Source organism: Pteronotus mesoamericanus, unplaced genomic scaffold (genome assembly GCF_021234165.1).
Source record: "Pteronotus mesoamericanus isolate MK-2021 breed Mesoamerican mustached bat unplaced genomic scaffold, CSHL_Meso_final contig_20, whole genome shotgun sequence".
NCBI lineage: Eukaryota > Metazoa > Chordata > Mammalia > Chiroptera > Mormoopidae > Pteronotus > Pteronotus mesoamericanus.
The window spans coordinates 69,895,757-70,039,935 of NW_026555085.1; the positions used below are offsets into that span (position 1 = coordinate 69,895,757).

Here is a 144,179-nt window from a genome sequence, read left to right on the forward strand (position 1 = left end):
TGGCCACCACAAATAATATTGCAATAAACGTAGGGACACATATATCTTTACAAATAAATGTTTTCAAAAGTTTCAGGTAGATTCCCAGAAGAGGGATTACTGGGTTATAGGGTAGCATTATTCTTAATTTTTGAGGAACCTCCATACTGTTTTCCATAGTGGCTGTAGCAGTTTACATTCCCACCAGTGATGAATGAGGATTCCTTTTTCCTCTACAACTTAGAATTCTAACACTTTGTTATTTCTTGTCTTGTTGATAACAGCCATTCTTACAGGGTGAGGAATTTATTTTGGTTTTGATTTGCACTTCTCTTATAGCTAGGGGGTTTGAGCATCTTTTCATCTATCAGTCGGTCACTTGTTTGCCTTGAGAGAAGTGTCTGTTCAAGTTCTCTGCTCATGTTTTATTGTATTGTTAGGGTATTTTGGTGGTGAGTTATATTAGTTCTTTGTATACTTCACATATTAGCTGCTTATCAGAAGTACTGTTTGAAAATATCTTCTCCCATTCGGTTGCTTGCCTTTTTGTTTTGCTGATGGTTTCTTTTGTTGGCAGAAGATTTTTAGTTTGATATGGTTCTAGTCACTTAAAAAGTGTCCCTCTTTGCAGATAACATGATTCTTTATATAGGAAAACCTAAAGACTCCACCAGAAAACTATTAGAAACAATAAACAAATAAAGTAAATTTGCAGGATACAATAATCAATGTACAAGAATCCATTGTATTCCTATGTAATGGTGATTTTCCACATTTTCTAATCTCATTGCACACATAAACTACTTATTAAAGTTCTGTGGAACACCAAAAAAGTTTTTTGCTTATCTGACAAAAATAGATATAATGTTGATTAATTTACCAAAATAGTAATTACCTACCCTTTTTGCTTTAGTGACTTTAAAAAAATATTAGGTGTCTATACTTGTATATAAGGATTTCTGGTACCAAGAATTAGCCAATCAGATGCAACCTTATAGTGCAACATTACCAAAAAGATGCAACTCTATTATATGATCTACATATTTATGGTTCAAGACAGGGCATTCACACCAGAGAGCTATTATTGTGTTAGCTGTCACTTTTTTTAAATTAGACAATCTAAGAGCAAAGAAGTCCATGCCCCTGACTCAATAGTCAAGTATTGCATGTTTTAAAAATTCTTGCAACACACAAGTTGAAAATCATTATTGGATACTAACAATAAATTTCAAAAGAAGAAAAAAAAACAATTCCATTTTTAATTGCAAAAAAAATTTATAAAATACCTAGGAATAAACTTAACAAATGATGTCAAGGACCCATACAGTGAAAACTACAAGACATTATTAAGAGAAATTGAAGAAGATGCAAAAAAAAATTGAAGAAGACACAAAGGAATGGAGAGATGTTCCATGTTCATGGATTGGAAGAATCCACACAGTTACAATGGCCATTTTACCCAAACCAATATACAGATTCAATGCAATCCTCATCAAAATCCCAATGGCATTTTAAAAATAAATAGAACAAAAAAATCATCATATTTGTATGGAACCACAAAAGACCCCAATAGCCAAAGTAATCCTGAGAACAAAGAACAAAGCCAGAGGTATCACTTTCCCAGACTTCAAAATATACTACAGACAATCGAAACAGCATGGTATTGGAAGAAAAACAGACACACAGACAAATGGAACAGAAGTAAGGGCCCAGATATAAACCCACATGTTTACGGGCAAATAATTTTTAACAAAGGAACCAAAAACAAACAATGGAGAAAAGAAAGCTTCTTCAATAAATGGTGCTGGGAAAATTGGAAAGCCACATGCAAAAGAGTGAAACTAGACTGCTATTAGCCACCATACACAAAAATTAATTCAAAGTGTATCTAAGGCCTAAATATAAGATGTGAAACAAACAAAAAAAAAATACATAGAAGATTCTGTTGCTGTTCTGATCATTTTCATCATTTGTTTTTTTTTTTAGATTCAGTTGTTAATAGCTGTGAATTTGTTGTCATTAATTTCCGTAGTTTTGATCTTCTTTTTCAAAAAAATACTTAGAAGAAAACATAGGTACCAAACTTACAGACCTTGGTCTTAAAGAGAATTTTATGAATTTGACCCCATAGGCAAGGGAAGTAAATTCTTAGCCCAGTTTTAGCAAGAACCCTGCTAAATGAGTTTAGAGAGAATACACTGCTTTTGATCTGATTGCCCTTGATATCTGATCAAATTCCTCATCCTTCACCTTTGATGTATAAGCCCTTCACCTGTCTTCAGCAAGAATCGCTCCCCTGCCACCCCCCACTCTACTGCTTGCCTGAGAAATCCCCAGCTGTCTTTACTGTATTCAGAGTTAATCTTAATCTATTTCCCCATTACTAGTTTTGACACCTATTGCACCAGTCCCAAATAAAGTTTTCCTTAACATTTTAATGTCATAATAAGTTTTTACTTTAACAGGGTTAAACAGGAGTAGAAAGCATCTAGCACTCTTTGTTGCCTTCAAACGTTAGAACCAATCAAGTGATCCTCCTTGCTTTTCTTTTATGTTCACCTAGAATCTGATGGATTCTAGCTCCCAACATTGTTTAAAGGTTAAGGACAATATTCACCATTTTATAGTTCTCATTGTTAATTAATACGTTGGCCCTGATGCGGGTTTAAATACTTCTGTGATTAAGTCAGTCATGAAGCAGTATCCCCAAGGTCAAGCACACTGACAAAATCAAGTTTGTGGGGTAACAGAAAAGGAACCAGGAGGTGAGATCTGGCCACAATGAATGATAGCATTTAAGAATTCCTGCTGGATCTTAGAAGACACAGCTACCTAACCAACGTTAAGAACCAAAGTTTTTGAAAATTTCATAAGAGTTAGGCATGAGGTAGTAATGTGGATGATATAAATTATTCTGGCTATTGATTTCAAAATTTAATCTTTCTTCTTTCCATTATCTGCACGCTAAGCCCCAGTCTTGTCTGTGTTTCTACCCTCTATTTATCAGACCTATGACGGCTTTATCCTGGCCTGGGGATCTTATCAAAATGCAGGTTCTGGTTCCTAGGCCCTAGCGGGGGTGGGGACAGCAGTCTGTATTTCTAGGAAGCTCCCAGGTATCGTGGCTGCTGCTGGTCCAGGGGCCCTTCCACTCTGAGCACCAGCGGGGAGGGGCATTATCTCCAGCATGGAGTATTGCTGCAAACTCTTAATTGGCCTCCCTGTCCCTCTTTCCAATCCATTCCCCACGCTATGGACAGTGGGGTCTTCCTAAAAGGCAAACCTGAACAAGTTCCTCCGCTTTCCTCGCTTCCCATGCCCTGAGATCCTGCTCCTGCCTCCCACTCTGCCTTCAGGCTCCCACTCCTGTCTCAGGCTCACTGTTCCTGCCCCAATGAATTAGGTTCAATTCTTACAAGCACCCTGTGATTTCTACTTCTCAGCTTTCTCACCAGTCCTTCTCCTCATCTAACAAACTTTATTTTCCTTCTAATTACCATCTTCACCCCTCCCACACCATTTCAGGCTTTTGAAATCCAGTTCTCTACCCTTCCTCTATGGTTCTATAACACCCTGAACTTTTTAATCATTGTACTTATCAACCTATATTACTTTTCTCAAAATTCTATTATTAGATTATAAATGAAGGAAAGAGAGGAGTACCTGTATGTGCTTTCAATGTCTTGTCTGTGTATTTGCTCCATCATCTTGTTTCACATATAGAAAATATTTAAAATATATTTATGAGCTGAAGAGGAAAAGGGAGAGTATTCTGGAAGTAAGCATCAATAAGGGATTCAAATTTATTTCTCATTGGTCTTCTTCATAGAGTAACAATCGGCATTACTAAATGTTAAAGATAAAATTAATTAGGTTGTCAAATTGAACCACAGTCTAAAGCTTTCTAAATACTGTAGAATAATACTAGACTTGCAGTTCTGTTTAAATTCTATCTTACCTAAGCAATATAGAATACATATTTTATATATAAAACAAGGCAGACCTGAGCAGCTGTTTTCTATTTTACAGGAGAGCTAGCAAATATAAGCATCAATGGCAGTAAGATATGCGAAATAAGGAGAGACTGGATGATAAGTGAGGAGAGGGGTTAAAATGTGACATAGCCTTGTGAGAGACCCTTCCAGAAAGATGTTCTACATGATAAGCAGTTCTTGAATCTCAGTGTGTAAGATGTGGTGGATGAATCCTGAAAATTCTAATTTTTAATGAAAAATTAATCTCTTAATGAAAAATTATACTTTATGTAAAGTTTTGAGATCTCATAGACATTATAGCACAAAAATTAAATGAAATCTTCTCAAGAAAATAACAGGTACACATGCTCAACATAAAAATTTATGTGGTTGAAATACAGAATCAATTCAATCTGGCTTATTTATTATATGCTAAATATAGTTGATAACTTGTATTTTCATATTTTTCTTTTAAAAATATATTTTATAGATTATTCCCCCTTTACCCTCCTCCACCAGTACCCTCTTCCCTCCAGCAATCCCCCACGTTATTTCATGTCCATGGGTCATGCATATAAGTTCTTTGGCTTCTCCATTTCCCATACTATTCTTAACCTCCCCCTGCCTATTTTGTACCTACCAATTATGCTTGTTAATCCTCATGCCTTTTCCCCCATTCTCCCCCTTCCGCCTCCTAGCGAATAATCCTCCAAATGATCTCCATATCTATGATTCTGTTGCTGTTCTGATCATTTTCCTAGTTTATTTTTTTAGATTCAGTTGTTAATAGCTGTGAATTTGTTGTCATTAATTTCCATACTTTTGATCTTCTTCTTTTTCTTAAATAAGTCCCTTTAACATTTCATGGAATGGCTTGTGGCAGTGAACTCCTTTAGCTTTACCTTGTCTGGGAAGCGCTTTATCTGCCCTTCCTTTCTAAATAAAAGCTTTGCTGGGTAAAGTAATTTAGGTTATAGGTCCTTGCTTTTCATCACTTTAGATACTTCTTGCTAGTCCCTTCTTGCCTGCAAAGTTTCTTTTGAGAAATCAGCTGATAGTCTTAAGGGAACTCATTTGTATGCAACTCTGCTTTTCTCCGACTGTTTTTAAGATTCTCTCTTTATCTTTATACTTTGGCATTTTAATGATGATGTGTCTTGGTGTGTTCCTCTTTGGGTCCAACTTGGTTGGGATTCTCTATGCTTCCTGGACTTGCATGTCTATTTCCTTCCCCAAACTAGGGAAGTTTCTTTCATTATTTTTTCAAATAAGTTTTTGATTTCTTGCTCTTCCTCTTCTCCTGGCATCCCTATGATTCACGGGTTGGTATGTTTGGAGATGTCCCAGAGGCTCCTTATTCTATCCTTGGTTTTTTTTAAATTATTTTTTTCTTGCTCTTCTGATTAAATGTTTATTTCTTCCTCATGTTCAAAATTGTTGATTTGAAAATCAGCTTTCTCCCCTCCACTGTATTTCCCTGACAGTTTTTCTTTATTTCACTGTGTGTAATGTTCACTTCTTCCTTCATGTTTTGCCATACTCCATGAGTTCTTTAAGCATCCTGATCACCAGTGTTTTGAACTCTGTATCTGATAGTTGGTTATCTCTATTTTGTTTAGTTCTTTTTATGGGGTTTTGTTCTGCTCTTTCACTTGGGCCATATTTCTTTGTCTCCTCAATTTGGCAGCCTCCCTGTGTTTGCTTCTGTGTATTAGGTAGAGCTGCTTTGATTCCCTATTTCAGTAGTGTGGGCTATTGTAAAAAAGGAACCTGTAAATTGTGTAGGACAAAGCCTTAGGTAATGACCAGGGCAGGGCAATCCGTTTTGTGGCTCTGTGTTGGGGGAGGGCTTGAAGAGGGGATAGTGCTGCTGCCTGGCTTCTGGAGGTTTGCTGGGAACTCACTCTGATTCCCGTCACTTCACCCACTCCCCGTATACATCTGGTTGCCCTTTCAGCTGCTGCCCTGTTGGTGAATCCCAGAGTGGGTGAATTTGCATACATTCTAAGACTGTGGGCCCTTTAAGTGGAGTCTCCTGAAAATCCAGCAGTTTCTTTCGCTGCCGCAACGCCCATTGGTTTTTACAACCAGAATTTATGGGGATTTATCTTCCCGGTGCTGTAACCCTGGGCTGTGTGGTCTGGCCTGGGGCTGGAATCACTCCCTCCCAAGGTTTCCCTCCTGATTTTTATCTACCACCCCTGAATGTGGGATAGTCCCATATGCCATTCCACACCACACCGTGTCTCCTCTCCTCTCTGCCCAGCTCTGTTAATCTGCTTTTCCAATCTGTCTGGATTAATGTGGCTTCTTTAAATCCGTGGTGCTTGGACTTCCATATAGTTCAATTTTCTGGCAGTTTGGGGTGTTGTTTTGAAGTTTAGTTGTAATTCTGTGGCTGTGCGAGGAGGTGAAGCATGTCTGCCTATGTCTCCATCTTGACTACAAGTTTCATATTTTTCTTTTACTGTGCTTTTAACTAGTGGGTTTCTTTTATTTTTCGTGGAAAAAAAATGGCATAATAAAAGCTCTAGGATCCAGCTTACCTTTTTGTTTTCTCATTGTTACCAGATCTTATATCTGTCCCCTTCTGGTTCAGGATTCTGTTATAGAATAGATTACTTCATTCCTATCAAAGTATTACCCAAGATGGAAAAGGTCAACCTTGGGAGCCCACCTGCCTTGTCCTGTGAATTCCTCACTAGGAATCAGTGCTCTCATTGTCTTCCTTCATGCATAATCCACAGAGCCACACCTACAGGCCAGCAGCAGCTGCCCAAACTCACCTTCTTAGAAAGAATAAAGAGAATGGAGAAAGAGGGAGAGCTAGAGTTAGAAGTGACTTCAAATATTGAAGTATCTTTTTGTGTTTTGTATGTGAGAGATCTCAATATTTTCATGGGTGTGAATCTACTTTCAATACGAATGATAAAACTACTATTTAGTGGGCACTTCTCCAAAGAACCAGAGGCCCAGAGAAAATCAATCCTTGTCAGTGCCTGATACAAGAATCAGACTTGGATAAGCCTTATTTCTAAAGCCCAAGTTCTTTCCTCTAAACTCTCCTGCTTTTGAGAAAGTAAAGCCCCAAAGACAATCTCATTTGAGATTTCAGTAGCATTTTTATTTAGTAAAAAAAATAGAAGAAAAGGAATGCATGTATGAAAGGAATCTATTCAGGTATCCAAAGAGCATGTGACAGGGCCATATTGGACCAGGAAAGGATGGTTGTTCTCCCCCACCCCGCCCCCACCTCCAATACTTCCTTCTCTCTGCACCCAAAGGCATAATCCTGCGTGTCAGCCAGGAAAACTGCAGGGCGCCCAGAGACAGTGAGTTAGGTAGCGAGCAGAGAAAGCGCAGGAGGACTGCAAGTGTACTGGAGTCATCACGGAGTCTTTAAACTATATATTTGGTCTGTTCTTGTTCATTTCCACTGCCATTTCCCCATTCAATAACCTTGAAATTCTCCACTTTCAACTTGCCGTCTCCCAAGCCCTTCTCCAAACTCCTGCCCAGAGTCAGATCCTGTGTACTCCTCTCTCTGGACATTCTGAGGCTGCTCATTCTCTAAGGATCAAGTGAAACATCCTTCAGGTGGCCTCCCAGACCCTCCCTGTTCTGGGCGGCCCAAGCTCTGGGCGAGGGCTTCCACGTCTGGCCCTGCACCTGCCTGTTACAGCCATCCTGGCTGGCCTTTTCCTCCCTCAGCTCCTTGGCACACAATGTCCGTTCTTCTGTCGAACCCCCACCCCCCACCCCCACTTTGCCAAGTCCACTCACCCTCAGATTCTCAGCTTAGACGTCAGTTTTTAAAACGCCTTTCCTGGCTGATTCCTCCCCCAGCCCCCACTCCCAGTCTCCTCAACGGCCATCTAATTAAATCCCCCAGAATGTGCTTCACTAACAGTCTTGATGCCACCGATTGCAAATGGCAATGTTCCGGGCAGCATACTGCTGGATCTTAGCTTTGAAGGAATGGACTTGAATTAGATCTTAATTGTCGTCATCATTATCCTATCATTACAATGTTTCGAGTCCCTCAGGGGCTTGCGCACCTTTTTCTGGCGCACCCACCGCGCGCTTAGGCACTTCGGGGAGGGCCCGGACACAGCGCAGCTCCGGGCAGGTGTCACGGCCAGGTGACCTCCCCGCTCCCAGGTTCACGTGCACTGGGGTAGGAGGAGGAGCGGAGGAAAAAGGGAGTGTGAAAGCCGGGAGCTCCTCTTACGCCTCCGGGCTCTCAGACTGCGGCCGCCGGGGAGCGCGACTTCCTCCTTTGGGGGCCGGCGCGCGGGGCTGAGCTGGGCGGGGCGGGAGACGCCCCCGGCGGCCTGAGCCCCGGCCGCCCCAATGGGATTCGGGGCCGGGCGGCAGCTTCGCCCAGTCCCGGGGCCGCGCTCGGCCGCGGAGGAGGCTGCCCGCCCGGGGCAGCGGCGGCGCTGCGCCCGCCGAGGGGAGGCCGAGCCTGCCAAGCTGGCGACTGGCGGGGCCATGGTGGCTGGCGCCCGCGGCGGCTGCGCCCTGGCGGGGACAGCCCGGTGCGGTTTCCTGGCCTTGCTACTCGCGGTCTCCGCCCCGCTCCGGTTGCAGGCGGAGAAGCTGGGTGAGTGGAGCGCGTCCGGTGGGCGGCGGGCTGGGCCTGGAGGCACCGAGCGCGGGAGGAAGTGGGGGTCCTGTCTGCACCCCTTGGAGTCCTGCTCTATCTGGCCGACGGCGGCTCCAGTAAAAATAAGTTACTGCATTCCGATCGCGCCCCCCGGCCCCAAACCTCTCTTTGCCCCTCAAACAAGAGAATCCACTTGGCGCTTCCCCATTTCCCTCTTCGCAGCCCCACTTAGTTTCCAGACTTCCTGACTCCACCGGCCCCGTGAGAAGTGACAGGGCCCAGGGGTCGCGAGCGAACGACCCCTGCCGCCTTAGGGGAGAATCGTGAACGAGGTCGCTTCTCTCGAGCGTCCTTTGGACCAAGCTGCTCAGCAACTGGACGGCCGGGCCCTTCCTGCCGCCTCTCTCCCCTGCGCGGCTGGAACCCCCAGCGTGTGTTCGGCTTGTACGGAATAGTCGGAAAATGTTTGCCCGCTGTTGGCCCCACCGCGTCGCCCCTCTCCAGTATGCTGCCTGCACCCGAGTTGGATTCAGGTGGCTTGGCTCCTTCCAGGGAGTTAAGAGCGAGTCAACTCCCGACCAGGCTGGTCTTTCTCTGGACCTGGTCCTTGGCTTCAAGTTGAACCTAATTAACTCACACCGAGTTGACCTCTGCATTTCCACCACATTAAAGCAGTACACCGTTTACCAGTCTAGGCAAATCCTTGCTAATTAGTTCTTTTGATAGCAAAGGTCTGCTTTCTGCAGAATTTTTGAAGTTCTTGGTCCCCTACATCTGCCCTATACAACGGCGGTTATTTCATAGCAGTGAATCTGTCCAGAATATTTTGACAGCTTCCCCTCCCCATGTTTTCTAATGAGACAAGAAACAAAACTTAACCCAGTGCTTTTTTTTCCCCTCTGAACAATGTATCCATTCTCAGCCTGAAACATGGATACTCAAGATGTTGGTGGTACTGGTCACTAAGTTTGCTTACATACCAATTTGCTTTTTTTTTTTTTTTTTTTTTAATAAGGCTATCATTCAGACAAGATCTGTCTTGTCACTGTAGCAGAATGCTAGGCATATCATCAAATTTTAATAAATATGTGGAATTTTTGATCATAGGTGTTTCAAGCATTAGAAAAGGTTTCTCAAGTTTCTATTTGAAGATGCACGTTTAATACTGCACATCTGTGGATCAATCCAACAATGTGTCTCTCTGTACTAATCTGGCCAAAACTCTCACCTGTCTTTCCAGATGAAGTGTCAGGTGTTATAAGGTCACCCAGGCTGTTAACTGGGTACCTTGCAGAGCAGTTCTCTGGTGACAAGTGTGATTGCTTAGATTCTTACCGAGCTTCAAATCTGAGACTACTGCAGATGACTTCAGGAAAGAAGAGGTTGTCATTTGAATTTCCATGAAACATCCTATATATTTAGGGTGTTAAGAGAACCAGTGAAGGTGTAGGTGTTCAATTACAAAGAAAGTTAAACATAGATTTGGAGCATTTACTGAAAAGAAAATATAGGTACTCCAGTTCTGATACCTCTCAAGTGAAGAGCATAGTCAGTGATTTTTTTGCCATATTTCTCACACGCATTTTCCTAACTGGCCCTTAGTCACTTATTTTTCAAGTTTTCATAAACAAGCATGCACACCCATTTTAGGTTGTGAGATGTGCTGCTGGCTATGCAGTATAAGTGACTCTAGTGTTCTCCGCGTTTAGGAGATCAGATAGCAGGCTTAGCATACCAGCCTGTTTTTGGTGAGAAGACACCATTTATCACATTTTACCCTCATTGTCCTTGAAGTCAGCTTAGTCTGGTGCTTCTTGCCTCCCCAAAGCTGCCAGATCACCACTCTCTCCCAAAGCTTTATAAAGCCCCAGCACAATATTGTGAATCAGAATTTCCAATGGGTGGGGCCTGGGAAAATGTGCTTTTAATAAGTTCCCCCAGGTAATTCTGTTTCGAATCAGCTTTGAGATGGTAGAAACACTTTATAATGTTAGGGTTCTGATAAAGTGCTACCATCTGTGCCACAGGCAATTTAATATTAGAATGTTAGAAGGTCTGTTCTGAAGCTGACATCTGCTGTTCTTGGTGATTGACTTCTTAAAAAGTAAGCACAAGTTCATTCTGGCACCTTCTGCATCATTGTGTGCGCTTGCCCAGACTCCCCTTCATCTCCAAGGTCTGAGATCCTATCAGCCCTAGAGACTGCAAATTCATAAGGGGAGCAACTAGGATTGTCTTATCTTCCTAGCACCTGACAAAGGTGCTCAATAAATGTATCTTGGGTTGAACTGAATAATTTTTGTGTGTTTAGGGGATATTTTGAAATTACTTTCTAATTAAGGAAAACTAATAAAAAGTTTACTGAAGTTCTTTATGATGGTACATCTGGCGCTTCCACTAATTAATTTTGTTTAGTAAGCCCAGCTAGCTCTCTTGGCATGTTTTCTGTTTGCAAGGATGCCTTTTAAATGAAGTACAGCAGAAAGAAGGGAACATGCCAGAAGAACAATATGTTCCATATTTTTTGGCTCTAGTAGATGTAATTTGTAACACTTGAACATTAAGTTATAGCATATATTTCAGGAAAGAAAGACTATGTTAAAGGAGTCATTAAACAAAACAAAGGATGTTATTAAAGCAGGGCTTGAACTCTGAATAGTGTCCCAGACTGTATTTATCATCTTTTCATTGCATAAATCGAATGCTTTAACTTTGTGGTACTGACATGGACTTGAAAATCATGTAAAAAAAAAAATAACATGAAAATAATCAAGACATCTGACATTTACAAGGAATTATGTTTTTATTTTTAGGATGCATATGGAAGTTAAATTAATTGCAGCATTTAGCAAAGGTTTTAGTCATATTAAGTCAGAAAAAAACTTTTCCAGGGAAACCTTTTCTATAGAGTTTGGATTTACTGCAGAGCAACCAATTGTTTTGCATTTTTAAGGAGATAAGGTACATAACCCATCTGGAATTGCACTTAGCACATAGTAAAAGCTCAGTAAACACCAACTGCCTTACTATTCACTACTGTTTATTACCAGTATTGCTGTTAATTTGACAGATATGGGGGCCCCTTTGTTCTGCCTCCCTGCACTGCCTCTTGGACCTCATTCTCCAGCACACTCACCTGTACGGGCTTACATGTTATTTCCCAAAGGTACCAGGCACCCTTCTAACTCAGAGCCTTTGCATGGGCTGCTCCCTCTGCCTGGAACTGTCTTGCCCCAAATATCCAGACAACTCCCTCCTCCTTAAGTCTCTGTTCACACGTTGCCTTCTTTGGAAGGGTATCCCTAACAACCTGTAACCCACTCGCCACCCCCAAATTTCATATTGCTTTTTCTTTCAATTTGCAAGAACATTTACCATTTCCAACAGAGTGTATAATTTATACGTTTATTTAATTCGTTTGTATTACCCTTAGAAGAATTCAAGGTCCCTGAAGAGCGTTGTAGGTCGAGCAGTGGCCGGCGCATGATAGGTGGCATCCCTAATGAGGGATGGGTACTTGGTAGTGGATAGGTAGGTGCTCAGGGAGGGTGGGGCAAGAAAGCAATGAAGACTTAGTTGCTGCCCTGTTGTTAAAGACTCAGGGCTGACTGTAGTTGAGAATCAAAACCTGTAATAAAATTAAATGTCTAGTCCAGCTATTGTTTGTAAATAAGAAGTCTGCAAATAAAGATTTAAAATAGAGGAACTCATTCTGCTGTATTGTAAGTCCAGCATTGAGGAAGAAGGGAAAAGTATTGCCAGACTTTCAGATTGCTTTTTTTTTTTCCATCAGACTAGGAGTAAATTTGCCTTTTTTGCAACTGAAGAGTCATATTGCTGTCATCTTCCATCATTCCCTGCTTTGTATATGTTTTTTAAAAAAATAGGCGTTTGCCTTGGGGTGAGAGAGTGAGAGAGTCTTAACTGCTGAAGATGAAATGGCATTTTCTAACCCAACATGGAAATAAGTTTTAACTGTGTGCCTTAGTATGAATCTGGATCCAACCACCAACCCTGACTTTCAGGAGGAGTTGAATAGGAGGGGTTTTATTTTGAGGGGGCATGGGTTTGGGGAGGAGGGGAGTGGAATGGGAGAGAATCCATGAGAACAGAGACAAAATGGATTCTGTTTTAGTCACCACCAGTGCCTGGTACAGTGCCTGGTAGACAACAAGCTTCAGGTAACTGTTTCCTGAGTTAGCACATGAATGCTGTGGCTGAAGTTTGAGAGAGAGAGGTGAAGGGTACTATTCTATGTTATTTAAAAAGAAATTGCATACATGATTATTGTAATGTCTTAGAAAGCACGGTGCATGTATTCAAGAAAATAGCTAACTTCAACTCTGGTAAGAGTGGAGAATCTCTGAGCCTCCTTTGCGGTCTACACCAGGAAAGCCACCCTGAGACATGTACTGGCAGTCTTAAGAATAGAGGAGCAGGTTTTATGCTGATTTTGGCCAGGTGAGTCAGTGGTCCTCTAAGATCTACAGGTGCTTAGACATTGAGGCCATCAGGGGCCTATTTCACCTTGAAGATCCTTTGGGGATAGTGTTTAGACATTTGTGACAGTAACACTATATTAAGCCATATTTTCATGTATGCCTTGACTACTTTTTATTTATTTTTTTATTTGATTTGTTAACCTAGTTTTTATGAACTATCTCCTTGGGAGCTACATGCTGTGTGAAAATATACCCTATGTTTGCAGAAATTTCTTGGCTATTATAATTAGTAATTTTAAGTGAGGTGGATTTTTTTGTAGGAAAAGCTGCAAATAATACGGAAACAAGGTAAATGCTAATTGGTGCCATGTTACCTTATCTCTCCCTTTTTATAAAGCTACACTGGAACCCTTTAAAAAAAAAAAAGAATAAATTTCTTTTAGGATGGGGATTTCCTTCCTGTCTGCTTTCCCAAGGATCTTCCTTAATGCTTACAAGGCAGAGCAGTAGTGGAACAAGCAGGATATTGACAAATAATATCGTCCCAATGTATCATAATCCTGCAAAGAAGATATTATACAGAGAACCACAAAGGGCATATTTTTGGCCCACATGCACACACATATTTATATACTGTCTACTCTCTACTATTTGCTTTTACTAAATAGTAGGTAGACAAATTCTATATATAATATAGAATGTGTGTAAGGTGTAAACGCAGCAATAAAACTAATACCTGGATACTCTACTATGTAGTGTATACATGCTTTTATATTCTGCCTTTTTTTAACTTAACATTGTATTAAAAGCTATTCACCATACTAGTTGGAAAAAAATTTCAAGTTTATTTTTACAGTTAGCTTTCTGATAAACCAAGAACTCATTTTTCAAGTAATTTATTGAGACTCAGGAATATCCAGTGTAAAAGGAGAAATTTTGTGTTGCCCAATCAGTTATGAGTCTTATCAAGATTTTTGTCTTTTGTGTGATTCAAATAACTCTTCCTTGCTTATGAAGTCAGAAGTAATTTGCTTGTCGTATTTTGTTTGAGAAAAGTATTAAGTTTAACTTTAAATGCACTAAGTATTAGAAAGGTAATGTGCATTTCTTGGCCCTTACTGGATGATATTCTTAATTTATATTTAAAGGGGTCAGTCTTTCAATGATTAAACTGTCTGGAGTTTATCTTTACTGAGAAACAAAATTTTTTTATATTCAGCACTTTTTTTACCCTGAGGGGGAAGGGAGGGAAAAAGCGAGGGAGAGAAATATCAACATGAGAGAGAAACATTGATTGGTTGTGTTCTATATGCAGCTCGACCACGGACTGAACCCCGCAACCTAGGCATGTGCCCTGATCTCAAATCTAACCCGCAACCTTCCATTTGCAGGATATGTAGTCACCTGAGCCACACCAGCCATGGCTATATTCAGCATTTTCTAACTCAAATCACAACCACTATCTGTAGCCTTTTAATTCAATGTTCAACATATTTACATTTTATTGGAAGGGCAAAGAACAACTGTTCTTTTCTTTCATCAAAAATTAAAATCCTTGGAAAGTAGTACTATCTAGTTCCATTTCACTATGGTACGTGCTTAGTGAATGTACCTAAAGTTTGTAGGTAATTATATTTATGGAGCGCTCTATTCTTGAAAAAAGGAACGCAAAAACTTTATTTCACTATTATTTCTGACAAAGAACAAGGCCAACGGATATTAAAATTTATGAAGTTCAGTTACATTTGAATTACTAGTACATAGTTTCCTACAGGGAAAATAGGTAAACAACTCCTTGGGCCCCACTTAATTTTTAAATGGCTGACTAGATTTAATCAGTCTTTTTATTGCATTTTACAAAAGCAAGTTTACATCAGATTGAAATGTGGTTGATTTCAGCCCAAAGGAGGACACTTTTGAGACTTATCAGCCCATGGGACCACTGGAACATGAGATCTGTTTATGAAATTGCCCTTCTCCCAGGAGTTTAGAGTGGAGATTGCTTATTTTGAGAATTACATGGACCAAGATTTGCCTTCCTCCCTGCTAGGAATTCCCTGCTTTTCCAAGAGACTAAAATAAAAGGTAGCTTAACTGTAAAGTAGAAAAATGGCCCTGTTACCTGCTGTTGCTCCTAGATCAGGAGTCTAAAAATCTTTTGAGATCCTCTAGCCTTTTAGGTAGGAAACACTCTTTTCTTTCTTGTCTTCTTTCTTCTTTTTCCTTTTTCATCCTCTTGACTACAGTTGCTGTGCTGTACTATAAAGATCTTAACAGACATATGGTTTTCTTTTGAGGTATTTAAAATACATGGCATTTCTTCCCTCAGTGTTTCATTCATATCTCTCAACATTTTCTTACCTAACCACAATGCCATGAGCATACTTAAAAATACTAATAGTAATATCTTCATGTTTCCCCAGTTAAACCAAGCATGTCTTTTGACCATTGATTTGTATAAACAAGGATCCAAACAAGGTCCACAAATTGCAGTTAGTTTTCATGTGCTTTAAATCACTTTTAATCTACCACTGACCCCCTCCTGCAAATGTTTTATTTTCCTGCAAGGAAATCTTTCAGTTGTCCTGTGACACGTCTCACATCCTAACTTGGACTGGCTGCTTCTTTCAGTTGTGTCTTATACTTGGTGTACTATTCCCTGTATTTCTGTATAAACCCGAGTTAAACCAAAAGACTTGATTAGATTCAGGCTCTGTTTTTGGTGCCATGTACTGCTAATTGTATCACAAGATACATATGTTATTATTGTTATTCTTATTGCCCCACTTTTAATGATGCTAAAAAATGATCAGTGAATTCAGGTAGGAAGTACAAATTGGTCCCCCACCCCTCCTGCAAGTTATCTGTTGGATGATACTCTCAGCAAAACTACTCTTTCCCATCAACATGTCATTCAATGGTTTAAGCATCCTTTGATCACTGTTGCGTGTCCAATCAGATTTTTGTATGTAAATAAAATTTAAGAACGTATTTTCATATATATTTTGATTTATCAAGTGGGGGTTTTTTTGCATCTAATTTAATGCCAACAATTTTGAGAACTATTGAGGGAATTGAGATCTAGAGAGATGGGATCATTTACCCAGGTCACATTCATACTGCGTGTCCAAAGTGTAATGCAGGAGCACGTCCTCCAATTCTAAGTGCCTTAGGTGGTCTCCTGCTCTTCATTTTCAGGGGAAGTTCATGTCCAGCAGAGATCAAGTTAAAGAAAAGAAGTCTTGGAAGAATATAATTTATGCAATAAATTTCTAAATTAATAGTCTTTGATTTCTCTTAGACATGATCACATTCACCACTGAGCTATTAAGACTTTTTCAAATTCCAGTTAGTAGCTAACCATGTGTTTTTATCAGATTGTGATAAATTCATCAATGCGGAATGTGTAAAAACAGTGCAATTTTCCGGACTGTGGAATGTGATATGAATTTTATAAGGTTTTTCTTTCTCTCTCAAGTCTTACATTTCATGCTTCCTTAGACATATGAAAAGAGACCTTGTCTCTCAACTGAGGTTTGCTAGTCCATAAACATTGATTGCTTTTTCCTTATATATAGTGCATACATGTATATTCATAAACCTCTTCCTCTTATTTCTTTGTATTTTCCACTGTATGCTCAAACACTTCCTAAGTTGACACTCTTGTCCAGATATCAGAAAGAAACTCTGGCTAAAATATAGATTCTGAAACACATTATTGCCTATCCTACTCTTATAAATGAAATCTAATGTGAAAACAAGTGTTGGAGAATTGAAAATTAAGATATGTTTCAATTTTCAGGAGGAATAGATATTAAAATAAAACTATACAAAACTGATATCTCACAGATTTTTTAATTTCAAAAAAGATTCACTACAAGATCCCAGTTAAAAATGAGGGTCCTTTTAGCCTCTTTCTACTCAGAGTGTATTTTAAAGAACGAATAGGATTGTCATTACCAAGAGCTTTGGACATGAAGAATTTCCAGGCCCCGCATGTTAACAAAATTCCCAAGTAATCGGTGTGCCCACTGAAGTTTGAGAAGCAACACTTTAATCACTGGAACCTTCATTACAGAGCATTTTTTAGGAGCCACACTGATGCTAAGCAAAGTGAGCAGCAACCTTTGTCGGAGGTAAAATAGTCACTTCTCATTAGACTGTTCCCTTAATTGTCTAGTAAAAAGTGCTTACTTTAATTAAAAAGAGAGAGCTAAAATTCCTCATAAGTTTCACTAGCAACTAAATTAAACATGGCTACTTTCCTCATGTTAATTTTCAGACAGAAAAGTAGGACTGTAAATGAATTGATGTAATGTGAGTTTTCATACCAGTTGTGCTTTACAGCGGAAGTGTGAGCTTGGGCAATGTCTCAGTTTCCTCCCCTCCAAGAAGGATGACTTCGACAGTGGCAGCCTTTGCACACAGTGACTGAGTTCCACAGCCTCTAGAGGCAGACAGGCTGCAGATGAGAGCTCAGATACCTGGGCTGAGCTACGCAGCATTTCAGAGCCTTGGCTTCACACATACGACAGGGAAAACAGAAGGAACATGTGATGAAGGAAGGGTGTTTGCGGGCTTCAATTGTGTTTATTGGAAATGCCTTATATTATAAGCTATGGGGTATATAGTTGGATGTCTGAGATGACTCTTTATATATGTATATCTTATGTATACATGTGTGTTATGTATGTGTGTATATACAGGGGTGGGCAAAAGTAGGTTTATAGTTGTCAGTATGTGAAACACAAAGTTTATTCTTGTATTACTATTTATTAATTATTATATGACTTATTTGTATTACAACTGTAAACCTACTTTTGTCCACCCCTGTATACATATACATATAAAACATTTTATAATTTTAAAAAGGAAACTAATATTATCTGTCAGATATGGTCATCTTGAAGATTAAATAAGATAAAGTCCTTAGAATGCTATGTATCTGTTACCTCTTACAATAAATGTTTGGATAAATGTTAAGGATTAGTAATATCTCTTTCAAAACTTTATGATTTTTTTTTCGTGTTTCAATAAAATTTTTGGTTCCTATTGATTTTTTTGAAAAATGTTTTTGTGAAACTGAAAACACACATGTGTTTGAAAGAGAGACTACTTACAGTTTCAACATTTAAAACTCAGATTAACTTTGTCTGAACTTGGTAATATTGGATTTTTTGGACTCCAGAGAGAAAAGTCAATATTGAGTTACATTTATCTGGATACTGGTGATATGCATGTTTAACATGGAACCAAGATTAGGAAATATAGCACATTGTAAGGACAGGAAAGATTTCTCCCATTTATCTTCAACTTCACAGTTAGAGCTTGGACATTATATCAACATCCTGGCATTAGTAGGAAAGGTCAGCAGCCACTTTTCTCTGACTTCCTTATCCTAAGCATCTATTCAACAGAGAAAAAACACTTGTCTTAGACCTGTTTTGCTGTACAAACAAGTTTTTTTCTCAAGTTTTCACCTGTGAAATTATGAACCTTCTCTCATCCAATGTGTCAAATTTGTTGCAATGACCCCAAACACTTGTCACTTAACAGTGTGTAAAGTCTTAGCTTTTGAATATCAGAATCATGTAGTACAATTTCAGTATCGTTCCTAGAACTCTACAGGCCAAAGTACACTTCTCCATGTATAATCTTTAATCCCAGAAGCCACATTATGGAACCTCTACGGCCCCACTTTTGAGAGGCCCACGGACTGGCCCGTGTGGCCCGCAGAACACAGCTCCCTGGTAATGGCCGTTGAGGAAAGAGCTCCCTGGGAATATTGCAAGCTGCATCCCCCACTAGAGCTTTCGTGTGCCCTGCAGGGGCTTTGACATGTCCTGTGGTGCAGAAAAAGATGGGATGCTTCAACCTACTTACCTGCAGCTCGCTTTCGGAGATGGGGGCTTGACCTCCTGTAAAACTCCTTTCTGGACTGAGGAGTCCACAGTGCTCACTTTGGGAGATGCTGGCTTAGCAGCGAATGTGCCCTAGGGAAACAGCAGGGCATCCTTTCTAATTACGCTTTCCAGCATTTAGAGCCCTTAACACACAGACTCATTCATCTTTGCTACACCCAGGTATGGTTGGTCATTTTAAAGTATAGGAAAATCAATACATGCTAAGTGGGTAACTTAAGCTCATAGAACCAATGGGTGATGAAATTTGGATGAAGTTGGCTAATTCAAAGCAATATTGTTGATACTTTCATGTGTAGTATTTTAAAATAGCAATAGCAATTAAAATATATTGAATTATCTTCCCGATGCTCTTGACCACCATCATCTCGTTGAGTGCTCATGCTGTCCCCGCGCGCTGGGCACTCTCGTTGTCTCCGTGTTGCAGGTGACGGGCTGAAGCCTGGAGGGGCAGAGAGACTCGCCTGAGGCCGCAGGGTCATTGCCGGGCCAGGCCCTGCAGGGACCCAGTGTGAGAACCATCATTGCAGTCACCTCCCAAGTGTATTAAATAATTTATGAAATTAGAAAAATGAGAGGTGTGCAAACTCTTTTCGCCCATACCCGCAATGCTTTCGTTAATTTTTTACCTTTCAGTAGGTAAAAGTAACAAGACTGGAGTGTGACCAAAAACTTGAGAGTTTTAGCTAGTTTTACTTATAGCACATTAAAGAATAGCACTGAACCAGATTTTAAGATTTTTTTCCATTGGGTGTTCATGGTACTTTTTAATATGTTAACATTGAAATTATCAATGTCGTTTTGCACACTGATGGGAACAGCCTCACATTACGTCGTGAGTTGTGACCGGACCTCTTGAAATGATTTGTTCCATGTTCATACATTGAAACTGATTTATTTTAAGTCATGTGTTTAGCTGGTAGGAAACATCGTGTTAAAGGTTTGCTGGGACAGACTTTTTACAATAAGTGCCTTGTGTTTCCTTTTATTTTTACCTTTAAATGTCTTTCATTTGCTGAGGCAAAGGTATTGATATTATCTTCATGAGATGATTAGTCATATGATTAGCATCTATTTTCTTTGTGGTGAGAAGAAGGTTTAAAGAGATTCTAAACAGTTTTTCAGAACTTGGCCATGTGTTGTAGTCTAAACTGTAACTTCTGTCAGAGGTACTATTCATTTTCCTTTCAGGAAAACAAAAGGATGTTGAATAATTGAAGTTTTATCATGATAACTTCTGTCTGACTTTTTATTTTCACCCCATTACCTAGGCCCTCCTGCCCTTGCCTTTCCATTCCTTTCCAGGCAACACACAAGTGAGAAAGTTAAGTACCACAGGAAGAGCAAAGTTCATGAGAGTCTGGCTGACAATGAAATTAGCAATGCCCTAAGAAATCTGTTCACCTTACCATCAGACAAAGAGCTCTGTAATAACTGCAGGCTCCCCTTTGTGGCTGAAAAGGCTGTAGTCATCAAGAGCGCACTTCATCTTAAACATGGGAAGAAATTTTCTCACACCCACGCATAGATAATTGTGTTCGCGTTGGGACCTGTTGTAACTTGATTAGTAGAAGTACAAGGATATTACTGTAATAAAAGCATGTTTCTAGAAATGGTTTTAGTTCTGTTACATTTTAGGGCACTGTTGCCCAAATTGCAGGATTAGTAGGCAATAAAATCAATTCATTTGGCGCACACCCACCATGCTTGTAATTAAAAAATGAAGCAGAATAGAATAGGAAATACCACAGTGCCTTAGATGTAATAAAAAGAGTTAAACATTAGACTTTCATTTGTTATCTATGCACGTGTATATATGTATGCTTGCTCAGGTTGGGATAAAAAATCTATGTTCTAACTATAGGTCTCAATTAAAAAAAAAGAAGGCTGTTGTCTTATTTTAGAGACTAGTTAATAATTAATCTTAAAGAGATTTTCTACTATTTATTTTACTTCACCCAAATACTTTTCAAACAGTTGTAATTCAATGAAAGGTTTTCTTTTAATACCTAAACCATGCTCTGTAGTACTGCAGAACTTAGTCGGTACTGGGGATATCTTAATTTCACTTTTTTCTTAATGGAGCATGATTTCTTATCAAAAGGAAGTAGTCTTTTAAGGAAGTTATTGTTTTTCTTTCTTAGTGGGTGGAATTACAGTAGACTAAATAAATGGTTGACTTGTGTAGACAAGCATCTAGGATTTGTTTTAAGCTTATTTTAAAAGCACCTTGTAAATCCACACTTCCCAAATAGCTGATGGTAAGGGCTGAGAGGTAGATTCATATCCATCAGCTCATTTAAGTCATTTGGAGAACAGATACCGAGCCCACATCTCTGTTTTTGGACGTGTTGCTTTACTCTCAGGAATGACTTGTTAACATACCTCTCCCCTTGACTAGGAGCAACTCCTAATGGGAACTACATTCTATCAAGCCCCAAGCTGCCTGTGGAGAGAGTTTTTAATGACAACTTGGGTATATTTGTTTATAGAGAGCTCTTCCAGTCTATACCTTAAGACAAATGCTGAAAGTAGTCTTCAGTGTTACAAAGAACATTAGGTGAATTTGGCACTTTTAATTATATTATTGTATATATATGTAATGTTTCTTACTGTAGAAAATTTAGAAAATAAATCTACAGTTTTAAAAAATCACTTATAATCTCAGGCCATAGAAGAAAACACTTTAAACATTTTTTTCCTTCATATTATATGTGTATTCTATATTCTGTTTTAAAATTAAATAGTCTCCAACAGAAGCTGTACTCCCAGATTCCTTCCTTTTCTGTTGCTTGCCATGGTCCCATCCAGAAAGCCAAGTTGCCCAGGCTCTGGACAAGGGACAAAGAGCCCAACTCCTCACCCTAAGTGTGTGCCTCGGCTCACCCAGCCTTTGTACTCTGCCTAGTCATGTGAACTCTGGAGCCTGAGTTCATACCCAGTTCTACCACTTACTAATGGCTTTAAACCATTTCACTTCTTTGAGCCTCACATAAAATAGGTTTTACTTCTAAAAACATGAGCTTAGCTTTTTCTTAATATGACTTTGCTTAGAGATATCATAGTTTGACTCTTCTTTTCTAATTTAGATTGTTTCCAAATTTTTAGAATTAAAATACTTTAATTTTATATAGAGGTCAGTTGAGTAATTATATGAATGAGTATTATACTTGCAGTTTTTTCCAAAATCTAAATGTCATCCATCCAGTTTTATTTTTGTAGGTTGTTTTGGTTGATTAAGTCTCACAAACCAGCTATGGCTCTGAGAAAACCCTAGGATTCAAGCCTGCCATTGGAGGGACCAGCCTTCAAATTCTACAGAGAGGGGAGCTTTCGGTCTAAGGAGAGAAGGAAATGATACATAGTTTAGTCATCATATGCTTTGGCCATTAAATTACAGTTCAAGGGAATAAAAAGATAAACATTGTGTGGCAGCCACTTTTGAAGAGTAGACAAATTCCCTGTGGCAAAGCTTCTTCCTTCCCCCGTCTTTCCACATTCCCCCCTTTGATGTTAGGTGGGTGGCAGTTTAATGTATCTGTCACCTTGAACTACTGCTCCACTGTGGTTCACCGCCCACCAGTTCTACCAGCACCACATGGAGCTTAATCATAAAAGCAAGATTGCATTTTTTTTTCCCTTAAAGATTGGCCTTTATTTGTTTTCCTTTTAATTAAAAAAATTTGTGAACCCTTATCACCCAGCTACAGCAAGCATTGACATTTCCCTGTCCTTTTCCCCTTATGCGGCTCCCTCCCTTTTTTGCTGATACACATTTTTAAGACAAACCCCAGACCGCACGTCAGTCATCACGTCGGTTCAGCCCTACATATGTCGGTAGGCATGCGTCAGAAGACATTTTCTTAGATGACTTTGATACCATTATTGCATCTAATGAAGTCTATAGTACTTTCCTGATGTTTAATACCTCAATTACCTTTTAAAAATGGTTTTGGAAGATACGTTTTTCAAACCAGAATCTAAACAAGAGTCACTTGGTGGTTGTAGTTCTTAAGTTTTATTCAATCTAAAATAGACACTTTTTAAAATGTCTACTCATACAATTGATGGTTGAAAACCCTGAGTCACATATGCCTGGAATGTCACAGCCTGAATTTGGCTAATGGCTTCCTCGCGGTGTCCATAAACTTGTGTCTCTACCCACTGCATTTCCCATAGAGTGAAGATAGACTTAAAAACTTAATGATATTCAGAGTTAATTATTTATTCATACATTTCGCTATTTGGCAATAGTACTTCTTACATGTTGGTGCGTGGCGCACGCTTTGCCTACGGAGAAGCATACTTTGTTTGTCTCACTTGTAGTCACTGTGAGGTCCATCTGTGAGTTTGGATGGTGACATGCCTGTACTTCCATTTTAAATTTCTCCTCAATGTTCTGCCCAGTGGTTTCCCGTCTGGGTAGACCATTGCCATGGTCAGTTATCAGGGAGCTGTTCGGTTTCATAGAAAAATGTCATGAACATAGCTAAAGGGAGATTTGATGCGGCAACAGTTCGGGTGGTTTTCCAAGATTAAATACAAACACACATGTGTTAGAAAATCAAATAAATAGGTGAGACAAAAAGTTTTTAAAATCCTGGAGCTGTTGCTAGATTTTCTGGGAACTATAGTCTGGGATCCACCATCAGTTCAGTAGCCTTAAGGAACGTCTATATACATTTGGTTTTCTCATCTGTAAACTGAGGCTTATATTATGATGTCCCTGCCAGAGAAATACCCTATGCTCCTTTGAACAAATATGAGAAACTTTGATAATGCATTTGGAAGAGAAATTTTAGAATAAAAGTGGCCTCCTTTATTGATTGTCATAATATAGTTCTAACTTTCCAATGCAAATTTGTATAAACATTCAATTAAAATAATTTATATAGAAGACATACAGGATAACAAAATACAAAGAGTATAGAAATGTATATCATAAGATCTCACCTATAAGTGGGACCTAATCAACAGAACAAACAAGCAGGCAAAATAGAACCAGAGACACGGAAATAAAGAACAAACTGACGATGTCCAGAGGGGAGGAAGGAGGAGGGTAATGGAGAAAGAAGGGGAAGGGTCAAGTTAAGGATCATGTATAAAGCGCTGATGGACAAAGACAGTGGGGGTCAGGGGGAGGTGAGGGGAGGATTGAATGTGTGGGGAGTGGGTAGGGCAGGGGAAAGTCAAGGGGGATAAATGGGGACAACTGTAATTGAACAACAATAAAAAAATTAAACACACAAAAAATAAAGAAAATTATAACAATACAAAAATAAAATAAAATAGAAGACAAAAAGCCCTTTATTTTTACCCCCTTTATTTTACCCCCTTCCAAACTTACCCAGACTGACAGAATTTTTTTTTTTCCGATTTTTTAATTAAACTCTATTCTGAGATAAGGGTAGATTACATGAAGCTGTACTACAAAGAGATGCTGTGTACCCTTTACCTAACTTTACCCAGTGTTAATATCTTATAAAACTATACTGTCACAACCAGGATATTGACATTGATCCAGAAAATACGGCCCTGGCTGGTGTGGCTCAGTGGACTGCGCGCCGGCCTGCGAACCGAAGGGCTGCCCGGTTCTATCAGAATGCTCAAAATTAATGCCTCTGATTCCCGGTGGAGGGCACGCGCCTGGGTTGCGGGCCAGGTCCCCAGCGGGAGGGGCGCGAAATGCAAGCACACATTGATGTGTCTCTCCTCTTTCTCCTTCTTATCCCCTCTCTAAAAATAAATACATAAAATCTTTAAAAAAAAAAAAAAGGAAGAAAATATGGAACGTGAACTGTTAGACTTTAAATACCTTTTATCTTCTTCCTTGTCAGTGATTTTCAGTCAGAGATAGGCCATGGATTAAGCTACCTGAGTGTTAGCGCGAGAATATGGGAGCAGTGCTTCTCCATTGTTTTTTTATTTGCATGCGTCTGCCTTATTCAATATGTGATACCTTAGGCATTTTCTCCCCCTAGCAGTTTTCCATTTTCCCCGTTGGCATATTTCTAAGTTTTTTTCCCCCCTCGTATGTCATAATTGACATATGACATTGTGAAAGCTTACATCTGCATTGTGTTGACTTGATACACTTTTATAATGTGAAATTATTACCACTGTAGAGTTAGCTAATGCCTCCATCACCTCACATAATTACCATTTCATTTCTGTGGTGAAAACATGTAAGATCTATTCTTTCAGAAACTTTTAACTATATAATACATTGTGAACTATATCTAGTTCTTTGAAATCATCCAAACTGTGCAAGAAGAGGATGAAAATCCCTGATGTGGTCAATACCCTTGGAATAAATGTATCGTGTGAGTGCTTGCCACAGAAGGCTCCATAAATTGCCTACAGCCATAGGCTAGAGTGAAATTACAACTTCTGTTGACAGTTTGCTTTTCAATACATTAGGACACTGCAGTTTCCTTCAGGTTTTTTGGCGGAACAAAGACTCATAGGATTTCACTGTCATAGTTGTAGAAAGGGAACAGTTTCCCAAAGAGGCACATATCCCTCACGCACAGCAGTGACGGGTGGGTTTAAGCCTTAAACCTGCTCACATCTGCCTGGATCACAGGACGAAATGAGTTTCCTCTTGGGTTTTAGAGTAGAAGTGATTAGAAAGAAATATAATTATAGGGTTGAATAAAAGTGATACCCTGGGATTTTCCTTTGTCATGACATGTAATTTAAATAAAATTTAGAGTACAATAATCATGCGTAGGTTGATTCACATATAATTGCTCCTCATTTTATATTTTGCTGGGTTTCTAGAAAAAGTTTTCACTTGTTCTTTTCTTACTAAAACAGAATTTCACGGTACTAAGAAAAGAGGCATTTAAATGTTTACTGGGTGATATCTTGGTGGCTTAGAGAGGGTTAGTTAATGAGCATATTTATATGCACAATCACTTGTTTGTACACTAGTTACCCTAGTGTTGCTCTATCAGAATGCTCAAAATTAATGCCTCCACAGGTGGGGCAAGTCAAAAACGAATGACCAGGACCTGGTGGGGAGATAAGGTGCTGGTCTCTTTTAAAGGGGCAACCACCAATCACGAGTCCCATGAGAATGACTGTTGGTATGGTTACCATGTCTTCTAGTTTTCAAAAGGAACTATAAATTGAATTTCTAAAAAAAATTGAATTGTTTAAAAGCAGATAAATAATTCATATTTTAAATTAAAACCCTGTGCATTATGTGCTTCTCTACTATTTGCTTCACTCTGGTCTAATTTTCATTTACTTCTCAACAGTCTTGTACTTACTGCCAGAAAGCCCAAGAAATATAGCTTTCACCTCAAACTTAACAAACAGATATGCAGATTTTGCTCCAAAGCTGCTTGCTGTCCGGGCTTCCCTTTCTGCCTGTATTAGCCTTAGCATTCCCGTCATTTCTGGACTTGAAATGTAGTGTTTATTTCTCCTCATCTTTCCTGCTATAATCAGTGAAAACCTGAGTCTACTGATACTTTTCTTGTGAATTTTCCGGTGTTTCTTCTCCTTCCTTCCATTTTAGCTAGCTCATTTCCAGCCCCTTTACTGTTCCTCTGACCCAGATTCTCCCAGTGTTCTAGTTCCTGTCATCACCCAACCAGGCTGACCCACTTTTTCAAATACCTCTTTTACTGTATCTCTTCTCAAAAACTTCTGTGGGTCCCTCCCTGTTGCCTGCAACATAAATTCCACAACTTCCACTTAGATCTCCAGGTTGCAGAGTAAGTCTATCTTAGCTGTCCATCTCCCTTTCCCTTGTATTCTCTAACCCCGTCTTCCTCGGGTCAGCTCTCCTCTAAACCACCCTCCTGGCCTGGGCTTCCCAGAATCATGCGGGAATTTCTGGGTAATGGGTGAATCCTTTTCTTACACTTTTTCTGCTGAACTAAAGGTGGATTCTGGAGTTCTGTCCTTCACCCCCCAGACATTTTTTTAAAAAAGATTTTATTTATTGATTTTTAGAGAGAAGGGGAGAGAGGGAGAAAAAGAGAGAGAAACATCAATGTGAGAGAAACATTGATCAGTTGCCCCTCTGCATGCCCTGACCAGAGAGATTGAACCCACAGCCCAAGCATATGTCCTGATCTGGAAATGAACTGGCAACATTTCACTGTTGCAGATGATACCCAACCAACTGAGCCACAAAGGTCATGGCCAGACTTTTTTTTTTTTTTTTTTTTTTTGACTAGGTCTGCATTATCCTTTAATCTGCAAGAAGAATATGGATTAAGGACGCCCACCAGTGAATTCTCTTCTAGTTTAGGGAAGAAGCAGGGGAAGAAAGTTGTCTGCCTTGTCTTTAGTTTCCCAGAATGCCCTAGTCTGGGTTTCTTTGAAGAGGCCTTGTTTTACCACCTGAGAGGGTTCCTTCTCCAAATGATTTCTGTTTTCTCTCCCTCCAGGTAAGAGTAGGAATTCATGATTTTTTTTCGTAAGCCATGATAACCACAGGCAGTTTGCAATTTGAGTGCAGCATATGCTCATTTGCCTTGCAGCCCCACCCACTTGTGCATGCCATTAGATGTTTGGGTGATTAACTTGGTCACATTAATCTACAGGGGCAAGTTTTTGGTCAATTGATGACATTTTCTATGCAGGGAAGTCTTAAGAAAATATATTGTTTTAGTGAAGTAGTGGTAATTCACTAAAAGAGAGTCTTTCTTGTCTGCCTGAGTGCTTTGTTTAAGCCTCTGATAGGACACATAGCATCTAGTGTTATAGTTATTTGAACATGTGACTATCTTCCATTTTACTCTGAGTTCTATGAAGCAGCCACTGCTACTTTTTTTGTGTCTCCAGCAGCACCAGGTCTGGTGTGTGTTAAGCACTCAATACAGGAGATTCTTGACTTTCTCTAATTATATACCCTGACTCTATCAAGAACCATCGAATCTATGGCTGTCATTAACTGAGATACGAATGTTGAATGATTGTTAGTCCCCAGCTAATGACAGGCTCATAAAGTCCTCTCAGACTAAGCCTCAGATTCTATCAGTGACATAGATTTTGCATATATTTCCTCATTTAATCAGTACGGTAGCTCTCCAAAGTAATATTTTCTTCATTGCAACTTTCTACATGACGTTGGCTTGCTAGTGGACAAAGCCACAAACGGTAAATCTGCGAATGCCAAGGGCCCACACTGTGCAAATTTGGATGGGTAAATAGGTGATTAGAAAAAGTAATATAATTAAATGGTGTGTGTGCTAATAGCTTTCCATTTTAATATAGGAAACATTTTGTTTGATAGAGTTCAGAAGGTTAAACTGGGAAACAAGAGAGGAAATAACCTGAAAAATACATACTGTATAATAATTTAACTTTATTTTTTATTTTTTTCAAAGAAGGAATAAAATACATGAGTTGGAAATTGTACTGGACTCTCTCAAGTCTCAGTAAGAATTTATTTCACTTCTTAAATCCTATTTCTTTAACAGGTGATGGCTGTGGGCTCATAGTGACCTATCTGGACAGTGGAACCATGGTATCTAAGAATTACCCAAGGACTTACCCCAATCATACTGCTTGTGAAAAGACGATCACAGTATCAAAGGGGAAGAGATTGATTCTGAAGTTAGGAGATTTGGATATTGAGTCCCAGACCTGTGCTTCTGACTACCTTCTCTTCATCAGCAATTCTCATCAGTATGGTAAGAAAAGAGACTTAGACTTCTGTGTGAATGAAAACATTTGCAGTTTGGGGGTGGGGAGAATTGTCTTTTTCTCTGTAAAATAGCCTGGGAACATTAGAAGAGAAGCTTGGTTTTTGTAAACTCTTGGGGTAGCTCACATGGTACATTTGCTTCATAAGCTACAACAAAGACATCTAAGGAGATGTTAGTGTTAGCCTGGTGTGCATGCCTCAGGATCTTTGTTTGAATTTATATCTTGCTGGGAAGAGAGTTGGGGATGTATGGCATTTGGCTAAAACATGTACAGGTCATTCATTCCTGTGACAAATATTTATTGAAGAGTGATCACATGTTTAGGAGCTCTGTGAAGAACTGGTTGGGATATAGCAGTGAAAAAGAACAGAGCCTTTCCTTCATGGAGCTTACACTGGTAGAGGAGGGAAGAATAGAAAATAAACAAATCCATCCATAATGTGAGAGGCAGTGAGAAAGAAGAGCGAGAGTGAGAAAAATAAGACGGAATGGTCAGGAAGGCTCCTCCACTAAGGGGACATTTGAGCGAAGAGCCAGATGAAGTGAGGGAGTAGCCCATGCACAGAGGTCCGGGCTCAGAGTTGTCTGGGTAAGGGAACAGCACGTGAGAAGGGCAGTGTCCCAAATAACCTTTTGAAATTAAGCTTTTTTGTGTTTGGTGTGTACTGTTAGCACACTGGCATCTGAAATCACCCTAACAGTAACCCCATACCCCCAAAGCCAAGGAAACAGCTTGAGCTTAGACAGCTTGTAAACAAAGGCAGAATCTTACATAATGGTCCTTTTGAGATTAGAGATTTTGTGAAATTCACTCTGCATACAACTCCACAAATGTTACAGGTTTTAGATAAACTCTTGTCTGCCTGTTCATTCTATAGGCAGTTTCTCAGACACACAGCTTTCAAGGCTGTGGTTACATTTAGCCTGGAGTTGCTTCCTCACTCCCGGCACCTCTCCCCAGGTGGAGGCGCAGACCAGCCCTGAGATTGTTCAGAGGTCTAAATTTATCTAGGCCCCATCAGAGCCAAATTTAAAAAAAATTTTTGCCCTGGGAATATTATGTCTATCTTGATGATGGTTGAATTACTTTAACAGAATACAGATGGTTGATTTCATATAATTTTTTGCAATTTTTTAACTCCACTTTGACCCAAATGGAAAAAATGAGAATTCCAGGATGTATAAGGCCCCTGGAAACACTTACTGTTCAGTTACCCCGGCAATCGAATCTGAATGAACTTACGGCACTCTTCAGGGAATCTCTCATTAGCCAGGGAATTTCATTCAGGTTCCGAGAAGACTGAATGTCAGGGCTCCGGAATAAAAGGAGAGGGGAAGCGTTGTGGGCCAGAAACCGCTTTTCTGCACTGGTGTGTTTGGGGGAACATCTGCTTTCCCAAAAGATAAGGAGTTGGTTCCACCGGCTGACAGAGCAGCCGAGGGATCGAGGGATTGTTTGCTTACCTCTCACATCAGAGGCCGAGGTGAGAAGAACTAGAAAGGGGAGGCAATGTTCCTGAAGTGGGATTGGCGGACGGACATGGCTTTCCCACACTGGGAATTGACTCCATCATCTTTGATATATATTTGCAAATATACCGAAAGGAGGAAAAGCATACACGAACTACATTTTAGGAGCTCAGGTAGTCATGGTCAACCTAAGGGCACTGTTCTCTACATTTCTAGATTCATGAATTTTCAAGCCTTAGACCCTTCACGAGGAAATGAGTAATGAAAATTCACTTGTAGCAGTAAAGCCAAGTAAATTAATTTTTCTCCTTAAATTTTTTCTATATACAGTTCTGTTTGTCTCTTAAAAAGACAATATCTACTCATTGTAGAAATAAACATAGTGTCTTTTGTACACCAGGTACATGCTTGGCCCTTAGGTAGATTTTTCTGGCGTCCTTGTATCCACCCCGCAAGGTAAATATTAACTCCTTAGTACAAAACTGCGTCACAGTGACATTTAAGGGAAATTCCGAAGATTGCACAGCTTGATAAGGCTGAAAGGAAGATTTGTATCTGCCTCTGTGGCTCCAAGACCTCTAGTCCCAGATGTCTCCTTCCCTCTCTTGGTTCTACCACCCAAGGAAACCACGACAAATTATTATTACCTTTTCCAGGTGACCAGCCCCATGTTACATCATATCACAGCAATTTTGTTTAAAACATAAGTATAGTTAATATTTTGGGCATGTTTTTAAGATAAAAATGCTCAGAATTTGTTCTGTGGCTCCTTTACAGATTATCTGATCAGTCATGCTAAGGTAAATGCAGCAGACAAGAATAGCAGAGATTAGCAATAAAAGGAATACATGAAAAGGAAATTTGAATATTTCAATTCTGTAAGCATATTGTATAAGAATTAAGTAGCTTAAGGACAAGTAACAAGTTTACAAATACATATATAATATATGTTGGATGTATATGTTTGTGTCTTTTGTAGATTTGAAGAGTATTCTTTGAGTAGTCACTTATCCATATATGTGTAGTATTTGTAATATTTAATCCAGTGACTTGAATATAGTAGATATTCAGAGAATAGATGATTTTAGAAGTAAATCAACAAGTTCAATGACAAGTAACCAGTTAAGTAAGTCAAGTTATAGTTACTTGGAATATTAAATAGCTATTTGCTTAAAAGACTGTTAACCAAGAAAGCTGCTAATGACATAGTGTTCAGTAAAATATGAATATACAGTAATGTTATAATGATAGAAAAAACTTTGAGTAAAATAAGTCAGAACATAACTCTAGCAAAATACTAAAGTAGGTCTTTAGAAGGTTTAACAGAGGGTATTATGTCTTCTCTCTACTTTCAGTTCTTTCTTTAATAAACATATGTTTCTTAATACAAACAAATAGATTTCCTTGGACCAAAACCACTAACTAGACATACATTTTAACATAGTGAATGTATGGTCTCCCTGGTCAGTCCGGACTTTCCCAAGGAGAGCAGGCATCCCCGGGAAGGGGGAGGAGGCCTCAGCGCTTTGTTGTCCTGTACCCGAGCTCAGGGAGTGGGCATTCCTGTGGCCGTCGCCAGCTCGACAGGAGGGTGGGAGGTGCCTCTACAGCCAGCGTGGCCATGGAAGCTGGCACAACTGTGGAGGGAGAGCCCTTGTGTCAGCACAGCAGACTGGGGACCCACAGCACTGTTTCCTGGGCTGGCGGTAGAAGGGAGTAGCCGCGGAAGCACTGCAGAGTGCTTCCCAGATACCTCCTGCAATTCTGCTATTTGACGGCTCTAACCATTACATGCGTGGCTAAAACAGCTGAATAGTTTTAGTTTATCCAGCTCAATGTTTTCATTAACTAATTAACAGCTAAAACCCAAGGCCAAGAGATTTTAAGACTCAACACTATCAGACTTTTGAACATGCAGTTAATGTTTTGAAAAACAAGAATGTTCTTCTGGCATTAGTGTTTGTAAGCGCTGCCAAGAGTGGACCCACTTGGAATGTGACTGCATTACCCACTGTGAATATGCTGGAGATTTACAGTTTAATCTTTCTACAGCTCTTTTTTAATGGTTCACCCCCATGCCCATTGTTTGAAATGTTTGGTTCATATTCTTTGGGTGCTTTCTATCATCCACATTTGTGGTAGCAAAATGCGCTGTAAGCAATGTGCCCACACCAGCTTCCACAGTAATCAAGCATAATATGCGCTTGATCTCATTGATGTTCAAAGGCCTGATACATACAAGATAGGGTTATTATCATTCTCTTTGTTGTGTATTATAATTATGGCTGATATTTCAGATTCCAGCATCAGTTAGAATAATGTATGTACATATTCACGGCTAAGTTAAGACACAGACTCTCCCTTTCAAAATACCCTGAAACAGCCAGCAAACAGCCAAGTTAAAAAAGTGAAGTATGTCAACACTACATTAGAAAATATGTTTTTAAGAATAAAACAAGTTTTTAAATAAGTCTTTATAATGAAACTTTACTTGTAAACTTATAAAAAATTTGGATATAAAATATGCATACTGACTTTCAAGATCATGTGTGCTAATATCCTGGCCAAAAAAAATCTTCTAAGTATCATACTTCGCTTTGTAGAGATTGTTACTATAACTAAGGGATTTCTGAGGTTTTATTTGAGACCAAAGTAATTGAGGTAACTGAGTCTCCCTTCAAAAGAAACACTAATGTCACTTTTCTTGTGTAGGATCCAATTCAAGATCATGAAGCATTTAGTTGACATGACTCCTCAGTCTCCTTTAATCTGAGATAATTCCTTAATCTTTGTCTCCTGTACAGTTTTAAAGAGTGCTGACCAGTTATTTTGTCTAAATGTCAGTTGACTTGGGTTGGTTTGATGTGCCCTCATGATTAAATTCAGGTTGTACATTTTTGGCAAACATAGCATTATTGCTTTTTAAAGTGATCTTTAGAAGTCTTGTTTGCATTAATTTCCAACACTAGAAATTGTGAGGTCATATATCCCACCAGGAATGAGAACTAATTGTGCAATATGCTTCTTTGCTTCCTTTCCCCCTGCCTTTTTCGGGTCGACTCTTTTTTGCATTCAAAACTACTTTCATGGAGGTTATTTTCAGTGACTTTCCCAAAGAGTTCTCTGTTGTTCTGAGAGGTCAGTGTAATATAAGACTTGGAAAGGACTCCAATATAAGGTGAAACCTTGTTTTCAGAGGACAGTTTTGGGGAAAAAAAGCTCATCTTATTTTTGGACACATAAAACCATAGATACTTGACTCAGGTAGCCAGCACTATTCTAGGGTGGAACAAATTCCCCTTTAAGCCTGGAATTTGAAGATTTAAAGAAGGGGTTTATTTAAATAACATTTCTTTAAATTTAAAATTGTTCTTTAGTGCAGTTCAGATTGCTGCTTTGATGCTGAGATTCGAGTTAGTTATATAAAACATTAAAATATCTTTAACCTGGGGGAAAATAGGTGCTGATCCAGGTCGTGTTGTAATTCCAATGTACTGCATTTAAAATATGAAAAAAATTAATGTTGTTTTATTTATGACACTGAATAGGAAAGGCTGTGAATTCATACTGAAGATCATTACTCAGAACTTTGAAACTTTTTAGTGACCCTGTCACCTTTACTAGCCCTCTGGTTAGTTTCCATTTCCAGTCTTGCTGACCACAAAGGACAAAAAGTTGAATGTACTCAGGGCTTTACTTCTGCCACCACCTGGGACTCCAGGGGACTGTCATTTCTGTTTTCCTGATATTTCAAAACATTTCAGGTCCCAGTTTTCCCCTGAAAGTTGATCTTCCCCTGGTAGGCGGGCTTTAGGGTTGTTCCCAGGTCCCCTGAAAACCTGCTGGAGGAGTCTTGGTGGGAACCAGGCACCTGGCTTCTCAAGGTCTCAAAAGACCTTGTTCTGATGGAGCCTTCTTGACTTCCCCATCCAGCTCACCTGTGAACCAATAAAACCAGGATGGCTCTCAAAATGGATTGAGATTAACAGTTGTGTGTCAGCCTTGTTTGTTTGTTTGGTTTTTTAGACTGCCGGTCTTCAAATTCCTGCCTTAGTGGTTATTTTTTAATTCTGGACCTTGAGCAAATCACTTAAATCTTTCTGCATCTCCATTTCCTCATCTTTAAAATGGGCAAAATAATAGTATATACGACATATGGGTGATTGCTGCCTAGATGATGATGATAGATAGGTAGATAGATAGATAGATAGATAGATAGATAATAGATAGATGTCTAGATCTGAAAAGAATGACGCCCTCCCAGCACATAAGAAGCAGGCAGTGCGTGTTAGCCATCATTGTTGCTCCTGTCCCTCCTCTCTTCCGCCCCCCTCCCTGCTCCCGCCGCAGTTGCCTTTATCTCGGATATCTAAGTGCAGAGAACACCGAGGCCCCTCTCAATGCTCTGAGCAGTCTCTGTCCACCAAGCCAAGGCCGAGCTGCAGAGCAGCAAATCCTCCCCTACTCCTCCTGGTACATCCATCCCTAGGGGCCTCAGTGGGCCCAAATCATTCCAAGCCTGTGCTAGGGGTTCCATTAGCTGGAACGAGCTCCATGTACAGATTTTCTCCATCCAGCCTCATGAGATGAGGAAAACACATATTCTCTAAGCCTATAGTATGTTCAGCCTGGCTTTTTAATTTATTTTCGCTGCCACTGCCAGTCCATCTTTGCATCTATTTCTTACTTTAAAAGCCTCCTGACTTTCCCCCCTCGTTTTGCCAGTGCCCATTCCCTCCAGGCCATCTGAGGTTATCTTGTTAAATATTGTTGTCATAATCTCTTTCCTTATTTTAAAAATTATTAATCGTGCCCCATTGGCTGTAGGACCTTGTTGGCCAGCTATACAGGCTTGTTCATTCTCTTCCCCACCCACATCTCCACTTCATCTGAGTCTCCTCATCCCTTCACCTTTTCCTAAACGGGTCACAGTTTCATGCCTCAGGGCATTTGTTGATGTACCTCCATGCATCCCTCTCTTTCTTCTTTTCCCTGCTTTTCTTCCCCTTCTAACATGCACATATGAACACACACACACATGCATACACACAGAGTAAAGACAAATCAGGTCCACTGCTACCCAACCCAGAATTTTCTCTGATGTCCCTCAACTTTAGTCACTGCCTCTTTACGGCTCGTGTTGTTTTTCTAAGACTTCAGTAATGCACCAGTCTCAGGTTGAGATCATTATTTTAGCTTCTCTACCAGATAACGGGTTCCTTGAGCACGGATTTGCATTTTATTTATCTTTTTAATATTCCCTATTGCTTAGCATAGTCTTGCAATTAAAGACACTCAATTAACATTGAATAAACCATATCACATGTAGCTTGATTTTGGCAGGCATACTTAAAAATCTGGACTCTGTTTGTTTGTTTTTTTACCAAAGGTAAGTTATTTTATTCACACTTTAGAGAGAGATTATAGTAAGATTTCTCTGTCTACAAACATCTTGACTGCATTGAAAGAAAGATGACTTATATAAAATTTTAGGACTCTACTTATTATATACAAAAGACTATAAAATAATGTAGAAGGGACCTGCAATTGAGCATGCAACTACATACTATACACTGAGTTTAGTCCTTAGAGTTACTAACTCATTTATTCATCACAATAGCCCTCTGAGACAGGACCTGTCTGTAACATCCCCACATAAGGAAATTGAAGCTTATAAAGGTCAAGTAACATGCTTATGATCCCTTAGCTAGATCTGGGATTTAAGTTTGGGCGTTTGACTTCAGAGACCCGCTCTTAAGCACTGTGCCTTCCGGATTTGGTATGGCAAAAGCCATCTGATCAGGGGCTTGTGCATAAGACGTGGGCTGTAGTGCTTGCTTTTCTTTTGCTGAAAGAAGTTGAAACTTCTGAGGACTTTCCCCATGGGGGTATACTGGAAATAAGTGGATTTCTGAGAAACCACTCCCATATAGAGTTATCAGTATAAATTTAAGGTTTAAAAATACTTAGTCAAAATACTTAAGGAGGCATTATGGACAGTGAAACTAATTGTGGTTAGTGAAATTATTCAGTAGTTGTGTTCTACTAAATGATTTGCACTATAGGAAAACCAGGAAGTTCCAGAATTGTTCTCTTACATTTCCTGTACTTCCATGTCCACCCCCAATATATTTTTAACCATTGTTCATAGACTTAGAAGTACAACCATATGAAGTCAACTGGTAATATTTATATTACAGTAGGAACAAGAGAAATGGGAAAAGTAGGAAATGATACTGTTTTGCCTCACAATTGCAATAAGATTTCTGTGACAGTATTTTAAAATAATACATAGCTGGCATAGTGTAATAAGATCCAGTCATTATGCCCTGTCTGTTGATTTTTTAAAAATTTCAAATAGACAAAAATACAAGATGGGCAGCGTCTAATTTATAATCTCTCAGTTATGGAGAACGCAAAATTCTTATGACTTTTAAAGAGAAAACAAAAACCTTTGAAGAAACTTCCAGCTTGTATGGAAAGTTGTTTGGGGCCTCAAACACCCCAGAATTGCATTTTTCTCTACAATTGAGGCTACTGTCGTGGAAATTCTTGAGAAGGACTGCTTTGTTTGTTTTGTTTTGTTTTGTTTTGCCTTTTGTACCAAGATAAAATTCAGAAGAATTTTAAACTTTTAAAAAAACTATAATAAACAGAACGTTCCACACTAAACATCTTATTAACATAATCATAAGCCTCAAGGAGAAAAAGCTATCTGCCTCCTCCTCCTTCTTTTCCCCCAGATACTCCCCTGGAGACTGCACTGTGATTTAGTTTCAGTAATTACCCTCTTTTGCTGAGAGAGAAGTAATGGCCTAGGTGGGCTGTGAGCTCCAGTTTTAAGGCCTTCTTGATGTGCCTTAGCCCCAAGGAAAGCCACACCTTTGTCTAGGAATCCGCCCGGTTCATTTATCATCTGTCACTGATTTTTGTCTGGAAACTAGAGACCAAAACTCTCCAAGGTTACCACTCACGTTCTTACGTGACTATGGTTTTAATGGCACAGTCCAGGAATATCCCTTTTTTTATGTTAATTTCCTTCCTTTTCAAAGAAAATGGCCCTGAAAATTCAGTAATTTTGTACAATAACACTATTGCAATTAGCCAGCAAGGACAAACCTTACCATCTGACTGCAGTGGAAAAAAGAAAAAAAGTGGAAAACGAACCACAGCCTAATGGCACGGCATTTGCTGCTTCAGCATTTCTGTAGGTTGTTTCATGAGCATGCCTCCGAAAACAGAGCCGGCCGTGCTGGGTACCACTTGCCTAGCAGCACTCGTATGCCACATGGCTGGCTCTGCTGTGGCCAGCTCAGGGAACGTCACTTAGGCTCTTGAGCATGTTCTATTTGTCGTAAGAAATTAAATGTGTGCTTCGGAAGCTGCTCATACAGTTAATGAAGGCTTTTAGGAGGATTTTTTGTTGTTGTTGTTTGATTTATGACAAATCTCTCAGGAGTTAGGTTTTCATTTGGTCTGTGTTTTTTACCACTGAGAGAGTGCTTATGGAGGGGGAGGGACTCTCTCTTTTTAACAGCATGCATCCATTTTTGAAACACGTCCCTTTTACAGATGAAACAATACTGGTAACTTAGTTTCATCAGTTTCAAGCTCAACAGCATAGATGCACCTGAAATGACTTAGAATAGTTATCAACCAAGATATTACTGCGTGCAATGTCCAGGGGTGACCAACCCATGGCCTACGGGCCGCGTGCGGCCCAGGATGACTATGAATATGGCCCAACAAAAAATTGTAAATTTACTTAAAACGTTATGATTTTTGTGTGTGTGATCATGTGTCACCATGTCTTTCATATGTGGCCCAAGACAACTCTCCTTCCGGTGTGGCCCAGAAACTCCAATAGGTTGGATACCCCTGGTAGAGACAGGCAGACAATTATGGAGAATTGAGCAGTACTGGAAATTGCTGCCTGGGTTTTCTGATTGCCAGGGAAGCAAGAGGGCTCCGGGCTTACCTCTGGGCAAAAGGTCATTCTTCCTTGTTGGACAGTTTTCTTTTATTCACACATGGAAAGATAAAGGGTTTCCCCTCTCAGCTGCTCATGGAACAGTGGCCCAAACAAGGGATGTGTTGAGAGGAACTGGCCTGCTGTGTTCAAAGCTGTGGTTCCTGGCCCTTTACTCCTTTTGTCCAAGAAATCAGTCCATTGTCTGTCAGGCCTTGGCCTCATGTCAGGTGCCAAATGCCGCAGTGCAATTCCATATAGAATCATTAATAGCTCTTCCCACAATCCAGGCCTACAATGACATTCCACAAAAGGTCAAAGTATTTATTTTTCCTGATTTTTTTTTGCCTACTTGATGAAGTGCCTTTCTGCTGTGCCCCAGTGTGCGGGAATTTGGGACCGTAAAGTAAGTTGGGACCTGTCTTGCAGGCAAGTGTAGTGGTGAGGGGAGGTGGGAGGTAGACCGCAAGTTGCAAGTTCTATAAAACATACACTGGCCATTGTGAAGCAGAGCTGTGAGGCCTACTCTTAGGTCTGCTGAAGTCCTTAAGGTCCACTCATGGAGGGCAGGGGTTCAATCTGACTGTGAGCTGAGGCAGGTTTACCAATCCAGGAACCCAACCCAGGATGGAGAATAGAACCATGGTAAAAGTTAGAAGTCACCAACCTCTCATTTGGGTTTCCAAAGATACTGTCTTTGGGAATGTTTAAATGCAGTTATAAACCCCTTTTTAAAAGTCAGATGGAGAATACTAATGGTGAACTATATCATTTGGGCAGGAGTGGATGTAGAAAGGCTTTCCTAAGAAAAGATCATCCTCAAGGAGTCTGGCTGAAAATGGAGAGCACTGCGTAGGACAGACTGCTAGGCTCCTTCAGTGGTGTCCCATGAATTAGTCTCCCCTCTCAGTGCCGCTCAGATTTTTCTATTTTCATCTTTTGCCCCTTTCACTCTAGGAATGCAATTGTTAACTTCCAGTTTGTGAAAAGGAATCTTTATCTGTCAGACTTTCAGAGGGGCAATAATTGGGATTTGTTTTGTTTTGTTTTTGCTTTTGCCATAGGCAATAGAGCAGCCATTACTTAATGTCTGTCCCCACCGTGGACTAAACCCACCTCCTGCTATTGTGATGGTTGTACTGTGATGCATCCATCAAAATGATTTTTATTGACAGCATTTGTACACAGGGGGTATATATATCCCATTCGCTCTAGGATGTAGTTACATTTTTGCAGCATATCCACAAGAATGTGACAGGGATTAGTGCCTCTGTGGTATGGGTGATTAAAAGAGTGCAGGTGTTTACATTTTCTTTCTTTTAACTTCTTCCAGTAATATTCATTTGCCTGTTGTGACTTTGGGAGAATACAACAAAATTATAGAGTTTTACTCTATTTATGTGTTTTTTGGTCTAGAAAACCATTTGTATTGTACAACAACGTAGTGTGATGACATACACACATTGATTTGTGTAAAATATACACAATGTTGCAACCTTTCAACTACCATAAAAATGTAAAAAAAAAAAAAGTCTAATTATTTAGCCATGAGAAAGAAGAACATCCTGCCATTTATAAGAAACTGGATGAAACCTGAGCCTGTTATACTAAGTGAGATCAGACAGAGAAAGGCAAGTGCTGTATGGTATCACATATGTGGAATCTAAAAAAGCCATGCTCTTAAAAAATATATATATGTATATAAAATAGTGGTCACTAGGGGGTGAGGGGTTGGGGGATAGGACAGATGTTGTTTAAGGGTACAAACTTGCTATGAATAGTAAGTAAGTCCTAACCTAGAGATGTAATGCACAGTATAGTGAGTATAGAGAACAGTGTTGTATTATAACCATAAAACTTCCTTAGAGACTAGAACTTAATTATTCCAACCGCAAAAAGAAATGATAATTATGTAACACGATTGAGGTGCTAATTTTTCCTACAATGATAATGATATTAAAAAAATATATAAGTTGCCCTGGCTGGTGTGGCTCAGGGGATTGAGTGCCAGCCTGCAAACCAGAAAGTCTCCAGTTCAATCCCCAGTCAGAGCACATGCCTTGATTGCGGGTCAGGTCCCCATTAGGGGGTGTGAGAGAGGCAACTGATCACTGATTCTCTCGCACATCATGTTTCTTTCCCTCTCTTGCTCCCTCCCTTCACCCTCTCTAAAAAATAAATAAATAAAATCTTTTATATATATAAATGTATAATGAACATGTTTCACACCTTAAATTCACATAGTGTTATATGTCAAGTACATTTTAACCAGAAAAAAACCCCAAACAAGTTCTAAGTTATAATCAATTTAGACTTGTTTACCTCACTGTTTTTATTAGAACTTACCAGAATGCTATAGAAATTAAAAGAGAGATTAGTATCATCACCATTTCGAGAGGAGTACATATGTTTTTATTTCCTCTAGGAAAAGATAAATGTGGTTAGAAAAATATTCTGGTTTATTAATAGCAACAACTTACTAGTTATTTCATTTTTATTCTTAGGTTTGTGAAACAAGTATCTTCACTTATCTGTGCAAAGAACAAAGAAATTTCAAACATAGGTAAACAAATAGAATAAGTTGCAAAAGTCAAGCACAGTAATCCAACTCACTTTAATTTTGCAAAAATACTTATCATTCTATTTTATTATACAAAAATGGATTTAGTTTAAATTGCCCACTTACCATGTACTGTAACCGTTCATAAAAATCCATGTATCCATTACACTAATGATTTCCTTTCTTGCTTTTCCACACCTCTCTTCCTGACTTCTTCATGATATTTTAAAATGACAGGATTAAATATTTTGTGTATTTTTATAATCAGGTCTGATTTTTAAAAAGACTGTTGCAAATGGAAGAACACTTTATTTCAATTCAAAGAGTATTTGAAAGAGCACCACATGCCAGATACTACACAAGCTGCTGGAGATAAAGTGATAGAAAACTTCCTATCCCATGAGACATAATCTAAAAGAAAAACAGACATTATTGTTTGTTTGTTTGTTTGTTTTAATGTGTTCATTATTTTGCAAGTACTTATATAGCTCTCATTATGTGCTAGATAATCTTCTAAGTAATTTGCAGGTATTAACTCATGTAAGTAATTACATATGATGAGTGTTTCTGAAGAGGGAAGTGATTTTTTTAATTTGGATTTTGCTGAAATTTAAAAATAGGGAAAAACAGTGATTTGCAGCATGAAGGTAAACACGCAGCATTTCTCTCTTATTCTTTCACATCTCAGAATGTGAGACTAGAGCAGGACAGAATGGGAAATCTATCTCATGTCAGGAGAGGAATACTTAGTTAAATTCATGACGCTCACCTGAATCTTTTAGCAATTTGATCCCTAAGTTAGTCTTAGCTAGTGTCATCAGTTTTATTCATATTGTGTTAGGGTAGTCTTTTTCTTTTCCTCCTCCTTCCTTAACCTGATATTATTATTGTTGTTGTTGTTGACTCTTCCCATACTATTTTGTTTTGGGAAAAGATGATGAAGAATACCTGTCCTCAAAGTTTGCTTGTTATTCCTCATTATCAAAGAAATTATTGCGTCTTGCATACATAGGTCTTAGCACAACAGTTTACAAACCAAACTTGTAATTTGAGTAGGCTTAAGAAGATGTTTTATTTTTTTTAGCTTCAAATCTGATTTTGTCCTTTCGAAGTTCATTGGGCTTTCTATTGCTTTTCAAGCAACTTATTCTAGAAACGATATGTAATACTCTTAATTGCATAAATAACCAGAGTGGCAGGTTAGGGTACACTTCCTGGTTCATAGCCTTCTCTCCGTGTCTTCACACGGGACAGGGGCAAGCAGGCTCTCGGGGGTCTTCTTTATAAAGGTGGTAGTCTCACGGGAGCTCCACCCTCCTGACCTAAGCAGCTCCCCCAAAGCCCTGCCCCGTGATACCATCACATCGTAGCATTAGGACTTCAATATATGCATTTTGAGAGGACGCAAACATTTAAACAATACTTTAAGCAAATTTAGGAGGCTCCTAGAATATCACTTTTGTGATAAAATTTTCTTTACTACCTAATGTATTTGAACTTTCTTGGTCTTATTTTTACAAAAACCAAAACCTGTCTCTTGGGTTGTTCACAATTAACTAGTTCTAGCCTATTATTTATGGAGAGTTACCACTTTCCCGCCTTGGCTTGTCAGTATAATCAGGTTCACTATCAGTCTCAGTATTAAACAAAATTCCAGTTGAGTGATAATTACAACCTTACATATGTGTTGGATATAAATTTGGCCTTCAGCAGAAAAAAATGCCATATACCAATTCTTTGTGCTAAATTTTGAAATGTACCAAAAATGTGCTTTGTTTATAGGACCATATTGCGGAAGTATGAATGTTCCCAAAGTACTCGTGCTGAACTCAAGTGAAGTAACTGTTCGCTTTGCAAGTGGATCCCACACTTCTGGGCGGGGCTTTTTGCTGACTTATGCCAGCAGTGACCATCCAGGTATAGCAGAAGAATCAACACAAATCTGTAAACCTTTATCTGTCTAAGAATTTCTCTTGCTACTCATCACTATCTCTGGACATAGTTATGCCCTCAGACAACAGAATTAAGATGTGAGAGAAGAGAGGAATGCAATGCCTTTGTAAGCAGTTAGGTCTGAGCTGAACACTTTTGTGGAACATGTTAAATTGATCAGCTGACCTGTGTGGAAGAGAGTTGATCTCATTTTTCTAGTAACTCTGGGTGGACCATCTTTGGGGCTACTGTCCTGACCCTTCCAAGGTCTGGCTCTTCTCTGTAGTCCTCCACCCACCCATTTCTTAGCACAGGACAAGCTTTTTATCCAGTTCCCACCACCCATCCCCCCCCCCCCACCCCGACTGCCCCGTTACACATACACACACACCAGTGTGCCAGCAGGGGGGACATGTGAGTATGAGCAGGGTGTAGTCACTGTCAAAGAGTCCCATAACCATGCAGCTGACACTTGAGCAGGAGAAAAGGGAAGCGGGAGCACTGATGTGAGGGGAGAGCGTGGGCTCTGTCCAGGCCTCTTGTACTCTGGAGGAACGACCGTGCAGTCTGCTCTTTGTCTACCCAGGGCACAGAGGTGCTCAGAGCTTCTGCTTTTAGTCCCCTCTGGCAGAAGTACTCTGGGAACGGGGTGCACCGTTCATTTCTGGCTCAGCCAATGATCTGACCAATCCCAGCAGGCCTCAGCTTGCCAGTGTTCACCATATGTTGCTCCCTGAGAACTACTGAAAAGATTAAGGAAAAAAAGAACTATTGCAGCAAATGTGGACTATTTTGGAAACTATACTAGGTTGACAAATGCATCAAAATCTATGGTATCTTAGCATCTCTGTTGCTGAGTATTAGCTTGGTTCCATACCCAAAGGACACCCTCTTTTTAAGTCCTTTGTCCTTACCGACCAAAGTTAAGAGGCTGTTTTGTGTTCTTGGTTAAACACCTGGTTCTGGAGTCACTCAGATGCCACTAGCTAAATTGTTAAATTACAATGTTCCTGAACCTTCTCTATCAACCACATTGGGCTTTAAAATTGTTTTCCTTCTGCCAAGGGATATTATACACATGATCTTTGTAGGCATGTAATGGATAGTAACTGCCCAGTGTTAGTTATTCTACTGGAAATAGATTCTGTTGTCACTCACTGGACAACCACTAAAACACCACCATGGGTGGTAGAAAAGAGAAATGAAGGGAACTGGTGAATCCTGAGGATACTATGCTCAGTTTTTATTCTTAAACAGGAAAATTTAGATAACTAGGTAATAAATGCTTTTTAAAAATCGTCTTTTTTATTTTAAAAGAGATTTTTAAGCATGAGTATCCTAACTTCCATTCAGTCTGCTAATTACAGTTATCTTTTTGACAGATTTAATAACATGTTTGGAACGAGCTAACCATTATTTGAAGACAGAATACAGGTAAATATAGCTGTCCTGGCTGTGCTGCAGTCATATGTTGTTAAACATTTCGTTTTCTTTCACAGATATTATTTGTACTTAATTTTTTTTAATCATCTATGTTATAACTCACAAGGATTATTTGAAATGGTTTCTTATACAGCAGAGGTGAGCACACTTTTTCTGTCAAGGGCCAATAGTAAATATTTTAGGTTTTGCAGGTCATGCAGTCTCTTTTGCATCTATTCATATAGTTTTTGTTGCCACTGTAACGCAAAACCAGCCATAGACTATATGTAAACAAATCAGCAGGGCTGTGTTCCGATAAAACTTTACTTACAAAAACAAGCAGCAGGCAGTATTTGGCCCCGGAGCCACACTTGCTGGTCCCCGAGTTTTAGTCTAGTACCAATGAGCCATAAGGGAGTCTAGGGTGCATTTTTTTATCTAGCCTGCGTTTGGGAGTGACTTTTGTTAATTCTTTGACTTTTGGAGGGTGCTTACTTTGTCCCCCCTACACAATGGAAGCCTACTGAGAATAGGAGATGAAAATTTTCATCCCAGCTTTAACTAGAAAAATTGCTTAATCTCTTTAAGTACATTTCCTCATCTATACAGTCAAAGACCCTAGAGCAGGATTTCTCAGCCTTGGCACCATTGACATTTTGAGTTGGATGATTCTTTGCTGTGAAGAGCTGTTCTGTGCATTGTTGGATGTTCAGCAGTAACCCTGGCTGCTACCCTCTATGTGCCAGTGTGATAACCAAAAATGTCTCTGGACATTGCCAAATATCTTCCAGTAGGCCAAATTCACACCCAGTTGAGAACCATTTGTCTAGAGATCTTGCCAACAACACTAACACCAGCTAAAACTCCTTAGAGTGCCTTCTTAGTGCCAGGTGCTTGGTGCCTGGACTTAGCATAGAAGCAACTCCTGTGAGTGTTCCAACATGCCCACAAGGCAGGTTCTGTTATATGCCAAAAATGGAGGCACAGAGCAGTTACATATTCGTAACTTGCCCGGGACTGCACACTCAATAAGTGTACCCAACACCATGCTCAAGAGTCCATGGTCGTAATCGTCTCAGACATTCTAATAAATGAGATTATTTTATATGAAAAATAGTCTCTAGTGTTCATTAATATTAAGTCTGCTAGAGAAAAAAACAAAAGTAAAAATGACTAGTAATTAAATATTGCCTGTAAAGTTTCCATCTATCCAGTGTAGGTGTTCGCCCACGTTCTCTCAGGTCTTTTCAGCCGTACCTGTGCAGTGCCGGTGGCTGACGGGGCCTCTGAGCATCAGTGATCATTTTCCATCCTCCGAAAGAAAGGGCTGTACTGAGTCCGACAGAGTGAGGTTGTGGGTCCAGATCATCATAGCCAAGAATTTTTAAAACATGCAATATCTGACTATTTAATCAGGGGCACTGACAACAATAGCCGCCTGGGCGTGAATGAATCAAAACCATACCTATTTTTTTGGTCAGAGCAGCAAAAAAAAAATTTTTTTTGATGTGTTGCAGAATTTTAGTAATTAGTTTGTGTGTGTGATGAGATGAAAAAGTTGAAAATCACTGATTTACGCTGTAGCCCAGTTGTTTTGTAGTGTTTAGGTATAGATGAGGTCCACAGTCCCTATTTATAATTGTGAAATGCAGAAAGCTTTAAAAGTCAAAACATTTTTATAACTCATTTGGTGGCAATACCTGATTAATGTGACCAAAAACAAAGTCCGAATTCTGAAATACATCGAGTTCTACGGGTTAGGATAAGGAATTGTTAACGTGTAGTAGGATTCCCCATTATTTTTATTTCTTAATACCTTGATTATTGCTGCAATGCTGGACTCCATTAGGTCAATTGGAAAGAATTGTGAGTTATTTATTTGGGTAGTTTTGGTAATTAGATGTTGTTACTCATTTAATTTGCTAAGTCAGCAGGAGGAAACAGGAAATGAAGTCAAAGCAACTGCTATTTTGGAATATGTTTGGGCTGGTACATTCTTTTTAAACAAACTCAATAAACATTATTGTACTATGATATATATATATAGAAACAAGCACATGGCCTTCATCTTCAAAGTTGTAATTGTTCTTATAATTTTTGACTTTCTTTTTGCTTGTTTTTCATAGATTTATAGTTGTCATTCACAACCTATTGATATGTAGATTCTTGAAGGAACCACAGATGAGGACACTGAACTTAAGGGGGATTATGTGCCCTATTCGGGGTCTCACAGCTAGCTCGGTGGTCCCAGGCCATGGGACACCCTGCCCTAGGCCCTTTTAACCATACGATATGCCATGAAATGTTTCTGGAAAGTTTCTTAAAAAGTAACTGTTAAGTAAATGGAATCCTAATTTTAAAATATACCCTTTTTGGTCAAACTTGTGGAAAAGTAGTTGCTAAGGGCTGGGGAATAGGGGACATAAAAAGAGGTTGATAAAAGCGTACAGACTTCCAGCTTCAAGAAGAATAAGCTCTGGAGATCTAATGTAACGGAATGCTTATAGTTGATAACAATGCACTGCATAATAGAAATCTGCTAAAAGAGTAGACCTAAATGTCCTCACATATATATTTAAAATACATATATTTATAAATAAAAATATGCGAGGTGGTGGATGTGTTAACTAGATGGCTGACATAAGTCATCATGATGTATACTTTAAATATTTCACAATTTTGTCAGATATACTTCAGTAAAGCTGAAAAATATATATACCTTTTTTTCTGATTGCGGAAGTAATTCATAACTAATATAGACCATCACTGTCCAATATTAGCCATGTATACTTATCAAACACCTAAACCGCAGCTAGTTCAAATTGAGATGTGCTCTAAGTATAAAATATACAGTAGATTTTTAAGACTTGGTACAAAAGAAAAGGCTGAATATACTTAATTGATTATTTTTCCTATTCATTATATGTAGAAATGATAAAATTTGAATTTTGGGGTTAAATAGAATATATTATTAATTTTTTTGTTTCTTTTTACATTTTTAATGTGGTTACTAGAATATTTAGATTTACATATGCGGTTTTCATTATGTTTCTATTGGATTTTGCTAGTAGAGTAAACCAAGGCATTATGCTGTTCAATACACAGAAAGGGAAAATTTCTCAAAATCCCACTAGGATCCAGAGATCCAATTCCTTGTCTTCTTTTTATTCATAGAAAACATAAGTTGTTATTTTTTATATTTTAAATATATCTTTTTATAAAAACAAGATCCTGCTATATATAATATTTAGAAATTTTGTGGGTTTTTTCCTTAAAAATATTTGTTGGACATCTTAGAATCAGTTAAGATACATTAGGGAAGCTCATTGTTTAATAGGGTTTATAAGAAATCCCTATATAAAACAAATACAGAAATTATTGTGTAAAACTTGTTTTCAGAGTAACATTTTAGATTATGTTTTCATAAATTGGGTTTGTGATTTATCATTAAAGCAAGATATTCCTTCCTGTGTGTTCAATAGAGGAGAGAAAATGGTTTAAAATGTACTTTTAAATTAAATATCATTTAATAAAATATAAATTTTTTCTTTCTTTTGTTTCCTTTTTTCTTTTTCTTTTTTTTTTTTAAGCAAATTCTGCCCAGCTGGTTGTAGAGACATAGCAGGAGACGTTTTTGGGAACGTGGTGGATGGCTATAGAGATGTAAGTGATTGAGGGTAATTTTATGTTCGGGAAGAAATTAAAAAGAGTAAGTGCTGTCGCTCTGCCTAAATTCACTACAAAGTAAAGTCAAATAAGATTTAAAACTCTGTAGTTAGCTACACAGTTCTCTCTGTTCTGAGAATAAATGAAATAAATAAGTATAAAAAACAAGGTTATTCGTGTATTCATTCCTATTTTTAGCATTTCCCATAAGCATACTGTAAATGAAATGGTAAAACAAAACTTCTTTTTAACACCTATGAATAGAATTCTATCCAGTTTTAATAAGAGACTATCTTTTTGTTATCATCTATTTCTTTATTTTAATGTTCTGTTTGGTTCATATAATAATAGCCAAGGGCATGAATATTCACATCACAGAACAATGACATTATGTCTGGGACCAAAGAAGCCTCTGCCCTGTTCTTACATGTTATTCCCCTCCCCGCTTGCACCCCAATTTCTTATGCCTAATGAGACTTTCTGGGTTATATACATTTTTCTGAGAGAAAAATTAATTCACAAGATGTCATTTTTATAACATATATGGCTTATCTCCAGATTTACAATGTTTCATTTCTTACTATTTACAGATTTCTATCCTGGAAATCCAATATATGATGTTTAAAATGTTACATTGCTGTTTAAAATAATTAAGTGCACAGAGATTTGCTTGAGTTATTAGAAATGTAATGGGACTTTTTTCTAAGAGTTATTGGCATGTGTCTTCAAGCACCAGGAAAAACATACATGTTCCAGAAGTTTGATAATTCCTCTCCAGCAGGGTGAAAAAAACCTGGCTTTAGTTTTTGATTTTAGCACATCCTGATTCTGGAAGCAGCGGCTTTTGTTATTTTGGTCTTTATTTCCTTTTTCATATATTTGCTTTATTTACAAGATTGACACAGGATATTCATTTGGCCTATAAATTGTTTCAGCCTTAAAATGGTTTATGCTACCTCAGTTTGAAGATATACTTGGCATAAGCTATTCCTAAATGACTTCAGGAAATTAACTAAGAGAAATAAAAAGTATAGTTTTTTTTAAAACTATACCCCCACCCCCAGCAATAGAAAGTTTGTCTTTATTATTTCCTGTCCCATGCAAGAATCTTAAGAATTATGTACAATTAGAGAAATAGCATCATTTTTCTTACTTAGTTGTTTATCTTGCCTCCTCTTGACAGCTTTATTTTTCAGTGTAACAGGTAAATGGTTTCCTGCATAGTAGATCTAAGTATACAATTTGCAAATATGACAAACAGGCTTCCTATTTGACTCACTCACTAGTTTTACACCATTTGCTTTTAGAATGATTTTATCTGGAGGGAAAATTTGTATTTTAAAAACTAATCTCTTCAAAGAAGTCTTATTAGTGCCTTTCTTTTTTATATCGTGGGCATATTAGGTATCTGTTGCTCCATAACAGTATCACCACAAATGTAGAAGCTTAAAACAATGCATGTGTTATCTCTCACATTCTGTAGGTCATGAGTTTGGGCATGGCTTAGATGAGTTTTCCGCTTCAGTGTCTAATGGGTGCATCCAAGGTGTCAGCCAGGCCTACAGTCTCATCTGAGACTGAACTGGGAAAGGATTTGCTTCGAAGCTCCTGTGGCGTTGGCCACATTCAGTTACTTACTGATGGTCAGAAGGAGGAGCTCAGTTTCTTCCTGGGTTTTGCTGGAGGCTGTCCTCAGCTCCTTGCCATGTGGGCTTCCTCACTACCTCCAGGTCACTACTCGCGTCTTCAAAGCCAGCTGGAGAGAGTTTCCTAACAAGGGAGTCCCCTAGCAAGATAGGTTACAATCTTACGTAATGTTAGCGTGGGAGTGGTGTCCATCACCTTTGCTATATTCTGTTAGTTAGCAGATAGCCACAGCTCCTACCCAGTGTGTAAAGGAATTACATACTGGGGGAGAAATCGTGGGCATTATTTGGGAGGCTGTCTTCCATGGTTCCTTTATTGTAGGAAATGTGTTCTGCTGTACCAAGTCTTTTTCTGGAAGCATCTTTGCAAAACCTAAGTATATCTTGTAGGTCAGGATGACAGAATTTATCAAACAGGTTGCCACAGAAGCTATTGATGAAACAGGTGTCTCAGGGGAGAAATATGTTGTCTTAAAAAGCAATTATGGAAAAGGAATTGGTTCCTTCTGTGTTGTTTCAAACCGCAGAACTGGGATCAGTGCATGAAAGTTACAGGGAGGCCAATTTCAGCTGCATATGAAGAATCAATGAGCAGTGCAACGTGGAACAGGATGTCTCAAGAAACAGTGAGCCCCTAGTCCCTGGAGGTGCCAAATGGAGTTATCACAACCATTTGTCAGAGATGGCCAGTTTGCTTTACATTCCAGGGCTGAAAGAGATAAGCAGGTCTGCATGCACCCTATAATAGGTATATAGGTTGCCCTTTAGAATCACAAGGTGACAGACCATTCAAAAAAATTCCAGACATCAGCGATTTCAGCCTTTAATCTCATGACACAGTAAACTAATTACTAAAATTCTGCAGAATACCAAAAAATACATGGCATTTTTTGTCGAGCTGACAAAAAAAATAGCTAAAATTTTTATTCATTCACACCAGATGGCCATTGTTGTTTTGTCTGTTGTTATTTCTTTTTCTTTTTCTTTTTTTTTTTTTAATTTGTCAATCTAAGGGAAAAGAGGTCTGTGTCCCTGACTAAATAGTCAGGTATTGCAAGTGTTAAAAATTCTTGCAACACGCCAGTTGAAAATCGCTGCCAAATAATAACCAGTCCAGGCTTTCCATTGTATAGATGAATTGGGAAGACAAGCCCAGAGCAGTGAAATGACTTAAGCACACCTAGTGGAGTGAGACACAGAGCCAGAATGATGAACTAAATTGATGAATTTAAATCCAGGACTTTTCCATTACAACTCGCTCCTCCATTGTTGTACCCTGAGAGTCTAAAACAGTGATAACAAATATCTTTCAGAAAAGAAAATATAGGGAAAATAAAAATGCAAGCTGCCTATTTAGCTTAAAGAGCACTACATTTTTCTCTTTTTCTAATTCTTATTATTCTTTTCCAAAATCAAGAAGGATAGTATATGCATCTGTGTTTTAGCAGTCTCATATTCTCTGCTGTGAAATCTTTCCCCCTTGTTTTTGGGGCTATGACAATAGTTATTGCTAAAATAACTCACTTTGCCAAATCTAACCTATTAGAGAGATTTGAGCTCCTAAGTTAAAGATCATAAACATTTTCAATTTTATTGCAGTCACACTAATTATAGAATTTGGTTCGTTTCACTGATCCTCCCAATATTGTAACCTGAATGTAAGAGAATTTTTCTGCTGAGATAAGGTGAACAGCCTGTCATTAACAAAGAGGAACTCACAAGTCCAGATTCTGAGATGCAATTTCATGAGCTGCTTTTCTCTTTTTGGCATTAGCCATCCTGGAGAAGTGAAGCATTGCTAAAGATTATTTAGAAATGATGCTTCTCAGCACCTCAGTCCTGGGCTGATCGTCTGCTCATCCTCCCATGTGCTCCTGGGGACCTAGGACCTGCGCAGCCCTGTGAAAAGCACAGGCCTCCCTCCAGCCCCACTTGACAGCAGGCCGATTTCAGTCACAGGGCCACCTGCTACTCAGCCAGGCAGGTGCTCCTGCTTGGGTTGCCACGCAAGACAGCAGCCATTTAGTGTTTTGACATTACTATTTTGTTTTTTATGCCTTCTTAAATCTCTAAATCATAAAAGAAACCTGTGGTGTGGAAGGTTCACCTTCTCAAATGATCCCCAGTGTGTACATCTGGCAAAACAAATGTAAGAAACTGGTCGGTTATCTACTTCTGCTGAAGAGTTATCTGTTTTTGCCACTCCAAAACTTAGCGGCTTAAAATAACAACCTTTTGTTTGCTGACGGGTTTGTGGGTCGGCAGTCGGGGCTGGTCAGCTTGTTAGCTCCCTTTGCCTAGAGCTGCTCCTGCAGCTGTCGTCATGCGGCAGGAAACCGAGGGCCAGGGCCCAAAGGTGGCCTCACTGACACGTGCAGCCGCACAGGATGAGCTGCAAGGTGAGTTCAGAGTCAGCGTGGGGGGCAGCCACTGAAGAACATGGCCACCAGGAAGCGTTATTCATTGGGGGGCCACAACTGCTATAAATTACCTGCTCACCTACCTGGTGGATAGGTTCCCATTAGCATATAGATGGTGCCTCTGATGTCATTGAGATAGTTCTATATAAACACTTTTTTCCTCCCCCTTTTACTTTTTATTTAAGTGAATTATAGTTAAACAATGTCATGGGACAATTAGAGACCCTAACCACAAGTTATAGAAACATGGAAAACATGCGCTCTATTTTAAAGGCATTCTTGAGTAAGCTATGAGTGACAGTGTCGCTGTGTTTCAGAACTCTTTATTGTGCAAAGCGGCCATCCATGCCGGAATAATTGCAGATGAACTGGGCGGTCAGATCAGCGTGCTTCAGCGCAAAGGGATAAGTCGATACAAAGGGATCCTGGCCAACAGTGTGCTCTCAAGAGAGTAAGTACTTTGCCTTTTGTTTTGAGTGGAAGGTAACCCAAAGACATAATCAGTTCACTCTTTTGAAAGAACAGCAGACATGTGATACAAAGGGTTTGTCAACTGAGAAGAATATGTGTGTGAGAGCACCCTTGGTGCTGTCGGTGAGGAAGGTAAATGCAGCAATAAAAAAGCTCCCTGGTTATGCGGACAAATACATTAAAAGGGCACCCACCTGAAGCACTCAGGCAGAGGAGCATTTCTGCTCAAGTGCTTCAGTGGGAGAGAGCAATACACTTATTCCTTTTTAGCCTTTTCAGTTTCAGTGATTTATTGGTTAATCTCTCATCTTGCAGAGACTGAAGGGAGACTAGGGACTGAAATAAACCAGTTCTGAACTACAGAGCTCCCCAGAAGACTCCTAGAGACAACCTCTTAATGAAGAATAATAGTTTGGAAGTGAAGCAGGATGACTTGTGTTACTGTTCTGAACTTCTCTGTTTGGTGTTATCCTCTGCTCTTTTAGCTTCATAAGGAAAGAGTATATCAATTACTTTAAGTGTTTCAGCCTCAGCCTTTAATGCTTTCGGGTTCTCTCAGCTTCTGGAGGGGAAAAACTGGAGCCCGTAGGACTAAGTACAGGCCTGCCTGTAGTCCAGATGTCCATGTATAAACATCCACGGTCAAGCGGGAGGCCCCCCGTGGGTGGTTGCCTAGGGAGGGAAAAGTGCTCCTCCCGCCACTGTGTTTCTCTCTCTCCCTCACTCTCTGTCTGCCCCTGGAAATGCCTTCCCACTACTGAGACTCTGGTTTTTTTGATAGGTTGTCACATGGTATTGGTTTGGAGGATAAAGCACAAAATAGAGGCTATAGGCAGTTCAGGATCCCAAAGCAGGAAAAAATAGGTCAGGACCTATATCTTCTGCCACGGGCCAGGTTGGGCATTGCTCTCCTGCCCCCACCATGTGGCCTTAGTCCCCTCCTGCATGCAAACAGAACATGATCATATTTTATTGTTCCATTCTCACAATGGATGGTGGACTATCTGATCTGGTAAAAAAAAAAAATCACAATATGGGGAGTAGATAGGTTCCCAAGTTAGTATAAATACAGTGACTGATGTCATTTTGAGGAAATGATGCAATAATTTCTTTCTCCCCCTACTACTTTTTATTCGAATGTATTATAGTTTAGTAATATCGTGGGTCAAATGGAGATTCTGAACACAAGTGATAATGTTATATTTATAAGAAAAGGTATTCTATATTTCAAAGAACCAATTTATGAACTCACAAGTAAACTTTGAAATAAAAGCTAATTTCTGGATTTGGGAATGCTGGCCTAAGCCCACCAAGTTACCATCCAAACGCTGTGAACCTGATGCATTCAAAGGCCAAAGCTCAGAGTTTGGAATAAGGAAAAGTTTAGTGATCAAGAGGGCGCCAACTGAGAAGATGGGTGACCTAATCCTCAAATCCACCTTAAGAAAGAACAGAGTTCAGGCTTCTTATATGCCAAGGGAAGGGGAAATAGGAGGCTGTGTTTTTAAAGCTCAAGCATCAAGCAGAATTCCTCTAATGATTAGCTTGTTTGAATGCAAGACAAAGCGGAGCTATTAGCTTGAAGGCCACAGGAACCAAGCAGGCTCAAACACGATGCTGTCAGAGACCGAGCATTTCACTCTGTTACAACTGAAGAGGGCACGCAGTGACTGACGTCGAGAAGATTGCTAAGTATCTTCATGAAGAAGGCAAGCCTTGGGTTTGTTGGCAGGCAGGCCCCAAAGCTTAGAGGGACATAGTGGCAGGGTCAAGACCTGGGAAGAGACGCCAGAGACGAGTTGTGATGGCCGTCAGCACACCATGCTCACATCCTGCTCCCCTCCAACAGGCTAGCTGGGGGGTGGTGGAGGAGAAAAGGCAGCACTCCCACCAGCAGTTCTGAGTTTGCGGGTGGAGGTGGGAGTAACTGGAGAGGTTGTTCCAGTCCAACCCTTTCACAGGCATTGCAAGCAATGCTGTGTGTAACCTATAAAAAGCAGTCATCACTAAGGACGGGGCATATACTGAACACTCAGATGAGCAGGCTCACCTCTTCATATTTGTGTTTTCCACCTGCCCGACCTTCCCATTTGCTTTCCCCTCTGAATAGGATTTTTTGCAACAAGAGGCCCCAAAGTGTTTTTTTCATACTCTCTGAACATTCATAGACAAAGCAGTTCTCAATTTGTGGCTAAGTTAATATCTAAAGGCTTACAGATGTTTTTATAAACTAAAATCCTTACTCAAATAAATAATACATACAATACAGACTTTATCCAGAAAAAATCTGGCCATTGTTAATATAATGAGATTAGTTTGTGTGACATCTAACCTGGCAGCCAAGGAGACTGGACTGGAATGCACATCTGTGAACAACGATGACTTCACTGTAGTAGTCAGTGGGAGCGGTAGACACCATTGAGTGAGCATGTGTACTGAGGAAGTAGAAAACAAATCGGTATCAAATTTTGCATTAAGCTTGAACATTCTGTGGAAGCTCTTTGGATGATTCAGAAGGCCACAGCTATGGGCAACTGGTGATTGGCAGCTTCATCAGGACAACACACCCGCTCATGCGTCATATCTCATGCAGAGTTTTTTGGTGAAACATCAAATCAACCATGTGACTCAGCCCCCTATAGCCCAGATTTGGTGCCCTGTTACTTCTGGCTTTTTCCAAAACTAAATCACTTTTGAAAGGGAAGAGATTTCAGACCACAGATGAGAATCAGGAAAATACGATGGGGCAGCTGATGGTGACTGTGGGAACTGTGTGAGGTCCCAAGGTGCCTACTTTGAAGGGGACTGAGGTATCATTGTCCTGTGTACAATGTTTCGTGTATCTTCTTCAAGAAATGTCTCTATTTTTCATTATTACATGGCTGGATACCTTCTGGATAGACTTCATATGTTTATATGCATGTGTATACATACATATACATACATACGTACTATACAGAAATGAAATTTTATATATGTATTACATATATTCATGCATAAAGTGATTGCTTGTGCACCAAAGTTATAAATGGTAGCTTGACCCTGACTTTTGAGGATCTGTGTCTTTTTATGATTTTTATATATTTTTTCCTATTTATACTAGGATACTGTTTAAGAAAGGCCTCAGGCTGTGGCCTAGATTAGTTGGGTGCTCCTCTCTTCAAAAGGAATGAAGAAGGGCCCTTTGGCTTTAAATCTGTTTTTTTGGAATCTTTTGTCTGTGTTTGTATATGTTAGAATGCTTCTTTTGAAATATAGGATAGTGAAAAGGTTAACTTGGATTTTATTTTACTTTTGAAGAAAAAATATTAAAACTATTGAATAATAGTAAACATATTCTCAATAACTTCTGCGATATCAATTGAGCTTAGTACATGTGAAGTTGTTTTGTATAATTTGAAATTAAAGTTTGATGCAAAAAAAGAGTACAGAAATCTGAACCATTAATGAATTAGGAAAAATTTTGCTTCACATTCCATATACTTATTTGAATAGATTTTCCCATTTTTGTTTTGGTGTGAGTAGACAGAAAATCCAGAATTCTTTCAAGGTTCCTTCTTCTGGCTCTGTGACTTTGCATTGACTTTTTGTACTGGGAGAGGAGGAAACTATAGACCCATACAGACTCTTCCACTCATTAGGATTCCCAAATCTTCAGGGAGCAGTTGTTTTTATCTGTGCTGTTTTGCTGCTGGGGAACCAGTGTACATGCGGTCATTGAACTTCTGTTCCCACACATGATTGTTTGGTGTTCAGGAAAAAATACAGAAGGAAGCATTGCAGCTGAGGAAGGAGTCCCTAAAGTAAATATCCAGGGTTCTTCTGGGGTTCATCCGGGGTCAGGTTACTTCCTGGATCTGAGGAGACCAGAACGGAATCAGGAAGAGGCGCTGACTTCACACAGAGGATGATGGCTCAAACCACAGGCGGGGAAGGCTTTTCTTTCTGTTTACATCGGAGCCTTCTTGATTGCTTCTGGGGCCCTCTGGGAAGACTGGCAGTTCCTGGAATCTGACTGCATTCATTCACCCTAATGCATGAAAGCCTTGAACCCCAACCTCCCTAGGGCATTTTTTTTTTAAGAGGACACTTACTTACCTGTAGAGTTCTCTACATGGCCGTATTCAATTAGTTGAATAGAGTGAAATGTAAAAAACACATTTCCGCTGATCATGGAGGAAAGCCAGGAAGGGGCTGTGAAAAGCTGAGACTTCCCTGACATCTTCTTCTCAGTGCGCACTCCAGAGTTATCCTTCTTACTGTGCCTTCCCTTTTTTTGACAACAAAATAAATATTTTAATGTTTCCTGGCAGTGGGAACAAGTTTAAGCTCTCGGGGTTGCAGAAGTATTGTTTGGGTTTACTTGGGCCAAATTTCAAGTGAAATACTTAGTGCAGGAACATTAGAGAATATGGACAATTCGCTCAAAGAAAGGCTCTAAATAAATCTTAATAAAAATTTATTTACTTACTTATTTACTTTAATTATATTTTACTGATTGTACTAGTACATTTGTCCTGATTTTTCCCTTTTTGTCCCCCTCCACATAACACCCTTCCACTCTCTCAGGCAACCCCCCTTCATCGTTCATGTCCATGGGTCATGTGCATAAGTTCTCCAGCCACTCCATTTCCTATACTGTACTTTACATCCCCATGGCTATTCTGTAACTATCTACTTGTACTTCTTAATCCCCCACCTTTTCACCCATTCCCCCACACTCCACTCCCATCTGGCAACCATCAAAATGTTCTCTGTATCCATGATTCTGTCTCTGTTCTTCTTGTTTGCTTAGTTTGTTTTTAGATTCAATTGTTAATAGATATGTACTTTTGCCATTTTATTGTTCATAATTTTGATCTTCCTCTTTTTCTCAAGTAAGTCCCTTTAATTTCATATAATAATGGTTTGGTGTTGATGAACTCTTTTAGGTTTTTCTTATCTGGGAGACTTTTTATCTGCGCTTCAATTCTATGTGATAGCTTTGCTGGGTAGAGCAATCTTGGCTGTAGGGCCCTGCTTTTCATGACTTCAAATATTTCTTGCCAGTCCCTTCTAGCCTGCAAAGTTGCTTTTAAGAAATCAGCCAACAGTCTTATGGAAACTCCCCTGTAGGTAGCTAACTTCTCTTCTTTTGCTGCTTTTAAGATTCTCTCTTTATCTTTCACCTTTGGCATTTTAATTACGATGCATCCCGGAGTGGGCCTCTTTGCATCCATCTTGTTTGGGACTCTGTGCTTTCTAGACTTGCATGTCTCTTTCCTTCACCAAATTAGGGAAGTTTTCTTTCATTATTTTTTCAAATAAATTTCCTATTTCTTGCTCTTTCTTTTCTCCTTCTGGCACCCCTATGATGCAAGTATTGGACCTTTTAAAGTTGTCCCAGAGGGTGCTTATACTGTCATAATTTTTTTTGGATTCTTTCTTCTTGTTCTGATTGGTTGTTAATTCTTCCTCATGTTCCAAACCATTGATTTTTATTCTCAGCTTCATCCACTCTACTGTTGTTTCTCTGTAAATTTTTTATTTCAATTAGTGTATCCTTCATTTCTTACTGGAGCTTTTTTATGCTGCTGAAGTCCTCACAAAGTTCCTTGAGCATCCTTATAACTAGTGGTTTCAACTGTGCATCTGACAGATTGCTTGTCTCTACTTCATTTAGCTCTTTTTCTGGAGGTTTGATCTATTCTTTCATTTGGACCATGTTTCTTTGTCTCCTCATTTTGGCAGCATCCCTGTGATTGTTTCTATATATTAGGTAGAGCAACTTTGACTCCGTGTCTTAGTAGTGTGGCCTAGTGTAGAAGGTGTCCTATAAGGTCCAGTGGCATAGCCTCCCCTATCACCCAAGCTGGGTACTTGAGGTGTGCCCTCTGTATGGGCTGAGTACACCCTCCCCTTGTAGTTGAGTCATGGGTGCTGTTGGCAGAACAATCAGAGAGATTTACCCAGGCTAGTCAACTGCAAAGACTGGCTATGACCTCTGACCACCAACTTCCTCCCTCCGTGGAGGATCAGCTATGCAGAGACAGAGAGAGAGGTGGTGCTCCAGCATGGTCTGTTGCTGTCCACTGGGTGTGCAGGCTCTGGGGCTTCCCTGGTGGTGCAGGCCAATGTCAGCCCCCACCTGTGTTTCTCCCAGGGCACCCTGCCTGAGCTATAAAGCAATCTGAGATAGCTGCTATTTGTGCTGGGCTTGGAGATTGCCCAGGCAAGACCAAGCTGTGAATCTAGGCTGGCTGCTGCTAGTGCCTGGCCTGGGGCTCACTGAAGCCAGCTGTTGCTTGTTTGATAGGATTTAGAAAGTTGTAGAACAGAGCCAAGACCAGCCATTCGTATGGAAATGCAGTTTGGGGGGGGCCTATCAGTTGGGTGGGGCAGAGTCTCTGGGGATCTCCAAGGCAGATCAAACAGTGTTAGCCATGTTGATGGAGTCTCAGATATGGCACCAGCTTACTGGCTCTGTTGGGGTAGGGTTTAGCAAAGGGATGATGGCCTTCGCTTGCCTTGATGGCAGATACTTCATTTTCTCCCTGTATACTACTGGTGATTTTTAAGCAGCTGCCCTAGTGCTGGAGCTCAGAGGCAATGAGTCTGAGTAGGTGAGTTCATGTGTGGGTTCTTTAAGAGAAACTAGTGGGGCTCCAGGAGTTTCTTCCACCTACTCAATCCCTGCTGATTTTTACAGTCAGAAGTTGTGGGGACTTAGTTTCCTGGCAATGGAACCCTGGGCTGAGGTGCCTGGTGTGGGGCTGGGACTCCTCCTCCTGAGACATCCCTTCTGAATTTTTATCCACCACATGTGGGTGTGGGACCAGCACATTCCATGTCTGTGTCCCTCCTACCAGTCTGGGTGGATGTGGTTTCTTTAATTCCTTAGTTGACCGACTTCCATTCGACTCAATTTCTGATGTTCTGAGTATGGTCGTTCTGTATTTTAATTGTAATTTTGATGTGGGTGCAGAAAGAGATGAGGCATGTCTGCCAACACTGCCCCCTTGACCGGAAGTCTCAGAGCTAAACACTTAATATACTATTCTCATTTTGTAAAATAATGGAACATACAGTGAAATCTATCTTTTTTGTATTTACCTCTAGTATCTAATATAGTAAGTACTATGAACAAAAGATTAATCTTGAGAATTTCAAATTTTCTATCCTATGTATTTCTACACCACTGAATTGGTGATGGATTTTAAAAAGTTAGATACGGTATTAGACCTTAGGCATCTCATCTCTTCCAAAGAAGACAACTGCAGAATAAGGCTGACATGAGATTAGCACAGGCTATAGAGCAGCAGGGCTCTGGAGGCCCAAAGACCAAGGCTGATGAACTGAGGACTGTCTTACGGCAGTGAGATCCAGTTCAGGCCAGTCATTGAAATGCTTTGAATTTTCTCCCAATGACAGCTGCACCTTGTCATCTAGAAGCTGGTGCTGGTTTATGGCTTGGTGCTGGTTGCTCCACTAAGTAGGAGTGTGAGTGGAGAGAGAACAGTCTGAGGCTGTTCAGAGCAGCATGCTGGGGCGGGACCACTGGGAAAAGGGGCAGAGAAGTCTGCAAAGAAGGCAGCTAGCGGATGACATGCTGTTCTAAAAGTGACCGGGTTTCTTCGTTTTTCTCAATTGTCCTTGATTGTTGGCAGTGAGTGGGACATTTATGGTGACTCCTGAATCAAAGGAAATGTTTTCGGGGCAGTGATCCTTTCTGCCTCTATCATCTTATATTAATTAATTGGATTTAAGGTTGTTCCTAAAACTGTATACCCATACATTTCTTTTCAATGCAATGATTTTGATTCAAAAGCACTGTCTCAGAGTCCTGTTCACTTGTCTCCCGTATGAATTTAGGAAAGTTGCTTACCTTTGACAGGCCTAATATTCTTGGTCTGTAAATGCAGTGATGAAGATGGGACCTGTGGCCTCATGGGGCACTGTAACGATCACGTGGGGTGTGGGGAGGCTCCGTGGGCCCTGGGCCACAGTGCTGTATCAGGCATTGAAGTTCAGTGAAGCAACTCATTTCCTCCTGTTTCTGTTTACTGTTTCAGTGGTTCCCTGTCAGACAAGCGATTTCTGTTTACTTCCAATGGTAAGGACTATGCTTTCCTTAAGAATTTGATATTTTAAAATCCTCAGGGTTAGTTTATTCCTCCATATCCCTCAGATGGTGTCATTTAAAGGATTTTGTTTGTTTTTCCCTCAGGTCACACATCACCAAATATACTGTGACTTAAAAATACACAAGACAAGAAGCCAAATTAATATGCAGCAGAAAATATTTTTCTTTATAATCTAAGCTCTCTTAAACTTTTGCCAAAAAGAGTGAAAATTTGAAATGACATTTAAGATAAATTCCTTTATGTTAGATTTTTAACAGAAAAAAATATTTTAAATAGTACAGTTGGATTTATGGGTTTCTTGAATTAACTTATTGAACATGATTATATAAAATGAAGGCTTTTATCCCCTCCATCATTGTATATAGTCTGTATAAATATTCTCCCTCTCATGAAATATAATATTTAAATGGGAACATTATGAATATGTCTTCTTTACCCAGGAAAGGGAGCACAGCCTCCATTTGGTCCCTCCACATTGCCTTGGACACAGTACAGTTAAGGTCCTAAGGGTAGATGTCAGGTACAATTTGCTGATCTTCAGAACACGTGATATACCTGCTTGTCAAGGGCACAGAAAGCAGAGCCCCCCTCTGATCAAGTGGGAAGAACCTCAACAATTTAAACCTTTAGTTAAAATCGAGGTGAATTTAGGTTAGAAAGGAAAATCTACAGTGGGCACAAAGAAATGTCACTTAGAATGTGACTTCAATGAGATCCATTAAAAAGAAAAGCAGCAACAATTTCAAGATACTGCAGTACAAAAGAGTCAAATGCAAATCTAAGTTATTAAAACACTAGTCATTAAATAGCTGATTTGCTATCACAATGGAAATAAAACAACTAATTCTGAGTGAGATGTTGTATTTATTTTTTTTGCTTTCATTTATATTTATAAATCTATCTATCTATCTATCTATCTATCTATCTATCTATCTCTGAAACATTTTACTGTTCTTTTCTCCTAGGTTGCAGCAGATCCTTAAGTTTGGAGACTGATGGGCAGTGGGTTGATGAGTTTGGAGAACAAGTTCATTGGTCTCCTGGCCAAACCCGACTTCAGGACCAAGGGTCGGGGAATAGCAGCAAGAACCACAAACAACGAGAGTGGCTAGAGATAGATTTGGGGGAGGAAAAGAAAATAACAGGTACCAACACAAGTTCAGTTTCACAAATGCAAAATGACTTGCAGTTGAAATTATGGTTCTGATTTGCACAGATGCTTTAAAGTCTGCTACATCTTAATCTGCACATTGTCTCTGTGGAAGAAACTGGGTGTGGGTTGCAAATAGGAATGTAGGGATTAGAGAGCTGAACTTTATGACATATCTCAGTGTGAAAACACTCACCTGTGATCAGGTTCCTAATTGCAAATGAGAAAAGATGGCCTGTGAAATGATTTGAGATTTCAAATGAAGGGGAAAAAAAAGAAATGTGAAGTTAAAATATAGCTATATACAACATTTTTATAACTACCTTTAAATAATATTTTCTTACAAGGAATTAGGACCACAGAATCCACACAGCCAAATTTCAACTTTTATGTTAAGAGTTTTGTGATGAACTTCAAATCCAACAACTCCAAGTGGAGGACCTACAAAGGAATTGTGAATAATGAGAAAAAGGTAAGAGAAACTCTGGAAGAAAGAACTGAGTAGGAGATCAAGTCTCCAATTATGATCATCAGTGAGTTTTCAGAAGACAGATTCACAGAACCACCTTAGTTAGAACTTGACCTTTCTTGGCAAAGCCTTGTACCTTCGATATCAAGTGTCTAAAAAAATGCAACAGACATAAAATCCTGGCTTTGGTTTCATGTAACCAGGTATGAATGGGTTGGTAAAAGACCTAAAAACTAATAGAATCTCCAGGTGAAAGTTGCCTGTTTCCACAGGTGTTTCGGGGCAACTTTAATTTTCATGATCCAGTGATGAACAATTTCATCCCTCCCATCGTGGCCAGATACGTGCGGGTTGTCCCCCAGACGTGGCACCAGAGGATAGCCTTGAAAGTGGAGCTCATTGGTTGCCAGATTACACAAAGTAGGATTCAGGGCAAGTCAGTAAGTAACTCAATTCTGTTCATGTCCTTTCACAAATTGTTGTTGCTAATGTGGTTTTTCCAATGTCTCTTCTCTCTCAGGTAATGATTCATTGGTGTGGCGTCAAACCAGTTCAAATTCTGTTGGTTCAACTAAAAGAGAAGATGAGACAATCACAAAACTCATCCCCTTTGAAGAAATGCCCACAGGTAGCACAGTTATTGTTTTATGTTTTCCTCAAAAGTGTAACTGGTACTTCAACTACTAACACAGTAGCTTCAACAAAGTTTTTTCTTTGGCATATACATGGCTGGAAGCAGATGGTTCAGAGGTATCTGCTCACGTGAAAATGGTGTATGTCTACAACTATTCATTGCCGCATTACAAGTAGAAAAGATAGTGCTTGCCCTTCAAGCTCTACGTGAATATTTTATGGAAAAATAATAGCACATTTATGCAATGGAATACTCTTCAGCCATGAAGAAGAATGTGTTAGTAATTTACAAACTTTTTTGAGATAAATTGACAACTTAAATAAATAAGCAAGGTATAGAACAATACAAGTAGCACTCTAATATGTGTGTAAATATATATATTCATTCTAGTATTTCTGGAAAAATGTTAGGAAACATAATTCAGCTTTTTGTGGAGGAGAAACAGAGGTAGGAGACATTACATACCTTTATATACTTTTTAAATTCTGATAATGTGAGTGTATAATTTATTCAAGTAATGAACATTAAAAGTACATTTATTTTTTCAGAATATGAAATAATTTGCATAATAATTTTTAAAATTTGGAAAGATTAAAGAAATACAAATAATATAAATATAAATGCTATATATCAGCATTAATAGGTGACTGCCTTTTGACCCAGTGATTCCACTGCTGGGAATATACTGGAAGAATTCCAAGGCACCAGTTCAAAAGAACTTATGCACCCCTATGTTCACAGCAACCCTATTTACAATAGCCAAGTGTTGGAAACAGCCTAAATGCCCATCAGTAGATGAGTGGATTAAAAAACTCAATGGAATACTATGCAGCAGGAAAAAAGAAGGAATTCCTAACATCTGTGACAGCATGGATGGAACTGGAGACTATCATGCTAAGTGAAATAAGCCAGTCAGTGAAAGACAAGTACCATATGATCTCACTTATAAGAGGAATCTAATGAAAAAAAAAATAAAATAATGAGCAAAATAGGACCAGAGACATAGAAACATGGAACAGACTGACAGCTGTAAGAGAGCTGGGGGGAGACGGGGGGCTGTTTCAAAGAAAGGAAAGGGATTAGTCACAGGACATATATGAAGGACCCATGGACATGGATAATTGGGTGGGGATTGACTATGGAAGTAGAGGGGCGGGCTGGGGGGAGGGGAGCAAAGGGGAAATAACTGGAATATCTGTAACAGCATAAACAATAAAACATAAAAAAAGATAATCACCAAATTTCACTGTATCCAATCAATTATAGTTATTTATAACTTTAAGACAAAATAATATAACCATATATTCCATTTTGTAGCATATATTTTTCACTTACCATTGTATTATGAGCATTTCTCAATGTTATTAAATAGTTGAAAAACACAATTATTAATATCTTCATAGTATTTTTATATGGAAATATGATTATTTAATTAACCATGCCCCTATTGTTAGATGTTTGTTAAATTTCTCCCAAATTTCCACTTTTATAAATAACACCAGGGATATTTATGTAAATTTCATTCCTTTCTAAGTTCTTTATCCTTCCTTTCATGAACATTTCCACTCCTGGGTGTCTCTGTTTTCTTCCCAAGGATCACAGATAAAGAAGGGTGAAGAGCAAATATTTCTCCTTTAGTTTGTATAGTTTCTACAGGCTTGGGGCCTGCTGGAAAGGTCAAGCGACCTTTTTTTTAAAGCAGAAAGAGATGTGAAAGACACCGTCTGCTGTTTCACGCAGCAGCATGGAAATGCTCTTTGAGGTCATCAGGCTGCATTTCCGCCCAGTCCACAGCTCCAAAGCTCTGGCATGAGAGGCTCCCGGTCATTGTCCAGGTCCAACCCTGCCCACTGTTGGGGGAATTGGCTGCTTGAACCAGGCAAGGGGCTCTGTGCTGCTGGAATTCTTTACCTGCCTGAAGAACTCCTGGCTGGGTGGGCCAGCTTGAAGACTTCCCCTCAGCTCTGACTTGGGAGTCTAATATGGTCCAAGCAACAAGCTCAGAGTAAATGTTCATTCCTGAAGAACCTTGAAAACTGCCTTTGGGAATGAAATCTTGCCATTGTGACAACATGGATGGACCTAGAGGGTATTATGCTAAGTGAAATGTCAGACACTGAAAGGCAAATACCATATGATTTCCCTTACATGTGGACTTTAAAAAAAAAACAAAATAGGCAAACAAACAAAACAGAGACAGACTTACAGATAGAGAGACCATGTTGATGGTTGCCAGATGGGAGGGGGACTGGGAGAAGGAGTGCAAAAGGGGAAGGGATACAGGTGTACAAATTGCCAGTTATAAAAACAGTCACGGGGTTGTGAAGTACAGCATACAAAATAATAGGCAATAGTGTTGTTGTAACTATGTATGGTGATAACTTCATAAGTTTTATAAATATCTAATCACTATGTTTAACACCTGAAACTAATATAATATTGAATGGCAATTATAATTGAAAATAATGTAATTATTTAAAACATTAAAATAAGAAAAAAAAATTGTCTTTGGAAGCAGGAGGGGGAGGTAAGGATGAATTTTACTTTCCTAAACCTGAGCCAGAATTTCGAATTCTTTCCTTTTGCTTTCCAATGTCAGTAAGTGCCTAGCACGTATTCATTTTCCCCATGTGTTAACCTTTTGAAGACCTTGCAAGTCAGTGCTGAGTTTTACATCATGGAATGTGGTTGTGGGTCATTTCTGTTGAAATGTGGTGCTTACACTCTTAGGAGTAAACGTCGCGATGGTTGCTGTTCCCCTGCTGCTCCTCCTTGGCCTGCTGATTGCGGGAATGGGAATCTCTGCAGCCCTTCGAAAGTATGTGACTTTACATTGTTACATTTCTTCTCTAATTTGTAAACACTGACAAAACCAAAAAGTTTACTCTTCAGATGTTCATGTAGAAAAGCAATATTCTTCAAGATAAAACATACACTTATATTTTACAAATAAGTTGGATAGAGGTAGAAAGTATCAAGCATTATTTTATAAACAGTACTTATCATTTAGAAACCCTTTCAGTGGAATTTTTTTTGTCTTGATAGGAAGAAGAAGAAAGGAAATCCTTATGTATCTGCTAAAGCTCAGAAAACAGGTTGGTTGAAATCTCTGTGTACAATTTTATTCTGCCTTTGAGGAAGGGACAGAATCTGCTGATTAAAAGCACCATTAGGTCTGTGTCCCACACTTGTATGGTTAAAAAAAAAAATGAACTCTATAGCCTTTAAGTTAGCAAATTTATAAGAAAGGAAAATATTGTATCCTATCTTTTTAATTTGGAGCTATCAGGGCAGTTTACTTTTACTTTTATTCAACATCATCCCATCATTTATCAACATTCTTTTTTTTTTTTTTTTTTTTTTGCCACTGGAGTTTAGACTAGCACATTTCCTGTCATCAAGGAGAAGTTTTAAAAGCTCCAGCTGAGAACTTAACATTGTCCAGCACTCAGCATCTGCAGGCTTCCGTTGTGTTTTCCTCTCTGAGAAAGTGGGAGAAGGACTAGGCAGGACTCATGTCCAGGTGCCAGTGAATCTGTAGGACACAGGATGCCCAAGCAATGTGCCAGCAGCATTCCAGGGACAGGGACTCAGGGCAGGGCTATGGAGAGTCTGAGATACAGCGTGGGCCCCCTTCCACAGGGTCTACACAGCCAGCTGGGTTCATCCCTCGGGGTGACGAATGCCAGGGGAAACCATGGCCAGGTGGTCTAACGTAGGGAGAATCTGGGACCCAGGGGGCAGACAGATACGTTTTAAAGGCACAGGGGAAAGCACGCTTGGGATAGTGTCGCTGCGGATATACCCAGTCGCAGCATACTGTTCTCAGCACGCACACCTGAAGCACTGTGCCCGTGAATCTCCAACCAGGTCAGCCGGCAGAAGGCAGCCCGACCTCCAGCTCAGGAGGAACACGTTGCAGGACAGTGGAGAATGTGCATTTACTCTCTAAGATATTACCCTTTTTCCCTGTTATCTATATTCCAGACTGTTGGAAGCAGATCAAATACCCATTTGCCAGACATCAGTCAGCCGAGTTTACCATCAGCTATGATAATGAAAAGGAGAAGACGCAAAAGTTAGATCTCATCACAGGTGATATGGCTGGTAAGTGTCAAGCCACTGTGACAGTTGCTTGGGGGAGAGGGGAGACCAGGAGAAAAATAAGACTAAAATCCTGTCGTTTAGATGGGGTCCTCTAAGTCAATAATGTATGAAGTTTCCTATCTACATTCTGTACAGTTACAAGCTGACACTGAGCTATTTCTCAAAAGTCCCATAGAGCCAAGGCTCTTACACCTGCAGGGACTACAGTGACACCCAAAGCAATGACCCTGAAGTACAACTAAAAGCTGGATGCTCTTAATTAATGTTTTTGTTACTAAGGTTTTCATTAAGGCGCTAGGAAAAAGGGACTAGAAAGACGAATTTAGTACAGCTCCTACCCTTGAAGAAGAGGAGAGAGGAGATGGAAAAACCTGTCCAGTGTTGGAATGGCCTAGGTGTCCCTGATAAGTCATTGTGGAGTCATGCTTGTCTCCCTGTCTGGTGTGGCTCTGTCGGTTGGGTGTCCTCCTGCAAAGCAAAAGGGTGCCAGTTAGATTCCAGGTCAGGGCACATGCCTGGGTTGTGGGTTCTGTCCTTGGTCGGGACACCTGCATACAAGAGGCAACCCTGATCGATGTTTCTCTCCCTCTTTTTCTCCCTCCCTTCCCCTCTCTCTAAAAATAAATAAATGAAATCTTTTTTAAAAAAGAGCCAAACTTCTCACACTATCTGTGGGGAAAGATTCATTTTTTGCTTTTGTTTCTTTAAATTGCTCATCCATCCAGTAATAACACTTTTGTAATGTACATTAGTAGTGATGATGATGTTTTTAGAAAAACATACAAAATACAAAACTCTAATTTTTTTTAAATAGATGGGAGGGACATAAAATTACTCTCTCAAATTGCTGTAAGTTTCTGAATACTTGCTCTCAATTTGTGTACTCATCTCTTTGCAGATTTATTATAAACAGTTCTCAGACACACAGGCACTACAGACCACACTCAGTAGTAGCACTGCTCTAGCTGCTTGCTTCTCAGAATGTGTTCTGGGGACCAGCAGCACCAGCTGCCTCCAGGAGTTTGCTAGAAATGCAGGCTTTCAGGCCATGCCCCAGGCCTTCTGAACATGAACTTTCCGGGTGATGCATGTATATATCAAAGTTGGAGAATGCCAGTGGAAAGGTTGCCTCAGATGCTTCAGGGGCAAAGAGAGCATCTCTCCAACCAAAATCCAGCTTCTTGTTCCTTTCCCTTAAAAGGTCAAGATCTATTTTGGGGGTGAAGCCAGAAGAGGGGAGAACCCCTTGTCTGTCTTTTCCTTTCCTTCGTTCTCCCTCCACTTCCAATGCACTTTCTCCTTCTTCCTCGCTGCATGGCCCTTCTCAGGCTCCTCACTGTGCAAGGCCCAGGCCCTGCTCTTGCCCCCACTCCTGCTCAGTCTCTCCCCCAAGCAGCCTCACCCACTCCAGAGCTCCCAGCAGCGCCCACGCATATTTGTTCCGTCAGCTGCTCACACTGAGACTTTCCTCCTGGTCTCTAATGGGTGTCACTGATTCCCACCTGCTGGACATCTCCACCTGCCAATGACACGAGTTCCCCTGGGGGTCCAAAATCAAACTCATTGTTCCCAACCCTCCCACATGTGCTCCGTGTATTGCTCTTCTAAGTGGCTTCCCGACTCTATATCCAGTCTTCCAGCCTTCATCCGGAAGGGCCTTTGGTGCCCCTCTTTCCTCATATCCTGCCCGCATCCTTGTAACACCTTCCTCTGATTTCTGTCTCCAGAGTGTGGCCTTTCCAACACTGCTGCCAGTCCCTAGGTTGTGACTTCTATGTTTCATTTCTCTTCACTTCGTATTTCTCATTTTTTTATCTTTCCTTCTGCAGTCCACCTCCAGAGTTACCTCTAACTGTATCAGTCTCTTATTTAGGATCCTCAATAGATTTCTTCAGAATTAAATCAAACTTCCTAGCAACACACTTAGTGCTGCTCAAGCTCTAGCTAGTGGTCCACAGCGCACCCTTGGGACACATGTTCGAGCTCAAGCTCCATTGGCTGCCAGCTGGGTGAGCTTGGGAAAGGTACTTAATCTCTCCTTGCATCAGTTTCCTGATTGTAAAAATGGAGTAAGAGTCCCTACCTCATAGTACAATACTCCTCTCTCTCTTCCTTTTTTTTTTTTGAGATTTAATGAATTGATATCTTAATATCTTAGAATGGTACCTGTCATGTAATAATGACTCAATAAATGTGAGGTTTATCATTAACATTACTTCCCAACCTACTATTTTGATCTTTATATTCTACTAAACTACTCCATGGCCCTCACACGCTGGCTACATCAATAGGTTGTTTAATTACCACCACCACCCTACCTCCAAAATTTGGCATTTCAACAGCAAGTCTAAGTGTTCCATGAAGTATTTTTGCCCATACTCCTACTTAGGGTTAAACATAATCTCTGCCTCTCTAGGGTCCTGTGATCCTGGAGGCTCCTTAATGCAGGAGTATGGTTGTGTGAGCCCCTAAGTGTGGCACCCACGCCTTTAACATCTTGGTCTTTCTCGTGTGCCTGGTGGACATTAGACGCTCAGCAGAGTTAGCTGAGCAGGGCACTCTCCTCTACAGACAACTGTCTTGTCCGTGTGCCCATGTATTGCACAAATGATGTGCCGTGCGCTCTTCTGATTTCAGATTACCAGCAGTCCCTCATGATCGGCACTGGGACAGTCACCAGGAAGGGCTCCACCTTCCGGCCCATGGACACCGAGGCTCACAAGGCTGGGGCGAGTGCGGAGGCCAGCAGCCACTACCACTACCCCCTCCCTGCAGGCAGCCACGAGTACGCGTTGCCCTTGGCCAGCCCGGAACCCGAGTACGCCACGCCCATCGTGGAGCGGCACCTGGCCCGGGCGCACACCTTCTCTGAGCAGAGCTCTGGCTACCACGTGCCAGCGCACAAGCACTCCCTGTCTTCTGGCAACTTCTCGCCGGCTGCAGCTGGATCCTGCCCCAGGAGCCAAGGCTATCAAAGACCACCGAGCCCCGTGCTCACAGACTCGGGCTACGATCAGCCCAAAGCCAGTGGCTGCGTAACCACTGAGTATGCAAAGCCTGACTATCAGCCCCAGGCGAATGATACTTACTCAGCCCCCAGAGACTGCCTCAAACCCCTCAACCACACAGCCGTGACTGCTCTTTTGTGAACACAATGTGAAAGAAACCTGCTGTGGTACTGAGCGTTGAGCTGTGTGCGGCACTGGAAGAAGATAGGTTCGTGTGCGCGCGCGCGCGCGTGTGTGTGTGTGTGTGTGTGTGTGTGTGTGTGATTTAATAGGATCCTGCGGTGGAATCCTGGAGACCACCTCTCATACTGTTTACAAAGTTCCGCGGCCGGTTCTGTTCTGACCCTTAGGGCAAGAGTCTTTCGGTTTTTGTTGGGCTAGAAAAATGAAAAGTTTTCGATGGCATTTTCATTTCTCTACCTGTGATATTGGGCTGCTTTGGTATAAAATATGCAGTCTGTACAGAGTTATATTTAACAAGAATTAAAGTAACTTAAGTTTGCTTTTTCAGATTTTCGTTCTGCACAGAGGTTAGGTGGGAGAACGCAGCTATGGAAAAAACGTATATAATAGTATGTTCACTCGTTAAATGTATTTTCTCTGATACTGTGTTAGCAGCAGGTCTGTTTAAACTTAATCTTGTTGTTATTGTGGCTCATTTCCTTTGCTTTGATAACTAGAACTAAAAGCATTGTTAACATTCTTCTCCTGGAAGGAATGAAATTACTTGAAGCACGAAAAGCACACCAGGGTGGTTGTTAGCAATTATGATTGTAGATTAAAAAAACACACACACAGCCACCTCAGCGACTGCCTGTTGCTTAGACTCTTGTGCAGGGGGGCATGTGCAGTGGCTGGTCAGGGCATGCACTGGGCGAGCAGGTCTCTGCCCGTGGGGGACCCCACTGCCCTGCCTGAGGGACCTGGGCGTCTGAGGAACTGGCCTTCATCACACTTTGCTTCTTCCTCACATCAGACCTGTCAGATATTGTATGCCTTTCACACGCAAATCCACCATTTCAAACTATCTGCAAAGCCAAATCTAAGACTTAACAGCGACCAAAGCTGCTCTCCCAACAAACTGAATGAAGGTGGCACAGAAATTACAGGCTGAATCACTGTGTCGGATACTTTTGTACCTCAGATTAAAAATATTGCTGAGATCAGACGCCTACACTTTTCATGACTTTCTTCAGAAATAGCACATTGTACTCTGAAACACACAAAAAAAGTTATCTGAAGTGTCTTCTTACAGAAGGGATCAAGGCCAAATCTAAGTAGAGCTTTTTCTGCTGAGATAGTTGGGAACTGAACTGATTTTGTAAGAACACTTTTCCCCTTGAGTATGTGTCTGTAATTCCAGATTAGCCCAGACCTCAGCTGTACCTCATGTTCAGTGGTTTTTATCTGAGTTTTCTTTGTGAGTTCACTGTTGGGGATTTAGCCTCTTTTGCCAAAGAGGAAAATAGGTGTTTGTTAGTTTCTTTTAATAGAAAATGTGGACCAAAAAAAGCCTTTCTCTAAACAGTGTACTTATCATCTTATTTCTATGATTATAACTTTCTGTGAAAAATATAAATATTAAAATAGTGAGGGTGCTGAAATGTCACAGACTATCTGTTCATTATTGTGGAGGCTAAACTGTATACTTTGTGGCGTTTACATGGTTTTGTATGCACATTAATGTAATAAACTATGGCAAATTAAATGCCTATGCCTCTCATTGGTGTCTGCTTGCGGCTCAGGCTCCAAAAAAAAAGACAACTAGTACAGTGGAAGAAGCGTGGACTTGGTTCCAGACCTGATCTGCCACACAATAACTGAAGACTGGGCCAGTTATTGTGGGGATAAATGAAGGCAAACCATAAATGAAGGCGGACCATATCGTGGGAATAAATGAAGGCAAACCATGAGAACAGGCAGAGGCTATTCCAGAGCTTGCTATAGTAGTGGAATCGGCCACCATCCCTTGCATTTTGGCAGAAGGAGGGACTCCAAAGCAGCCGAGGAGTGGGAAAGCTTTGTAGTGGGGAAAGGGGAGGCTTCGGATGTGCCCTGACGGGAGGCTGCTGACCTGGGGGAGCTGGAGGCAGGATTAACTAGAAGTGGAGCCTCCTATTAATTGGTGGTTAGGGGACATCTTTGGTTTCCTCTGGTTGGTCCTAAATTGGAAGTGAGGGCAAAAGTTAGGGAAGCAGACAGTTATTAATTAAATCCTGGAGATCTGGGGCCGATTATCATATATGTTATTGTTTGGCTTCCTGGATTGTTACCAGAAATAGTGGTCTGACTGTCTACAGGTCTGATTTATAGCAGGCTGACTTTCTGGGCTGGTTACTGTGGATAATGGGTTCGTTTCTTGTGTGAATTGCTGTAGATTGTGAATCAAAGTTTCTGTTTTCATACATGGTCTAACCATTATCCATTTGTATATTCAGTCTGTCATTTTATAACCCTGAGCCTCAGTTTCCTTATTTGTAAAAATCATGTTAATACGCCTTCCTCCAAAGCTTATGGATAAGAATTCATTGGGACAACACTTCTCAAAAGTGTTTGTTCTCCAATAGGCCCTTTTATTCAGTGGATTATGTGTAGTACCTTAACATTAAAATAGCAGTCCACTGGAGTAGACTTTTGTACAGGGGAACTGTTTCATCCATCCATTTCTTCCCCTTGCTCATGAAGTAATCATGACAGAAAGGGGAAAACAGGCCTTTTTTGGGAATGGCACTTCCTCTGGTGGCCTCACTGTGTAGACCAGGATGGGTGCGTAAAAGGTCTGATAAACTCTACACAGCCAAGCTTGGAACGAGAGGGTAAGAGCAGGAAGATACCATGTCTTCCTTTTTCAGTGTTTTGCAACATCAGCACATACGATAAAGAAAGAATGAGATAATGCCAATTTTCTGGTTTCTCCTATGTTATCAAATTCTCTTGGGAAGCAACAATTGCTTTCTGTCATATCCGACAGTTGTGGTGGAAACGCATCTACTCTGACATCCACACTCATCACAGAGGAGGCTGAGACTGTGGTCTGGGGTTCATTGCTGTTACTTAAACTTTGATTAGTATTTTTAATTAGCCTAGAAAAGATCTGGAAAGGATGTGGGAGATTCTTCTGCGCTTATTACACTTGCCTGGAATTCTTAGAAAGTGAAATCACATTTTTATTCTAGGCACAACTATAGACACTATGAATAGCTCTTCATAAATGCCTCAGTTCAGCAGTCCAGGCCGGCCTCACCATTCTCAACATGCCTCTCTTGCATGCGTTCCGGCCCCGATAGTTGCTACAGTTCTGAGAGCGACATTCCCCCAGTACTTACTGAAAATGATAAGCCAGGCCCCGGGAGCAGTTGCGTCCCTCTAGTGGGAAGCTGGTGTTGATCGCAGCCCTGCCCGGGCGGCGGCCCACCCAGTCCCGCAGCGCTCGCCTCGGACCCCCGCCACCGCGTTCACGCCCCACCACTGGCCTCGCGCGACTGCGTGTCTCTTGCCCAGCCTCTCCCTCCCTGCTCAGGGAAAAAGATTCCTCTAGAGGCTTTCAAGTTTTTTTGCTCTGCTTTCGGTATTCTGCAATTTTACTACTATGTGTTCGGTCGTGAATTCATGCGTATTTATGCGGCTTTGGACTGTGTTTCTTGAATTTGAGCATCCATCATTATCAGCTCGGAAAAATTCTCAGTTCCCCTTTTAATTCCAATACTACTTTCCTCTTTGCTCTTTGTTTTATTTACTCCCCCTGGAAATCCTATAGGATACTCATTGGATCTCCTCATTTTATCCCTCCATGTCTCTTAATTCCTTTTATTTTCCATCTTTTTACCTTTTTGTGCTGTATTCTGCATAAGTTCTTGAAAGACAATACATCATAGTGGTTGAGTGCACAGACTTCTGATTGCCTAGACAACAAAACCATAACCTCTCAGCACCCGCCCCCTTGCTTGTACCATATGTACTGCCCACCCACCGGTGGCTGGCAGGAAGCTTAAATGAAGCTTTAGAACACTGTCTCGCCCACATGAAATGTTGTGTATCTAAGGTTACACATTACACTCCAGTTTACTAATTTCCCCTTCTGCTATCAAATGGGCTTTTTAATTTAGTCCTTGAAATTTTAATTTCAATTTTTAAAAAAAATTTCTGGAAGGTCTGCTGATTCTTTTTCAAATCTGCCCTTTTATACTCTGTCTTCATATTTGCTTGGGCTTTGATTCTGTCTTTTAATCAGCTGAAATATACTAATTTTATATTCTCTTTCTAATTGTTCTAGTGTCTTCATCTGATTTAGCGTAAAAGCCAAAGTGTGTACAATGCTGTACAGGCTCTATCAACACTGTCCAGGAGAACTCTTGCAACAGTAGAAATATTCTCCAATCCGCTCAATATGGTAGGCACATGTGACCTTGGGCACTTAAAAATGTGGCTGGGGTGACTGAGGAATAAATTTTAATTTTTTTCGAATGTTAATTTATTTAAATAAAAGTTGCCATATGTGGCTACTGTCCTGGACAGGACAAATCTGTGTTCTGCGCCCACCCCGCATCATTCTCTCACTTCTCTGATCTCATCTCCTACTTCTTCCCACCTTGTTCACCGCACTCCAGCTGCATGGCCTTCTTGGCTGTCACTTGAACATGCCAGGGATGCACCCATCTTGAAACCTTTGCACTTGCTATTCTTTCTTCCTGGAAAAAACTTCCCCTAGGTATCTGCCTCTCTTGTTCCTTCGCCTGCATCATGCCTGCACTCAGACACTGCCTCCGTGAGGTCTTCCTTCTCTGGTCTGTCTAAAAATGGCGCATTTCTCCCCATCTTCTTTCCTACTTTCCTTTTCTCATTAACGTTTATCATTGTCCACTAGAGCACACATTTTTACTCTTTTGCTTGTTATCCCACTAGAGCATATCCTGTGAAGGAAAGGGTTTTTGTCTGTTTTGTTCTCTGTGTATCCCCAGCACTTAGAACAGTGTTCAATAAATAATTGCTCAGTGAATGAATGGTCAGAAGTTCTAGCGGCTCTGCCCTGTTTGTTGTCACTGCTGACACTTGTTCATGATGGTCTGTTGCTTTGTGTGGCTTCAGATTTTTGACTGCAAGCCTTCCCTGAGAGGGCATTTTTCTTCTTGGGAAAACTTCTTGATAATGTCCTTTCTGAGTGGTTTTGCCCTTATAGCCACCAGCTACACCTGTTGAGGTTGCCAGATAAAATGTGGGAAACCAGTTACATTTGAATTTCAAATAAACAAGAGGTAATTTTTAGTGTGAGCATGTTCTGTGCAATAGTTGGACTCTTTTACTAAAAATTATTTGTGTCCCATGTTTTTCTTTATAAAATCTGGCAACCCTAACACCCAAATTATTGCCAGCCCTGCACTGGGTTTTATTTTAACTTTTGGATTGGTGGTTCCTAGACTATCTTGAAAATTTATACCCAAACCTGTGTGAGGCCCAGGCCCCAGGGGTTAGTTTCTCAGGGGAAACTTCCCTTACTGCCCAGGGTCATTCACTATCTGTTGTATCTTATTGAATAGACTTTTTAAAGCTCACCCTTTCACTGTTCCAGCTCCCTGCCATGCCTAACTCCAAATCTTGTCTCCTGTTCCTTCATGGAGGTTAAATATCCGGCAACTGCTGACTGAAACCCTTCTCCCTCCCACAAAATGCCCAGAGCCTCAACTCCAGTGCTTGTCATCCTGTTTTCCAGTTTCTCCTTTGATTCTGATACCTGGGTATACCTCTTAATTTCCAGAGATTAGTTGGGCCTTTTAAAGAATTCTGATTTTACTTTACCTAACATTTGTAGGAAGTTATAGGCAGGTTTTCTTTCATTTTGCATAGTCATCCAACTCGCTGGAATGGTGCCACCCCAACATGCAGAAGACAGGGGCGTATTTGTTGTAAATAGAACAGTCTTTAGAACCCTGTAGAACTCAGGCTTAACTTGAGATTTATTTTTTTTTCAACTTCATGATTTCAAGCACATTACTAATGTTAAATGAATTAAATGAGGAGGCCATTAGATTCAGGTGGCCCCAATGCCATGGCACTCTATGTCAGCAAACTAAAATCTAAACCTATAAATGCCGTAAGGCTACGAAATCAAAACACTGAAGGACAGCCAGTCACAAACAACTAAGCTTTAAGCTATAAGCAATCAAATCATTCCCTTTCTTTGATTTCTCACTTTCTCTCTTTCCCTGGCTCCTTTCTTGGAGTACTGCTAAGCACTTCCTGTTTGAATCCATAAAGGCACAAATAAACTCTTAAAATGTTTAATAAGCCTCAGTTTTTCTAAACCCACTTCCTAATCCCTAAAGTGGAAATTGGTTATAAGAGAGCTATTGTGAAGACGCATTCATATCAGTGCTCTGAACACAGTAGGTGATTGATACGTATTAACTCCTTTCCCTTCTGTCCAGTCTGAAACGTCCAACACCATGTCTCAGAGTTTTTTCAAGAAGAGCTTGCCCCTTCTCTTCAACCATCGCACTCACTGTAGCCAGGAGGCAATGCCCACCTTCTTCCAGATACCCACACCCTGACGCCCATTCACCCTCACTGGCACCCCCATTCAGAGCCCTCTGTGATGTTCATGCCGCCCAGCTCTACCACCCTTTCTCCTCGCTATGGCAACAAATACCTTCCAAGCTGCGGTCGCCACTCATGGAGGGCTGTCAACCAACTTCAGGTCACCTGCATTCATCCTCTGAATTCATAGTGGAGAATTCAGTGTTCAGAGTGATCACTTTTATGGTTTTTTGACTTCTAGTAGCCTCCATTCCATTAACACCACCTCCACATTCCTGTTATCAGCAAGTGTGGCTCCAGCGCCTTAGCAATCCTGTCTCTGCTCAACACTACTATTCTTCTCTTACCTAATTATTAAGCTTTTCATCCTACTTACTTATCAATTTCGTTAAAATATTTAATGTCTTGTCCCCATCATTTTCCTTTGGTTGTTAAACTTTTGAAGTTGTATTTCCTTCCCCAACTATCACTCGAACTGTTTTGTCCCAATATTTTCACTCCATTGTCTTTCTAGGAACCCCCAGAAATCCCAAACATTGAGATCCCAACTATTGTGTTAGCCAAAAACCTCACTTAGTTTTCCACCCCCCCATATGATGGTTCTAGTAGTGCTTAGTTGTCTTTAACTTCATTTGAAACAATTTTTGTTAGATTGTATTGTGACAGCTGTCATGTTCAGCATGCATTTGAAAAGAAACTTATTATAATCGGTGATTTTTTTGTGTGTTACCATTTTAATATTGAATATGGAAGAAAATAAACAACATCTTCAGCATATTATGCTTTATTATTTCAAGAAAGGTAAAAAAGCGACTGAAATGCAAAAAAAAAATTGTGCAGTGTATGGAGAAGGTGCAGTTACTGATCAAAGGTGTCAAAAGTGATTTGTGAAGTTTCTTGGTACTATTGACATTTTGGCCAAACAATTTTTGCTGTGGGGCTCTCTTATGCATTGGAAGATGTTTAGCAGCACCCCTGACCTTACCCACAAGATGCCCATAGCAGGAGGTAGTCGACATACTCAAAATATCCAAATCAATAAAGTAATTAGTGAAAATGAAAAATGTGTCATTTGTTAACGGGAAAAACTAAACAGACTTTTTGGCCAACCCAACATTTTAGTCTCCTTTAGGATACCACCTCCATATCCCCATCATGAAAGCAGGAGAATATTTTAACTATTCACACCTGCGCTCTTACGAACTCCTAGTTTCCAATTTACTGTGGGCCCATTAATCCTCAGTCTTTTAACTTATGGTTTTCTTTTTGTTTTTGTTTTTGTTTTTGTTTGGCTTTAAGTGTCTTTTTTTAATTAATTTTTAAAAAATTTATAAATCATGTTTATTCTATTACCGTTGTCTCAGTTTTTCCCCCTTACCCCCTCCGCCCATCTCACCCCCACCCCCGGCTCCCACCGTCAATTCCCACTCTGTTGTCCATGTCCATGGGTCATTCATACATGTTCTTTGTCTAGCCCCTTCTCCTTCTTTCCACCATTGTCCTCTTTCCCCTTCCCCTCTGGTCACTTTCAGTCTGCTCCATGTTTCCATGCCTGTGGGTTTTTTTTGTGTGTTAATTTGTTGAATAGAGTCCACTTGTAGGTGAGATCATATGGTATTTGTTTTTCATCAACTGGCTTATTTCACTTAGCTTAATATTCTCCAATTCTATCCATGTTGTCACAAAAGGTAGGAGTCCCATCTCTCTCTCTTTCTCTCTCTCTTTCTTAAATGCAGATTGATTTTACTTTTTTTTAAATGTTAGAGTTAATTATAAAATATTAAAAAATTTAAAACCATTATAAAGTCTCAGCAATTAAACCAACATCACATCAACACAGAAATAATCAAGTGGATCAAAAAAATATAGTGAGCATTCTAGAGACAAACATATATATCTGTCTAACAATGTAATATATGATTAAGTTAATATTTCAAATCAATGGGTGAAATAAGGCTTATTCAACAAATAAGGTGCATGGACCACTATTGAAAAAAAACAAATATAGAGCCCTATTTCACACATTATACAAGCAATATTCAGGTGAGTTGAAAATCAATATGTAGAATCTAAGGAGTTTTAGGAGAAAATACAAAATAATATTTTTCTTACCCTGAAGTAAAATATTCAAACCCAGAAGCTGTAATATAAAATATTGACAATATGACTATATTAAATATTTAAGGCTGTACAGTAATATGTATAAATATAAAAACGGTTAAAGGACAAGTAGTAGAATAGGGAAGTATTTGCAACACATCTAAAAAACGGTTAATGATTTGTATTTTATTTTTAGGGAAAAAATTCTACACACATTTAATCAAAAAATGGATAAAGAATACCAAAAAGTCATTTAAAGCCTTTAAAAAATAATAGAAATAGGCAAGAAATAGACAAAAACGGGTTTAGTTTCAACAAATAATACAGGAACAATTAAAATAACACATCATTGTCACAATCAGATTAATAAGTATTAAAAAATATTGGTAATATCAAGTATTGGCAACTGTGAAAGGAACTGGGTATTCATAGACTCTTTCTTCATCTTAAAGCAGTCTCTTTAGCATATTTTACAGTGCTGGTTTCGTGGAGGTGTAGTCTTTTAGCCTTCTTTTGCCTGGGAAACTCCTTATTTTGCCTTCCATTTTAATTGAGAGCCTTGCTGGGTAGAGCAGTCTTGGTTGCAGGCCTTTGCTTTTCATGATTTGGAATATTTCTTGCCATTCCCTTCTGGCTTGGAGTGTTTCTGTTGAGAAGTCAGCTGCTAGCCGTATTGGGGTTCCCTTATATGTTACTACTTCGTTGTCCCTTGCTTCCTTTAGGATTCTCTGTCTTTGATGTTTGCCATTTTAATGGTGATGTGTCTTGGAATGGGCCTCATTGGGTTCCTCTTGAATGGAACCCTCTCTGCTTCCTGGACTTGTGTGACTTTTTCTCTCCTCCAATTACGGAAGTTTTCCATCATGACTTTTTCAAACAAGTTCTCTATCCCTTCCTCATCCTCTTCTCCTTCTGGTATCCCCATTATATGGATATTATTACGTTTCAGGTTGTCCTGCATTTTCCTCAATGCCTCTTCATTCTTTTTGAGTCTTTTTTCATTTTCTTGCTCTTTCTGGGAGCTTTTTCTATCTTGTCCTCCATCTCGCCAATTTGATCCTTGGCTTCATCTAGCCTGCTTTTGATTCCTTCTACTGTGTTCTTCAATTCAGAAATTGTATTCGTCATTTCCTCTTGTCTCTTATTGATAGTTTCTATGTCATATTTCATGTTGATATAGTTTGCAGTAAGTTTCTCGTAGTTTCCCTGTCGTTTTTTGTAATTCTCTCTGAGCTCACTGAGCTCATTGAGCTTCCTTAGAACTGTTGATTGGAACTCAATATCTGATAGTTTACTTGCCTCTGTTTCATTTAGTTCTCTTTCTGGGGATTCCTCCTTTCCCTTTGAGTGCGGGGTGAGGGGGGTATTTCTTTGTCTTCCCATTATTTGTGAGACTCTTCTTTTTTGCTTCTGCTTTTTAAATTGATCTGTCTTGATATCCTGACTTTGTGGTGTGAACTTCTATGGTAAGAGACTGCTGTTTTTACTTTCTGGATTTGCCTCTGATGATGTCAGATGTCATCCCTGTCTGACCTTAGGCAGTCTGTTCGAGACTTCCAGGAATTTACTGTCTGTGGCTGTCTCCTTCAGCTGTTAATCTAGTCACTCTGCACTCAGCAGGCTGCCTTAGACAGCTTAGGGTAGGAAGGAGTCCCTCCTGGGGGCAGGGTTATTGGGTCCTCTCACACTGCTGCATATGGGGGAGGAGTCAGCAGGATCCCCCTGGTTACTCTCTCCGTTCTCTCCCCAAAGCCTCTGTCCCCAGTCTATCCTCAAGTGTCTCCAGACCTCTCTGCGCCCCCATTAGCCAAGGATCTACTATCTGTGGTTGCCACTCTGTACTCAGCAGGAGGCTTAGACAGCACAGGGCGGGGTGGAATCCCACCTGGGGGTGGGGCTATTGGGTCCTCTGACACTGGTACCTCTCAGGGGGAGTGGTCTCTGCCTCAGCAAGATGGCTGCTGCTGCATGGGGGATGAGTCAGTTCTGAGATTCCGCTGGTTACTCTCTCAGTTCTCTCCCCCAAGCCTCGTCTCCCAGTCTCTCCTCAGGTGTCTCTAGCCCACTCTGCCCCTGCCTTTGCCGGAGACCAGTGTAAGTGGCTGCAAATACAAATTTATGCATTGGCCCTTTAAACAGTTCTTTGCATCTCCAGCTGCCTGTCTCTGGCAGAGAGCAACCCTGCTGCTTTTCCCAGCTGGCTGTTTAATGTGTATTTTTTGGGCTCTGGTGCTATAGGCTAGAAATCCCCTTTTGGATTAGACCCCGCTCTTCTCAGGGGGATCTAACTGGCTGTTTCGATATCCTTCTGGTGCTGACGCCTGTGGGCACCCCGTCCACCTTCTCGAGTCTCTACCACACTCCTTACCAGTTAGATTGCACTAAAGCTGATTCTTCTGTCTCCAAGGTTACAAGGCTCCTTTCTTGCTATTGTTCAATTGTTTGTTCCAGGTGATTTCTCCACAATTTAGTTGTAATTTCAGGTTGGTCCTGGGAAGAGATCAGTGTGACTTCCACTCACTCCTCTGCCATCTTGATTCTCTCTCCTTTCACTTATGTTTGATTTGCTGCTTTCCCCATCCCTTCAGTAACTACCCCAAAACAATGCCACTCTCCAGTTTCCCTCTACTGAGACAGCCACCTCCTTCAACTGGTAAAGTCATTAAAATCAGGTCTTACAAGCACCTGTACATTCCTCTTTCCATGAAAAGCTGTGTCCACTCCAATTCTTTCCTCCTCTCTTCCTGTGTCAATGGAAAAGGTGTTTGAAAACTTCACCATGATCTAGTTCCTATAGCCTTCTCATTTCAGATTTTGCTCCAATTATCCTCTTTTCCCTTATCTTCAACTTTTTTCTCTCAACTGATATATTCTTCTTGGCCTATAAACTTGTTCAACTCTTGCCCAAGTGTAAAGAATTCTCCCTTAATTTCCCAAGAACTTCTAATTATCTGTCCTCTTTTCCCTGAGAGTGATCTGAGCTTGTAATTTTCATATGCCTTATCTCCCATTCATTTTTTTCCAGTGTTTTTTTTTATTAGTTATACATGCACATAAAACATAGTACCCCTTTCCATTTTCTCAAGCCTTCTTGTGCATTTTTTTAGGACATTTTAAGTCATTTTCATTTGAGTACTACACATGTTTTCATTTATGGTTAGGCATTTTTTTGGTGGTTGTTACTTTTGTAAATGGTACCACTCCCCACCCCCCAACCCTCACCTTTATATATCTGGAACCAGAATGGTCCTCATGCAAGGGCGGGGGAAGCAGCACACATTCTGGGACTAGACTGCCTGGAGTCAAATTCTGCTCTACCTGTGAACAAGAAATGATTCCACTTGCTTATTTCCAAATGGAGATAACAGGATATATTGGTTTGGCCAAAAAGTCCATATGATCTTTTCCATAGAATAAAAGACAGTTTTCATTTTTACCAATAACTTTTTTGATTTGGACATTTTGAGTATGTCGGCTATCTTCCACACAGTATAATCTTGATTTTTCTCAATTAATGTCTTGATTGCTATCAACTTCAACTGGTCTACCCGACCATGGAGCTCCATCCAGAGAGAAATCTCCAGCATTAAACTCTGCAAACCACTTGTAACACATTCGATCAGTCACAGCACCTTCTCCATTCACTGCACATCTTTTCTTGTGTTTCAGTTGCATTTTTACCTTTCTTGAAATAAAAACACATAATATGCTGAAAATGTTGTGTATCTTCTTCCACCATCAATATCAAAAAGGCTACACAAAAATTCACCAAGTTTGTTTTTTTTTTAATGCAAGCTAATATGACAGTTGTCACAATACTCTCTTAACAAAATTGTTTCGAATGAAATTAAAGACAACTAAGCACTGCTGGAGCCATTGCATGGAAAAAACCAAACAAACTTTTTGGCCAACCCAATATATATACCTCATCAGGCTGTGGTGAAGATTACAAGTGTTACTACATGTACAAGCCCTTAGAACAGTGCCTGGTAATCACCATGTTGGCAATGGCTATTTTATATATTGTTTAAATTTAAAAACATTAATTAAAAATTTTTCTTCCCGCTTGTGTATGTTGCTCCTTTACTAAATTTCCTTCTTGTTTCTAGTAGTTTTTAGTTCATTCTCTTAGATTGGGGGGAATGTGATTATAAGGTTCAGAAATAGCGCTTGGCGTTATCTCCTTTACTATACATATTTATATGTACATTTAATTCCATTAGCAATACCTCCAGTGCCATAGTTAAATGCATCTATTGTATCTCTACTAAGAATGTTGCTGCCTTTGGGACAAAGATTATATGAGAGTATATGTTGTTATGTTAAAAAACCATCTACTTAGTCCCTTGTTTTTCCTCAGGAGCAGGTGTAGAATTTAAACCAATGCCTTTTTACCTTCTATGGAATTAGAAAAAATAATTCTCTAGGAACCCTCTCTCTACCCAGTCAGATGATTAATTACAACATTAGATGTCCCAATATTAAACATTTGGTTATGATGTATGAGTCCATTAAAGTACTCCTGAATTCACATAGATAACATTTGATTTAGGATGATTACATTAACATTCATTTGCGATAGGCCTTTCATTTTCTCTTTGTGTCAATCTTTCAGGTTTTATTTTTTTATTAGCTTGACAAAAAGATTTAGAAGTTTTCTCCTGTTAGACTTTTTTGTGGTAGGCATTGGAATTATTGACGTCTTTAAGGTTTGGTTGTACTGGTCCATGCAATCATACATTGTGGTAATTTGTGTGAGGGACCAGCACTCTGACAATATTTCCTGTGAAAAGTTGTTTAAATTTTTAAGTTTCAGTTTTGATAAATGACATTTTCCTAGAAAAGTTTTGCATTTATTTATATAGAATTGAACAAAAGTCTATTGTCCTTTTAGTTTCCTCTTTTATGGCTAGTTCTCCCTTCTCTCTTATTTTTTACATGCCTTCAGTCTGTTTTTCATAATTAGTCAGTACTTTGTCTATTTTGTCTTTTACCCCAGAAAAAATCAGCTTTTAACTTTTTTTTAGTTCTATTTTCCAGCTTTCAGAAGCTGTCAATCCATTTGTTACAGCTCCAGGTAGAGGTGAAAATGCCCTAGCAATGGCAAGGATAACCCTCGCGGGGCACCTGGCAAGAAGGACACCTTCCTCTGATGTCACAAATATCCTCGCGGCAGCCTTGCTTCCTAAAGGTTATGGGGACTGTATGTACACATGAAGAGGTCACCTGTTGGGGGAGGGGAGGGCTGGAATGCTGTAGTTTCCGGGGCCTATGACTTGACTGGGTAACTTCAGTTCTGTTCTGGCATTTCAACATTCACTCAACCACAGAAAAACTATTTCTAGTGATGTTTAAATCCAGCTCAACCATCATTTTTAAAAACAAAAACTGAATTAATCCTAGGTTCCTTGCACCATTTAAGAAAAAGAAATACAACATTTATTAAGGAGAAAAAAACTGGACAGCTGACAATTTCATCTATGTTTCTCCTTTCCCTCTTTGAAAGGCTATTAAAATAAAATCAAGAGTGGAATTTCAGTCTTGGCTCTGAGATTTACTACCTGTGTGACCCTGTTTATTCATCCTCATTGTAAGGAGCATATTATTTAATAATCTTCATAAAGCCTTCCAGCTCTTAACAAGCAAAATTATCACATTTGGAATCTGCTGCCCCCTGCTGTTACTTTACCAAATTGCAAATTTTACATTTCTGGAGCCATAGAATCCAAGTTTTAGTCCATTTTACCTTTTGTGTATCTAATTTTCCTTCTTATAGTTCATTTATCTTCCTATTTATAAGCCACATCTTCCTTTTACAAGCAAATATTCTCTTAACTTGAACTTTAAAACAATCTTGTTACTTTTACTGTTCAAATCTCCTCATTTCTTTTAAAGTTTTGTGATGGTTTCATTAACTTTGCATATAAATATAAATATATAATTTTAAATTGGTATATACAATATTAGAATTATTTTAACTTTTGTAGTGAGTTGATTCTTCAAGAATTTAAGTAGCTTTCTCTATCCCTCATAATACTTTTTTTCTTCAAGCTTGTTTTCTATTGTCTATTTTCTCCGTATCTCAGCTGGCCTTTGGCGAACAGACGCCCAGTGTATATCCTTTACCCTTTCACTTTTAAAATCTGTGTCTTTATGTTTTAGGTGTGTTCGTTATAAACAACTTGTTACTGGGTAAGTTCTTCCTAGTTGAATTCTTTCACCTGGAGAATTTAACCCGATCCAGCCAGTACACAGTAGCTAATTCTTACATTTTTGGTGTCTAGTCTTCCCCCTTACCACACCCACCACATCCACAGCCAGACTTTGCTAGAATTCAACCATCTTTATCAACCTTGTAGGCAAGAGTAAGCAGATAGGGCAGTTATTGTCAGAGGGGGCGTGGGGGTGGTGTTGCCGCCTCTGCAGCACCTTGGGGCATCACAGAGGTGACTCTAGGGAAGGGATGGGCTACTTCTGCAAAACCATAAGCAGTAGGGACTGCAGAGTCAGCATCCTCGGGGCATCCGCCCGGTCGTCCCATGGCAGGTTTCAAGTTCTAGGTTTTTTCCAGCGGGGCCTTGACTTTCACAAAATACAACTTGGCTGAACATGCAAGTCTCTGACGTTCTGTGACTGTTAACAATTAGATGGCCAGCCTGAATCTTGGCTATTTCAGCCCAGGCCTCCCCGTATGCTCCCCTGAGCTCCTCTAGCTCTCATGCTCCTGCACTAACTGCTTCCTAACAGACCTCAGTCTCCCATTATCCTACTGTAGGTCAACACAACCCAGCAGTCACCAACCAACTCAGCTTTTCTTGTAGGCATTGTTCTCCCATGTTTTTCAAATGCTTGTCATTGAACTTCTGAAGAATTCCTCTCCATGGGGACATTTGCCCAAGTTAACAATCGTATGGGGTGAACAAGACCATCTCCAGGTTGAGTGAATTGCTAGAAAAACCCACAGGACTAAGCACCGAAGTGTACTCACAACTATGATTTATTAGAGAAAGAATATCAAACAAAATCAGCCAAGGAAAAAGGCACAAGAACAAAGCAGGAAAGCAGGCACAAGCTCCAGTCTTGCCCCAATGGAGTCACACAGGATGAGCTTAATTCCTCCAGGGAAGCTTGCCCAAGCCTGAATGTAGGAGGCCAGGGTTTTTATTGGGCTCAGTCACATGGGTGTGCTATGCCTAGCGCGTACCAAAATTTTAGATTCCCAGAAGGAAAACAGGTGTTCAACATAAACCCTATTATTTGTACAAATATTTCAGGCATAGTAAGCCACCCTTATCAATGGAGGAAAATGCTCCTGAAATCCTCATTGCTGGACATTAGCCAAAGGCAATGTTGCCAACAGGTCTTTACAAGGATAGTAAGTTCCAGCTTGCTATGTTAACTCTTTTCTGCACACCACCTGTGCAATATTTAGTAACTGAGCCATGACCTTGTATCAAGGACTACATATATTCCACTTACAGACCAGGATGTCATCCTCTTTACCCTTTGGGTAGAAGATGAACCAGCTCCTAATCTTGTGAACCTGTTTCCGCAGACCTCACTCCTGATCCACTTGTGTTAGTCTGGGTCCTCTGGGAAGCAAACACCAAGACTGAGGAGCAATCAGCTCTGTAACGGATTACACAGGGGCAACACTGGTGAGAAAAAATCAGGAGGGAGTTGGGTGGGTTTGGTAGGAGGCTATGTGATGCAGGCAGAACCCAAAATGAGTGGAAGGATAAATGAAGGTTGGATGAAAGCAACTCAGGGTATAATGTAATCCTAAGGGAGTCTAGCAAGACAATCCGGGAATCCTCAAGCCAAAGCCAAGATGTCCTAAGATCCCTCTCAAGATCAGTCCTTGGCTGGCAGCAGCGTGTGAGAAGTGGAGCCCCCGTGTAAATGCAGCGATGTATTTCAGAGCGCAGCAGCGAGGTGGGCCGTTGGTCCAGTTCGCTCCTGCCTGGTGGAGGTCGGACATCTGCATTCTCAGGCTGCCACAACAGTGATTACAGCTTTCAAAATACACCTAAAAAAAACTGTTTATCAAACAAATATTTAGCACCAACAACATAGTCATTTGCAATACCTTTTAGTTTAAAAAACAAAGTTATAAAACCACCTAAAATAGAACACTGATTAACAATATAAATATAATCTTTTACATTTTGTAAACTTAACAATTTCCTATGTGATATTGTTCTGGGGAAGAGACTTTTCCAAATTACTTGTTCAACTGGGAGCTTAAACTGATACACAGACAGCATTGTTACATTAGGACTAAGTCAAGGTAGTCCATTACAAAAAAATAAGTATTTGTAAATGTTCATAACAAGTCATTTTCTGAAATATGACTTACATTAGTACTTAGAGCAAAATATCATTTGTAACGTTCTCTTCCTGATCACCTCAAATATTTTTAGCAAAAAGACAAGGCATTCCTGTACATTTTGTACCTAGTTCTTATGTAGGCTGTAAATAACCGTATGGAAAACTTCTGAGGCCAAAAACTCAGCATTTACAGATGTTTCTAAAATATACTTTACACATAACTTGGGAACTTCTAAATTATATATGCTCAGCTCAGAGATTTTCAACCTTTTTCATTTCACGGCATACATAAACTAATTACTGTAATTCTGTGGCACAACAAAAAATATATTTTTGCCAATCTAACAAAAAAAATAGGTATAATTTTGACTCATCCACATGGGGATGACTACTGTTGTGCAGGCTCTGTTGTCATTTCTTACTTGAAAATCTAAGGGAAAAGAGGTCAGGGCCCCTGACTAAATGGTCAGGGTTTGCATGTTTTAAAAGTTCTTGCAGCACATCAGTGGGCCACAGCACATGGGCTGAAAATCGCTGGCTTAGATGATAAAATGGAAGATCTTCTCACATACCATCTAATAGGACTGGTTTTCTAATTTGTATCAATGTTATTATCATAGATAATACTGGCTATTAATATCTGCAAAACAAAACCAACCCAAGGAGGCTAGGGTTTTGCCATCTGCTAAGTTTCAACAGAAGCTGGTCCCACAGTTGCTCTGGCAGCTCCTCCTAGGAAGCATGTTTTTAACTAACTCAGGTTAAACAGTTCTAAGACCAAAGAGTTAATTCCTACCAAAAAAACCCAAAAAACAAAAAAAACTGCTCTACCACAGTAACTAGGGTCAGCCTTTGGATGTATTTATGACTTGTCGGTACAAATAACAGAGGCTACTAGAAATAAATAATAAACCAAAATATTTAATGTGAAAGAAACAAAATTTATTTTCTTAAAAATGAGATCAATGCCATTTTTAATGTAGAAGACACCATGTTTATTTACAGGCTAATAAAAAAATATTAAACTCAACTTAACTAGATATATGTGTCATAAATCTTATTGATTTGAGGCCAACCATAGGTGGGAAACCAGATAGGTGGAACAGAATATCAATTATAATTACAATAGGAATGTCAACTAATGTGCAACTTAGGCATGAATATTTTGTTTTTAAACAAAATTGCTTAAACATAATTATTGTTAAGCAATTGTTTAAAAACAAAACGTAAATGTTTTTGCTTAAAATATATTATGTTTAAAAACAAAATAAGGTCACTGTTGGAGGGAATAAAACCAGCACCAAAACAAACTGTGCTAACTTTTGACAACTCTCCAGTTATAATTACCAAGACTCACAAATTTTCACCTTTCTTAAATCTATTGTAACAAGTCTAATAATCTAAATGTTGTTTTTCCATTATTTACAACAGAGAGCGTAAAAGAGATTTTAGCAGTTAAAAATGTAACTGTATACACACATACACATGGCTCTCACACACTACTGAAAATGTTTTCTCAGCTATTCTCTGTGTGCATTTGTTTTTCCTTTTTAACTATAATAACTTTGCAACAGCTCTCTCCTTACATGTTTGACTTTGCCCTTGAAACTTGAGTGTTATGAGTTCCTTTCCTATACAGGTGAAAAAAACCAAATGCTTCTCATTCGGTCCTTTGGGGAAAAAAAGTCTACAATTCTTAGTTCATCCCCCAAAGACCATATATATCTAAAGTGAACTTTTAAACAGGTAGTTACAAAATACCTGCCAGGAAGCTCACAGTGACATCTGAGCAACAGTCCTCTCAAGGAGGCTCACAAACCAAGGTGAAACAAGAATCTAAAGGGAACTGACCCGTGCAATTTCAAATTTTAAACTACCTGGAAAATTTTTCATTCTGCTCATCAGCCCTTGAAAGGAGTTATGTCATAAACATCTCACACAATTCTTTATATTACACAGCATCCTCATAAATATGCCAATTGAAGGCTGTAAAAACATTCTTCATGGACTTATTGACAGTTCTTGAAAATCAAAAGGTTTTTAGGTAATATTTCCTAAGAATTCAGTCATAGATATGCTCTGGAAAAAAAATGCCATGGTTGTCCCATTCAGCTGTTTAAAAAAAAAAATAACATGTTTCAAGTCACAACAAAAACATTTCCAGACATGTTACAAGGTAATTTTTTTTTGACTAAATGAATACACTGGCTAAAATCCTGTTTGTAGATCTCATGTCATGCATGGGGGCATGTGTTTGGAAGAGGAAAAAACATTTGTTTTCTATTAAGAGGTCTAGCCTAGCATGTCAGAAGCAAACAAGAGCATGTAGCTTGCTTATTCAGTTGTACAATTAAATACTAGCTTTTGCTTAGGGGCAACTTTATCCTACAAGGTATTTTAATATCAGTAACAATATATACTATGAAGTGCATTTCTATTACAAATTAACATGGAGATATACAGATGCTTAAAACCATCCAAAACAAACCATAAATGAGCAATAGTTAAAACATAAAATTTATAAATAGCAAAACCACCAAATAAAGTATATACATTTTACAGATTTGCCTATGAACAAATATATAGTGCATCTAGGACAGACAAGAAAATGTGTATTATTATCATCACATGACATCTGAGTATTAGAAACAAAGAACTGGTACTACTCTAAATCCTTGTCAGCTTTCCCCTCACAGAACATCCATTAAATGTACATCCTTTGAAACAGTGATACCAGCAAAGGCATCACCTCTTTAAATGTCATATCTTCACTATCTCCAACAAGGTACAGTGGCCTTCAGAACAGTAAATAAAAAAGCAGATAAGTACTTGGGATCACCGAACTAGAAAAATCTTAGTTTGCAGCTGAAAAGCACTTCAGTCATACACACACTGACAGGAAAAGTCAACCGGAACAATTACTGTCTCAGAACATCTCTCTTCACCTTATCTTTCCCACCAGTGCTTTAGCTTTTTAAATGATTGGCAAATCAGTTACTTTGAGAAAAAACCGCTGTTTGAATGCAATGTATTTCAATGGCACAGTAATAAATTGGAGCTTTTTTTAATGCCAGAAAAAAAAAAGTATCTTTAAGTGTCAGGACAATCACAAGACACAACTCAAAATGCATAAACTGTCTTTTGTAGATTCCAGAAAAAAGCAGTTGAGACTAATTAGTAACAACGTAATGCTCCAATATCATGCACAGAGGATCAACATAATTGAGGGCAGATATTTTACACTCATCTGTATTTCATTTAAACACAAGGAAAGTACAATGTACAGTAACTTCACAGGAACTACTGCTAGTGCTGCACTGATTGATCAAGGATTGCTTGAAGAAAACTATTTCGTACTGCATTGCATAAAGCTGAACAGCAAATTTATCACAATGAATGATCCTTAAGAACTGATTTAGATACCAGGCTGCAAAATAAATTAAAAAAAAACTAAAACCTCTCTTTTAGTTAAAAAATATTAAGCTTCCATTTCTGTTATTCATTAAATTCTGTCCTTTGAAACACCACGCTTGACATTCTGGAACATATAATATGAATTCATTTATTCTCTTGTATTTAAAGGCTATTTCTTATAAAATACTGGTTAGCACTATCCTTCTAAGTGGGAAAGGAACCAAATAAAACCGTAGTGCTTCATTGGGTACTTAAGAGCCTAGTAATACCCCTTTGGAAAACACATGCTTTGGTACTTCACAGGTTTTTTTTTTTTAAAGAAAATCAAAATTGCTTTACATGCAATAGCCAATTATGATATACCACAGAAAGCGGTGGTTCAGCATTTAGAATCGTTCACATGAAGCCCTGAGGTGCCCGTCTCTCATTTAGGTAGCAAACAGCCTCCCTTGATTTATATAGTCTTCATCACCATCTTCCCTAGTGCCCCAAATTCAGAATAGTCTCATTTTATAATCTTGTCTGGAGATACAGTCAGTTTAATAAGATTTTTTATGATACAGACTGTGCGGATCATCTAACTTAGAAGCACTGTCTTCCAGCGGAGTCTCACTCGAAGTTCCTAGGTCTCCATTTTCATGTCCGTCAGTTACTGCCTTCTTATTAAATCCTAAAAGAAAGGAAAAAAAGCCGTTTTCTAGTTTAAAAAAGTCTTGTGATTTTATTGAGCAAAAACAAAGGAATGAATGCCCACTGTAATTTATAACAGTAATCTGAGGCAAACAATGGGGCCACCTAGATTAACCAAGTTAGCAATTTCTGAAAAAAGGAATTACTCTTTCTTATAGCAGATGTCAAACACTGTAGAGATTTTTAAAAAATACTAGCTATTGGACCTATCTAAAAATTGTATTAAATTTCCTACCAAATTTTGTATGAAATTTATAATTGATAAGCATAACTGTAAAATTCAGTCACTTTTACTTACACAAGCATATACTGGACTATAAATTATATTTTTTCTTTTACAGTTTGCTTTAAGATTATTTAACTTCAGTTCACTAAAGTATATACTAGTTTATTGCTAAAACTCTAGTTTGTTGGCAAGGCAATGTCCAGATAAAATGTAAAATTAATTTTGGCTACTCTACAAAATAGATAATAGACTTTCAAATCAATGAGAGTTGACTGTCATCTATTTAGTGAGCTATGAAGTATGGGCATTTACTAAAAACAATGACCAATGATATATTTTTTTGCAATTTGAGCAGTTAATAGCAATATATACTATGAGCATACATTTTCAGTGGAGTCACAATTTAAGTGGTCTGCTAATTATATATGTGACAGTACTCTTTTAGCCTCAGCTGCCAGAAAAGGAAGAGACAAGCCTTCTAATCCTGACTGAAAATTGTAGAAAGAATGAAAGACAATGAAATCACTGGGCTAGCAGCCCAATAGTGGAAGGTTTTGACATACTGCCACAATAGTTTGGTTCAGGAAGACTGAGGACAACAATATTTACTACTGATATGTTGGTGTAGATAACTCATAATATACAAGTTTAGCAGGAGGGCAACACTTCATCAATCCACTGTAAGTTCTCAGACTTTTTGGTTTCAGGATGCCTTTATACTCTTAACAAGTACTCCAAAACAGCTTTTGTTTATGTGCAAAATCAATGTTATGTGGGTTACTGACATTTACTATATTAGCAACTAAAACTGAGAAATCTGAAAAAAATTACTACTTTGTTAAAAATGACAAAAAAGTTAGCATAAACAACATATTTGTTTAGTGAAAATATAACTATTTTCCTCAAAATATTTAGTTGGGCCCTGGTTGGGTGGCTTAGTTGGCTAGAGCATCGTCCCAAAATGCCAAGGTTGCCTGTTAAATCCCCAATCAGGACACATACAAGAATCAACCAGTGAATGCATAACTAAGAGGAACAATAGATATTTCTCTTTCTCCTTTCCTCTCTCTAAAATCAATAAATAAAACAAATTTAAAAAGTTTAGTCAGCAGAGCAGCATTATTTTACAATTTTGCAAATATACTTAATGTCTGGCTTTATAGAAGATAGCTGGATTCTCATACTTGCTCTACTCAATCTATTACGTTATATAAAATTAGTTCACCCTCACACAGATATGTAGTTGGAAGATAGAAGAGCAGTTTAATAACCTTTCCACATAACTATCAATACTCTCCTTTTGTATTATACCAAAATTTGGCAACATGGAATTTGAAAGCAGATCAATAAACTTTTTGTACTCCATTAAATTAAAATTCATTTGTCTATCTTTACTTTGAATGGTTTTTTTGCCCATGCAGGATTTTATAACATCATATACTGGTCATTTTAAAAATATCAGAACTCTGAGTTATGTAGCATTTCCAAAAGTTGACACATCATTTTCCAATATATTAAAAAACATACACACTCATTCACTAATATCACCACCAATCTTATTAGAAAACATTTTTACGTGTTGGGAAGCTATCAAGCTCATTGTGATTGATGCATGTTTTACAACATTCTAATTTTCTCTTGAAAGCTCACATTTTATCCCTGGTAATAGATACTGTCAGTCGTCTTTCTTGAAGTGATGGACTCACTTTGTTCATTTTAAAGACAATGACTGCCAAACAGTCTGAACAGCCATAATTTGTCAGTCATTCTTTCAAGTAAAAATTATCTTCCATGAAAAAAATGAATAGTTCAAGTAGCAACTTAATCATTTAAGTACTTTTCCTTGAGACGAGCATCTTAGCTCAGCATACCATTATAAGTACTTCATGCATACTCCCCATCTCATCACAAAGAATATTTTTTAAAATGTACTCAAGGGTCAAGATTTAATAAAATGAAGTTTTCTAGCACTATTTCATCAAGGATATTCATGAGTGAGACTAACATTTTCTTCTTTTTTTTTCCCTCTGACTGGTGGCAAGGGAGAACACAGTAATTACTAGTACAGCGGCGCCACTGCCTTGATTCCACTAAGGCACCAGGAGTTTTATCCCCATTGCTTTTGTACCATCAGTGCAAATATTAATACAAAGTGACAACAAAACAAGATAAATTATGTCTTAGAATTGTTATGAAAAATTTTGATACCATTAACCCCTTAGAAGGCCTCAGGGACCTCCAGAGTTCCATGGATCATAATTTAGGAATCACTATATTAGGTAAAAGAAACTGCTAGAATTTTTCTTTAAAATGAGTAAATGACAGCAAAGGAACTTACCCAAAAATCCTCAAGATCACATATCTTGATTCTAACAGCAATGATAAGACAACAGTCTAATCACTTATTCATTGTATTTTGAGAGAAGAATTTGCATTAAGACAGATGACATTAAGAAACATTTATTCTAACAGGCATTTTGGTCTTTGCTTCAGAGTTAGAAAACTTAAATTGTATTTATTTTTTAAGAACACTTGCAGTTTAGTAACTGGTAATGTACTTGTCTTAAGATCCAAGATGAATCTAGAAGAACTTTGTTATAAATAAAATTTTGGCACAGTTACTGGTTACAATAAAACTATAAGCAAGGGGGAGCTATCCACTCTGTTAATGATAGTTTCCCATTATTAAAAGTGCTACTGAAGAACAGCCTTGGCTTTCATATTTTAAAATTTTGTTAATAATAAATACACTAATAACTTATAGAGTGATTTTTACCTTGTAACACTTTGATTTCCCCACTTGGACCTTTGCAACTAGCACCAGGGTTACTAGCTCCCTCTAACTCATCAAGGTACAAACGGTAACGATGTCCACTCTCATCTTCGTACTCTACATTTTCGTCATCCGAATCCACTTCAGGAGCCACATAAACTACTTCAAATTCAATCTCTCCTCTCTAAAAAGGGGGGTGAAATGAGGAAGTCAAGTTATTATAAATGAAAATGTAATAAAAGGATTTCTAAATTATTTGGGGTGGGCGGTAGAGATGAGGAACAATAGTCAGACCTCAGATGTAGCTTCCTTTCAAGACAACAAATAACAATATTTAGAATCTCAAAAGGTAGAAGACAACTTAGAGTCCACTATGTCCAGACCAACTCCCTGAATCCTCTCTATAAGTAATTTTTTAATATTACAGTAGTTCTTTCTACTGATCACAATATTTTTGCTAATAAACTTCAAAAACGGATGCTTAACTATTCCATTTAAAGAATTCTGGAACAAATATTCAGTTGAAATTATTTTGCCATTTTGTGCCATGCACAGCTATGCAGCAAATCCATTGAAATAGTGAGGTATCAACTAATCTTGCACCTAAAGGCATCACACAAACTTTTCCTTGATTAATTCAAGAAACCTCTATACAATGGTTTCTTGTTTCTTACTGACTAGGTCTTGAACCTTTTCTTAACTTTCACTGAGTACCAAACATAGTATTTGATCAAGTATTCTGTTCAGTAATAACAGTAATCACTATATTTATTGTGCAAAATTATATCCTTTAATCCTTAAAATAACACTATTACAGTCTCTTTTACATGAATGACGAACTTGAGAAAGTCTGGAGAAAGCAGGTAACTTCCAATATGACAAACAAGTAAAACGGAGTAAGAGAAAAACAACTCTAAAGTTCTTCTTTCTAACATACTAGACTAAATGTGTACTATTTCTACAGTTATTCTTTAATAACAACTTTATGTTCAAGTAAAAAGTTACAGATTATTTTATGTTTAAAAAAATTCCAAGCTATAATTGTCATTTAATTAGAGACTACAATTTACACACACATGAGTCTGGGATATGCAACTCTCTGAAAATTATGGCCTGCCTTTGCTCAAAAGAAAGCATGCCATTCTGTTTTTTACTGCTGCTCACTAAGTTAGTCTCTTTGATGCTCCCTTTTTCCCAGAAGTTTAAGATCGTTTCAGAATTTTAATACGTGCTTAGCGTGTCCTTAAACTTTATGACTGTCTATCTGTACCTCCTGCAGCACAAACGCCACTCGCTCCACTCTCATGCTGCTGAGTGACAGCCAAGCTGGGCTGAGAAAACGCTACCTTAAAGAGACGAGGGTTGCATCCTTAGCTCTCCCTTTTCAGAATATGCTTTACCAACACCATTTTGGGGAGACAGATGGATAGTACAGTGCATTCAGTACAGTTCTAGAAGACAGAATTAGGTCTGTGGGTAGCTGTCACTGAGACACAGTGTCAGGCTTAATATGAGAAAGAGTTTTCTAAAAATCATAAATGTACCACAATGGAGTAGACTGCTTTATAAAGTCCTTTAATGCAATTATTTAATTAGTGATACTGTAGAGGTTTATACATCATGTGACGTTGAACTAAATGAGCTCTAAATTCACTTTGAACTCTGAGATTCAATTCTACATTCGCGTACCGCACTTATGATACAACAACCACCTCAATATATTACCGATGCCTCTCTTAATTGCCTCAACCCTAATCTTAAACAAAAAACAAATCTTAAATACACAGAATAATAAATATGACTCCTGGATGTAAATCCCAACTGTATCACTTATTTGCCTGAAATTTTGAACAAATCATGTATTTCTCCATGAACCTTAGTTTTACTTGTTTTACATAAGAGGGTTTGGCTAAATGACTTCCAAGGACCCTTTTAGTTCTAACATTTCTAGCATCATTTTTTTCTCTATAATACCTTATATTTACATAATGTTTTAGTCATTGATGATGCTTTGCTCTCTAATGTCAGGTCCTGTCCTGAGCACGTCATAGTGTGTTAACATACCTAATCCTTACAGCGCTCACATGGGGACACTGCAGCACAGCAGACTCGACTTGCTCAAAGAGCAAGTTAAATCTCCTTTTTCTGTAAATCTGGCTGAATGTCTTCTATAAGAGCCCCAAATCAAAAACAAACAAACCAACAAAAGCTAGTATCTACACAGAAACACTTTACTACTTGAGTAACCTCCTAGGGAAATATAAAATATTCAATAGATTCAAAAAGAACCAATTGATAGATCTAATTTTAATTTCATAAAGGAAAGTCACCTGCTGGGAAAGAATGGTTACAGCTTCTTTATGCTTTGTATCCCTTAAGTTAACTCCGTTAACAGCCAAAATAGCATCTCCAACGTGTAGCCCTCCACATCTATCAGCAGGTTGCCCTGGGTGGATCTCAGAAATGAGGATTGGAACACCATGTTCTTTCCCACCCTGACAAAAAATACAACAAAACAAAGGTAATAAATTAGTTTACTCTTTGTATAATCACAGGCTATTCTAACAATAAATTTTCTTAAAAATATATTTCATAAACACCTATATATACTGTCTCTGTAAATGCTAAGTGAAATCTTATTTGATGCTTAATAATGATAAATAAATTATTATGAGTATCAGAGTGTTACCCCTTAGTAAAAATGATTGATAACATACATGCGCTTTTCTAAAAAGTATTTTAGAGTCGAAACAATTATAATCGCTCAACTCTTTTAAGAACAAATAAAAATACTTTATGTACTAGCAGTCTACAGCACTATTAGATTTTATCAAATCTAAATCACTATAAATGGTAAAAAAACCCCAAAAAACCTTTTTTCCATGTACCACAAAAATAAATGTAAGATCACTAGATAAATCTCAGTTTCAGAGGTATTAAAAGTGAAAAAATATGCCACGTAGAATTAATGAAATGCAGCATTTGGTACATATCACTTTCCAGCTTGTATCATAGTTATATGTGTGTATGTCTGTGTCTGTATCTGATTTCTTCATTGTATAAACTTGTCATGATAAGACACATTTTTACATTAAGCAATACCAGAAATAAAATGAGCTTATGCAGTGCTTAAGTATTGCCAAATAAAAATTAGTGTAAAATTGCCTTATTTATTCATCTGGAACAAAGCACTGAACAACAACAAAAGAACTCCAAATATATGTATTTTATCATAGATTGCTCTCAGGAATGCTGCCCAAAAAACTCTTTGTAAAGGCAACACATTTAAAAAGGAGTATTTAGACCCAAGAGCCAATCAAATCTGACAACAAAGAAATGAAACAAGAAAAAGACATACTCTAGAGAAAAAAGCAATACAATCTGGAGCCATTTAACACAGAAAAAAATGGTCATATCCCCCAAAGGCCCTTAAAAGCATCACAGAATATAGTACAGAACTATGACCTGAGTCAAAATAAAAATGTTTAACTCTGTTTACTAAAGGTGTACTTAATAGTTATTTGGAAGATTTACATACCAACCACCCCCCCCCACAAAAAAAAACAAAAAAACTTTACACAAAAAGGGTGCCTATAGGAATAAATTTAGTTATTTAGAAAATATATCTAAAATACTGTTTCCCAATGATGTCCAATGAAGGAGCATTATTATACTAGGTAACTGTAGAAAAAGAGACTGAAAGTACTACTTCTTACTGTAATTGAAATGCCAAGGCCTTCATGATCTTCCTTAAGAAGGAGAACTTTTCTAATCGGCCCAACACCTTGGCTTTTCTTTAGAGAGTCTTGATCCTTATTGGGGGGAAAAAAGAAAAAAATCAGTATTCCGTAAATAACATAACAATACAGTAAACCCATGCCATATGATCTGCTTTTATTAAATAAAGAAATCTTTATTAATTTCCTGTAATGGATACATAGTATTAAGAAAGTAATTACAGATAAAATGGAAAAGTGAAAATAGTTGTTCTGTTCATATAACAGACTGTACAGATGATTTTCTCACCCTTTTGTCAAATTCTATAACACTGATAAATCTCTTTTTAAATTGCAGGACATTACAGAAAAAATTATTGCCAGGAATTAATTGAAGAACAAATATCTTCAAGAAATAAAAGTGGGTAATTGTTTATCTTCACTGGAAAAAATTATAAAGATCTATATCCACTTTAACTGACTTGTAGAACTGGAAAACAAATTACTAACTGGATCATTCATTAATTTTTCATTCCTTTGAGGTCTACCTTTTAGATAAAGGACCTTGCTCCACTAATAATTCCTTCTGATACCTTTTCTCTTTCCCTCTCTACTAGGTGCCTTCCTACTCAGCATATAAACTAAAACTCCAAGCATCTTTCAGATTTAAAATACTGACCATGTACAAACACAAAACAAAACCCCTCAATCACTTACTATCATCTGTAGCTACCATCCTAGGAGGATCCTCCATCTTTCCTTAACCTTCACAGCGTTAATCCTCACCTCTCTGCGTGCTTGCCTGCCACAATCACTACTCCACCTGCAGTAATTAGGGTTTTGACCCCAATTGCTCAACTGAAGTATCTTCTCTGCAGTAACCGGTAACCAATATGGCTACATCCAACAAACACTGTTCAGTCACCATGCAATGTGAGAAAGTCGAAACTGTTCATTAACCGCTCCTTGAAACCCTTCCTTTTGGTTTCTATTACACTACTTTCCTAGATGGCCTGTATCTGCAGCTCCATCTCAGGCTCCTTCCTTTGGTAATCCATTTCCATTTCCTTCCCTCACTCCATAGAAGTGTCTTTCCATCCTTGCCCTCCTATTCTTTTTACCTTAAATATACTTTCCCTTTGTGACTTAATCAGTTCCACAGTTTCAATTATAAACAGATGAATGATCTGCCTAATATTTCTTTAACTCAAGACATCTCTCCTGAACTCTAGTCATTTATCCGACTGGATATGGCTTGCCTATTCAGTGGCACCTCATATACTACATGTCTAAAACTGATCTCATCTTTCCCCCCAAACCTTCCTTTTCCTGTATTTGCTTTATAAATGAATGTCATCAACTCAGTTGCCCAAATCAAAAACCAGATTAAAAAAAGTGTCTTCCTTCTCACTCACCTACTTAACCAAAAGCAGTTACTCACCAAGTCCTCTTGACTCTAATTCTATTAAACCTGTCCTTCCCCTCAAATGCACTTGCCCTGCTCTCATCACTTTTTCCTTGGAATAGTATAGTACCTTTCTGATGTATCTCCTTACCTCCAATTAGACCCTCTTCCAATATATCCTCTTCACTGTATCAAATTGTCAAAAAAAAATGTTAAATCTTATTAAATCCATTATCTTACTTTAAAATCCCATGACTATCAGGTTAAAGTTCAAACCTTTATTTAGCATAAAATAACTTTTGTCATCTGGCCACTGCTAGAAGTTAATGGGGACCACCAACGTCCCAGAGAAGACAATGCTCTAAGTGTTTATTGCTATCCTCACTCTTCTCCCATCAACTCCCATGTACATATCAGTTCTTCTTACAATACTCTTTGCATTATTAAAGCCAACAAATAATTTTACTCAGGCCATGATTTATCTGGTGCTAAGCTATGTGACCCACTGGATAGGAGTTTGCCATGTTCTTATTATATTAAGGTCTGCATCATCAGACAGCTGTTATAAGGAAATTTGATAAAGATTTACCCAGAAAAAAAAAGAAACACCTGTACATAGTGGCTAAGAAGGTCGACAATTAGACACAGACACAGATGTCAAATTCCATCTTAGTTGAAGAACAAGTGTAAACATTAGTTCAAAGCCTACATTTTTAAAAATATGATTGTATTTATTTATTTTTAGAGAGAGGAAGAGGGAGGGAGAAAGAGAGGAAGAGAAACATCGATGTGACAGAGAAACATCCACCAGGTGGCTCTAGCACGTGCCCCAACTGGGGACCGCACCTGCAATCCAGGCATGTGCCCTGACCAGGAATTGAACCAGCAACCTTTTGCTTTGCGGGATGACACCCAACTGAGCTATGCCAGAACTAACACTGAATCAAGTTACCCAAAATTCCCTTAACCTATTACGCCCCCCCCAAAATTTAGCAATTTGGCAATATAACTACACACTGTCTGCTTAGCTTAAAACAAATTTGTGCCTAATCATGATCCGGGAAAATTTTGAAATATAAGCCAAAGAGCTAGCAATATGTATTTACAGCAATAGTTCACTATCTTCAGCAATAGGGCTTTCAGAGCATTACCAAGTCCATAAAGAGCTATGGGTTATTAAAACTTTAAATATGTATCCGTTTCAAGTAAGTTTGATCCCGCTTTCACTTTTTAAATTAAGGTTTTATATACTAACAGAATAAAAAGATGAAAAGAACTTCCAATTAAAGAAAGAAGTAAGAGGTTGAGTAGGAAATAGTAGCAAAGCGAACATACATGGCCCGGTGGTGCCTGCATTGGTCGTTTCAGGTCATTACGTCCTCTACAGGCTCTGATGACAGTTTTGTGACGATGCAAATGTATTTCAGCTTCCAACTGGTTCCAAAGCTTATCGTGAGCAGGTCCCTTCATATCTCGTCCTAGTAACTGTATTTGTTGTACCCTTCATATAGTGAAAAGAGTTAATTCGGTTAGTTTTTCCTTATGAGCACTACAGAGAGAATTCAGAATTGTTGAACATAATTAGCTTTTGCAAAGATACAAGTTTGTACTAAAAATAAAAATACTCGGGAAACTCTCAATGTCCCTCAGATTTACAAAGATATGAAAACTCTGAAAAGAATAAATGTCTTCAATGGAAAACCAGTTTAAAAATACATAAATGAGAACTTTTTTTTGTCATATGCTTAATGTAAATTCATCGAAGAAACAATTTATGAGACTAATGTCAATTAACATATGTTTAATTTCTAGCATCCAATCAAGATAGGTCTTCAAACTCAAACAGTTTTTTTAATCCTCACCTGAGGTCACGTTTATTGATTTTACAGAGAGAGGAAGGGGGACAGAAGGGGAGGGGGAGAGAGAGAGAAACATTGATTGTTTGCTTCCTGTACACACGCTGACCAGGGATCAAACCCACAACCTAGATATGTGCCCTGACTGGGAATCGAACCCACTACCTTTTGGTGTATGGGGTGACTCTCTAACCAACTGTGTCACCCAGCCAGGGTAAATTCAGATGCTATTTAATACTAGCCTTCAGATGAGACTAACTAGCCAAAAACATTTCTTCTAACAACAGCTTCTTTTTATAAAATGATTATTTTAAATGTGCTAAGTTATTAGAAAATGTGTACTTTCAAGGTGATGTAAATTATTTTCATGTGCTCCACATCAGTTCTAATGTGACATTAAGATAATGAGCAGAAAATTATTTAGTACTAATAATAAACCACCAAAGTTTGTGAATAATTCATTGTGAAAATTTAATACAAGCAAAACTGTCTATTATTGTGGTATCACTGCTATTCCAACATATTTCTGAGGGGCAAGAATGATCAGATTTCAGTGACCACAGATAGAATTCCCTATGGAAACTGTGCTGTACATGTGAACCTGATGTTATGATATCAAGGCAGAAAATGGCTGAAAAGTGTAGCTGTAGAGTGTTCGCATTTCACAATAAATTATTTTCAGTGTGGGTGTCTGTCTGTGCATATAAACCAGAAATATATATCCTGTATGGCTAAATAAGTTTGCAGCAATATATAAGGCTAACAATATTAAGTTAACAACAGTATGAAACAGCTATAACCAACTATGAAATAACTCTTAGGATAAAGATGAACATTTCATTTACCACAGAGGTAAAAGTCAACCTCATTAAATATCAATTTGTCACCTGAGAGTATAAGGGAACCCATTTCTACACACCTTCCTGCCAGTTCCTTGTCTAAGTACTTGGCAGCCAGTCGTGCCCCATAAACTTCTGCCTGGAGGACGGCTATATGTCTACGAAGGGCTTCATTTTCTTTTCTCAGCAACTTCACTTCAGCTTCAAGTTGAGCTTCTTTCATTTTTTCTTTTTTGTTTGCTTCAAGTTCTCTTTCCTATTGTGATTTAAAAAATAATGTAATGAAAATACTTTTAAGACTCTTTACAATAAACCATGTTCCTTAAAACACACAAAAGCACACATCCTAAATATTAACAATGAAAGCATATGATAAAAATTATTACATTTAAGAACACAAAGATTTGGATCAAGTCCTTTTAAACTAGTACCAAAAGGTGTTGGAACCACTTCTAGTGAGAGTCCTAGAGAAGTAGTCTTCTTTATGCCCATATTATCACATATTAATAGGAGTGGCTTCAACAGATAACAGTCTGCTCTCTATTTTCTAAAAACGAAGGAAGAAACTAAAAGAACATAAAATAGTCACTCTGGTGGTTGTGCCCAAATATTTAATTAATTTTAATGCAATAATTCTATAAAGCTCGTCAAAATCAGTCAGTTACATCGATATGTTCTATTTTTTTTCTTTATGAGAGATGTTCTATATCTAATCTGTCTTAGAGGACTACAAGCTTACAATGCTTAAATTAAAACAGATATTCTAACTAAAACGAAACATTTTATGGTCATGCAGATATGCTGGTAACAGCTACATTAAGACATTTACACATCAAAAATTTCTATAGATAAGTATATCTATGGTATAGATTACTCCTGAATTTTGGTATCTGGCTCATTTATTTGTCCATATGTTAAAAGTAACCGAAGGAAGAACTGTTTTCTGAGGAAAATACTGGCCTCACTTGCCTGCTAATGGAAGGATGCATATCCATTTTTAGCTCTCATAAAAAGATGTCATCCTATGCTCCACTTTGTAGATAGTTCGTATGTGTGAATTTACAGGTGTTAGCCAGAGACTATAACTTCAAGGTCTTTGCCATCAAATTTTTATTATAGCCTCACATGTGAGAAACAATGTTCAATTTACCTTAAAAGTATGAAGAACTCTATGTACAAATGCAAATGCCTTCAGGATCCAAGCACAGAGCAGACAGGCAGGCACAAGACAAAGTAAGGTAGAAAACTGAAGGTACAAAATCCTGCCAAAGGGCAGTCAAATTCAAAGTGACACGCAGACACAAACTGTGTGGCCAAACAAAACCCTTCTGAGAGTGGATGAGGACACTGATATGTATTTTAAGTGTTATTTTTGGGTCAAAAAAAGTTCCAAACAATAAAAACTTTCATCTATCCTGAGTGGAACAGCTTTTACTGATTTACAGAATGGAATCTATAGAGCCTGTGAAAATATGGTTGTATTTGTGGATAAGATGTAGAAGACATTTCACTATGCTGCCATGTCCTCTTTAGGAGATTAAAAGGTCTACTAGCACCAGGAAAAACTGTTTATCTTGAGCAAATGGCAAATGATAGTTTCTAATGTATGGGTACTCTGATTATTATAATTATTTCTTTTTTTTATTCAGGATATTAAGAAACTAAGATATTTAAGCAAATTTTAGCAATTCATGGAATATACTATGGTATTAATTTAACTGTCCATTTTAGTTTACTATTTTGACTACAGTACATCAACATGTACTATATTTAAACATCAATATATAATATAATCAAATACAAGGCAGTGAGCCCCACAACCTTAAAAATAAAAAAAATTATGTATAAGTTAAAATGAATGACAAGTTTTTTGATTAAAAGTATTTATTATGTATGTGATAAACAGAAGGAAGATTAACGATTAATCAGCAGCAGGCTTTTTCAACTTCTATAAAAAAACAGTAGAACGCAATTTCTAGATATTGCTTTAAAAAAATTGCAGAACTAATAATCTAGAATGCTCGGTTTTTTTTAAAGAACATTGGAATTATGAATATGTTTATTTATTTCAGGTCCTATTTCTTAAAAGGCCAGGGATCAGTTGTAAAAGAAACCACAGTTTAGACAACATGAATAGAACTCTTTCTTTTTATGAAATTTTTTGAGGTTAATGCTATTTGTTTCAGGAAAAAAAGTTTCTAGAAGACCAAGAATTCTTTGGTTTGCTGGCTAAATAAACTTTATGTTGAGAATTATCTACTTACAACTACTTTAATGAGCTATTTATACAAATTTTATGAAACCTGAGAAACATATTAAGTCACTGCTTTGCTTTAATGATTCAAACCCCTAATGAATCTGACAAACTTTCAGGCCTGAAATTAGCAGATGAAATTAAAAAAAAGAAGACAAAAAAATTGAAGTTGATCACTTTTAGATTTCATGAAAAAACAATTCTTTTTTAGTCAACCTGTGTAATATTAGGTAATAACCAATAAGTTCATTTTGTATTTAGAAAGCCAAAGAGTATATTTTCAAAAAAGAGTGAAGCCATAAGACAAATTGGAACCTGATTAGGTTGGGTCAGTGGAAAAAACGTTCAAATTTATATGTTGTTATTTTTTTTTAAATAATTTCTAGTAAAGGGTTTTAAAATTCAATAAAGGCCACACAATTATTCTCAAGACTGCTAAAAAGTTACAATACATGCAGTGGATAAATAAGAAACTAACATGCACATTCTTTTTCTGGGAGTGAATTCAAACAGCAAAGGAGGTAGCTGAGTCTGCTTAATATATCTTCAAAATACTCCAGTGGGAAAATCAACTGCTCTGCTGGACAAGTTACCAGATTCAGAAAATTTTAAAACTGATGAGCACTGCAAATAATGGCTATGAATCACAAACACAAGAAAAATCTTTTTCTTTGACAACAGAAAATCAAATTTAATGTAATGTGCATAGGAACCCCATACACATGAGAGTGTAAGAGGCTTTGCATGCATGAGAGGTACACAGAAAAATTTTTAGCAACTGGTAGTGAGAAGAGAGCAATGGGCCATCCGCTGAACTTTTCAGGTGCTGACACATTAAAAATTGGCATCAGTAACGTCATTTTCAAGTACAATGTGACAACATGTAATGTGCAAATAAAACACCAAGAGCACTTCAGCATAACATATTAAAGCAAAGCAGAAACAAGGTACTTACCAGCTCCTCCACCGAAGGGACAGACTTAAGATACAAGAAAAAAGTTTTATAATTAGAAAAACAAATGAATTTATCTAGTGGTATAATCACTACAGGGAACATTTCTGTATGTTGAGTATCATTTGGGTAAAATTTGTTAGAACAACTATATATGCAAATACATAAGCAATAAATAGGAACTGTAAGAGAGGGGATCCAATAAACACCAGAATTATCTTCTGGAGGGCAGGCCCCTTGTAGTGTAGGTTTCCCCGGCTCGGTGAGTGTTTTAGGAACCCATCTATATCAGTGCACCACCTGGCATTGTTGTGAGAGGCTGCATTCAGCATCAGTGAAATTTTTCTGAAGTCCCTTTCAACACGTTTGCCGATCTCATGAGTGATTTACGGTTGCACCTGCCACACCGTGCTGAGTGTTCAGTTTTCGATAAAAAAATGGCATCACTCCTGTGCCTCACCTTCCCTAGTCACCCAATGTCACACCAAGCTATTTTTGTTTGTTTGTTTTATTTTCCTGATGAAAAAAGTCCTGAAAGGGAAACATTGTGTCGATGTGGAAGAGGTGAAATAAAAATGGCAGAAGCACTGAAAGGCATCAAAATCGAGGTGTTCAAAAACTGTTTTCAGCAGTGGAAAAATATCTCGATAGGTGTATTGTATCAAATGAGAGTACTTTGAAGGTATAAAATTTAAACATGTAAGAATAAACACAATTTTTTATAACTAAACTCCATTTGGGGTGGGATCCCTCCTCATATGGTATATTAAAATTTTCTATCAAAATTAGTCAACACAGTGGGTTCAATGTCATTCCATAACAGAAGCCTGTTTCAAGTCTAATGTTAAAACTAGGCAAATTCTTTTTTAAAAAAATATACATTGTTTTCTCAATGTTAATATAAAATATTCCAAAGAAGCACTTATCTGACTTATGTCAGTTAAACACTACTACTAATTTAGATTCATAGAATTTCAGAATTTAAAAGGACGTTAGGAGAATGTACATATTCATTTAAATAAATTACAACACATCAGTATTAAAAACCAATAAACTAATCAAGTGGAATTAACTGTAAACAAATAAAACTTTAAAGTGTGTTTACTCTCATTAACAACAATTTATCTCCTGCCTCTCCCAATCTATATCTGTCTTATTTATTACTGTGTTCCCTACAGTTAACAAAGTGTCTGGCACAGAGTACAATACATACTCAGTACATATCAGGTTGAACTGAAATGAGACTTAAAAAATATTTAAACAACCTATACTGATTAAGAGGGCAATGGTTAATTATGGAAAATCTGCACAGTGAAACATCAGGCAAAACAACAAAGTATTCAAGTGGCAGGGAAAATGCTTACAACACATTAAGAGCAAAAGAAAACATGTACTCCACTGGTTGGCACCCAATTCCATTGTCCCCTTCTTCCTTATTTACAGAATTCCAATTTAAATAGACATGGTCATGTGACGAACCAAGAGACTGACATGCAGCTAAGGATAGCCACTGAGATGGCTAAATTGATTGGCAAAATATAGTAAGGAGAATTTCATGAAAAATTCTGTAAAAACGACTAATGAAGCCAGGAAGCATTCTTTTGCCCTTCCTTAGACTCCCCCTCCTTCCTGCGTGGAATGTAGACATTAACAAATCCTGAGGAAAAAAATCATGAGCTAAAAATGGCAGAGCATCATAAAAAAAGGAACCTGGATCCCTGATATCTGAGGAGCTGCCACATTAGCTCTGGACTGTCTCAGAGCTTCTTTAATTGAGAAAAAATAATATGTACAAACATGTACACACAATTTGTACTATTCAAGAATAATCCCAATGTTACTTGGGATTTCTGAACTTAATCCTGATACAGTAGAGCAAAAAACTGTTCATACACTATAATTACAAATATTTTAAATATATATTTATATAGATATGTTAAAATGGAAAAAAATCCTATTCTAAGTATCTGCTGGTTATTATTACTGATCATCTCTGGGTGATGAGATTTTGGATGACCATATTGATCTCTACATTTCCTGTATTTTCTAAAATTCCCACATGTGCACATACTGCCTTTTACAGTTAAAAAGCCTAACTAAAAAATTGTCTCCTTCATCCTCTAAGATGCACGTAAGTATATGTTACCCTCTAAACAACTTACCAATTTTGCTTTAATGGTACCAGAGTCGACGCTTTGCCCAGTTTTGGCATGAAGCTGAAGCTGAATGGAGTGCAACTGTAAAAGCTGATCGTGCACTTCTTTCTCCAATACAACTTTCTCTGCCTGGGTCTCTGTCAGTTCAGATTTCAGATCCACCAACTGTGCCTTATAAAACAATGATAAAAAACATTAAGTAGGCTTCATTTTCTTTACTTTGACCCTAAGAATTATTATTTAAGAACGACATAGACTGTTCTTGAAATGAATAGATGAACACTAGAAGACCAGTATCTGACTAAGCTGTAAGACATCCATGTACACTGACATAAAATCAATAGTACAAGATATCTGAGTGACAAAGAGAACTCCACCATAAATTGTATCTTCTAATAACACAGAATGCCACTTCATTTTACTTTATTACTTTACTGCTTTCACCATTTCACCTTTATCTACAAGGTTTATGAAAATATACAGGAAGGGGATGGTTCATTATCCTGTAGAGACAATATGAGCCACAGTGGTCAACTAACATTAATAGTTTCTTAAAGAGGCCAATAAATGGTACCTTGTCTTTGCCCAGAAAAACACTCGCCCAGCTTATCGCTATCTAGTAGTTACTTTAGGTGTTGAAGTGTGAGCTTCCAAGGCTACAGTGGGTCTAAAGGTCAGAATTAACTTTAAGCTACAGTTAACTGTTACAACATAACAGAACACCTCATCAGAACCACTTACCCAATAAATTTGGAGTTTTTCACTTTCCACAACTGATTCATTGCTTTGCAACAGTGCACAGGGTATGCCCTTAGTGTGTGTTTGGTCTTCCCCACTAGCCAGTAAATTAAAGATCAAGGCAAGGCCTTAGTTTTCTGTTCAATGTAATTTTACCAAGCAGCTAGGAATCCAGAACTGTGTTGGCACAATGAGGAAAAAATTGTGAAAAATACTTTAAAAATTATAATTATTTATGCCCTTGAGATGCGTTCTCATCGACTGAGGTGATAAATATGCATGCAAATCAAGTAAGGAAAATGTGGCAAGTAACAGATAAATTCAGAATAGGTCTGGTCCCAAGGAAGTCAAAGTAAAGGAAGCTTTAAAGAAGGTTTATGGGACATAGTTTAGAAGGGCTTTGAAGGAGAACGACAAGGACAAAGTAGAAGCAATCCAGACAAAGTAGAAAGTCTAGAGATGGGAAGAAGGCTAGCAGAGGCAGAGAGAGAATAGAAGCAACTCAGGTAAACTCTCTAAGTACCAGAGGAATATGTATCTATATCCCGACTATACCAACCAGTGCCTAGTACACAAAAGATGCTTAGTAAGTATCTTTAAATTGAAATGACTTCTAATACTAGCCCCATGACTCCAGATACATCATTGTCTCCCCAATTTTTAAATAGGGATAACATCTATGGCCTTGACTATTCCCATAAGATTATTAATCTTATATATGAAAGCATTTAGAATATGAAGGTGTTATTATCAATGAGATGAGACTACCTACAAGAGCTGTATATTGACAGACTGGATGAGACTGAATACGAAAGTGAGGCTAGATACAATGAATGGCTTTGGATACTAAACCAAAACTGAGATTTAGTCAGATAGGAAATAACTGAAGGCTCTCTAAGACGTTGTTTTTAGTAATGGCTTTATTGAGATATAATTTACCATAAAATTCATTCTTTTAAAGTGCACAATCGATTCACTGGTTTTTAGGATATTCACAGAGCTTTTCAACCATCATCACTATATAACCTTAGGAACATCTTTCTCTCTATGATGTTTTGGCAACATAGTATTTGCAGGTGAGGTGAAGACAGGGAAACTTACAACATCCTATTGTAACTTTCTAAATGATGTTATCATGGTAAGTTTATAAATGAAAATAAAGCATTTTACAATGCTGAAAGGAAACTGTGAGCAACAGGGACAGATTGGCTGTCCAGTGCAGGATTAGGTCAACAAAAACTCAAAGATTTTTAAGTCCAGAGAACAGTGACACCATTGATGGAAACAGTAAGATTATTAGGATGGTAGCTTATTTAGACATACTGATTTTTGCATCGTCTATGACATGATCAAAAGAAGCTACTCCACTGAATGTTGGAAATAAATAATTGATAAATCGGGACTAGGGTTGGAACTAAATGCACAGAGATACGATAATCCTAAAACTGCATTAGAAAGAGAACAGACAGCCAAGGATTGGGGCTTAGGTGATAATCATTAGTCGGAGCTGGCCTGAGACGCAGAAGAAAAGAAGTGGCATCCTATAAACCAAACCAAAATACTTCATATTATAAAAACTATCTGCACCTTGTTTTGTATTTTTTGTTTGTTTTTTACTTCCTGGAGATCCCTCCTAATCAGTGGCACTTCTTCATTCCTTTTTTATAACCTTCCTATTTATTATAACTTAATCAGAGAAGTACACAAATAATGAATTACAGAAAATAAACACACCCATTTAACTACCACAGACATAAATAGGGAAGGACTAACACCCCGGGACTCTGCTGGTGGCCCCCTGCCAACCACTACCTCTCCTTCAACCACAAAGGAAACCATCAGAGTTAATACACGGAATTCCCAATACCACGGATAGTTTTGCCTGTACTATTTGTTTCTTCTTTTAAATCCTCACCAAAGGATATATTTACTGTTTTTAGAGGGAGAGAAAAGGAGGGGGAGAGGGAGGGAGGGAGAGGAAACAGACATGAGAGAGAAACATCAATCATCTCCCACACATGCCCAGACTGAGGTCAAATCCGCAACCAAGGCATATGCCCTGAATGGGAGTAGAAATCACAACCTTTTGCTGTACAGGACAATGCTCCAACCAACTGAGCTAGCCGGCCATGGCCTGCCTGTTTCTGAATGCTAAATAAACGAAATCATACAGTATGCACTTACTTTTGTCTGGCTTTTCCCTCAAGAGTATGTTTATGAGAGTCATTCATATTGTTTTGTGTAGCTGCTTCATTCATTTTCATTGCTCTGTAATATTCACTAAGTAAACATACCCACCCATAATCTGGAGTTTGTGAGGATACCTCCACATCTAGTTTTGCTGGAGAAGCTGTCAATGTTTTTTTTTTCTTTTGTGATTCTAATTTTTCTGTTTTTATAAAAGGTCTCTTTATTTAAATTTAAAACTATGCATTCATTGTGATCTTTCTCAGACCAGAAATGCTCAGCTCACATGTTTTCATCATAATAGGAAAGCTGTGATATTCTAGTCCAGCACTGCCCACTAGAATATATGAGCCACACATGTAATTTTAAATTTTCTAGTGGCCACATTAAAAAAAGAAAAAGGTGAAATACATCTTTATAATGTATGATATTCTATTTAACTCATCATATCTAAAATATTATCATTCAAACCATAATAATATAAAACAATTCTAAAAAATATTACTTTCTTTTTTCATACTAAGTCTTTAAAACCCACGGTGCATATTACATTTACAGCACATCACATTTTGGACCAGTCACATTTCAAGTACTCATTACCCACACCAGGGTATCTACTCTATTGGACAGTAGAAATCTAGTCCTTTTACTCTGAATCTAAAGCAGTAACAAATTTCATTAAAATTTACATGCTAAAATAAATAACAATACAAAACTCTGCTCTTTAAATATAATAACATATACACGAAATTAAAAAAAAAAAAAGCAGACCTGCATGTTTCCATTGCCTTGCAGAAGAGTATATAGGCTAAGTGTTACATAATATCTTTCACAAATACTCTAATAAACTTAGAGGAAAAAAAAACTTGCATGTATGACAAAGATTTTTACAGACTTTCATCCATTTAACAAATTGCCCATACAAAAATAATTATAAACATGTAAAATAACCTACTGCTAGATAATATTCAGTATACTTTACTCCTTTAAAGTACAAATAAGCCTGTTTTAGAAAGTCTTTCTTAGTTAAAAAAGACACTTGCAGGGTTTTATGGTCTTCGAAACAAAATAATCACAAAAGGAAAATAAATATTTGAATTAACAATGTACTTTTTGAGCAATATGTAGCTTATGCTAAAGCGAATCCACCCAGAAATAGTTCAAAATAAGCCATGTAATCTGTTAATGATTCCAATCTTTCTTTCATTACAGTGACTTTCACTCTTCTATATATGTCTGTTTCTTTGTGGTATTGTCTAATATTTTCCTTTCCCTTAGATTTTTTATAAATTGGAAGTTAGATCTGAAGGCTTAATTAGACTTACATCTTTGCAAGAAGAGGTATACTGTGTCTTTCAATAGGCGTGTATTATTTGTTTGTCCCACTATTTGTTTTTCAAACCAAAAATCTCATGATTAATTACTGAGTAAAGCTTCTAGAGTTAAGAAAGAAGCTAAAGAGACATTCATTCATTAATTTGGCAGGACAATATTCAAATCACAAATAACTGTATTTTAAAAGGGCAAGAAAAACAGGGAAGTGTGCAGGTCTTTTGAAAGTGGCCTATTATAAACAGACAGTAAGTGAAATAATTTAACAGGTGGCTCAACTTAACATATTTTTTTAAATTCTTTTCTAAGAGAGGATGTAGGTGTCAAAATTCAAAGCCCAATTTTACTTCTTGGGAACAGGACATGTATTTAGTTAGAATTTACTCCAAAATTAGTGATATTTAAGTAACTCTAAATCTATGATTTTAGCACTTTAGCTTCTAAGAAAAGTTAGTCATTGGCGAATATGTCCAGATTAAAAAGTTCCATATTTTACTTAATGGTTACCCTCCTAATATCACAGAATTTTAGAATTCAAAGAGATCTTTAAAGAAAATGAACATTATGATTATGACAGCTAATACTGACATAATAAAGCCAAGGCCCATCAAGACTGTTTTTATTTCTAGGGTTATCCAATCTGTCAGTGGCAAAACAGCACTTAGAACCCAAGTCTTACTCCCAGGGCAAGGCACAGTGCAAGCCTTATTAAGCAACTAGGCATGAGGAAAAAATGTGTTACTATAGCTACAATGTATACATTTACCTTACTAACAATATTCACAGCTATCACAAAGCAAGCATCTACTTACCATAAGCCGATAGACACACCATACATTATCTATAATTCTTTTCATACTCTCTAACTTTTTATAATAGTTAAGGAAACTGGAAATCCGAATTTAACCAATTTGTCCCAGATCCCATAACTAGTAAGGAAGAAGACTCAAAACCAGCTTGACCATGAAAAAGCAAGAACACGTTTCACTTCACTGTCTTGCCTTGTTCCTTGGCCACACTGGAACTAGCAAAGAGTGAAAGTTAAAAAAGAAACAGCTGATTTCAACCTTCAACTCTTAAATTTTCAAGTGGTATCCAAAAAATGTTTTAAAATGCAAAACCAGTAACAGTTAAAAACTATATTACATATAGAATTTGTTGAGGTGCAATCTTGTCGCTCTTATACATTTGATCTTGAAGATTCATTTACAGGAAAAATAAAGCTAACCATCAAGCCATTCTTTTCCTAGAATGCATTAAAAATAAAATGATTTCATTCTTGGAGGTTCTCTCAGCCTTACGACTATGGCCTTCACTCCACCTGAGCCATTAAACCAACCATGGTGAGACTGCCTAAGTAATGACTCTCAAAGCCTGGTCCCTGGGTCACCACTGTCAACTGGAAGGAACTGGGAGACAGATAAAAATTCAGGACACGGTGTGCATCGTAGGAACGAAATATTCTCAGGAGTGCAAAAGACAGAGAGGCAGTTTATCTAAGTAACATTATAGGATTACCATCACAATTTATTTGCATTTAATGTTGTCATTACTACCTATTTCTCATCTCATACTCTCAAAGTATTCAAACTTTCCTATTGATAATTCCTTTTTAATATAATTTTTTTTAAAGATTTTATTTATTTTTAGCGCGATGGGAAAGGAAGGAGAGGGGGAGAGAAACATCAAAGTGCGGTTGCTTCTTGCACATCCCCCACCAGACACCTGGCCTGCAACCCAAGCACATGCCCTGCCTGGAAATCGAATCCATGACCCTTCAGTTTGCAGGCTGGCACTCAGTCCACTGAGCCACACTAGCCAGGGTTCTAGGGCTCTAATATAATTCTTAACTGCTGGATTCCACTCTGTGGCACAAAAATCAAAGTAATTCTGCCCTGGCTGGTGTGACTCAGTGGACTGAGCGCTGGCCTGCAAACCAAAGGGTCGCCGGTTCGATTCCCAGTGGCACATGCCTGAGTTGCAGGCCAGGTCCCCAGTAGCGGATGCGTGAGATGCAACCACACATTGATGTTTCTCTCCCTCTCTTTCTACCTCCCCTTCCCTTCTCTAAAAATAAATAAATACAATCTTTAAAAAAAAATCAAAGTTATTTTTTATTCAGTTTCCTACTATTCCACTTTGTGAGACCTTAATCCCCTGTCTAGATAATCTTCAAAAAATATAAAAGAGCCATTCCGTTGTCTTTCTAAACTTAACTAGTTTTTATTTAACACTCTTATGAATAACAGTGCCATTCACTGGCAAAATGTCTTTATTTTGCATATGAAAAAAACTGAGGCCCAAAGAGATTAAATGATCAAATGGGACCCTAATGGGATCAAAACTCAAACCTCCAGACATCCTTTGTAATTCTGAGAGTAATGAAGCAGTCGCAGTGAGCGCGCATTACCAAATCTCAGACCTAGACAGGGCTCTAAGAAAGAGCCCTACACATGTACACATACCCGACTCCACACCTGCACTCATCACACACAAAAGGACTCACATGCATGCACAGGCATGGAGATCCAGACACACATGCATCCATGGACACACATGCACATCAAAACTCACATTCCCCCAACTTGTTTAAGACTACAAAGAAACTAGATGATTCCAAATAGCAGTTTAACTGTAATGAACCACAGCACAGAAAGCTGTTGATAAAGATATAAGTATTATCTCCTTCCACAAATTTTGTTTTATAGGATGTATACAAAAAGTAATCAAAAGAAACAATTATCCTTTTATGTGTCTTTATGTTTTTTATGTTTGAAATACAATTTAGGATGAAAAGTACAGGAATTTAAATCTCCAGCAATTATACCGTTTCTAAAATTTATCATCTACACTCACCGACTTCCCAAAAGGCTTTAAAGCTCATAAGGCCAAAAAAAGAAACGTAAAAAATAAAAATCTGATAGAGATGGCAGGATATCACTATGAAAAAAAATACCACCTTAGTCCTGGCCTGGTGGTTCAGTTGGTTGGAGCATCGTCCCATACACCAAAAGATAGTGGTTCAATCCCCAGTCAGGGTACATATGGGAGGCAACTGGTCAATGTTTCTCTCTCAAATTGATGTTTCTCTCTCAAATCCATGTGTCTGTCTGTCTGTCTGTCTCTCTCAAATCAATAAAAATATCCTTGGGTGAAGATTCAAAAAACACCATCATATTGCAGTTTATTATTGAATATTAAATTTAATACTGATTTTCCTATTAATAGGAAAACCTTTACAGAATACATAATTCTCTTTTTCTCATTAAAGGAAGCAATGCCATCTTATCTGGTGAGAGAGTCTTTTTTTCTGGAACTAAACTTTTAAAAGGAGGTAACGTAGAGATTCTTATATAAAGGATCCTCAACTACTTAACAGACCAAAAAGGCAGGACCATTCTTCACAGGTCCTTTGTTCCTGTGACAAATGTGAAGGGGATAATGTAACCAATGAGTATTTTATCCCTTTTTTCTACTCCTTCAAAATAGTAGAATAGTCTTAAAGCTCATCTAATCTAACCCACTCCTTTTATAAAGAATCTTCCTCTATTTTGTCTTTTCTCTCTCTGTCTGAGGTGGTTAGCATTGCTCTTACTATCCAAGGCTACAGGAAGCCAATGAGTCCTATTCTAAATCAAAGACCGTGACCAAACTGAAAATATATTCAAAGGCCAAATGTGAAAACCTCTGCCATCCTTCAAGATAGAAATATTTCTATTACAAATCAGCTTTTGAAACCATCTGCTCACTTGCCTTATGAAAGCTCCGTGAGAAAGCTCCACCTTATTTGCTCCAATTTCCTGTACTCAAGGATAATGATCACTATTCCGCCTGCCATTACTTCTTCCCAAACCATTCTGCAGGTCAAGACAAGCAAACATATTTTTACTTTCACTCTCCCAGACCATCGCACATTCATTCAACAAGAATTTATTAAGCACCAAATATAAGGCACTGGGTTGGGTCCTGGGAACACTGGCAGAGAAAACAAATGAGGATCCTGCCCTGCAAAGTTCAGTGTGCCTGGTGCAGGAGGCAGCTCGTAAAGATAATAAATGGCATATAAATTAACAGCAGTACATATATCAGGCACTGTTTTGAACATATTCAAATTTTAATTATCACAATAATCCTGCGAAAGACGTAATTTTTATACAGGGAAGGAAACGGAAGTACAGAGAGGTTAAGTAACTTGTCCAAAGTCATTACAAAGCCAGCAATATATACAATTACAAACTGTAATAAGTTATATGAAAGAAACTAAAAGAAGAGAATTAGTGGGGTGGGAGTGTATGGTTATCCACCTAGTAAGTGTTTCAGTTATCAGAGCAACTGTTCTCAAAGGTCTATGGGATCTTTTCAGAGGATCCACAAGGTCAAAACTATACTCAGAATAATAAAACAATTTTTGCCTTTTTTACAGTGTTAACCTTTGTACTGAAGGTGCAAAAGTCAAATGCTGTTATTTTAGTACAAGTCAGTGCCAGTAGCACCACTGTACCAGCAGTCACTGTACTCTTCTCTGGTATGCACTTGCAGTTAAATGAAAAAAATAAAAAAAATTTTAAAAGGTCCATTTAAGAATGTCCTCAATGAAGCAGTAAAAATTACTAATTTTTAAAAATCTTGGCCCTTGAGTATATGTCTTTTAACATTCGGTGTGATGCAAGAGAAGTATGCGTAAAGTGTACCTGCAGCCTATCACACTATGTTATCTCCAGGAAATTATACAATTGCTTGAGTTGCAAAGCTGAACATTTTTTTTTGGTGGAAAACTATTTTTATTTGAAAAAGGAACAAACTGTGGGTCTTAAGATGAATAATATGCTTGGCAGATAGATATGTTCCTGAGGATAAAGAAATTTGTTATTTCAAGGAAAACAACTGACAAAGTTTGTTGCCAATAAAAAAAATTTGTGCTTTTGAGTGAAAAGTAATTTTGGAAAACGTGAATCTATCATCAGCACTTAAGAGTTTTCTGATGAAAAAGATATTAATAAATGTGATTTCTTGATATTGCATAATGAGATACTCCAACATTGGAAAGATCTGCATAACTCAGTGAACCAGTATTTTCAAAATAGCCAATGCATGATACTAAAATCATGCCTGGGTCAAATATCCATTGAAAGACTACCTAGATAAACCAATTGTAATTTAATGTAACAGTGTACGGAAAGTTCACGGACAGACTTTCAGACTCCATATTGTAACTCACCTTTAAGAAACTATCTTTTACTATCAAAGAAGAAAATCCACATTAATCTGAAAAGGCTATTAAAATATTCCATTTTTATCCAACTACATACTTCTGTGAGGTCAAATTTTCTTCCTATATTATACCAAAGCCCCATATCACAACTGTTTGAAAATAGAAGCAGATGTGAGAATCTAGCTGTGTTCTATTAGACCAGATATTTTAAAAATTTTTTAAAAATGTAAAACAATGCTACTCTAATTTTTGACTAATACTTAGTTTTCATTAAAAATGATATTTATATTAACATGTAATGGCTTATTGTTGCTTTTTACCAATACAGTAAATATTTAAAGTTTTATCAGTTTTAATTTCTAATATAGTAAATACCAGTACATATAACCCACATTTTTTTTAGATGCTCTTTGGGGACCTCATAAATTTGTAGAGTGAAAGGGTTCCTGAGACCAGAAAGTTTGAGAACTGTTGTCTAAGAGTTTCTGAAAAGAGGCCCATCTGACTAGGTCATATAGAATAACAGGAAAGAATAAATAATAAGAGATGTCACTGGAGATTTATCCAGGTCAGATCAAACAGAGTGTGTCAGCTATAATAAGGAGTTTGAATTTTATTCAAAGTACAATCGAAAATTTTTAAGCAGAATGACATGGTAAAATTTATGTTTTAAAAGAGGCAACTGGATGTACCAAAAGAGACAACATGAATGTACTGGGGTTGGGGGATTAAGACGGAGGAATATAGATAAATCGGTGATGTATTTTTGAAAGTACTTTGATTTCAACCTCAAAATGAAGTTTCAAACAACAGAAAATGTTTCCTGTTCCCATTTTAATATTAAAGAACTCAGCTGCTCTATGATCAAACCGATGGTGAGGTGCGAAGAGTAACCCTACCCAATCTTTTAGAAATGTCACAAATATACTAAATCCATACTCAGTATTCTTATGTAATGATGTTCAAAGGTATTTTTAGTCACAGTTTCAAATTTTTCTTAAAATGGAATACCATGAAATATTAACTTACAAATCACATCCTTATAAATTACAGTTCAAGGGAACGGATGAACCTGCAGATTCAGTCATTCACGGATACAGCAGGCACTATGTTAGGCACTACAGATACAGAGTCAACAAGACAGACACTATCCCAGCTCTCACGGAGCTTGTACTACAGAATGATTATTGGTAATCTTTGAGGATTCATGGCAGAACACTAGAAGTGTTTCAAATAATTTATTCATTCAAATAAACACTGAGTATGCAAAGTGTACTAGGATCTGGAGACAAAAAGATTTGAATAACAAAGGGATTCTGCCCTAAGACTTTCACTGTCTAGTAGAAAGAATTAAAAACAAGTATTTCCAATTACGATGCAGTGTTATAAGCACTACTGTAGAGGCATGTGGGACATACTTTTTCAAAAAGAAGTGAAGCGGATCAGTCACAAAGGAGAAAAAGCTGACCTGAGCGTTGCATGGGAGTCAGCTAATCCATGGAGGAGGGAAAAGGTATGAGATATGAAAACCCCTAGCAGATGAGATAGGGTTAAGAAGGTCAGAAAGGTTGGTGTTTAATGTGTGTTTCAGTTTTTTAATTTTTTATAAAGGGGCAGAACACCAATTCTGTAATCTACATATAAATCAACCTATATCCATACTCAAACACTACGCAATATGGTTTGGGAGCACCATGAAACAAAAATGGGTTCATAAAGAGATATTATGAGCCCCTATATTCACCTTCACTATGCATGTGATAGGTCAGGTTATTTCACCTAAACACAGTCTCAGTCATCAAAGGGCTTACCCTCTGGAGCTAGAGAGATGTGGTAACCATTAATTACAGTATGTGCAATGTAACAGATCTAACAGTCCAAGTGAGTTCAGGATGTTATGACAGCCTCTTCCTATAGAGAGCAGAGAAGAGTAGGGTGAGGAAAGCCTTCACAGACATGGTGATGTAAGGGGTATCTTGAAAGATGAGTGGGTGTTCAGTACCGCAGACAAAGGGGACAGAGGAGTCATTATATGCAGAAGCCTATGCCAAAGCAGAGATGCCATGACAGAGCAAGGCCTATTTACGGAACTGCAAATAGACCAGTTTGATTGAGGCAGAAGTAGCTAAGAAGGGGTGACAAAAAATGAGGACAGACAGAATGGGCATGGATCACCAGGCTTGAGAAATTCGCCAGTATGAAATAGGGAGGTATAAAAAGAAGAGTGACAGAATCAGAGTTGCCTTTTTCGACATGAACGGTTAAAATGAAGCATTTTAGAGTGATTTTGACAACTAAAGCATGGTTTGTAGGGGGTAAGAAGCAATATGGAGACTGTTAAGAATATACAAGAAAAGATAGGGACTGTAAGGAACATACAAGAAAGAATAAGGACCTGCACAATCTCCTAAATTCAACTCATCTTTTCTGCCAGACCTGCTCCTCCTGGTAACAGTGTGTAATACCATTGCTTCAGTGAATTGTTTAAGTCTCCTAGGGCTGTCGTAACAAATAACCACAGACTTGGTGGCTTAAAAGAACAAAAATTTATTCTCTCACAGTTCAGGATTCCAAGAGCTCAAAATCAAGGTACTGGCAGGGTTTGTTCCTTCTGGAGACCCTGAAGAAGTGTCTGTCCCATGCCCACCTCCTAGCTTTTGGTGGTTGCCAACAATCATGGACATTTCTTGGCTTGTAGACCTGTCACTCCAAGTTCTGATTCCATTTTCGCATAGCTTTCTTCTTTGTGCCTCTTTATGTCCTCTGTGCATCTCTTATCGGGACACTCTCTTGGGATTTAGGGCCCAATCTAATCTGCAATGATCATATCTCCATCCTTACACTAATTACAGCTGCAAAGACCCTAGTTCCAAATGAGGACACATTCTCAGGTTCTATAAGCATCAATCAATACATTTCCCAAACTGAAATATGGTGTCATCCCTAACCCCAAACCCTTCATCTTCCTCATCCTCTGCATCTACAATACATTAATCATCAAATCCTGTTTCTATTTCTTTAATTGAAGATTGTCTCCTTTTCTTCATCCCCATTACCATTTTCATTTCAATGACAATCTTATCTCTATAGCAAACTCCTTGCTACAGCACTGGCTGAACTCAGTTATTACTCTCATTACTGTGCCTGAGAAAGTCATGTAACAGGGCAGACTGGTTGTACCATGAAATTATGATAACTAACTCCATATAAGTTCTCAAGATCGCCTGGTAGGCCTTCCATTTCTCTGGACAACTGGCTCTCCCACTCTTCCGTAAGTATTTCAAATCTTTTTCACTCTCCTTAAGCTCTTACTTTTCTCCACTTTTAGCAGTTGTTCTGGGCTCATATTTTATAAAGAATAAAGAAACCATCACACAAAAAACTCCCACAACCTCCTACCTTAATGCTCCCATTCTCTCTCCTTTCTAAATACAATAGCTGTCCTTTCAACGTAAGGCCATTCTCTCTACAAGTACTTTGGATCTCATCTTCACTCAGGAACCTTATTAATACCAATCATTCCCCTTTTCTCCACAATATTCAGCTTTCCCCTGAACTAGATGATTCTTATATGCTTGTAAGTATATTCAAGTTTATTTTTTCATTTAAAAACAAAATAAAAACAATCACTCCCTTGATGCCACTCTCCCTTCAGGCTATTGATACAGCCACTCTAACTCTTTCTACCTGCTTTCCTCACTATCTCCTCCTTTTCCCACCAGACATAAATAAATGTGTTTTTGAAAAGATTGACTTATTTAGTTCTGTAGTCTCTGGTCCCTTAATAATCCCTGTAAAATGCGAATAGCAATACTAAACCTGTCCCACAGGGCTGTTGTGAGAATTAGATGAACCAATATATCTAAAAGACTTATGACTGTAAATCGAGAAGGACACTGATACTATCCTGTTTATCCCACTAAATTTTCCTAAAAGCTTTGATCAAATTTCCCTAAATAGTTCATGCATGCATGCAGGAAATAGCACGTCTGTGTGCAGCAATTGCTATTGACCTGAAATTGTTAAAAATAATCAGGACTCTGTCTGATATACAAACCTAGTTTATCAATGTGAAGATAAATTTAAAAACTCAAATGTTAAAAGGTGGACTAAGGTAGTCTTATGTCAGAGAATCTTTGAGCTTAAGTCTTGGGTTATGTAGTAAGCAGGCTTGTTAATTAGTTTCTCCTCATATACAGTAGGAAGGTGGATGTCTGGACCCCGGCTGACCCCACACGTCGATCTACACCGCTTTTTCTGCTCCAACATCACCTCAATCCTTTCCTTCATACATACACACACACCTACTCCTTGTCACATCTGAGGCCCAGATGCCCCAGTGAGCAGTTTTCTAGTCGTTTCACTGATGCGTTAAATGGGATCTGATAACAGGAGTTGAGCGCCACCCCCTCCAGCGCCCAAAGCTCACCTCTAGCTTGTGGTTGATTTGGGACACAGTCTGGACTTTGTGGCAAAGCTGCGCAAAGCAGGAGCTCAGGCTGGTCATCTTCTGTCGCCCCTCGTAAGTGATGTCCGCCTGGTCCGGATCGATCTCGCCCAGGAGCAGATCCACATCCACGAAAGCCTTGTCGAACTCCTTCTCCAGCACCTCCAGCCATCGGAACATGGAAACCCCACCGGTTGAGACCCCCATGGCGCAAGAAGCGCCCCCTGGTCCCCCTCCGGCTCCCGCCGGGCACGGGCCGCCCGCTGACATGGCGCCGTGTAGGGCCTCCCCCGACTGCTGCTGACCCCCCACCGCCCACCCCGCGCGAGAGGAACTGCTGGGACTGCGGAGATCCCCGCGCACGCAGGCTCGTCCCTCCCCTCCCTTCTCCTCGCGCAGGCAACGCAGGCAACGCAGGCAATGCAGTCCCAGAGCGCCAGGAGAAGCGAGGAGAGGGAGCGACGGTGGCACTAGGAAGAATCCACCGTCCCACCTCCCCGCCAGCCCAGGCTGCGCAGGCGTAGCGAGGACCTCGGCGGACGCAGCCAGGGGACGAAATGGGCGGGGCTAGGATGCAACCTTGGCCTATGAAAAGCCTCTGCTGGGGACCGGCCCGTCAGTGGCCATATTGACAACTGGCAAGCTCCTGCTTGAATGCTCGAGAAACGGAGGCGCTTGGTGTTGGCTTCCAAATTGGAAAGGCCCGAGGAAGGGAAGGGTGGCCACGTCTCAGCGAGGAGCGGCTTCCGCTCGTTTGACTTCACAGTGGGCAGGAGCCTTTCTAAAGTTGTCCAGGAAAGTTGTGGCGGTGGCGTCCAGGGACAAGGAAGGGAAGAGTGAGGCTAGCGATGTGAGCATGCGCAATGGCCACGTTTTACCTTTAACATCCCCTGTTCCTGCTTAGGGTGCGGTGGGTGGCCACAGAGGCTCTTCTTGGTAAACCAGGCCCTGAACTCCTAGTGGAAACTGAACGTTCAAGGGCAGTGGCTGACCAGGTTTTTGCCAACTCAATACAATGGCAGGCTTGGGTTTAAATTTTAAGCCCTGGCACATACTAGTTGTGCCATGTTGCTTACATTCTCTAACCTCAAAACCTGTTTCCAAAATTTACTTCACTCAGTAATAAGGTGAAATGCTTATTTCAGTGCTTGGCACTTGGTATTCCTTATTATTACACCACAGGTCATACATTTCCAAAACAACTACTTTAAAAGATGTGTTTCCGAAAGTGTTCTCACACATAACATTTGAGAAAAACAAAATTATGACGATCCATATATTCATAAATATATTGAATGAAGAGCCATGTTGAGGCATTGGGAACAGAAATAAATGAGATATGATTGTCATTCAAGCAGAGCTCATAGATTGGTGAGTCTAACCCTCAGAGCTACAACTTTAATCTGAATTTTGCAGTACCTTGGGGTACTGCAACTCTTTCCCACTTCCAAAGTAGCTCGGTCTCAGACACCAAAGGAACACCTAGTCCGCATAGAGTAAGCTGGTAGGGACTCCCTCTTCTGAATTGCCAGGGGAAAGTTTTACTGGCCGACTATAGACTCTTCTGTGATTCTTGGGTATAGACACTTCTGGTTAATCACCACTAAAACCTGTGCGGTGTTCCCCTGGACAATGCAATGCCAATGAGGAATAAGAAATCATAGTTTGAGTTGGCTTGCTGGCAGACTGGTTAGCATCGGTCAATAAATTGACCGATAAATTCCTTTGGCTTCAGCAAACTTGGCTAAGCAAACTAACTATGAGGTTCTTGCCTTGAGCCTTCACACAGGTTTTAATACACAGAAATAATATAAAACTAAAATTTGTAAAACTAAACTTTCTCCATTACCCACCAAATTAACTTTATTTTCATCTTAAGTATTTGCAGAAACATCATTAGTACAGCTACCAATTTCCCACCAACTTTCTCTATACATAATATAGCTGGCAGTGCATTTTCAGGAATTTGAAGTAAATAATTTAAAATGGGGGAGGAGAAGGGATACATAACCTAGTATCACAGTAATAATAGCTTTCAGTTTTGGAGTGTATACTATGTGTTAAGCATGTGCTATTTGCTTTACAGCTATGACAGTCACAAAATCCTGTGAGGTAGCTACTATCACTTTTTTCTAGATGAGTTACAGAGAGCTTAAGTATCTTGGTAAGGTCATACAGCTAAAAATCAACTGAAGTGAGATTTCAACCTAGGTGTCTTTTTTCCTAGTGGTTAGCATGGGTTATAGAAGAATGAAGGAAATAGTTTTTCTTGTATAAGTTACCAGTATAATAAAGTGGCAATCAGTCAAAAAGCTTTTTCAAAAAAATAATTTCTTCTCAGTTATAGTCATATGCAAATATATTAATATGTAAGAAATATTACAAAAAATAATTGTAACACTCATTTTCTGTTACTTATCACTCTCTTTAGTTATATGAACTACACTTAAAAATACATTTTATTTCTTTAAATAAATTCAACTTCCGGTTATACTGTGGGTATGACTGAAATGCTTTTTCAGCGTCCATGTGTTTCCAGTGCTCTGATCTTTGGTGCATACTCCCATTTTCAGGATTGGAGAACCCAGCCCCATTTCTTTTCACAATCTTTACATCTTCAACAAGTCACACCCTCTGTGTCTCAGAATACTTTCATCACATACCGTCCCTCCTCATTATCATGCAGGGTAGCAGCTGCCACATCCCTATGTGCTTGCTATCTTGCTGTTGTGTGGCTATTTCAATTATTCATGAGGCGCCCACGCTGTAGACATTATCTTCTATCAACCATGATTGGGGTTTTGCATTTTTTGCAAGTCACAACCTACAAGGAAGTGAAAAGCAGGGTTTGATATTCAGGTGCTGCCATCTGTTGGCAGTATGCTCTGTCTACATTTACTGTTTTATCTCGACCTACTCTGGAATTTGGAGTTGTATTTATTTACCAAGAAATAATAAAATCTTGATACTTATATTTACAATAGCATTGGCACAAACTTTCAGTAACTGTTTTATGAATCACGCTTACATGATTAAACATTTCTAATATAATTTAAATGTGACGGTCTTGTTTTAGGAACTTATCCTTGCAGAATTTTACCTCAAGGTACTAAGAATAAATAGGGTGGGGACTGAGGAAGGTGGGGAAGAAGGGAAGATGCTAAAGATTTCTTTGGTATATATTGGTAGTTAGCTATAAAGTTACAGTTCAAATATTTATTAGAGCATCATTAATAACAAAAGCACTGCAGTGAATGAACATAGAAGATCTACCTTGGACTGGAAAGGGAGACTACCATTTATTGAACTCTACTGTGTGCCAGGCCCTATACTAAGCTTCATATGTATCATTTGATCTTCAATACCCCTACCAGGAAAAGGAAAAGGTATTAAATAAGAGCTGTTCATTGCAATAAACAGTTCTTTGATGAATAAAGAAAGCTAAGGAAAACTCACCAGCATTTTACTTGAGCTATGTGGGAAAAGTCCTGGGATATGTCATATTCATATATATTATTTATGTTACATTTATTCATTTAGTAGCAATTTGAAATTTTGTGATAGACGTGCTAAAGAAGTAAGTTTGGGCATTCCAAAGTGATTTATTAGCCTTATTCTCCTGATCATTTCTTTTACATACAACAATAAAACAACTCTGCTCTCTTGTTCCTAAAACTTGAGAGTTTAATGCAGTGATTTAGGATTAGCTCAAACACTTCTTTCAGGAAGCCTTTTTTCTCCTCACATGAAGCTATGGACTCCTTCCCCCATTCGGTTTCTGGCAAATACCTGCTCTAGCATTTATCATGTTTTCTTGGAGTCCCTTAGACTATGAGATCCTTAGCAGCAATAGTGGTATCTTATTTATCTTCAAATCCTAGGTCTTAACACAGGACCTGCAATATAATAGGAATGCAGAAAATATTTGTGCGATCAGTTGAATAATTAAGATAGTGCAATAGTCTGCCTAGGAAATTCTAAAAACAGTCATTTTTCAAGACATGCTTTGATATCTGCTAGAGAGCACAGGTAAACATATTTTCATGTTGGCTAGGATTTACAAATATCTATAAAGTACATGTTAAATATCTATAAGATACATATTTTCTTAAAATCCAAGAAATATTTTTCCCAACCAAAAGAGAAAAGTTTATTTAACAATTATTGGGTTGATTTGACTAATAAGTCCAGTATAATTTAGGCTTTGAGCATTATTTTACCTAGTCCATAGTTAAAAATATATATATATAACGTATGAGATGTTTCATTTTGTATGGTGTACCCAAAACTAAAAACAAAACATAACAAAAAAATTTTAAATCTCTGACTATATTTTTATTCCCTTTTACTCCCAAACACTAACTATAACCATTTTTCCAGTTACTTGATCTGCATTCTTCATTTACCCTTTCCCACAGCTCCAGGTTTGGTTCAGCATTATCTAAAACCCCCCTATATCAACAACGGTATCAGAGTTTACTAATATTGATTCTTCCTCTTTCATCCCCTGTCAAGTCACTGCGTGTTTCTCAGTTTGTCAGACTTTACAGATCAAACATAGACTCCCCCTCAGCAGCCTCTGTCATTTATATTTCTTCTAGATGGGTCCTATAACAGGACCCAAACAATTGCATTCTCAATATCTTTACCATTTATCTTTGCACTTACGTTAAGAAGTACAAAGATACTTTGAATTATTTCCTTAAAAATGTCATAGTCTTCTAAATGAACAAGTCAAGAAAGTATAATGAAACAATTACACAAAAAACAATGTCACACCAATTGTTGGAAATAGAATTTGTTTGATCTCCAGTTTACTGTAACCAGCTCAAAACTCATTTGGCCTTTATGGTCACGGTGCGCAAAAGGAGAGAGAGTGAAAAGATTTCCATAGTGCATATTTGTCACTACAAATGGAGGACTATCCATACTTGAATCCTTTCTTTGTTTAGGGAATTTCCTTCTTTATGTGACTTGAATATTAGAAATAGAGGCCTCCTTCCACGATGAATTGAAAATGTCCGATAATCACTTTAGCAGCTCTAGAGCACAGGCACGTGGCTCGGGCTCACCTAAACAAAACAACCCACAGGAAATTTTCAATGTGGCGCTGGAGAGGCGTGCACTGGGGAATTTTTCGCGGGGGTGGGGGGTATGGAGAGAGCCATGTCCTTTTTCAGTAGCAGCAGTGCCATCAGTGCGTCCAGTCTTCCATTCAGTGGTTGAGGCCAGGACATCCATGTTCTGCGGTGAGTCCAGAATGAAGGGTGATTTTGCCTGTGGTCCTGGCCACGCAGCCTTCCTTTATTCTTGTCCATTTCCACATCTGGTTCTCCAGGTTTTCCTGCACCCCTGTGTGCTACCCAGCTATCTTTCGATAGATTCCCTTCTGCCAGAATTTCCCTGGGTTGCTTGCAACTGAAAACCTAAGCTGATACCACTATCGTTTCTTGAGACCCATTTTGAGCCCATAAACATGATGTGCTTTAGTTCATTTTATCTCTTTTTTTTCTGTAAATTGGAAAGTATTTCTCCCATTTTAACTTCATTTTATAAAAGAAAAGAGGAGGTGTAAAAGAGGTTTAAGTAGTAGGAAAAAATATTGTTTGGTTTTAATTTCAACTTACGCTCTATTTGCAACGTTCTCCAGAAGCAAGTAAATTTTAAAAAATCATATTCACATCCTGGCTGGTGTGGCTCAGTGGATTGAGTGCCAGCCTGTGAACCAAAGGGTCACCGGTTTGAATCCTAGTCAGGGCATATGCCTGGATTGCAGGCCAGTAGGGGTGCTTGAGAGAACCACATGTTGATATTTCTCTTCCTCTCTTTTCCCCTCCCTTCCCCTGTCTCTAAAAGTAAATAAATAAAATCTTTTTAAAAAACCATATTTACAATTACTTTATTCTTTAAAATTTCTTTGATCTCAGAAAGAAATTTTCATAAGTTTAAGTCTTCTATTTAGCTCTTGGTTGATCAATTTTAAAATAGAAACAGTAAGTCAATGCTTCTATATCCAAGTCAGGAAGAATTTGGGCTAGTTTCTTCTCTGGAATTCATTTTCCTCTGTATAATGGAAACTTGTCCTTTGCTTTTAATAACACAGAAAGGCCAATATCCATTGCATGGAGGCACACGCTTGTGTTTATCGCAAGGTTTCTTAACAATGGCACTATTGATATTGGGCTGCATAATTTTTTGTTGTGGGGGCTGTCCTGTGCATTGTAGGGCATTCAGTGGCATCCCTGGTCATCACCCTCTAGATGCTACTAGCACTGCCTATCCACCCACACTCTACCTTTTATTGTCATCAGAAATGTCTCCAGATATTGCCAAATTGAGAATCACTGCGTTATAGGAATAAAGATAAGAAAGCAAGTCAGGGAGGATCCTGGCTTGAAAATGTGAACAAAGACATAAATCTAATTCAATCCAAATTCAAATCCAGAGCCTATTTTTTGATATTGCAATCTCTCCTGTGTTGAAAGACTGAACGTAGATTCTGGGCTGTATTTTGAAGAGAGTTTCTGGCTGAGTCATTGAGGTTTCCATACTTGAGAAGGCATACATGTTCCTTTACTCAGTTTTTCATCACCCACAGAAGCCAAGTAATAACAATCAGAGAAGGTCTTGTTAAGTCCTTTTTAGAAAAAAGAGCAATATGCCTCATACTCAGTCTCGGAGACTAAGCTCAAGAGCTAAAAACCCAAGCTAAAGATAGGGAACTTGATACCCATGGCCCTTAGTAAACATGTGAAAATTCCAAAAGTCAGCAGAAAGTAAACTAGAAGCTGAGCAATTGTGGCAGTTTTTATGGCTGCTTCCTAGCGCAACATAACTTCAGAGCAGGCACAACAAAACATGCATGCCTTTCAAGCATTCTCATTCTGCCTTTGTATTGTACTTTCTCTGCAGTTTATAGTGTCAACAAGACTTCTACCTGACAAGAAAAAGCTGACTTCTCAGCTTAACCCTAAGCAAATAGGTGTGGTCTGGGAAGCAGATGGACCTTTTATTCTTCAAAACATTTGCAAACTTTTTATGATCAAAGTTATTTATACGTATAATGGTAGAATCAGGTAACAACCTAAAAATCCAACACTTAGAAAGTAGTTAATAAAATTTAGACAATACTCTTGATGGACTATTCAACAGTGAAAGCTATATTTATGGAGACTATAAAATAATATGAAAAAATGTTATAGTAGTGAAAACTGAAGACTATAGCTATATCTGTTTGCAACCTGATAAAATTAGTTACAGTGTAAAATAGTAGTATATGACAAATAAAGCCCAAATTGCAGGAAACTTGAAAATACCATGGAAAAGAAGGGGAAGAAAAACATAATATGCAGTGTAATTTCAAGGCTTAATCAAAGAAGAGAGAATCCTGTGGCTTTCATCTGAGGACTGAAAATAGAACTCATTGCTATGCTGCATAACAAAATAATTAGCTGTCATTGATGGCAAATGAGAGGTTAGGATTTTGCAGGCATTTTATTTCAAGTAACTAAATACGAATTTACCTTTTTAGCAAGACAGGAATAAAAAGTGTTCAATAAGTATTTATCTTTGTTGTTTCAAAGATTAGGCAGGGAAAAGAAACTGGAAACATGTTTGATTTTGGATTTTTTTCCCTCCTTGTCATTTTTCCAAGTTTCTTTTAATTGAGCATTACTTTGCTATTGGAAAATTCAAAAAATTAAAGAGGTAATTGTATTACTGGGCAAGATAAATAAATAATAAAGTTTGTTGAAAATCAGAATATTGACAGAAAAGAAATCCCATATCCTTATTTCTAATAGTGAAAGAAAGGAAAACAGAGGAAAAACAATCAGAAAAGAAAAGTAGAGAAGTCTTTTGGGACACAGAAATCCCTACTCTGGAAATAGAATAAATCGATTACTAGATGAAAGAAACTTTTGGTTCCAAAATGAAAACTGTAGCAAAGACAGGTAAGGTTGAGGAGGAGGTCAGAGAGGCTTTTAAGTATTAGAAAGGATTTCTTTAGAGCAAGCCGCTATGATCGACCAGCATGGGGAATTTTAGGTCTTCTACTTGGGAGGACAGAGCTTCTCTATATTATCTTTTGCTGAAAATGCTTTTAAATCCCGTAGCAGGGATGGCCAAGGCAAGACAAAAAGCCACAACAAAGGAGTGACCAGGACAAGTGAAGTTTTCCCTCTCCAGTCAGATTTCACAACCAAGTTCCTCTGAAGAAACGAGAGGCATTTTCTCTTACCATTAAAAATAGATGAAGATAATAGACCCATCTTGATGTCTCATTCTCATTTGAGTCAACACTATTTTTGATTAACGAAAATGTTTTCCAAATACAACATTCGGAAGTCCAGTGGATCAAGTGATAGATACATTGAATACTTATCTGTAGCTCTAAATCTCTCTCTATTGTACCTCATTGTTTCACCTAGCAATAAAATGTAACTGAAACAATATTAAATCGAAACCTGCCTATTTTCCCATACTAGGTAATGTGAGAAGCAAACACCTGCCTGTTGCAGTCCTGCAAAAATGGTTTTAATATAGGGTCACAGAAAATTCAAAGGTTTTATAACCCCCTATAAAACAGCTCTTTGTCTTTTCCCACTAATTCCCTCATGTCACATTTAACAAAACAAGGAAACTGCAGATAATAGAGGTGTTTGCAGATTAGCCTTCCAAGCCATAAATAACATAGGGTTTTGCTCGCTTACAAATATTAAGGCAGCTTATCAATGTTTAAGCCCCTTCCTCTTTGTAATGGTTGCTAACATTTTAACCCAGACAAATTGAAAATTTTTTTTTCCTGTCTTCCTACATTGACAGAGTACACATTCATAAGATTCTATTATCAGATTTCATGGTATAAAGAGTGAGACATCACCGAAACACTCGCCTGCTACCTGAGAGGCCTTGTTTTGGAAGATGCATCTGCTTTATGCATTCCTTGTTTTGCTCTCTCTTAGCGATGGTTTCGATGCCAACTGTCCTGGAAGATGTAGCTGTGATTCTGTGCAGTCGGTGCAATGCTACAGGCTGATGGAGGTACCCTCAGGGATCCCCTCCACCACAAAGAAGCTCTACATCAGCCACAGCAAAATTCAGCACCTTCAGGTAACTGCTCTTTTTACATGCAAGTTGGCGCAATTTTTTTTTTTTTTTTTTGGTATGGCAGGGTAAAGGGTGAGTATGGGACTGTGAACTTAATTGAAATAATCAGAGCTTAAAAGTTAAAACTCAAAACTTAAAGGTTAAACCTTAAAAACTAATAAAGAAGAATAAGAACATATCAAGTTTGGGTAGTTGCACTAGTTACCAGCTTTCTCTGTACTACTGAGGTGGGTATATGCCTCTGGATATTTCTTTCTGGAGAAGCAGCACCCCCGACCCCGCCCCCACACAAATTTTTTTTAACCCAGAATCTATAATTAATGATATATTATTTTAGCTTTTATTAAAAAATTTTTCTAATTTTGTTGTTGCAAAGTAAAAGTAAAGAAATGGCTCTTTCTTAACAAAAAGAGTTTGGGAGCATATAACCATGTTATATCCCCAGGATTAAGAACAAGTCCTTTCCAGCGAAAACGTAGTTTTGTTTGTGCTGTAGAAGGTGGACGATACTAAGAGCATTACAGGACTATCAAGATGAACCCAGCATATGAGAATTATTCACACAAACCTTACATCCAACCAATCATTAGCATCTTTGAGAAAACCTGTACCTTTTTTTGTTTTGCCATGTTGCTGTAATTCTCATTCTATGTGCTTTTAATTATGACTTTTATTTTTATGCTTAGCTATTCAGAGGGCAATGAAAAGAGAGCTAGAGATTTGCCTGACCTTTACAACATAAAGTCACTTTTGTTCTTGGCCTTTAGTGTTTGAAAGGGATCAAGAGACTAGGAGTCTCTCCCTAGTTGGCTCCCCTACCTACAGAGACAACCATCTTAGCAAGCAGTTAAAAGTCTCTGCTACTCACTTTTTACTACTTCATAGTGAGCACGCTAGGTTAAATAGGTGATCCCACGTCCCGTCTAGATGGAAAAATCTATGGCTCTCTGATTTTGCCTTTACTGGTTGCTGCTTCTCCCTCATCAGTTCAAATTCTAAAATAAGGAAATGCCTCTTTGTGAACCAGGTGCAGAGTCAGCAGGCGAACATACTTTCTCTTCAAATAGAACGCCCCCTCCCTTTCATTTGGTTAAGAAATTTTAATGTGGGTGCACATAAACACAGAGGGTTTAAAACACGTGCTATGGTATTTATGTCAAGCTTTAATATGCCCAATTGCCTAGTGGTCATCTGTTTACTTTCTTCTTCTAATCCAGTAGTGCCTAATGCTAGAGAGCGAGTCTGACCTGGTCAGATCTTAGCATTCAAGCAAGACACCTGGTTAAAGGGCAAGGTGCTTAAATATTTGTTCTGAGGACTTGAGATGCTGAGAGCTAAAGGGTCACCTAAGCCTGATAATGATCCTACACGGCTGCTCTGAAGCCAGGAAGATGAAATTATACCTCTCCTTAAATTCAATTTTTGAATCAACCTATTTGTCACTGGTTTCGGTTCACTGAACAGCAGTATTGCCACTTTGTTGACTTTAGCCCAGTTAGCTGTCTCTTGGAAAGACAGCTCCCAGGAGGAATGTTGGTGAAACACAGAATTGTTTTGTGAAGGAAATGAAAAGCTCTGAGCAATAATATTTCTATTTACTCCGTTAAAAACAGTTAGGTTTTAAATGACCATATTTCACTTGTATTTGGTGAATACAATGTATATTCAGCGTGTTTGTTTTGAATTACAGACTAGGATGGCTATATTCAAAGAAAAAATACCTTACAATGGATCTTCAGATTAATTGCAATTGAAATTATAGACATATATAGAAATACATGCACACACATCACACATTTATATACATCTATACACAAATACATATACATACATATAGTGCATATATATCACAATTTAAAATTATTTCTATTCTTGTTATATAATTGAGTCATGTTTGAGGCTTGGAATAAAACATGAAAAAGTCACAGTTCCTTCCCTCAAGAAAAGAGGGATTTTATTTATCCACTTATCCACAAAAATTCCTACTTCTTTGGAGGCGCATGCTATCAGGCTGTAAAGCTCCTTACTCTTCTGTCTTTCTTACACTGTGCCCTGGCCCCTCTCCTCCTGGCTCTGGTCTTCCTTGCCGTCCCAAACTCTGTGTCCCTTGGGTGGCTTCAGTGTCCAATATCCTAGTCTCACCCTTCCTTGAATTCATAAATAAGTCTTTATCTGCATTTCTACTTGACAATAGCCATCTACTGTCTTAGTTATATCATAATCCTCTCTAAACCTGAAATTTCTTCACTCGATATTCTTGACCTCCCACACCCACGCCCTGGTCCTCATCTCCTTTCCGTTCAGCTGTCATCCACTGCACTTAGTTTTCTACCTTATGGAGAATCCTAACCCTAGATCTCCCCCTGTTCTCTCAGATAATCAGTGTACAGTATTTCATATCCGTCGTTTTTAAATACCTGCTTCCTTTTCACACCTGAATTATCTGAACACCTATCTAGCAAAGCCGCAGTCTTAAATTAGAGTGTACATTTTTCTTTGTTTCTCATATACCTGAACATCTGTGTGCTGCTGGAGTGGATCATACAACTTCTTTACACATATCTGTGTGCGTGTGTCTGTGTGTATGTGTATGTATGTGTATTCATTCAAGGTCTCCAGCTGCATCTGGATCTTCAGTGTCATCCATTTATCCTTTCAACTCTTTGTAAGTTTCTCGACATCTTCCAAAATTTCAGTACAGTTTTGGATTCCCTTCTCAATCCCTGCTCTCCTTATTCTCACCAAATGGCTGACCCCTCCCCTTTTATTGACAAATCATGATAAAATGATAGCCATTTGCCTCGATCTCCCTCAATTCCTTCTAACTTGTTTCCATCCAATCCTGCAAGATCTTTCCTCTGGAGAGGAAATGTCTCTCCTCTTCAAAGCCACCTCCCTCTCCTGCCCTTGATTCCTTCTTTCTCACCTCTCCCAAAGCTTGCTTCATCATCCGCCCCACTCCCATATCTTCAGTTGTTCTTTCTTTGCTAGCTCCCTGCCCTAGCTTACAAATATGCTCCTTGCGTTACTATAAAAATAAGTCTTTTAACTCTATGACTCTTCTTGCTACTATCTTTATTTGCAAAACTCTGAAAGCTCAGGCTGTACTTATATCCCAACACTCCTTCATATTGTATTTATTCTTTAAGCCACCTCTGTTTGGTTTCTGCCTGTTCCACATAACTAAAACTCTTCTCTCTCAGGCATTGGCTCACACCTATTTCTTGAAATTCTCACTTTCTTGCCTTCCATGACTCTATACTTTTAAGTCATTGTTATTTCTCCCTGATAGTTCCTTTCTGCCATTTTATAGGTGTGTTTTCCCCTCCACTGCACCTTAGTTTTTGGCTTTCCAGGGAGTCTCAATCCTCAGCCATCCCTTTTCTTACTGCACACACCCTCCATAGCTGACTTCACTTTATGCGAATGATCATGGCTCCCATAACTGAGTTTCTGCCATAACTTTCCTGCATGTTTGAGACTTATCCAGCTGCCTACTAGACCTCTACTTAAAATAATGTCCCCAAGGTTTATCCATGTTGTAGCATATGTCAGAATTTCCTTCCTTTTAAAGGCTGAAAAATATTTCATTGTATATACTACAATTTGTTTATCTATTGATCAGTTGATGGACATTTGGGTTGTTTGCTATTTTCAGCTACTATATATAATGCTGCTATGAACATGCAAATACATGTTTTTGTGTGGACACGTGTTTTCATTTCTCGTGGGTATATAACTAAGAATGAAATTTTGGGGTCATATAGTAAGTCTATGTTTAATATTAAGGGAACTGCCTTATTTCACATTCCCACAGCAAAGTTTCAATTTCTCCTCATACTTGCTAAGGTTTGTTGCCTTTCTTTACCTTTCTTTTTTGTTTGCTGTTAAGGTCATAGCCATTCTAGTGGGTGTCAGGTGGTATCTCATTATGTTTTGACCTTTATATGACTAATGACTAATGATGTTGAGCATCTTTTCATTTGCTTATTGGTCATTTGTAAATCTTTTTTGGAGAAGTATCTATATGAATCCTTTGCTCATTTTTAAATGGGTTGCCTTTTTATTATTGAGTTGTAGGAGTTCTTTATATCTGCTAAATACAAATCTCCTATCAGATATATTATTTGTGAAAATTTTTACCCATTCTGTGGGTTGTCTCATTTTCTTGATGATGTCTTCTGAAGCACAAAAGATTCCAATTTTCATTAAGTCCAGTTTATCTATTATTTTGTCTTGTTCACTTTTGCTTTTGGTGTCATGTCTAAAGTAGCTTTTACCAAAACCAACATCATGAAAATTTATGCCCATATATTCTTCTAACAGTTTTATATTTTTAGCTTTTACATTTGGAGGACAAATAGGAATGTCTTTATGATGGCAGTCAATTAAAATGATTGCACGTTACATTTTTTGTGGAAGAAGTTACTTAAAATTCCTCCTGGGTAAGAAATATATAAACAAGGTTTACCACTGAGTGAGGCAATTACAGAAAATCTTTATACTCTCCCCATACTTTCTAGAATTTTTAAAATAGTTTACAGAGAACAAGTGTTGCTTTGATGATAAGAAAAAATTCCAGCATTGTTTAAAAAATTTCTTGCTGTCTTGGTTCACACATGTCTGAGGCAGTCACTGTGAGGGCATGTCAGTTTTGTGTGTACATTAGACTTAAAAGAAGCCCAAGAAAGGTGTGTGGCCCTCTAATGCTTGAAGCAAAGTCAGCCCAGAATTTAAAGCAGAGTCAAAGCTTTTTATAGGGAAGCCAGCAGGAGGTGCCCTTCTACTCCACTTCATTTTACTTGCCTTGCTTATTTTTAAAACACTTTGCACATTTTATTGTAACTTTTCATATGTATTGGGCTGACTAAACTGTAAAACTGTGATGGCAGGAATTATACTTAGTGAAGATTCCTGTGCCAAATTGTTAACGCCAAGCCATACAGGCCTTGCTTTCTAAGCAGCATTGGAAAAACTACCAGCAACCCCAAGGTTAGCTCTAGGGCAAAAGCACTCCTTTCCCTATCTCTTGAGAACAGTCCTGCTTAGGCCAGGGAAATGGGAAAACAGGTCTAGCAGAGTTATTTTTTTTCCTTTTGTCAGCTCTTCGAACTCAACTGAAAAGGTGAATATCAGTGGGTGTCTTCCTCATTGTGTGTGCCACCAGAACTGGATATTCTTGAGCTAAATGCTTGATATAGGGGCAAGGTGAAAAATATGTAAAAATCTAGTTTACAAGCCCAACTCTTCAAGTTGCTGGCTAGACATACTTAAATAGGTTATTTCACCTCCAGGAGCCTTAGTTTCCCTCTCTGAAAAGAGAATAATCATGTTTATACATAGGACTTTGTAAAGATAAACTTGGTAAATACTTAAATAATGGTAGCCATTTAATTAATAATCAAAAATAACCTGCATTGACTCTGACAAAAAGGGAACAGTTTTCTATGCTTAATAAAAGAAAACAACTATCCATTGGATTCAGTTTAGAATATGGACTGTATTTACTACTTAGACCTTCGTATACTTACAGAGAGAAATCAAGACAAACTGACAAACGGGAGCTCTGATACCACACTTTGTTTCCTCCCCAAACAAATTGCCCATTCAGATCCACGTCAGCGTTGAGACTTACCGCATTGTCAGCAGTCTTTTAGGGTTTATGGTCACTCAAACAGAAGTGGAAGTATTAACGATGTAAGTTCTCCTTTTGGGAGATCAACAGTTCAAGAAGTGACGATCTGTGTCTAGAGTCGTTTCTGACTTTATATGAAAGAAAAGCCTAGCAAAAGGCACTTCAGAATGGAAAGAAGATTAAAGAACACTGAGTTTGGGGCAGGTCATTTAATTTCTTTTTTTTTTTTGGCCTGAAATTCTTTCTCTCTCTCTCTCTCTCTCTCTCTCTCTCTCTCTCTCGGAGGTAAAATAAACTTTATTTCTTTTAAAATTTATTCTTATTGTATTTTTTCTATTACCATTTAGCCCCCTTGCACCCCTCCCCCACCCTTGTGAGCACCACACTGTTGTCCTCGTCCATGAGTCATTTTTCCGTTTTGCTCAAACCCTCCACCCCCTAACCGCCCCCTACCAGAGCTGTCAGCCTGCTCTTTATCTATGAATCTGTATCAGTTTTGCTTGTTAGTTCAGTTTCCTCATTAGCTTCCACTTATGAGTGAAATCATGTGGTATTTGTCTTTCTCTGACTGGCTTATTTCACTTAGCATAATGTTCTCCAGGTCCATCCAGGTTGTCACAAAGGGTAAAATTTTCTTTTCTTTTCTTTCATTTTTTTTTTTTATAGCTGAGTAGTATTCCATTGTGTAAATATCCCATAGTTGTTTTATCCACTCATCTACTGATGGACACTTGGGCTGCTTCCATATCTTGGTGATAGCAAATAACCATAATGAACATAGAGGTGCTTATGTTCTTTCAAATTAGTATTTCAGGTTTCTGGTACAGCCACTGTGGAAAGCAGGAAGGAGATACCTCTAAAAATTAAAAATGGAACTGTCTTAGGACCCAGCAATTCCACCTCTGGGAATTTATCTGAAGAAATTTTTTATCTTTTAAATGAAATATTTGCACTAGACAATCTCTAAGATCTCTGCTTCTCTGAAACTCTGTGGTTTGTGTCCAGATCTTGAGTCTTTTCTGAGAACAGTTGTAGACCAAGTACAACAGAAAATGCATTAGAAAATGGTGAACTGAGGAAAAAAGATCTTTGAAGTCCAATAAAGCTTTTTGAAAACTCAGCTCTTTCACTTACCAACCTCCTAATTCCCTCAGATATAAGTCAGTGCTGATAATAGCAAACTTGAAGGGTTATTAGGAGAATTAATGATAACATAAAAGAAAGCACTTCACACTTGCAGATATTCAACAAATGTAAGAATAAATTCGCTATTACTATTGGGATTAGGACTAATCAATACAACTGATTAAACAGTAAAAAAAAAACCCAAACAAATGTTAGCAGCAATATATAACCAAAGGCAGCTGCCAAAACTATTAAAATTAAAAACATCTGTTTATGGAAATTTTAACATGAAATTCTTCTAATAGAATATCATATTAAGAAATGCTTGAACATATGCGTTACCATAATTCTCATCACATGTCCTTCCAGAATTTACATACCTGTGATAAAAATGTGAGATGCAAAATGAACCCACTTTGAAGATATTAATTGCACATTGATATTATAAAAGGACTCAACTGCATAATAAAATCAAGCATTTAGAAAGTGTAAGACATGTAAAATTGGCATTTAAAGTTCCATCTTAATTGAATTCTAAAGAAGGTTGAACATTTTGTGAAATTTATCAAGCTGAAGAAAACCTGGAAGATTCCTCTTTCTGCCTAAATGTGATCTTACTCCTAGAGCCAAATACCAAGGATTCCATAAAACCACAGAAAAGATGGAGGTCAAGCTAGGAGGCTGGAGGACATGGAGAGAGATAGGAGTACTTGAATTTGTAAATTGTGGATATAGTATATCAGATTTGGTACTTTCTGAAATCTAGGGGAGGAGTAGCATTAGGTCTGGGATATACGCATGAACATACTCCTTGCTCCATAGAGGTGGAGACACATATATCCCTTTTGTGTCTTCACGGATCTTGTTTATCAGTGAAGTGCAAATTGGGGGAGGGGGAGGGAAGGGTAGAGAGCAGAAGGCTAGTTTCCAAAATATGATACAGTTGAAAACATTTCTCTGATAGGCCCATCCCCTTGATAATAGTATTTAGGACATTTAAAACTTTAACTTTTAATGGTTTAAAAAAATCAAAGTTAGTTTATAATTTAAAAAAGTCCAAGCACTGAAAGATAGTGAAAATCCCACGTAATCTTACACTCTAGAGTTACCAACTGCTATTAGTTTGGTGAAAGACTGTTTTTATTTTTGGCTATTATAAAATGGTACAACAAAGAACATCATATCCCATAAATCATTCTGTAATTTGTAAGTATTTCTGCCTAGAAAGAAGTAAACTTGCTGGATCAGAGAACATACAGCAAAAGTTGGCTGGTACTACGTGTCTAACAACCATGCTTGAAAGTGCATAAAACACTTTTGATATCTTCCAGTGTTGACAATCATAAACAAAAGTAGTCAGGACCTGAGTTTCCATCCTTTCCAAAAGATAATTTAAAATAGCTCCTGAAGGGAAATTTGAAGTATCAGAATTGCATACTAGCTAGTACATGTTTTGTTTTCTTACAATAATCTTAGTTTACTGTTTCCATCCTCCCTCCTTGCCCCTGCCTTTTGTTTTTGTTTTTGTTTTGTTTTTTGTAGCTATCTCACTTCACCCAGATGTTGGCTCTAGAAGATTTTATTCTTCTGGCCAGTGGAACAGAATCGGTAGAAAATGATACTTTCAAAACTCTGCGTACCTTGAAGACCTTGGAACTCTGGAAAAATAAGCTCAGACGAGTCCCCAGGGCTCTCCCAGCCAGTCTTGAAGTATTAAAACTAAATGATAATTCAATCTATGTCCTACACAGAACTGATTTTGAAGGACTGGAGAAATTAAAAACCCTTGAACTTAAAAACAACCTGATCTCTTCTCTCTCTCCCAGCATGTTCTCCTCCCTCACCAGTTTGCAAAGTTTGATGTTGGATGGCAATAACATCGAGTCTGTGGCTGGGCCGCTGGCACTGCCCCATCTGAAACATATGAGTATGGAGAATAATAAACTACATCTCATACCAGCTGGCTTCTTTACTTCTCTTCAGTCTTTGCAGTTTCTCAGTTTCAGTGGTAACTTTCTGACTAAAATTCCCGTTAATCTGCCCAAATCCTTGCTCTCTTTAAAGATGGAGAGAAACCAGCTCAAAGTGGTAAGGTTTCGAGATATGAAACACTTGGAGAATTTATTGCATCTTTACCTGTCAGAAAACTCACTCTCTTCCATTGAAGGGGCACAACTTCTTGCCAATTTAACCACTCTCGAACTGTCCCAAAACCAGCTTCAAATGTTGCCCCTCAGACTACCGGCAAGGCTACAAAAGCTTGATATTAGCAATAATCTGATTCAGAGAGTTACAGTGCAAGACTTCCAGGACCTCCGAGACTTGAAACATTTGTTTCTGGACAACAACTTCGTCAGCTTGTTTGAAGCTGGAGCCCTGCAGAGGTGTTCCCAGCTCTCCAACCTGGCACTGGAGCAGAACCTGCTGTTGTCTATACCTCTAAGGTAAGGCAGCGTCACCATTTATGGTTATATTATAAAAGTTCTGCAAAGATTGGGGCAATTAGCACAACATACAGGCAAGAACACTAGTTAGAGCAAACATAAATGATCTGATCTAGGCTATCCAAGGGTTTTGGCGGCAGAAGTTTTAAACAAGGGTTTGGGATCTCCAGCCCACAAACTGAATACTGCACTAACTTAATTTATTTTGCCTGTGTGTCTCTCTGTGAGTCCTTTTGTGTTTTTCTTACCTTCTCGTTTTGGTTGTCTCTTCATTCTCTCCCTTCTCTCTCTCTCCCATACACACACACACCCCCCCTCACGCTTAATTTCTCTTTCCAAATATTTCTCCCTCTTTACTCAACCCACTGTACCTATTTCCCCAAACCAGTCATAATTTATAATTAATGTACATGTTTACATTACTTTATTTATTTATTTTGACCCCTGTTCTACATTTTAAAGTAGATAAGTTTTTAAAAAACAGAAAAATGCAACACTATTATTTTCTATAAAAATTTTTATGATGTTTATTATATGTGCCTACCCATGGATTCTTTTTCTTTTTAGCACTTAATGGGAAAAAAAATGGCTTCTTGCCCTGCTTATTATTATTATCAATTTCTCATAATATACCAGCTTTTGGCCTCTGTAGAATCTTAATGACACTCCATTTACCTATTTTCATTTTTAGTTACAATAATTTTTCTTACCAATGACAAAGGGAAAAAATTATCCTTGATACGTATAAGTGTTAATTTTTTCTAGTTAAAAAATGGATTTTCTATTATACAGAGTGATAACCATATCCAAAACAAACCTCAAAGAGTGATTTTTCCAAATGAAATCCATCCATACTTTGAAAAATATATTGATGTTCAGACATCTCTTCGAGCCAATTAAATCAGACACTCAGGGTGGGGGCCCAGACATCAGTGTTCTTACACAGCTGCCCAGATGATTTAATGTGCAGCCAGGCTTGGGGACTAGGGCCCAAGGACAACGGGGCAAGTAACATGAGATGGGAATGTGCCAGGCCTCGGAGGCTTAAATTAAGCAACAGAACCACCTGCTCCATCACAGGGCCTGGCCAGCTAGGAGAGCAAAGTTCCTGGAGAGAGCGATTTTTAAATTCTCTGCCACCACCCCACCCACAGTCCTTGCCTTTTCTTTGAATTGAAAAGTGGGAATGACTCAGAAAAGTTTCTCTGTGGTTTTCCTCCCAAGAAGAATTAAAACTACAATAATATCTCTTCCTTATATTTAAATTTAAAATTTTTAATTTATGAGTTCGAAGCAATATGCTCTTTCTTTCTTTTTATTTGCATGCTTCTTATTCATACACAGTTACACTTTAAAATTTAGTTTTCTGTAAATAAACTGTAAACACATGCAACCTACTTCTGTCACAAACTATTCCCACAAATCCCTTATTTTGCCTACCATCTTCTCTTCTACATTTCATCAAGAATAATGGTTTACGGTTTACACATATATTAAAATACCTATCACGTTTGCCTCAATATGCTAATTGATGGAAAAATAATACCTAACATTTAATAACTACTGACTAAGATCAACAATGAATTTATATAAATTTATTTTTCCTTACAGCTGTCCTGGGAAGGGAGGAACATTGTTTTATTTCTATAAATTATTGATTCATGGCTTTTTTCAACTAAAATAGTGGGAACTTAGTATTTTTCTTATCAATTTATTTATGTGATCTCATTTGATAAGAAAAATATTAAAGAGTTTTATGACTAGGAATGAGAGAAAACTAGAGTTATAAAATAAGACTTATGAGGAAGGGTTAAAGACCTATACATAAAACTGAGGTTTGCACTTAAACTTACTTTTTAAAAATAATTTTTTTCTAGTAGGTGTTGCTCAATCTGAGTTTCTTTGCAGGTGTGGAATAATGGACATGACCTTCCCTCCCAACTGTTTCTGTGCTTTTGCAGGCTCCCTGGGACGTTAGCCAGGCTGGACCTAAAAGGCAATGCCATCCAGGATATTGCTGAGAGGGAGCTCAAGGATCTGAAGCAGCTTCAGGTTCTGAACCTTAGGAACAACAAGATCTCTGCCTTAGACCTCAAAGCCTTGGAGGGGCTGCCCCGCCTCCGGCACCTGTATCTGGATGGAAATCCATGGAATTGCACCTGCAGTCTCCTAAGAGCGAGGGAGGTCCTGAAGGCTAAGGGAACAGATGTGAGGGGAGGACAATGTGCAGCACCAGCAGAAAGACAAGGGGAGAGCTGGATGTCTTCCAAGAAGATCATGAGGCAATGTGAGCAACATCTGCACCTGACTGAGAAAAACAAAGAGACCAAAAAGAAACCAAAACCTGACGAGCACTCCAGCATCAGAATCAACATGGATGATGATTATTATGACTATGAAATCGATTAAGTGTGAGTTTAGTTTACAGTTTAGAAAAAAGTTTCTGTTTCTTGTTTTAAAATAGGTTTCATTTTTAGAGCAGTTTTAGATTCACAGCAAAATTGCAAGGAAGGTACAGAGATCTCCTGGACACGCCTTGCTCCCACACAGGCACGGCGCCCCCGCCCTCCCCGTTATACAATCCCCCACCAGAGAGGCACGTTTACTACAGTCGACGAACCTCTCCCGAAGCCCACAGTTTACATCAGGGTTCATACTTCACTTTCAACATTCTGTGGGTCTTGACAAATGCACAATGACAAGTGTCTATTATTATGGGATCATGCAGAGTAGTTTGCTGCCCTATATATTCTCCATGCTCCAGAAACAGTTTTTGGATGTTAAATGTTGTAGGCAGAAATATACTATGCATTTAGATATATAAAACACTCTTTTTTGTAAGTCTTTTTTTTTTAAAGAATGAAATGAGGGTTAAGATAAGGGGAGGTGAGGGGAGGAAAGCAGAAAGGAGCAGGGGTAAGAAAGTGTAAGATTCCTCCCATGCTAAAAGTAATTTCCTTGTGTTTTATACTGAAACGTAGACAAATAACAATATGAAATAAAATCGCCATCTGGCTAACTTCCTGCAAATGAAGTAGTTCATTTTATCAAATTAAAAGTGATGATTTTGTATATGAGGCTGATATAGGTATGTAGATATGTAGATCTAGACTACAGGCTTTTGGTTGCGAGCAATAAAAACTGACCGTGATTGACTGGAGCAAGAAGGAATGTATTAGAAAGACAGGGACTAGGTTACACAATCAAGGAGAAATCCAAAGAAGCTGGAATGGATAGGGATCCCAAGTGCTCCAGGGCCCCAGGCAGAAAGATGTAATGGAGAGGCCTTGATGTACTTCAGGGTTCTCTCTGGAGAATGAAGTGCTCCTGCTATGGTGTTAGCTTCCCTCTTCTCATGATGCATATCCTCAGAGGAAGAGGGTAAATGGCCTCTCTTGAGTCACATGTTTTCTCTTGGTTAAGGGACAAGAGGTCCTGACAGTCTTACCAAGACTGAGTCTGAGTGTCCATCAGTAGGTGGATAAAATAAAAAAGCTTGGGTACATCTACACAATGGAATACTATGCAGCAGTGAGAAAGAAGGAACTCTTACCTTTTATGACAGCATGGATGGAACTGGAGACTATTATGCTAAGTGATATAAGCCAGTCAGTGAAAAACAAATACCATATGATCTCACTTATATGTGGAATCTAATGAACGAAACTCCTAATAAGCAAAATAGAATCAGAGGCATAGAATCCTAGAACAGACTGACAGTTGTAAGGGGGAGGGAGAGGGAGAGATGGGAATTGGTTGAAAGGTGAAGGGATTAGCCAAGGAACATGTATGCATGACCCATGAACAGCAGTGTGGGGACTGCCTGAGAGAGCAGGGCAGTGGGCTGGGTGAAGGGGCCAAAGGGGAAAAACGGGTTTGCTATGCAACTGTAATAGCATAAACAATAAAACATTTACACTCACACACACACACACACACACCACGGAGGGAAACCAGCAAGGAAAAATGTAAATTAGCACCTTAAACTACAGATGTCTCTACAAAGGCTTTCCTGAAAAGGACTGCGCTTTGAGATATACTACATTTTCCCCACGCTGCCTTCCTTTTGATTAACTGCATGCTTTTGAGAGTTGCCTGTCTGGGGATAGAGGTATGACAGCAGAATTTTTTTTCTATTAATCTACTTGTGGAAAACATCTACTTGCAAATAAATCTAAAACCCCACTCCAATTAATTTTTCTTTGAATTGGTAAGATTTAGCTATTGCAATATTTTATAAAGTTTTCCATCAAAATACCTCCAATGGCAGAGAAAGTAAACAGTAGAGGTTGAGTGGATGAGGAAAGATGCCCACCAGAAGTCAAAACTTTTTCCAGAGTGTCATGTTTTAACAAACTTCTAAGCAAATTTTGCATCACTTGCTTTATGTCCATATTTTCTTCTCCACATGTCATTTTAAAATTGACACTCCTTTGAGAAGAACCCTATTTATGTTGTGGTTTCTAGTACTTCCTGGCACTTTGACAGGTATCTCAGGGCCATTGAGCTCAGAAGTACAAAAGTAAGGGAACTCTGACATGATTTTCCTTGTTATTGTGTGGGGTTTCAACTCTTTTAATGTGTTAGACCTACAGTTTTCTCTAAGACAGACTAATGGTGCTTGCTGTGTAATAATTCATACCCACTGACATTGCCTGGATATTAATAATCAGAATCCCTTCCCTGATGGGTGTGGTTCAGTTGGTTGGGCATCTTCCTGCAAAGCAAAAGGTATTGCTGGTTCAATTCCTGGTCAGGGCACATGCATAGGTTGTGGGTTCAACCCCCTGTCATGGTGTGTGCCAGAGGCAACCGATCCATGTTTCTCTCCCTTTCTTCCTTCCTTCCCCTCTCTCGAATAAATAAATATTTAAAAAAATAATCAGAATCTCCAGGCTGTGAAGACTTTGAGAAAGAATCTCGTCTTCAACAGTTGAGGGAGCTCAGGCTCATAGGAGTGAAGTGATTGACTGTCAGGTTCACACACACAGAAAGTGACAGAACTAGAACTTGCAAGTCCTCCTCCCTCTCCAAATGGAAACATTGCTCTATTCCAAGGTGCCAG

The 144,179-nt window shown here is 38.5% G+C and overlaps 3 protein-coding genes across 4 annotated transcripts; 2 read left to right on the forward strand and 1 right to left on the reverse strand.

Annotated features, from left to right (window-relative positions):
- The first annotated feature begins 8,341 nt into the window (after positions 1-8,341).
- Positions 8,342-71,338, forward strand: DCBLD1 (discoidin, CUB and LCCL domain containing 1). Its single transcript, XM_054569870.1, has 15 exons — positions 8,342-8,559; positions 28,369-28,581; positions 42,378-42,512; positions 43,910-43,961; positions 47,540-47,612; positions 51,999-52,132; positions 60,204-60,244; positions 61,241-61,420; positions 61,773-61,897; positions 62,167-62,314; positions 62,415-62,522; positions 65,259-65,346; positions 65,574-65,623; positions 66,516-66,635; positions 69,273-71,338. Exons 1-15 carry the CDS (start codon positions 8,448-8,450, stop codon positions 69,782-69,784), a joined length of 2,091 nt encoding a protein of 696 aa, XP_054425845.1. The 5' UTR covers positions 8,342-8,447; the 3' UTR covers positions 69,785-71,338.
- A 16,187-nt stretch (positions 71,339-87,525) lies between these two features.
- GOPC (golgi associated PDZ and coiled-coil motif containing) lies at positions 87,526-121,072 on the reverse strand. 2 transcript variants are annotated; one of them, XM_054569871.1, is made up of 9 exons: positions 120,785-121,072; positions 106,893-107,057; positions 104,734-104,757; positions 101,605-101,780; positions 100,165-100,330; positions 97,425-97,520; positions 96,039-96,203; positions 93,712-93,892; positions 87,526-90,689 (listed from the first exon to the last, which is right to left on the reverse strand). In XM_054569871.1, the coding sequence occupies exons 1-9, from the start codon at positions 121,070-121,072 to the stop codon at positions 90,559-90,561; spliced, it is 1,392 nt and encodes a 463-aa protein (XP_054425846.1). In that variant the 3' UTR covers positions 87,526-90,558. The 2 variants fall into 2 exon arrangements, with proteins under 2 accessions (XP_054425846.1, XP_054425847.1); XM_054569872.1 differs by lacking the exon at positions 104,734-104,757.
- An 8,652-nt stretch (positions 121,073-129,724) lies between these two features.
- LOC129067190 (nephrocan) lies at positions 129,725-141,523 on the forward strand. The gene is made up of 3 exons (XM_054568914.1): positions 129,725-129,913; positions 138,213-139,114; positions 141,076-141,523. Exons 1-3 carry the CDS (start codon positions 129,725-129,727, stop codon positions 141,521-141,523), a joined length of 1,539 nt encoding a protein of 512 aa, XP_054424889.1.
- Positions 141,524-144,179: the final 2,656 nt, after the last annotated feature.

What these genes read in the sequence shown, in the direction of transcription:
- DCBLD1 (XM_054569870.1), top strand. Translation starts at nt 8,448, where the DNA reads ATGGTGGCTGGCGCCCGCGGCGGCTGCGCCCTGGCGGGGACAGCCCGG. An exon ending in GGAGGAAAAGAAAATAACAG is followed by an intron (nt 61,421 to 61,772) that starts GTACCAACACAA and finishes TTTTCTTACAAG; the next exon opens with GAATTAGGACCACAGAATCC. An exon ending in ATCTCTGCAGCCCTTCGAAA is followed by an intron (nt 65,347 to 65,573) that starts GTATGTGACTTT and finishes TTGTCTTGATAG; the next exon opens with GAAGAAGAAGAAAGGAAATC.
- GOPC (XM_054569871.1), bottom strand. Translation starts at nt 121,072, where the DNA reads ATGTCAGCGGGCGGCCCGTGCCCGGCGGGAGCCGGAGGGGGACCAGGG. An exon ending in GTACCATTAAAGCAAAATTG is followed by an intron (nt 104,758 to 106,892) that starts GTAAGTTGTTTA and finishes TTGTATCTTAAG; the next exon opens with TCTGTCCCTTCGGTGGAGGA. An exon ending in GCCTTGGCATTTCAATTACA is followed by an intron (nt 96,204 to 97,424) that starts GTAAGAAGTAGT and finishes ATTTTTTGTCAG; the next exon opens with GGTGGGAAAGAACATGGTGT.
- LOC129067190 (XM_054568914.1), top strand. Translation starts at nt 129,725, where the DNA reads ATGCATCTGCTTTATGCATTCCTTGTTTTGCTCTCTCTTAGCGATGGT. An exon ending in GCAAAATTCAGCACCTTCAG is followed by an intron (nt 129,914 to 138,212) that starts GTAACTGCTCTT and finishes TGTTTTTTGTAG; the next exon opens with CTATCTCACTTCACCCAGAT. An exon ending in CTGTTGTCTATACCTCTAAG is followed by an intron (nt 139,115 to 141,075) that starts GTAAGGCAGCGT and finishes GTGCTTTTGCAG; the next exon opens with GCTCCCTGGGACGTTAGCCA.